The sequence below is a fragment of the Thamnophis sirtalis genome, unplaced genomic scaffold (genome assembly GCF_051295495.1).
Source record: "Thamnophis sirtalis isolate CommonGarterSnake01/CBP01778 unplaced genomic scaffold, rThaSir2_p1.2 scaffold_8, whole genome shotgun sequence".
Lineage (NCBI taxonomy): Eukaryota > Metazoa > Chordata > Lepidosauria > Squamata > Natricidae > Thamnophis > Thamnophis sirtalis.
In genome coordinates this window covers 57548777-57674262 of record NW_028261388.1, presented here as the reverse complement: position 1 = coordinate 57674262, position 125486 = coordinate 57548777, and the positions used below count along the sequence as shown (strand labels likewise).

Sequence of the window (125486 nt, the reverse complement as noted above, 5' to 3'; positions counted from 1 at the left end):
GGTCTTACCACTGCTTCCTTCAAAGGTTGCGGGAAAGATCCCTCCTGTAAAGAGGCATTCGTAATCATCTGGAGCCAGCCTCATGTTACCTCCCTGCTGGAGGGGCATGGGTCCAGTAAACAGGTGGAGGCACTCATCGCTCCCATGGCCTTGTCCACTTCCTCAGGGGTGACAAGCTCAAACTCGTTCCAGGAAATCTGATCAAGACTCTCCCTCGGCATTTCCGCTGGTACTGCCCAAGTGGAGTCCAGGTCTGCCCGAATCTGAGTGATTTTGAATCAGAAACTGAGCGAACTCCTCAGCCCTTTCCTGCAAGGGTTCCCCCGGTTCCTCACCCTTCAAGAGGGAGCGGTTTACCCTAAACAGGGCGGCTGGGCGAGATTCTGCGGATGCAATAAGAGCGGAAAAATGTGCACATTTTGCCGCCCGTATCACCACTAAATAAGTCCTAATAAAGGCTCTTAATAGTGTTCGGTCGGATTCGGAGTTACTAGCCCTCCAGCGTCGCTCTAGGCATCTCTTTTGGCGCTTCATCTCCCGGAGTTCCTCGGTAAACCAAGGTGCCCTCCTGGATCCACTCTCGCGGAGAGGCCGCAAAGGCGCAATCCAATCCAGCACCTCGGTCACCGCAGCATTCCAGGCAGCGACCAAGGACTCTGTCGGATTGTGGGCAAGGGAGTCAGGTATCTCTCTAAACTCCTTCTGAAATCCCAACATGTCCATCCGGTGCCTGGGGCGGAACCACTTAATCGGCTCCACCCCCCTCCTTCTTCAGTACTGATCTGCATATATAAAATTATTATTGCATGGTTGACTGATCAGCTGCTGATCCACACGTTAAAGTTTCTTCAAGGAAGAAATACAATCAAAATGAAGTGGCTGTCCTTTGTTACCAATATGAACACAAGTTGAAACTCTTGTTTTGGTTTGGCTTGGCTTGGTTTGGTTTGGTTTTACTAAATAAAGCAGCAGTTTATTACTTGTTAAAGTAATTCATTGATACAACCTGATGATCAGTTGTACTTTTAATTTTGAAAGGTTAATAAAACAAATTATTGATGGAACCAATTAACTAATTTAGATAATGCCTAGCAACACATCAATATGATATATTGAGGAAATAATAATGGCTGGGAAGAGATATTAAAAAACAAAACAGCAAACATTTCATTTCATTTCATTTTACTGTTGTGTTAATTCTGTGATTCACCTAAATGGAATAATAATGTCTGTGGGAAAGGACATTTGTCTCTTTTATCCTGCCAGGGAGTTTATTAATATCAAACTGCAATCTATTTGGTAACTGGAAAAGGGACAGCTTTTGCAACTGTTACAGAGAGGCCAATATCTCTAGTATTGCTAAGAGATAGGAAAAGATGGATAAGCTGTATTATCTTATATATTACTCATGAAAAGATAAGAAAACATGCATTACTTTATGGAATACTATCTCTATAACAAAACTTTGATTTTCAGCCAAGTTATAACTTTTGAAGGAATCCTGTACTTTATTAGCTTTTATAAGATTGAATCTTGAGCTCTGCAGATGGACAGTGACACAAATCCTTCAGCTCCATGCAAGAAAAAGAATCAGCTTCTTAGATCAGGGATAAGAAATCGGGTGCCACTTAGCATTATAATCTTACTGGCTTCCTGCTGCAGCAAACGTCATATAAAATAATGAATAAGAAACTGCTGTAAAGCTATAATAACATATATTAACATCTGTGCTTGATTTAATGTTTGGAGAGGAAAATTATTTCATTTCCACTGTATATTTCAGGACTTCCAGATATGGATTGCAAAAATCTAGATGACCACTAGATAGCAGCAAAGAAATACAGAACACTATTTTTTATTTTTTATTTGTATTTAGGGTCATCTGGTATTTATCAAAATTTCTTCAATCATGGAACATAAAATAAATAGAAAATGTAGACCAACCAGATAAATACGCCTTCCTACATTTCATTTTTAAATTCATACCTTTTGGTAAATAAGACAATGTTATAGTTGCCTTCCTGTATGCCTTTCCATCTCCTCCTTTTAAAAATGTATTTTTGGCTAAATCATGTATTTTTTTAAAAAATTGAAAGTTATTTTATTAAATTAATTCTTTATGGTTTGTTACAACTTCAATTATTTTATATATCAGATATCATACTGCAATAAGAGCACAAACATTTAGAAGAAGAATATTCTTAATAAATATCTTGTCTCCTTGCAGCTGTCTCAGTCATAGCACAGATGGGAAATGGCTACCCAAGCTAAATGCCTGGGCTTGCGAAGAACGAAAAGAACGAACAATCTGCGGATTGAGATCCCAGCGATAGGCGAAAAGGAGTCCTGACAGGAGATTAATTACTGGGCAAGGTCCCCTGGGGACCTTCCTGGACTACCACTGCTCCGGAGGGGGGAGAAAACAATCTGGGCACCCGTAGAGACTGGACGAATTGAGCGGCTGACTACAACTGCCGCCGCCATGGCCTTTCCGGACGCCTCCCTCCCCCCTTTCCCTGTGGCTCAGCCTTTGTATTAACACTGCCCTCGTTCTCTCCTGAGCTCTGTTTGTTTGGACTTCTTCCCTTAGTGGACTGGGAGTGTTTCTCCTATAGCCTGTCATCGATATTGTGGAGCCTTTGTCTATTTCCCTTGCTGGTCATCTGGCCCTTTCCCAGCTGGGCTTTTAAACATCAAGTTTTGCCTAACCATAACCCCAGGGTCTCTGGACGTGCTATTTCAGCCCCAGCTGTTTTGACTATTACTAGCTGCAACTGCCCTGGGAATACCAATACCATCTCGGACAGCACTTATTTAATTCCATCTATCACAGTGCCTTGGTTTTTGGACAAACGGGGATGCCCACTGCGCGTAGGAAGGCCTTCTGCTCCCCTCAACCGTCTTAGACTCTTGGGACCTTTTCAGCCTTACCGGAGGGGGGGAAACGTGACTCCTCCCTGCATACTCTCTGTGGACTGCTGCTGGGTTTTTAACCATCTTAGCCAACTTAATCGTCATAGGAAGGGAGAGGAGCGGAGTACCTCTCCCTCCTTCTCCTCACTTTTGTTCTATCTAAGAACTGCGCAAATCTAATCTCTCCGCAATTTTATGAATGGGGTGTGTATGGTGTGATTGTTGATGTGTGTACCCACTTTTTAAATTCCTATTATCATTGTAACTGTTTTTTAATTGATTCACATGGGGACTGTATGGGTGAGTGGCTGTGTATGTTTGAGTGGACTGGGAATACAGCCAGGTGCCTCCTACACTGAGTGCTATTGCAGAAGTGGTAGGGGGCCCTGGTCTACCTCCCATCCTAGAATGATTGACATAAATGGCCTGCCGGGGAGAGCGGAGGCTGCGGGAGGGGAAATAGGGTCTATGGGTGCGGGGGTGGGCCAGAGCATTATGGTCATGATGGGGAGGGGGAGGTATGGCGGGAACTTTAGGGCTAGCCATTACTGGGGAAGGAGGGTTCGCTACATCACAGCGATCCCTCCTTCCGGCCCTACTAGTTCCACTCCAGAACCAGATGGCGAGAGTTGTCAGAGCCCTGGTCTCAGGCTGTTGTTGCTAAATGCCAGGTCTGTGGTTCACAAAGCTCCTCTCGTCCAGGACCTAATATTAGACGAGGGGGCAGACCTGGCATGTATTACTGAAACCTGGCTGGGCCCGGAGGGAGGAGTCCCCCTCACTGAAATGTGCCCAGAAAGATTTCAGGTGCTTCATCAGCCGCGACCCCAGAAAAGGGGTGGGGGAGTGGCTATCATCATCCGAGGGTCATTAGTTCCTCGTAGGATCCCTGCTCCGGAGCTTGTCGGGTGTGAGTCCTTGTTGGTGAAGTTGGACCTTGAGGGTCAAGTGGGCTTGTTGCTAATGTACCTTCCTCCCAACAGCGTTGCAACAGCCCTCCCCTCGCTCCTCGAGTCAGTAGCCGAGCTAGCGGTAGAGTTCCCCAGGCTTATGGTGCTGGGGGATTTCAATCTGCCTTCGCTCGGTGGACACTCTGATGGGGCGCAGGAGTTCATGGCTTCCATGAAAGCCATGGACTTGACCCAAGTAATCCAGGGTCCGAGTCACTCAGCGGGGCACACACTTGACCTCGTATTCCTCTCGGAGCAGTGGAGACGTGATCTAGATTTGAGGGGCATTAAGATCTTGCCCTTGTCATGGTCTGATCACTTCCTACTGAGGCTTGACTTTCGGAGACCAATCCCCCACTGTAGGGAAGAGGAACCGATTAGGTGGTTCCGCCCCAGGTGCCTGATGGACACTATGGGATTTCAGACGGCACTTGGAAAAATACCTGACACTCTTGTCCACAATCCGGTGGAGTCCTTAGTCGCTGCTTGGAATACAGTGGCGGCGGGGGCCCTAAACCGGATTGTGCCTTTACGGCCTCTCCGAGGTAATGGATCCAGGAGAGCTCTTTGTTTCACCGAGGAACTCCGGGAGATGAAGCGCCAAAAGAGACGCCTAGAGCGCCGCTGGAGGGCCAGTAACTCCGAGTCAGACCGAGCACTGATGAGAGCCTTTATCAGAACCTATCTCGTGGCAATACGGGCGGCAAAATGTGCGCATTTTGCCGCTCTTATTGCATCTGCTGAATCGCGCCCAGCCGCCTTGTTTAGAATAGCCTGCTCCCTCTTGAATGGGAGGGATGCGGATGACCCTTTACAGGGTAGAGCTGAGGAATTTGTTCAGTTTCTAACGGATAAAGTCGCTTGGATTCGGACAGATCTGGACTCCAATTGCACGGTACCAGCCGAGGTACCGGGGGAAGGTCTTGAGTGAATTTTATGGAGCGAGTTTCAACGTGTCGCTCCTGAGGAAGTGGACAAGGCCATGGGAGCGGTGAGTGCCTCCACTTGTATACTGGACCCGTGTCCCTCCTGGCTGGTCTCGACCAACAGGGAGGTGACACGTGGCTGGATCCAGATGATAGTTAACACCTCTCTCCAGGAGGGGTCCTTCCCGCACCTCCTAAAGGATGCGGTGGTGAGACCACTCCTGAAGAAACCTTCTCTGGATCCAGCCATTTTGAGTAACTATCGTCCAGTCTCCAACCTCCCCTTTGTAGGGAAGGTTGTTGAGAAAGTGGTGGCCTTTCAACTCTGATGGTCCTTGGATGAAACCGATTATCTGGATTCCTTTCAGTCCAGTTTCAGGCCTGGTTACAGCACAGAAACTGCTTTGGTCGCGCTGATCGATGATCTCCAGGGATAGGGGTCATTCCTCTATCCTAGTGCTTCTTGACCTCTCAGCGGCCTTCGATACCATTGACCATGGTATCCTTCTGCGACGGTTGCGGGAGGTGAGAGTGGGAGGCACCATTCTTCGGTGGTTCTCCTCCTACCTCTCGGACAGGTCGCAGTCGGTGTTGGTTGGAGGGCAGAGATCGACCCCTAGGCCCCTCAATTACGGGGTGCCGCAGAGTTCCATCCTGTCCTCCCTCCTATTTAACATCTACATGAAGCCGCTGGGTGAGATCATATGCCAGCACGGGATTAAATATCATCAATATGCGGATGATACACAATTGTATCTGTCCGCCCCGGGCCAACTCAGTGAAGCGGTAGAAGTGATGTGCCAGTGCCTGGAGGCTGTCAGGGTCTGGATGGGAACGAACAAGCTTGCGCTCAATCCCAACAAGACCGAGTGGCTATTGATGCTCCCTCCCAAGGATGGTCCAGCTATTCCATCTCTCAGCCTGGGGGGTGAAATTATACGCCCCTCAGAGAGGGTTCGCAATTTGGGAGTCCTCCTGGATCCGCAGCTGACTCTAGAACATCATCTGTCGGCTGTGACCAGGGGGCCCTTTGCCCAGGTTTGCCTGGTGCACCAATTGCGACCTATCTGGACCGGGAGGCCCTTCGGATAGTCACTCACACCCTCGTCACCTCAAGACTGGATTACTGTAACGCGCTCTACATGGGGCTGCCCTTGAAGAGTGTTTGAAGACTTCAGTTAGTCCAGAATGCAGCCGCGCGAGCGATTGTGGGTGCACCTAGGTACACCCACATTACACCTATCCTCCGTGAGCTGCACTGGCTTCCCATTGGTCTCCGGACACGCTTCAAGGTGCTAGTCATTACTTTTAAAGCCCTACATGGTATCAGACCTGGTTACCTGAGAGACTGCCTCCTGCCAGTCACCTCCCAAAGACCTATTAGATCCCACAGACTAGGCCTTCTCCGGATTCCATCGGCCGGCCAATGTCAGCCGGCGACCCCCCAGGGGAGGGCCTTCTCTGTAGCTGCTCCGGCCCTATGGAACGATCTCCCCGTTGAGATCCGGACCCTTACTACCCTTCCAGCCTTCCACAAAGCAACTAAGACCTGGCTGTTCCAGCAGGCCTGGGACTGTTGAATTATCCAGCCCCATCCTATGTTACGACTGTTGCTGAATTTTTAATTGTTGTTTTTATTTTTGTACCCCTTCCCTTCTTATTGTTAGCCGCCCTGAGTCTTCCGGGAATAGGGCGGCATACAAGCTAAATAAAACTCTAAACTCTAAACTCTATCTAGATGGGTAGGGATAAATTAATCTTACGTTCAGCAAAATCCCATTGGTAGATTTTAATTTTTATATTTTATAAAAGTCTTTTCTTTTTGCTAATACCAGATCACAGTTCTATGTGGCACAGCACATGTGGATTGAGTAACTGCACTCAAGATTGATCAGGATTTTAATGTACTGTAATATTTACATTATTACTTGTTTTTTTATTGAAAATGCATTTCAAACCACTAGTTCTCAGTTGCCAATGTATTTATGCAAATCAATTGATCAGTAGTGGACCTGGAAGGGGCAAGATTGAGAAAGAAAGCAGCTCTGCCTTGCAATTGATCTGCTGTGAACTAGGGAAACTAAGTGAATGGTGTATTTATTTCTTTAAATTAGGGGGTGTATCTTTAGTACTTTCTGTTCATTATAATTTGATGGTTGCTCCTCTGATTTCCTTCTGATTGTTGAAATAAGACGTTAACAGTTAAGGTAGTATCGATGCCATGAAAAATAATTTAAGACATTAGACATCCCACAACAACAATATCAACAAAACTACTTAAGGAGTCTAAACTGATGCTGGGTTGGGTAGCATATCAACTGTGAATTTACCATGCTTCTTAAATTATATTTCCATTTCAAAAGGAGTCATCTGAATGAGTTCATTTAAACAGCAAGTTTAGTGTAGTGGTTGAGCTGGACTAGAACTGGAAGATTGTAAGTCCTGGTACTTCCTTAAGCATGGGAACTGGCATGGAATTTGGGGCAGTTGTTTCTTTCAGCCAAAATCCAACTCAAAAGGGGGAAATTGAAGGAAGAATCAGTATTTATGCATACCGATTCCTGACACCTTTATATTATTAAAGGTGTGGTATAAATACATTTATCTCCCAGCCACAAGATAAATTAATTTAGATCACACCTTAATATAACTATTAATTAATGTAACTAAATTATAGTTATATAATGTATAATACATTATTATCTAATATAAATAAATCAAACTAACTAACATAACTAATATTAACCCCACAAGTTAACCATTACCGAAAACACCAGATGCACCACATAGCTTTGGGTTAATTTATTAAAGTGTGCTGGAGTTTAACAAAGAAATGTGAGTGTTTATTCCCAAATAAATGTTCAATAGTCTTTTACTCAATGTAATGTAATGTAATGCAATTAAAAAACAAAATAGCACAAAATCTAGAGTTTGCAAAATCTATAAAAATATCAACACCTGGTGGGAGCAACAGTTAAGAAGTCCTCATAGATTCCTACTGTCATAAAAAGTTAGCAAGGATGCTATGCAACTTTATTGCTTTTTTATTTTAGTTTATTTATTAGTTTGTCAAACATGTACAGGATAGCTGGTATCTCTGCTTTCCCAGAATACCTCAATATACCCCAGAATATTTCATTGTTTGACTGTTCATGGCAAAGAATGCTACAACTAGCTCACTCTTCAAGTTGATAAATTTGGACCTGTTAATCTCTCCCACCCAAGCCTACATGATGGACTGGTTGTTCTGGGAAAAAATAAGAGGGATTACCGTGTATGTCAACTTAAGCTCTTCTATAATAGACAGGATCAATCACTCAATGAGATGTACAAGTCATTTTGTTTTTTTCATTATTCTTTTTTCAGTCAAGGAGGATTTATCTTATTTCCAAATTACATTTCTTAATGTATAAATATGCAAAATTATTTCTGTAAATGCACATTTGGCTGCAGAATTTTGCATTGTGATATCAACCCCACTAGGTAGATCAGCCCATGAAATTAACTCCATTTGCTATAATTATATAATTTTGCAAATCTGATTGTGTTACATCTTGAAGTTCAGTCAACTAGGGAGGCATCTGCCTGAGCTGCTTTTGAATGTTAGCTCATTGTTCTGCATGATGTAATTTGCATATCTCCATCCATGTCATCTTCCTATTCTCTACAAATATAAGTATTGTAATCATTTTCTTTAACACATTTTGGTTTCCTTTTTATTCCCTTTAATATTTATCTTCTGTGAATGTTTTAATGCATTGCAGAAGTTGAAAAAGTATAACTTTTAAAGATAACCACATTTCGCTCTGGTAAAACCCTTCAAAAATTGAGAAATTAAAATAATGTGAAGAAAACAAATGCTTCCCCTCATTCATAGCAAAAAGCACTTCTGGACATCAGCATTGTTCCAAAGACCAAATCACATTTAATGTCTTGCAAATCAACTGTTGTCCTTCATGTTAGTCACTGCTGAGTGGGGTACGCCTATTCCATGAGTCATTATTCCAATCAAATCCATTCTTTTCTTTATCTTCGGTAGGTGCAAGAGGATCTTGAAAAGTATACTACTATCTTCTCCAGAGAATTTGAAGTCTAGACATCACCATTTTCACTTTTAACTGCAGCTTTACTGTTCAATTATAATCTTCTGCCTATAAATTGGACATTAATTTTCAAAGTAGAAATAGAAATGTGGTAAAAGTGAACAATGAAAGATTTTTCAATCTGTCAGACATACTCAAATATGACCAACTCAAATGTTTTAAAATGTACAATGTTCTAAATGTGTACTTTTTACCCAATAGGTAACATTAAAGTAATTAGACACCATACTGAATTTTTTCAGATATGCATCATGTGAAATGAGGTTTCATTGAGCAAAATGCTAATGTATTATCGATGGGGCTACATTCTGCACAAAGGCAGAGGACTAATTTCTGTTTTCTAATTTTTGTGCCTTGGGAGAAGTGTTTTCTTAATGTGTGTTAAACTTAATTTATGTTTATACTACAACTTTGGCATATTTCCTACCTTAGCATGGTAGGAAATTGAAATTGTATGCTTCATTTGCTGAGTCCTCCTAAAGAATTAACAAAAACTGATGCTGGGGCCAACTTTTCTTATGCAATTTGCCATTTAATTATCATGCAAGTGTAGAGTTCTGATGATACTTACAGCATATAGCCCTGAATAGAGAGATTTCTTCAGGTTGTACAATATGAATAGAGCCCACTTTTGTAAGGATCCCATCAAATAATTCAATGCTTTCCACAAGAAATAATGAAAGCCATAGCATTATGCATATTTTCTAAAGAATAAATCCCAATGAAAACTGTAGGACATATGTCTCAGTTACATGCTTCGAATTGAGCTTTATGGATATTAGGAAATCCTGTTTGCCAGGGAGAGGGTTTATTTATTCTTCAATAGAAGCCAGATTTAATAAAGCAAGTCTATTCTCTCCCAAGAGGCAAGCAAATAGTTGAGAAATGCCATAAATTTCATAAATCCAACTTAAGGGTACAAAACATGATCTGCATTATAACAAGTTTTCTGTCATGTGCTTTCTTTGAAAAAATTGCTTAATGGGACTGAAATAAAATGTTTATCTCTGACTAAACATTTGAATAAATGTTTTCAGCTGGTTTTAATTTGCCCAGAAGGGAAAAGTGTATATTTCCCAACATAAACATGATTCCAAAAAAAAAGTTGAGAAAGAACATACTAATTACTGTTTTATTTTGATGTATTCTTTATATGTAGGTAAGAAGGGTTTCTTGTACTTTTTTCTCCTCTCAATGTTTTCCTCTAGGTTGAAAAAGTTTGGCTTCAAGTGAAATTCTAAAATCTGGGGGTGGGGAGGCCTTAAAATTAGTTACTTTTATGCCTGTCAACAAAAGCTTTTGCCAACATAAGTGCCAATCGGTTTAGAAAGATTCTTTAGAAATGTAACAATTCCAGAATAAAGTTTTTCCTCAAGAAATTAGATTAACAAACACTCTTGTTCCAGTGCCAGTGGAGTTAATTGGAGAAGAATCCACCAATTTATTTGGTATTTTGGTCCATAACATCTTATCATGGATTTGCTAACTGCATAGAATTTATTTATGTATTTACTGGAAACATTCATTGCTTTTCAGCTGAAAAATACCCAGAACAGCTGAAGGATGTGGAGGGAGGCATTTCCTGCCCTAAAGTTTATAATTCTTTTTAAAAGAAACACTTAAAAAGAGTGGGAAGGCAAGAGAAAAACAACATGGATGTAAGTACAAGCTGGAGGTGTGCAAAATATTTCAGTCTGGTAACTTGTGAGTTCTAAAATACATTGCTCCAAGATTACTGGAATAAGGACTGCTCTAACAATAAAAAGGAGATTAGATGAAAAAATTGGTTAAACTGGTACAGCCTCAGAAACACTTTCAGGATGTTGTCGAGAAAGTAAATTTCAACCATAAAAAGTTTGGTATTATGGTAATTTTTAATATTTTATATATTTACCTAATCCTAAGGGAACTAATAGTAATATATTAAAGAGTGGTATTGAGATGAAGGCTCTTAAAATGTAATGATGAATAAGGATCACAACATTAATTTACTGAAGACTAAAGTACCGTATATACTCGAGTATAGGCCGACCCGAATATAAGCCGAGGCACCTAATTTTACCACAAAAAACTGGAAAAGTTATTGACTCGAGTATAAGCCTAGGGTGGGAAATGCAGCAGCTACCGGTAATGATGTCCCGTGCAGCCGCGGGAGCGATGTCCCGCCTCCTATGACACACGGCACAGTGATTCCTATCATTGGATCACTGTACCAGAGGAGGTGGGACATCGCTATGTGGCTGCTTGCCATAACAAGGAGGAGGTGGGACATCGTTGCAGAGCGGCAGGAGGGGGAGGAAGGGAAATCGTAAGACAGCCCTGCATTACATTAGAACGTGAGGAGGGGGGATGGTGCGGTGCGCGCTGCGCGGCAAACTGACACAGAGGGAGGGGAAACTCACAGGGGCGCCGGGCCATTCACGAGCGTCACCCAGCGGCATGGCCCTGCCCCTTTTTCTCCTCCATTTCAGGCAAATTTTTCACTGACTCGAGTATAAGCCGAGGCGGCTTTTTTCAGCCCAAAAAGTGGGCTGAAAAACTCGGCTTATACTTGAGTATATACGGTAATTGTTTTTCATAGGGAAACTGGAATGAGTAAGTTCTGTAGACATGGGGAAACATTGGAGCAAGTAGAGGGATTGGTCTACCCTGGTAGTAATTTTCTGAGAGGAGAAAATACTGGTAGAAAGGTAGAAGGCAATATGTGTGATACATTGTGATGAACATTTGTCTAAAGAAAACGAGTGTGTATAAGATGGTGCTTCTACTTAATTTCTTATATGAAAGAGTTGGGTATGTCAAATAAATATAAAAATAAGATGCATGCAGTAGAATGGAGTACCAGAGTTTTGTCCTGAATTGGCATTCTTTAGCATTTCAATTATTTGATGATGTGGATCACATCTTTATCAAATTTGCAGATGATACGAACTGGATAAAATAGCTAATATTAAAATAGAGAAACAAAATTTATCTTTTAGTTAGAAAAATTAGCTGAAGATAAAATAATAAATTTTAAGGAGACAAAAGTGAAAGAAATGAAATGTGTAGTTCATGGAAAAGATCTGGGTTAAGAATAGTGTTTTCCCAAAAATAAGACAGGGTCTTATTTTCTTTTTACTCACAAAATATGGCTTGGGCCTTATTATGAGGGGAGGGTTTATTGTTTTGGGGTTGCCACACAGTTGCTCTCTTCCGAGCGGTCTCTCAAAGAGCCAAGCACAGTCTCATGGGCGAATGGCTGTGTTGCGCTGTCGCAGCAGCACAACACAACAGCCATGAAGCAACCACGCTCACGAGCAGCCACCCCACAAACCCCCTTTGCAGCCAGGCACAGCACCACTCACTCACCATGGGGTATTGCCAAGCTGCATGAGCATCTCTTCTTCACTGCCGCCCGGCTCCCGCAGCTTGGCGCTCCCACGGCTTGGCGATACCACTAGGTCAGTGAATGGCGCTGTGCCCAGCTGGAAAGGGAGTTTGCCAGGTGGCTGCTCATGAGCATGGTTATTTCATGGCTATTGTGTTGCGCTACTGCGACAGCGCAACACAGCCATTCACCCATGAGGCTGTGCCCAGATCTTTGGGAGCCCGCTTGCAAGAGAGCAGCCACCCGGCAAGCCCCCTCTTCAGCTGGGCACTGCACTGCTCACCAACCTAGCGGTATCCCGAAGGCACCAAGCAACACGATCACTTTTGCCTCCCCCCCTGGTTCCCACAGCTTGGCACCTTCAGGACACTGCTAGGTTAGTGAGCATGTTCTTTATTATGTTCCCTGCAATTTCAAATCTGTAGAAATGAGGATGACTACAAGCTGGTTTCAGATCGCTTATTCAATGATTTTCTATGGAGCAGAAAAAGTAGATTGTAGAAATGCTCAAAGAGTACAATAATGATTGTCAGCTTGGAGTTAAAGTAATTTATGGAAGTATATATAGTTACAGCCAGTATGGAAAATATGGAGAATTTTTCCTTCTTTACAATATTAGAGTTAGGGCCCATTCATTCAAACTTGGCTAGCTTCTTTAATTACAGTAGGATATAAATGTAATAAAATATTTAATGTAATAAAAAAGATCAGATATTAATACTATTTGATTTTTATTCCTCTTGTTTAAATGTACTTTGGCCGAAATATTATTAATAGTATTAATATCTGATCTTTTTATTACATTTTTTTAAATTACAATAGTCTTAATAATTTATTTATGAGAATTATGCTGCAGGTCCTGTCTACTAGAGTGTATATGGTAGGATCCAGATGGCATATCTTTACTGCTGTAAACCCCCCCCCCCATTTTTTGCAACCTCATTCTCCCTGTGGTAAAGTTGGACCCACCCATCTACTTTCTGGAAGGCTTTTAAAACTTCATTTTGGGGTCATCAGCTATGGTGAGCCTGCAAGATGGTTATGTGATGCTGAATGATTGTATTGTCTCACTTTCTTTTGTTTTTTATCCTTTATGTTGTTCAAATCATGATTTTAACTGTACATATGTTTTATGCTGCCTAGAATTATGTTTCATGAGATGGGTAGCTATATAAATTTATCAAATCATAGAGGATTATACTATCAATTGCTATGAATTTTGATTACTCTTTACTACACTCTACACTCATTGACAGCATCATCTAAGGATCATCAATGATGAAAGAAAACTAGTATCATTTAATCTGTGTTGTGGTTCAGATGCTGGAATGGATGGGCTGTTGGCCTGATGAACAGCATTTTCTTTTCCATCTACATTCTAATGTTCCATTCTTGCCAATATAGAATTGCCACAGAATCTAGTGAATCAGACAACACACACATTTTTGTAATAAACAAATAATTATGATCCTTATGTAATAAAAATATTGGTCAGGAATTAAATCCCCACTCAGCAGTCTGAATATCCTTTGCCCTGTTGAGTCACCAAACATCCAAAGACAGCACAGACCCACAAATAGCATATTGTTGAATAAAGCAATAAACATGTATTTGCCAATTTTAACAGTAGGAATCAGTATTCATTGTTGCCTGGAAATCTTGACTAACCTTTAACCATACCAATTTTTGTTGTATTTCTAGTGTCATATAAGAGACAGTACTCATTGTTAAGTGGACTAGGGCTTGATTAGTGGTATTATTCACATACATGAAGGGAAATCTCATCCAAGTCAATGCATTCATTTCACTATTTTCAAGCTGGGATCTCTCAAAAGGTTTGCAAAGTAAGTTAGAAGACTTAAAACAACATCTGCTGGTATTTAAAGTATTGAGATCTGTTTGCATCATTTTCTGGGAATAAATATTCTGTTCTCAGAATATAAAAAACTGAGGAACTGGAACAAAATTAAATAAAATTGTTTTTCGACTTTACACTTTAAATCACACATCCAAGTAGTGAAGACTTGAAAAGATGCCCCATTTGCCATAAAGAAGAAGGGGTCAACCTACTTTCCAAATCACCAGGGGGCAGGACAAGAAGCAATGGATGGAAACTAATGGAGAGAGCCAACCTAGAAATAAAGGAGAAATGTCATGACCCGTTAGAACAATTAATCAGTGGAATGGCTTGCCTTCAGAAGTTGTGGGTGCTCCATCTCTGGAAGTTTTTAAGAAGAGATTGGACAGCCATTTGTTTAGAATGGTATAGGGTCTCCTGCTTGAGCAGGGGATTGGACTAGAAGACCTCCAAGGTCCCTTCCAACTCTGTTGTTCTTTTCTATTAAGTCTAGGGATATTATAAATGTATTTCTATATGAGAATTTCTTGGCACATTCCTGTTTGGAGCAATAAAGTCATGAGCTATTACAAAATGTATTGATGTTTGTGAACTGTGATGTATTTTTTTAAAATCTCTTTTCAGTTATTTCACAAATCACTTTCCTTTTTCCAAACAAAAAGAAAATATCTTGTATTAAAGACTTTTTGTTCAGATCGCTGATGATGTTCATATTTAAGGCAAAGACATTCATTCCTGTGAGAAAGTGGAGAAACATTTAAGACAACAGTTAAAGGAATGTATGATTTTTATTACAAATTTATTTTAGTCATTAATAAATCTATTCTAATTTTTTTCCAACAAGGAAGAATTATTTGGGATTCCAAAATATGCTAGAAAGAAATGGGGGGAAAAGATTATGAATGTCTCACTATTAACAGACTACTGTGCTATAACAAAGATAGGAAAGTTCCAGGTAGGTTGATATATATGTTATTAATTATATCATTCATGTAAAAGTTTTTCCTGAGATAGTATTTAAGAATATCAAAATAAAATCTGTCCCCCAAACAAAATCTTGCTAAATAAAACTGTACCACACTTGTAAGATGACTGCCCACACTATTAAACACATCCATCTCTAATTCTATTTCTATACCCACATCTATTATCTATATCTCTCATATAAATACATACGTACACCTATATTTAAGAGAGGCATAAGGCTATATTAACAAAATAGGATGAAGAATGATCGTTACTTTTGTCATGAGACAGCTGAGAACAAAACATGTTTTACATTTTATTAAACTTACTCCATGAGCAATCCATATCTGCACAAAGCACATCCGTGTGACTGGCTACGAATAAATTTCTATTCTTGATATTTCTTGCACTTTCCTTTGGTTGTTTTTAACTATCAATTGTATTTTTGGAAAAAAAAAATTACCTTATTATAATCATAGAACAAGCCTGGTGGTAATCTGGAGTCATTCAAACTATTATTCAGATTTGACTTGCAAATATATATTCCTGTTCCTTTTCATGTGGAAATTGAATTGCAATTACTTATTAACAACACTTACAATGCTAAAGTGGGAGATTCTGGTCAATTTTTCTCTTCTATGGAACTCTTAAAGGGCCAAAATTTGTAAGGACTTTCTTGAAAAAACAAAGGGTAACAGCTTGATTGTTCAAGTGGAAAGGAGCAAAATTCTAAGTTATATAGCATCCATTCCATATGTAAGAACTGAAATAAAGACACATTTAAATTATTATACTGAATATATAGTATAAGCATTTCAAAGAATTACAAAGTATATGAATTATATTTCTACAATAAAATAAAAAAATAAAACTTACATCCCCCCCAAAAATAATCTGTAGCTGTGATTCTTTTATTTTGTTTAAATAAAAATATGCAGTAACTGTCCAGAAAGAGAAAGTTGCAATGTTTAACCATAAGAAGTATGATGTATGGACTAAGGCTAATCTTTGCTGCCAAAGACATCTTCTATTAATGGTAGGTATTTTATTTTTTTCACTGGAAGTGCTGGGGGCTCCCCACTCCATCCATCTTCATACTGAAAGCATAAGCAAAGGGTAAGAAGGTTTAGAACTACAAAGTGAAATGGAAAACTAAAAATGATGTTAAATACTAGTAAGCAATGCAGTCTTTGTTTCTATCAAAACAATACACTATATATTTGCATTGTAATTTTCAGTGCTCTCCAATGGAGGAGGACTTTCCCTTTTTTCAGCCTTTTTCTTCAGCTCTGTATGCTGTTCTTTGATTTACCTGATGATTTACCTCATGATGTAGTGATGTGAAATGAGAACAGAAGACAATCCGATAGAATTCCCTTTAGAAATATTGGTAAGAAAGGCACATTATTATGCATGTTCTATTTTAAAATAGAATACATATTATTAAATAATTGGCTGAGATAATGTTTAATTTGGAAACTGTATGATTTTTATTTCCTCCTTGCATAGTTCCTGTGCAATTTCTAAATGTGATATTTAAATAAAATGAAATGTTAAGGAGCAAGTGAATAGAGATTTCTACACTTTAAATGTATGCCACCCATGTTATCCAGAGATTATTTTAAAAGATGTGTTTATTCTTCAATTCATCTTATGACTAACTTGGATTAACTTTTCTTGGATCTTGCAAATATGGAATGAGACTTAAAAAGTTATTTGAAAATATTCAAGGGAATCTCTGCCCAATTGTTCTATATTTCTACTATCTTAAATTTAAAAGAAAATGTAAAAGAAAAAAGAGACAGGTAGATAAGACAGATGGACTTGATTGACTGATTACCAGTAATAGATATGATTAGGGAGAACTTCAAAAGTCTGAGAATTTACATCTTTAAGACAGACTTTCAGCTGCTATTGCATACAGGACAGCTCCTAGAATTTTTTTTAAATAGGATGTCCCACTTCTATAAATGTGAAGTCTCTAACTTTTATTGAAACAAACTGCCTGGTCATTATAGGTTAAATTCTGAGAAACTGATGGAAGGAAGCATCAGAATTGTAGGAACTAAATTTTAAAAAGTCTTGAAATCAGGTCATCATGCTTTACTGTTTTTAGTACTCCATTAAATATAATTTTTGCCTTCTTGTAATTTTATTTTTCTCTCCCTAAACTTCATAAATCAAGTACAACAGGTAGCAGCACCTTTCCAACCTTACTTAATCAAATAACTAAAAGGATAGAACGAGTGGTTTTTGAATAAACAATTATAATGAAAGCCCAGAGCTATAAAATAGAGTAGGAAACAAAAAAATGGTAAAGGATATCAATGGCAAACCATCGCATCTTATCGGCGAGAAAATGCAGTCAATGGGAATCTAATTTGACTTGAAGGAGACTATCTTTCATGGAATGAGAGAAGTGATCCTTACTGTGATCCATACAGTGGATGAAAAAAGAAAATACTTGGCTTGTATTTCAATATGAATCAACCTAATTTAAACTTTCCAAGTATTTTTATAATAATTTACTAATAAAACAATAATTAGCACTCTCATACTTTTTCAAATTTTGTAATATAATTCTTTAAGTTAAAAAAACAGGCAATAGGGACTTCCGGTTTGGGCGTTACCTGCAGTGTTGTTTCGTTTTTAACAGCTCTGGACCCTTGGCTGTGTTAAGCTGTCTAAACAGCATCCATCAACTGTTTGACAGTTTGATTACCTCTCCTTCGGGCATAGAAGGAGGGGTGAGAAGCTGTGTTTGGGAAATGCTGCATTCAGCCTCCCCCAGAACATAAATCTGGGGCGTGGAAGGTGTGAGCCGCCCTATGACCCAGTGAATTCTCCGCGCCAAGGATTTTTTTCTGCCTTTTTGCAGAACGAAAGTATACGTCCACCCTCAGCTTAAAGATTGATTTATACTTGATTCCAACATGGGCAGACAGATACCAAAGAACTTCTAATTGTATGTATTACAGTCTTTAACTCCATTTTTAAAAAAATAAAATTCCTTCTGATAAACTTTGTGGCAGCAAGACAAAGACAAAGATGGCGCCGAACAGCTTTGTAGGCGTGGTTGTGCTGTGATATTACAGATTTTCAAGGAGCTTAATCTATTATAGAGTTCAAGACCATCTAAAGATTATTAAATCAGTAGTGGTTTATTAGTAAACTACATAGTAATTATTGGAACAAGCGGCTTGTCTGGATTTAGTAACTGGGTGCAAGGGAAGATTAAATGAGAAATGTCCTCTAAGCATAAATCAAACGCCTCAAAGAGCGCAAGGAGTTCACCTGCTCTGGCATCTAAATTACAGTCATTACTCCCCTCCCAACCCCCTCCTATTCCTGCTGAGGAACCTTTGACTCGAGAAATACTGCAAAAAGAATTAACTGTGGCTTTATCTGAGGCTTTAAAAATCATGCAGCTGCGATGGAAATTAAAATACAGGAAAAGATCTCTGTTGCTTTTAAGGAATTGTCAGAAGAAGTTATGAATTCTATCCAGATTCGTAATCAAGAAATTCGAGACAATATTTTAAGAGACTTTTAAATGCCTATCTGGCTATGTATCAGGCATCGAAGACAAATTGGAAGATCTTAGTGACTCCAATATTAACCTGGTAACAAAAATGGATGTGGTCCAACGTAAGATTGATGATGCAGAAAATGAAATTATAATGTTGCAGTACAGACAGATGGAATTTGCTTTAAGGATAAGGGGCCTTAAAGAGAAAAACCAAGAAAATTTGAAGCAGATTTTCTCAGAAGCTTTTGATCAATTGATGGGACGGCCAGGAGGGGATTTCGATTGTCAAATTGACAAGATATATCATGCTAATTCCTGGTTTGCCAAACAAAAACAACTCCCAAGGGACATTGTGGTGTATTTTGCCACGAGAGATACAAGGAATTTGATATTTCAAGAGTCTTACAAAACCAAGTTGCAAATTGGAGGTCAGGAGGTGACTGTCTTGAAGGAAATGCCACCCAAAATGTTGAGATCAAGGAAAGACTATGCCTTTTTAGTGGATGAGCTCAAAAACCATCAGTTACAGTTCAGATGGGAAGCCCCAGCTGGACTAGCAGGTAATTACCAGGGACAAAAATATCGTCTTAACTCAGTATGGAAGGCTCAAGATTTTTATAATAACATACTGAAGCCTGGACATCCCTCCCCTCCTGGACCCAGAGAAAGAGAACAAGAAGGACAGAGCAGACAGCAAGATATCTAAGGATCATTAAGGAGCAAAGGCAAACCTGCGTGGTCACTAGGCGTATGGAACAAGAGTTAAAAAAGCAACAAACTTCGCAACAAACACATGCAACGGTTCAAGAAATCACAGGTTTCAGCTCAGAAGCAGTGGGAGGAGCCAGGCCGAAAGCCAAACTACAGGATTTTCAAATGGCTCTTTAAAAGCTTCAGGGAGCTAAAGATGACAACTAAGTTCTTAACCTGGAATGTTAATGGCTTAAATTCCACACAGAAAAGGAAGAAAATAAATCATTATTTGAAACAATTTAAGGACATAATTTGCCTGCAAGAGACACATATCAGACTACCCGACCAGAAATATTTGATCAATACAAGACTTGGACAACACTTTGTAGCCTCCGCCTCGGAGAAGAAAAATGGTATAGTTATATACTTAAAAAAGGACATGAAAGCTGAATTAATTGAAGCAGATTCCCAAGGAAGATATATTGCAATAGAATTGGTATTAGAAGAGGAAAAGATGCTTTTAATGGGAATATATGCTCCCAATCAACAACAAGACAAATTTTACAAAATGCTCCATACTAAGTTAATACAGTGGGACTATAGATCTTGTATATTACTGGGTGATTGGAACGGTGTTCTGGATACCAAGAAAGACAAGAAGGGTCTTCTGCAAAACATCCAAACGCGAGCGAAGTTACCTAAGTCTTTTTCGATATGATGGATGATATGGAGCTAAGAGACATCTGGCGAGAAAGAAATGCAAAAGAACAGGACTTTACATTCTAATAAATTTAAATAGGTTACATAGACATAAACAGGGGGGGGGAAGAAATGAACTAGAGGAAGAGATTAGAAAGAGAGAACAGGAGTTAATATTAAACCCAGGAGATAAGAAGATTAAAGAAGCAATTACCTTATTACGAGCACAATTTAATATGCTGATGTCAGACCAGGTGGCTACTAACCTGTTATATGCAAAACATAATACTTTCTGTAATGGAAATAAACCTGGCAGATGGTTAGCATATTTGACTAGGAAGAAACAAAAATCTCGCAATATATCGAAAATACATTATAAGGGGAAGGAAGTGTATCAACAGGATGTGATTCAAAAGACCTTTTGTGAATTTTTTACAGGATTGTACACGAGTGACAAAATACAAGGTTTAGATATAGATAGATACCTGGACAAAGAAAAAATACTTATGGTTAAGGACGAGCAGAGGAAAAGATTGAATCAACCAATAACCTCGGGAAATCCTCCAGGTAATTAAACAGCTAAAGGCAGGGAAAGCACCGGGCACAGATGGTTTGACATCGGCTTATTACAAAAGTTTACAATTAGAAATGGTAGAACCCCTTATGGAATTATTTAATAAAATCCAAGTGGAAGGGAAGGTACCCCCATCTTGGAAGACAGCTTTCATATCCCTGATACCTAAAGAAGATCAAGATCTTAATCAACCAAAAAATTATAGACCTATATCATTACTTAATATAGATTATAAAATTTTTACAAAAATAATGTAAGACAAATTGTTAATATATTGGAATATTTGAGAAAGACTAATCAAATCCCCGCAGCGCTTATATTTTTAGATGCCGAGAAAGCCTTTGATCGAGTGAATTGGCAATTTTTAATGAAAACAATGCAAAAGATGCAAGTAGGAGAGTATTTTCTACAATCAATTAAAGCAATATATCAGGAACAAAAAGCACAAATTATAGTCAATGGAAGTTTAACAGAACCATTTAAAATCGAGAAAGGTACAAGACAGGGTTGCCCACTATTGCCATTATTGTTTATTGTAACCCTGGAATTGTTGTTGAATAAAATACGGGGGTCAGATGATTTACAGGGAATCAAGATTAGGCATCAAGAATATAGACTACATGCATTCGCGGACTTGGTTATAACATTAACCCAACCAGACAAATCTATCAAGGTTTTAATGAATATAATTAATCAATATGGCCAAGTATCTGGATTTAAAATTAACCTAGGAAAAACAAAGATGTTAGTTAAAAATATGAACACTAATCAAAGGGAAGACTTAGAAAAAATGACACGATGTTAAAAAGGTTAAATATCTAGGAGTCTATATTTCAACCTCAAACGGGAAACTATATAAGTATAATTATGAGCCAGTATGGCATAGTATACAGGCAGAGATGAAAAATTGGGAAAAATTACAAATATCTTTGTTGGGAAGAATAGCAGCAGTGAAAATGAATGTTCTGCCAAAATTTCTATTTCTTTTTCAAATGATACCAATACTTTAAAAAGATGCAAATTTGCTAGAATGGCAGAAGGGTATTAATAAATTTGTTTGGGCAGGGAAGAAACCGAGAATAAAACTTAAGATAATGCAAGATGTACGGGAGAGAGGAGGTTTGAAATTGCCAAATCTAAAATTATATTATGAAGCAGTAGTTTTATCACTAATCAGTGATTTGATTAACTCAACAGATGATAGAATACTTAATATTGAAGGGTATGATCTGGTATATGGTTGGCATGCTTATCTGTTATATGACAAGAAGGTGGATAAGAATTTCAAAAGTCATATCTTAAGGAATGCTCTACTGCGGGTCTGGAAAAAATATCAACATAAATTAAACGACAAGATACCTATGTGGGCAATTCCCAGACATGCAATAGAGAACATAAGTATAGTACAAAAACAGGATGTAACTACATACAGACAGCTTCTCACTATAGAAAGAGGTGTATTACAGCTAAAACCCTTGAATGTACTAAAAGAGGAAAAGGTAATTCAAACATGGTTTCAGTATGGACAGTTACAGGCCAGATGGAAAAAAGATCAAAAAATTGGTTTTACGCAAAATGAGGATAATTTACTAAAACAAATTAGGGATCAAAGTCAAATGCATATAAAAAGATTATATAATGTATTAATAGAAATGGATTCAGAAACAGAATTAGTCAAAGACTGTATGATAAAGTGGGCACAAAATTTTGAAGAACCAATAATGTTGGATACATGGGAAAAGATATGGGTAAGAAATGTAAAATTCACACAAGCCCAGAATTTGAGAGAGAACTTTTATAAGATGTTTTATAGATGGCATTTAGATCCTAAAAAACTGGCCTGTATGTATCCAAATTTACAACCTAAATGCTGGAGATGTGATTGTCTCAATGCTACATATTACCATATATGGTGGATTTGTAAAAAGGTTAAAGCATTTTGGATAAAAATATGGTGGATTATGCAAAATGTTCTTAAAAAAAGGATAAAGTTTACTCCTTAGTTATTTTTGTTAGGTATAACTACTGATTGTACTGTTATAGAGACTAATTTGATTTTGTACTTAATAACGGCAGCAAGACTGTTGGTGGCGCAATACTGGAAGAAGGAAGACTTGCCTACTATCCAAGAATGGACATTAAAAGTAACAAACTTAGCAGAGATGGCTAAAATATCAGCATATCTTAAGGACCACTCAAATGAGAAATATAAACTGGAGTGGAGAAGATGGATTGACTATATTCAAAATAAATATGGGACTAAGAAATTCCAGATAGTTTATGACTGAAAAAGCGAGGAATGTTATAATCTGTTTAGAGTTAGCCTAACAAAAGAGGAGTTAAAGCTCAAATGAAAGATGATACTAACTTTCTTTAAGTTTATTTTAGAATATCTTTGTTAAAGATTTATACCTTGTATCTGTTCTGGGAAGTCGGGGGGGGGGAGGTTGGGGGGGGTTGGGCTCGGGTGGGAAGGGTGAGGGAGGGGAGGTAAATATTTGTAAAAGTCTTTTTTTCCCCCAAAAATTTTCAATAAAAAAACAGCCAACATTATGAGAAAGTTAAACTTAGTGGGAGAATGCTTGTGTACAAAAATGTGCACTACATTTTATATGTAAAATATATGTATGTAAGTTTATATGGATGTTCATACTGACTTTAAAAAGAAATAAAAGTATAAACTGAATATGAGATTAAAAATGTATTAATGTTATGCAAATTAGGGATTCTTAATCTGCAGTTATCAGTTTTATATATTTTGTTAATCTAGACCATTTCATTTCTGCTTAAATCTGACACTCATTAATATCTCATCAAGTAGAGGCTGATTTTTAATATCTGAAGGATATTAAATATGCCACAAGATATTATGGTAGCAGATATAAGAAATTTTATAAGTATCTGGTAGGCACTCTAGGCTGCATTCTCACTTAATATTTAGACAGATTTAAAGCTATGATTTGCACTCTAATGACCTGATTTGAACAGAATGAAGTCATCATAGATAAAGCCGCACATCCAAAATTAAATCATCTTAATTACAACATAGGTTTTGGGACAAAGCAATCTGCTGGGTACACCCTTCATCAACCTAACAAATGTTTATTAAATCATTTCAATTACAAAATAGATTTTGGGACAAAGCAATCTGCTCAATATCCTCTTCATCAACCTAACATATGTTTTCTTAATCAACTTAAGTTAATCTTGCCTGGTTCATACACTGATTAAACCTCCTAGCAACTTAAAATCAGCATAGATATGAATAGAGAAGCTACTTCATGTGGGCATGATCCTCATTATGTAGGATTATTACCTGTAAAATGGAGGGCCTATGAAAGTATAAATTAACTAGATATACAAGTAGAGGCCCTAAACATTAATACCAAATGTAGAGCTTATTAACGTCCAGCATGGAGAGAAAGATATTGTGTTGAAACAAGCATAAGTAAGTTTTCAAATCTATATGCTACTAAAACTCTCATGCCTATAAACTTTAATTAGGTGAAATGGTGCATAGTAGAGAAAACATTTTCAACCAAGATACCCAAATGAGCTGATGTATAGAATTTGTCCAAAATCTAGGACCTATGACAATCTGTGCAACTGAAATTTTACATATTTTATAAAACATTTTATGAAATAAAAATTATTATAAAGCATTATATGACACAAAACAAAATGTCATAAAACATTTCCTAGTATCAACTTTTGATGTCTGACAGTGCTATACAGTTCAACATGGGCTACTTTCCCGGCACATATATCTCTGAATATCTCCTTGACGTTTTCAGAATCTTTCAAATACATTAGATGCTCTGCCATTTCTAAAGGCATTGAGGAATCTGGTAAGGAAATATCTCTCAAATGATGACCCAAACGGTTACAAGTTGTCTCGTGTAAAATTAAAACTGAAATTCCTTGTAAATAGTAATAATGTTTTGGCAGTAAACACAAACCATTCTTATACTCTTGTTATGATTTATATTTTTGGAAACTTATGGATGCATATTTTACTTTACCTGCAATGGCATCAGGATGGTTTGGAAAGCTGGAATTGGGTGCTCTCTCCAGTTCAGCCCATCAACCAATTTCTTATAATTTACATGTTCTTTGCAATCTTCACACCTAAATAAAGATTGTGTGCATATTTTCATTATTTGGGTTCTCCTCTATCATTTGGTTTAAGCTATTGTTTATTTTTATACAGTGAATAATGGAAGTATATTTGGAGTATAGCAGGAACTCATGAAAAAGAAGAAATTAAGGAGAAAAGAAGAGCCCCATGGTTTTAGCCTGTGTTCACTCATGTCTTTAAATCTTCATTATGCATGTACACAAATTGTGAAAGGAACTCCTTATTTTAAGATATGCTTGCTTACAGAGTCCTTGTTTTTCTTTTATTATTTCTTGGATGATTTGTTATTCCTGATTTAACTGGCAAAGCACCCTGTTGGCATAGTCCCCTAGCCCCCAGACCTTAGCGGTCACAAGAATGACTGGTCTGTCAGTGAGCAACTGATACTTAAGAGGCTTTTTTAGAATTCAGAAACTAAATTCCAAGAGTCAGAGTATTTTATGTAAATGCTTAAATGTTTCCCGTTTGTGGCAGAGTTTACTTTGCAGATGCACATTCATGGAGGGTTTTTTTAAGTCATTCGACAACAAGGAGTGGACAGAAATTTATTTTTATGGTAGAATTCTCCTTTTACTTAAGAAAGACTGAAATATCAGTTATGTATTACAAGAATAGATAATGAGAAGCCAACAAAATCAAAATGAAGTAAATTATGGTAGTGGCCTTTGAACTAAAACAGATTAACTCAAGTAATATTCCTGATTATGTTTGCTGATGGGAAATCTGGTCAACTGCCATGAACATGCTTTACATTATTACATTTATTTTTCCCATTTGTGAAAAACAATTACTTATTACACAGAAATACTGAGCCAATAAATGGCCATATTTTAAAAGATTAAATCTGAAATGACAATAATTGCCAACCTTTGTTTAAATAGCAAATACACTAAATAAAAATCAACTGGTAATAAATCAGTTTTACATGTGTGCCTTGAAATAATATGTATTCTTTCAGTAAAGACTAAGTCAAATATTGGATTGCTACATTATATTAACAATCTGCAATTTTATTAATAGATTTTTAGCTTTTTGCGTTTGCAGTATTTGTTTGGCTCAAAAAAAAGGGAGAAAAAGTAAGAGTAAGAAGCCTAAGCTAAATAAATAAATAAATGTTGTTATAATGTTAGATAAAAATAACAACTGTGGCACACAGAAAGACTTTCTCTGTTAAAAAAAACTTCTTTTACCCTCAACATCTGAACAAACAGTGCATATTTATTCATCTGCTGTAAAATTTTCAAGTTGTTGGATCAAATTTTTTAAAAAATTCCAATAAATATGCTATAAGATTGTGGGAAACTCTGTAGGCCTTCTTCCTTAATTGCTGTCAAATAACCATGGCAATTGAATTATTGGTTTTGTTTCAGATGTAATACATTCCTGTGGCCCATTTTATATTTCACAATATGAAATTTGTGGGTTATTTTTAGGTTAACACATGTATAAGACTTAATTCAGAGAAAGTTTAGCTTTTATATAACAAATTAAACATGTGTTTTGTAATTGTAATTGTAAAATTGTCACATTGTGGAATTCATTTAGGAGAAAGAAAGAAAGAAAGAAAGAAAGAAAGAAAGAAAGAAAGAAAGAAAGAAAGAAAGAAAGAAAGAAAGAAGGAAGGATGGATGATGGGTGGATAGATTTTACACACACACACACACACACACACACACACACACACACACACACAAACACACACACACACTGTATTTTTTGGAGTATAAGACGCACCAAGGTTTTGAAGAGGCAAATTAAAAAAAAAAGTTTTGGTACTCTGCAAACCTCCCAAAAACGGGTCGGTTGTTTTTTTTTTTAAAGGGGGGGGGCACGAATAGCCTTTAGGAGGCTTGTAGAGTGCTCCTGGGGGGTGGGGCCAAAAACAAGCAAAAAACGGCCCATTTTTCACAAAAATGGGTCCATTTTATTGTCAAAAAAAGGGCATGAAGAGCCTTTAGGAGGCTTATAGAGTGCTCCTGGGAGCTGGGGGCGGGGGAAACTCCAGCCCCCAGAAGCTCTCTGAAAGCCTTCAAAAAACTATGCACAGCCATTTTGGTCAAGTGGGCGGGGTTTCAGGAGGCAAAAAATGCTGTATTCACTGTATAAGACGCACCCAGATTTTCAGCCTCTTTTTTGAGGGAAAAAGTCTTATACTCTGAAAAATACAGTATATGCACAGAGAGAGAGAGAGAGATCAAAAGTTATGTTGTATTCTTCTATATTATCTATACAAAGGACTCATATTAAATATTTAATACATTTATGATAATTCTGTTTGAATACAATTCTTTGATCACTGGTTTAGAGAACAGAGATAATTTTTCATTCTGCAATTTTAGTTGTTCTAATTTTCTAACCATTCAGTAGGGAGTCTAACTTTCCTCTTTTTAATGCTCATGACTAGGTGTTGTAAGTGAGGAATATGCAAGGTGCAAAAATTATCCATTTGCCACTATGGTGAAGTCCCTGAAATTATTTTATTTTATGAAGGAACCATTTTTTTCCACGAGCATTTTAGTACTCATTAGGTATTTCAGATAATGATTATTTCCTATGAAAAAATAAAACTCAATAAATAAATAAAAAACATCAATAAATCTTTATATTCAAAGTATTAGCCTATATTCAGAGCTGAGATATTGAGTCTTGTCTTTCACAGAACAGAATCCTATGTTTGGAACGAAAATGAGAACCTAGAGTAACTAGAATTCATAAGAATTGAATTTAATTTATTATATTTCTATGCCGCCCTTTTCTCAGAAGGGACTCAGGGCGGCTCACAACCCGAGTCAGGGGGGGGATAGGGGATACAAATAGGGAAAAAAAGACATAGACAAACAATACCACAATTTTAAAAACAACTCAACAGACACACCATTCGAGCAGGGACAGGAACTCATCAGCCCCAGGCCTGTCGGAACAGCCAGGTTTTAAGGACTTTGCAGAAAGCCTGGAGGGTGGTGAGGGTCCGAATCTCCACGGGGAGCTTGTTCCAGAGGGCCGGAGCAGCCACAGAGAAGGCCTTCCTCCGAGTGGTCGCCAGTCGGCATTGGCCAGTGGATGGAATTCGGAGGAGGCCTAATCTGTGGGATCTAATCGGTCTATTGGAGGTAATTGGCAGGAGGCGGTCTCTCAAGTACCCAGGTCCAATACCATGAAGGGCTTTATAAATGACGACTAGCGCCTTGAAGCGTATCCGAAGACCAATAGGCAGCCAGTGCAGCTCACGGAGGATAGGTGTAACGTGGGTGTAACGAGGTGCACCCACAATCGCTCGCGCGGCTGCATTCTGGACAAGCTGAAGTCTCCGAATGCTCTTCAAGGGCTGCCCCATGTAGAGCACATTGCAGTAGTCCAGTCTTGAGGTCACAAGGGCACGAGTGACTGTTGTGAGGGCCTCCCGGTTCAGGTAGGGACGCAACTGGTGCACCAGGCGAACCTGGGCAAATGCCCCCCTGGTCACAGCCGACAAGTGGTGTTCAAAAGTCAGCTGTGGGTCCAGGAGGACACCCAAATTGCGAACCCTGTCTGAGGGACGTACTGTTTGACCCCCCCAGCCTGAGAGATGGAAAACTTGGCCAATTAGTGGGAGGGAAACACACCAGCCACTTGGTCTTATCCGGATTGAGTGCAAGCTTGTTAACCCCCATCCAGACCCTAACAGCCTCGAGGCACTGACACATCACGTCAACCGCTTCACTGAGTTGGCACGGGGTGGACAGATACAGCTGTGTATCGTCCGCATACTGATGGTATTTTATCCCGTGCCATCGAATGATCTCACCCAGCGGCTTCATGTAGATATTAAACAGGAGGGGGGACAGGACCGAACCCTGCGGCTCCCCATAATTCAGGGGCCTAGGGGTTGATCTCTGTCCTCCGACCAACATTGACTGCGACCTGTCCGAGAGGTAGGAGGAGAACCACCGTAGAACGGTGCCTCCCACCCCCACCTCCCGCAGTCGTCGCAGAAGGATACCATGGTCGATGGTATCGAAGGCCACTGAGAGGTCATGGAGCACTAGGACGGAGGCATGACCCCCATCCCTGGCTCTCCAGAGATCATCGGTCAGTGCGACCAAGGCGGTTTCCGTGCTGTAGCCAGGCCTAAATCCCGACTGAAAGGGATCTAGATAATCGGTTTCCTCCAAGGACCGCCGGAGCTGAGAGGCCACCACTTTATCAACAACCTTCCCCACAAAGGGGAGGTTGGAGACTGGAGGATAGTTATTTAAAACGGCTGGATCCAAAGATGGCTTCTTCAGGAGAGGTCTCACCACAGCCGCCTTTAAAGCGGGGGGAAAGAACCCCTCCCGAAGGGAGGCGATAACAACCGCCTGGATCCAGCCCCGTGTCACCTCCCTGCTGTTAGCAATCAGCCAGGAGGGGCACGGGTCCAGCACACATGTGGAGGCACTCACAGCTCCCATGGCCTTGTCCACTTCCTCAGGGGTAACAAGTTGAAAATCAATCCAGAGATGTCGCTCCAGATTCTCCCCTGGTGCCTTGGCTGGGTCTGCGCAATTGGAGTCCAGGTCCGCCCGAAGCCGAGCAACTTTACCCACGAGGAATTGGACGTATTCCTCAGCTCTACCTCGCAAAGGATCACTTGTATCCCTCCTATTCAGGAGGTAACGGGTTATCCTAAACAAGGTGGCTGGGTGCGACTCAGCGGAAGCTATCAGAGTGGCAATATGTGTTCTTTTTGACATCCTAATTGCCCGAAGGTAAACTCTGATGCAAGATTTTAATAGTGCCCGGACTGACTCGGACTTACTGGATCTCCAGCGGTGCTCTAGGCGTCTCTTTTGGCGCTTCATCTCCCGGAGTTCCTCGGTAAACCAAGGAGCCCTCCTGGATCCACTGCCTCGGATCGGCCGTAAAGGCGCAATCCGGTTGAGAGCCTCTGATGCTGCTGAATTCCAAGCAGCAACCAGGGTCTCCGCCAGACTGCGGGCGAGGGTATCAGGAACAACACCAAGCGCCGTCTGAAAGCCCAAAGGGTCCATAAGGCGCCTGGGGTGGAACCACCTAATCGGTTCCTCCTCCCTACAGTGGGGGTTTGGCCTCCGAAAGTCAAGCCTCAGTAGGTAGTGGTCCGACCATGACAGGGGGAAGATCTCACTACCCCTCAAACCAAGATCACAACTCCACTGCTCCGAAAGGAATACGAGGTCGAGTGTGTGACCTGCTGAGTGAGTCGGGCTCCGGATTACTTGGGCCAAGCCCATGGCTGTCATGGAAGCCATGAACTCCTGCGCTCCATCAGAGTGCTCGCCGAGCGAAGGCAAATTGAAGTCCCCCAGAACCATAAGCCTGGGGAATTCAATTGCCAGCTCGGCTACTGGCTCGAGGAGCGAGGGGAGGGCTGTTGCAACGCTGTTGGGAGGCAGGTACGTTAACAACAAGCCCACTTGACCCGCGATGTCCAACTTCACCAGCAAGGACTCACACCCGACAAGCTCCGGAGCAGGGATCCTACGAGGAGCTAGAGACTCTTGGATAACAATAGCCACACCCCCACCCCTTCCCTGAGGTCGCGACTGATGAAGCACCTGAAAACCCTCTGGGCACATCTCAGTGAGGGGGACTCCTCCCTCCGGGCCCAGCCAGGTTTCAGTAATACATGCCAGGTCTGCCCCCTCGTCTAAAATTAAGTCCCGGACGAGGGGAGCCTTGTGAACTACAGACCTGGCATTTAGCGACAGCAGCCTGAGACCAGGGTCCTGATTACTCACGCCATCTGGCCTTGCAGTGGGACTAATAGGGCAGGAAGGAGGGATCTCTGTGACGTAGTGAACCCTCCTTCCCCGGTAATGGCTAGCCCTAAAATCCCCGCCATATCTGCCCCTCCCTGTTAAGACCGTAATGTTCCGGCCCACTCCTGTGTCCATGGTCCCTCCACCCACCCCCATAGCCCCTGCATTCCCCGGCAGGCCCTTCGAATCAGTCATCCTGAGATTGGGAATGGCCCAGATCCCCCCAACACTTCTGCAGAGCACTCAGTGTGGGGGAACCCGGTTCCAATCCCAATCATCACATACACACCCAAGCGCTCGCTCACTCAAACCCCCACAAGAAATTTAAAAAGTTACAACAATATAATATGAACAAAGGGATTACATTAAGTTAAAAAGGTGGGATCATTCACTCACAGTCACACACATTCACACTACATACAAGAGAAATTGCGCAGATGTTAAAAAGATGTTAAAGCTAGGCAAGTAGATCCTTACGTAGAAACGTAAGTACATGGAACGAGGCACAATATGTCGGTCAAGGCTGGCGAGGTATAAGGGAGATAGAATAACCTCTTTCTCTGGTAGTCTAATATAAGAGGAGCAACAGTCCAGGTGGCTAAAATAAAGTTCCTGAGATGGTAATGGTTGGTGATGGTCGTAATAGTGGTCATAGTCCGGGAACGAAGATATAAAACTAGGAGTCCAACAGGCCAGGTCCATAAAAATGAACTGGGGGAGCCAGCTAACATAGGTAATAAAGGTGGAATACCGCAAATACCTCCAAGTGACCACAGTCCACAGCGTCATAGTAAAGAGGCTTAGATGGAATAAACAGGCACTCTCCCCGTTGGTAGTCCAGGGGTCGCAATAGGAGGTAATAAAGCTGTCAATGCTGGTAGTCCACAAGCCGTGAAAGATGGTAATACTGGCAGCAGTTGGAGCCAAGATAACCAATCCAAAAGTCCTAGAAATACGCTTGAGGGCAGTCAAATGGTTAAAGCCCAAGATGATAAGGGACCAATATTGATAGAGGGGACAGCATTGGTGGAAGTGTTGATGGAGAAGGCAGTGTTGGTAGAGGGAATAGCGTTGTGGGGGGGGGGCTATAATGATGGAAAGAGCCACGATGGAAAAAGCCACGTTGATGTAGGGGGCAGCATTGATAGCAAAAGCAGCGTTGGTGGAAGGAGCAGCGTTGTTTAAGGAGGCAGCATCGTTGGAAGAACTGAGCCAAATATGAGGGGGGGTGGAAATCCAGAGAAGGCTACGGCCACGGTAGGCTCAGCCAGCCGCCCGATTCGCCTGCTCTGGGTAGGAGTCCTGTTTGATCTCCTCCTTTCTAAAGGCTGGCAAGGCTGGCAGTAATTGGCCAGCACAGTCCATACCACCTTAAGAGGTACCACCTTAAGAGGCTCACCAAGGCTGTAACAGCTGGAAGGGGAGGATTGAAAAACCCCGCAGATGCTCAAACCACCGCAAAATGTTTTCAAACGTCTCTGTTTTCCTTAAGGGGCCGCCATTCTCACCGCTAAAGACGCCGGGACGTGCTGGAGTTTTTGATGTCCAAGGCTGGTCAAGGACGCCGGTTCCCCTCAGGTTTTGGTCCACACAGACCCCCTGAATGTCGCTCATCCCGGAGGCCTCAGAAAGAGCGGAACAAAGCCAGTTCCTGGAATTCCCCAGTGCTTTTTCGCCAGCTCGTATTGGAGCGAAAAAGCTTAGTCGCCATTCTGTTCTCTCGCACATGCGCAGAGCTCCCCTGATGTATACTAACTGTACTTCTGCACATAAATCCCCTAGCTTTTCCTCTGTGGAGGCTCCTATAAAGTCTTTCCAATTAAAGTACTGGCTAAAATTAATCTTTAGAGAAGAATCTCAAATTCACTTATGGTTTAGTCCTAGCTAAAAAACTTTCTTCTGCTACAAGAAATGTATGGCCTCAGATTTGAATTATTATGACTTCTAACATAATTCCTGATGATGCTGTGATTTGAGAGCTACTTTAGAAATAAAGCTGCAATTTCCCAACATGGTTTTTCATATAGTAGGACTCCTCACAATTCTAACACTTAGCCACTTTGGTAATCCTTTAACTACTCTATTATACTAATTAAAAGACTACTTCAGCTATTTTACTAATATTTTCTCCATCTTGCATAAGAAAGCATTCTCTTGGGCTAAACTTAGTGTTCTGTCATCCACGGTTCTACACTGTGTGCACAATAATTAGGAAAATTGTATTTTGGAGGATTAATTTTATTATTGAACAACTACAGCACTCTCGGTGAATCCAAACTGTTAATAAACCTCAAACCTGAATATTTAAGAAGGTAAAAGTGAAATTTTGGTTTTGAGAATGGGCTTTGATCTTACCTGATATGCCCATTCTCTGGGAGGTGGAGATAGCATCCAAGAATGGATTAACTCTGTCTGTCATCTAATTGGACTGCGTCTGCAAACTGTAACAACATGCCTCCTCTGCTTGTTCATCCCAGTTTTTTGACGAAGATGTCATGGCAGACTGACCTGTGGTGAGGAAGAAGTGTGTCCTCTTGGACCCAGGACTGGACACTGATCAGGGTGGGGCTGGATGCTATCTCCATTTCCCAGAAAATGGGCGTTCAGGTAAGACCAACACCCATTCTCCATAGTGGTGGAAATAGCAATATATATACTTTATTTACGATCACAGACCAAAACACGAGTATTACAAAAGAGACATAAGAGAATTGATCATAGCATCATAGCAATCAGTCACCAAAAGCTTAACTAAGGGAAGGTACAGTGTTCTCTTCTAAAGGTTACAGCTCTTAAGAAAAATTTGGAAACCTGAGAAGTGATGTATGGGGAGCCAACTCCAAGGCAATATACAAATAAATTATAGCCATTAAGTCTAGAAGGGATGATTTCAAGAAGAGACAGTAACTTAGATCTGTCTGTGTTATACAAGGAGCAAAATAGAAGGACGTGCTCCACGCTGGGCAACAGGGTGACCCTATCTTCCTTGGAGCATTGGATTAGGGCTTGTATAGCTAAAACCTATGAGTTACAGGCCTTGCCAGCTCCAAAACACATTACCACGCCTTGTTGGTTATATATATATATATATATATATATATATATATATATATATATGTATATGTATATGTATATGTATATGTATATGTATATGTATATGTATAGGTATAGGTATAGGTATAGGTATAGGTATAGGTATAGGTATAGGTATAGGTATAGGTATAGGTATAGGTATAGGTATAGGTATAGGTATATGATGTATATGTATATGTATATGATGTATATGTATATGTATATGATGTATATGTATATAGCAATAGCAATAGCAGTAGACTTATATACCGCTTCATAGGGCTTTCAGCCCTCTCTAAGCGGTTTACAGAGAGTCAGAATATTGCCCCCAACAATCTGGGTCCTCATTTTACCCACCTCGGAAGGATGGAAGGCTGAGTCAACCCTGAGCCGGTGAGATTTGAACCGCTGAACTGCTGATCTAGCAGTAGCCTGCAGTGCTGCATTTAACCACTGCGCCACCTCGGCTCCTATGTATATGTATATAGTACATATATATGTATATAGTACACACACACACACACACACACACACACATATAGTATCAGAACTGGCAGCCTTGTTGGTTAGACAAGACCTCTGTATGTTCCGCTCTGACAGAGTGGTGTTGTGACTGGACCCATACTTCATACAGAAGATAAACACCTGGTTCCACAGGGTCCAGGAGCTGGTGCTGCCAAACTTTTGCCCTGAACAGGTCCATCGTCTGGAACAAAAGTGGCATATTCTGGACATGCAGAGGGTTCTCTGTATATATGCAAAAGTATGGGTCCAGTCACAACACCACTCTGTCAGAGTGGAACATACAGAGTTCTTGTCTAACCAACAAGGCTGCCAGTTCCGATACTCACCTGGTCAATCTGATGGCCACTAGGAAAGCCACCTTAAAGATAAGGTAGCGAAGGCAGGTAGTACTCAAAGGCCCCCCGGTGAGGGAGTTCAATACTTTGGATAAGTCCCAAGTGGGGTATCGATGCACAACCGGGGGTTCAGGTTATTGTTCGCCTTAAGAATCGTCAGACCAAGGGAAGTTGGGCTAGTGAATCCAAGGACCCACACGCCAAAATTGAAGACAGGGCTGATACCTGCCTCCTGAGGGTACTGGGGGATAACCTTCTATTCAGTCCTTCCTGGAGGAAATCCAGGACTCGAGGTATGGAAATCTCTGTAAGGATGAGACCCTTCTTAAGAGCACCAACTGCAAAATACCCTCCAGGTAGCATCGTATATTTGGTTGGGTGAAGACCGTCTAGAAGCCAGGATCATCTTGATGACCCTGGAAAGAAGATTGTCCCCACTCAGGACCCTCCGCTCAAGCGCCAGGTGGTCAACTGGAGCCACTGAAGGTCTGGATGTACTAGAAACCCCTGGTTGAAGGAGATCCTAGTCAGAGGGATCCTTCAGGGTCAAGTCACCAATAGGTTCACCAGGTCTGCGAACCATGGTGTTCTTGGCCAGTGGGGCACCAGGAGTAAGAGCTCTGCTTCCTCCTCCAGCATCTTCCTGATGACCCTCAGAATGAGTGGAAGAGGAGGCATACAGTAGTCTTGCAAGTAACGGACTGCAAAGCACATCTGCTCCCTTTGCCCCTGGTGTCGAATATCTGGCGTAGTATCTGGGCAGCTGGCTGTTATCTGAGGTGGCAAATACATCGACTGCTGGAAGGCTGAACCATTCTGTCAATTCCTGGAACAGGTTTGGGTGCAGGCACCATTCCATGTGGTCAACTGAAGCTTGACTGAACCAGTCCGTCTGCACATTTGCCACCCCCGAAATATACTCTACCCTTATAGGCGGAAGGTGTCTCTCTGCCCAGAGGCCCAGCTGTTCAATCTCCTGCATGAGGGACCTGGAATGGGTACCCCCTGGTGGTTGATGTGGGCCTTTGCGGCCGTGTTGTCTGTCAGGACCAGAATGTGCTTGTTCGCCACCCTGTCCTTGAATGGTATAAGAGCCAGGTGGATTGCCAGGAGTTCAAGCCAATTTATGTTGTGGCTCAGGTCCACCTGAGACCACTGTCCCTGGGCCATCAGTAATTGCAGGTGTGCCCCCCAGCTGAAGAGGCTGGTGTCTGTTATTAATATCAGGCAGTCCAGTTCTCTGAACTGGCAACCCCTGGTGATGGCCCGGGATGTCCACCACCTCAGGGATCGGATTACCTCTGGTAAGACCTGTACCATGTCCGACAAGCAGCTCTTGCCGGTCCTTTGATATGGTAGGAGGAACCATTGAAAACACCTGCTGTGCAGCCCAGGCTACAGGATGATGGAAAAGCAGGACACCATCTTCCCCAGGAGTTGGGAGAGCTGGAGCAGTGTAACTGCACCTTCTCTCCTTACAGGATATGGCAGTCCTGGGAGATGTGGACCATGCACTCCGTGGTGTCTATGACTGCCCCCAGATAGAGCAGTTGGTTCATCAGGATCAGGTGACTCTTGGCCAGGTTTATGGAGAAACCATGGTTCCGGAGAACCCAAAGCATGAGTTGCAGGTCTTTCTTCGCCTGAGTTTCCGATCTGGATTGAATTAGAATATCGTGAAGTTGCCCCGCCAATGCTGTTAGCAGCTTGGTGAACACTCTGGCAGCAGACGACAGCCCTAAGGGCAATGCCCTGTATTGGTAGTGTTTCCCCGCATGGTAGAAATGGAGAAACTGTCTGTGGGCAGGAAGGGTGGGCACATGTAGATATGCCTCTGTGAGGTCCACGGATGCGAGGAAGTCGCCCATTCTGATGCTCTCCAAAATGGTCTGGAGCAAGTGCATCTTGAACCATCAGTAGGCAATGTGATGGTTCAGAGTTCTAGAATTGCCCTCCAACCCCCTGAAGCCTTTGGAACGATGAGCAGGAAGGAGTAAAAACTGTGACCCTGCTGCTCCTCTGGAACTGTCTGGATTGCCTGAATATCCAGTAGGTGTTATATTGCCGATTCCATGAGGAACAGCTTCGCCCAGTCCTGTGATACTGGACACCTGATGAAAAACCTCAGGAGGGGGATGGAGAGGAGCTCTAGGGAGAGGTTGAAGTTTATTGTCTCCCTGACCCAGGCGTCCGTGGCAACCTCCTCCCATTGGTTGGCAAAGGTCAGGCGACCCCCAATGGGAAAGTTTGTTAGGCAGTCACTTCTGACACTGAAAGTAGCGACCTCCCCCACTCTTGGAGGACTTCTTTGAGGGAAAACGCTGTCCACTCCTACCTGTCTTGTCCTGCTGTTGTCCCTGTCTGGGCTGGAATTGCCTCTGTGGCCCAGGAAGGCTAAATCTACTGTTTGACCCTCGAAAGGGTAAGTGGCGATGAGGTGGGTGCGTCTCTGCTCTCCGGGAAAGGGACGGCATGACGGTTTTCAAGTGCTGCATCAGCTGCGACCCCAGGGAAGGGGTGGGGGGTGGCTATTGTTATCCGAGAGTCTCTAGCTCCTCGTAGGATCCCTGCTCCAGAGCTTGTCGGGTGTGAGTCCTTGCTGGTGAAGTTGGACCTCAAGGGTCAAGTGGGCTTGCTGATAATGTACCTGCCTCCCAACAGCATTGCAACAGCCCTCCCCTCGCTCCTCAAGTCAGTAGCCGAGCTGGCAATTGAGTTCCCCAGGCTTATGGTGCTGGGGGACTTCAATTTGCCTTCGCTCGGCGAGCACTCTGATGGAGCGCAGGAGTTCATGGCTTCCATGACAGCCATGGGCTTGGCCCAAGTAATCCGGGGGCTGGCCCACTCGGCGGGTCACACGCTCAAACTCGTATTACTCTCGGAGCAGTGGAGTTGTGATGTTGGTTTGAGGGGTAGTATGATCTTACCCCTGTCATGGTCGGATCACTACCTATTGAGGTTTGACTTTCGGAGGCCAAACCCCCACTGTAGGGAGGAGGAACCGATTAGGTGGTTCCACCCCAGGCGCCTTATGGACCCTTTGGGCTTTCAGACGGCGCTTGGCGTTGTTCCTGATACCCTCGCCCACAGTCCGGCGGAGACCCTGGTTGCTGCTTGGAACTCAGCAGCGTCAGAGGCTCTCAACCGGATTGCACCTTTACGGCCGATCCGAGGCAGTGGATCCAGGAGGGCTCCTTGGTTTACCGAGGAACTCCGGGAGATGAAGCGCCAAAAGAGATGCCTAGAGCACCGCTGGAGATCCAGTAAGTCCGAGTCAGACCGAGCACTATTAAAATCCTGCATCAGAGTTTACCTTCGGGCAATTAGGATGTCAAAAAGAACTCATATTGCCACTCTGATAGCTTCCACTGAGTCGCGTCCAACCGCCTTGTTTAGGATAACCTGTTCCCTCCTGAATAGGAGGGATACAAGTGATCCTTTGCGAGGTAGAGCTGAGGAATACGTCCAATTCCTCGCGGATAAAGTTGCTCGGCTTTGGGCGGACCTGGACTCCAATTGCGCAGAGCCAGCCGAGGCACCATGGGAGAATCTGGAGCGACATCTCTGGATTGATTTTCAACTTGTTACCCCTGAGGAAGTGGACAAGGCCATGGGAGCTGTGAGTGCCTTCACATGTGTGCTGGACCCATGCCCCTCCTGGCTGATTGCTAACAGCAGGGAGGTGACATGGGGCTGGATCCAGGCGGTAGTTATCGCCTCGCTTTGGGAGGGGTTCTTTCCCCCCGCTTTAAAGGCAGCGGTGGTGAGACCCCATCTGAAGAAGCCATCTTTGGATCCAGCCGTCTTAAATAACTATCGTCCAGTCTCCAACCTCCCCTTTGTGGGGAAGGTTGTTGAGAAAGTGATGGCCTCTCAGCTCCGGCGGTCCTTGGATGAAACCGATTATCTAGATACCTTTCAGTCGGGATTCAGGCCTGGCTACAGCACGGAAACTGCTTTGGTCGCACTGACTAATGATCTCTGGAGAGCCAGGGACGGGGGTCATGCCTCCATCTCTCAGGCTGGGGGGTCAAACAGTACGCCCCTCAGACAGGGTTCGCAATTTGGGAGTCCTCCTGGATCCACAGCTGACCTTTGAACACCATTTGTCGGCTGTGACCAGGGGGGCATTGCCCAGGTTCGCCTGGTGCACCAATTGCGTCCCTACCTGAACCAGGAGGCCCCCGCAACAGTCACTCGTGCCCTTGTGACCTCAAGACTGGACTACTGCAACGTGCTCTACATGGGGCAGCCCTTGAAGAGCATTCAGAGACTTCAGCTTGTCCAGAATGCAGCCGCGCGAGCGATCGTGGGTGCACCCCGGTACACCCACGTTACACCTATCCTCCGCAAGCTGCACTGGCTGCCCATTGGTCTTCGGATACGCTTCAAGGTGCTAGTTGTCACTTATAAAGCCCTCCATGGTATTGGACCTGGGTACTTGAGAGAGCGCCTGCTGCCAATTACCTCCAACAGACTGATTAGATCCCACAGATTAGGCCTCCTCCGAATTCCATCCACCTGCCAATGCCGATTGGCTACCACCCGGAGGAGGGCTTTCTCTGTGGCTGCTCCGGCCCTCTGGAACGAGCTCCCCATGGAGATTCGGACCCTCACCACCCTCCAGGCTTTCCGCAAAGCCTTAAAAACCTGGCTGTTCCAACAGGCCTGGGGCTGATGAGTTCCTGTCCCCGCTTGAATGGTGTGGCTGTTGATTGTTTTTAAAATTGTGGTGTTGTATTGTTCGTTGTCTTTCTTTTTTTTCCCTGTTTGTAAACCGCCCCCCCCCCCGACTTGGTTTGTGAGCCGCCCTGAGTCCCTCTGGGAATAGGGCGGCATAGAAATACAATAAAATCGAAAATCGAAATCGAAATGATCTTGTGCTTGTCCCTGGACTCAACCAGGATTGGTTCCAGGGAGTCCCCAAGCAATTGTTCCCCTGTGAAGGAGGCAGAGGCCAGTCTCCACTTGTGTCTGACATCCGTTTGCCACTGGTGGAGCCATAGAAGACATCTGGTGCTACAGACAAGGCAATGGACTTGGATGCGAAGAGCGCTACGTCCAGCATGGCCTCCGCTGAGAATTCTATTGCAGCCTTCAATTTGTTGATACCTTGATGTGACCTAGTGTCACCTGGAGGGATCCTATCCTATAGGTCCTTCAATCAGAGCAATGAAGCTCTATTGAAGGAGGCCGCCGTAGAAGCTTTGACAGTCCAAGTGACAGCCTTGTAGCTTTTACTAAGGTTTGCTTATTTCACTTGTCCTCCATCCGGAGGGTTTCCCCTGGAGAACCAGCCATGACTGGTGATGTTGACAACACAGCCATGAGGACATCCACTATGGGGACCTCTAGGGCCTTAGATAGATCTGGGCCCATGTTATAGAAACATCTGTCCTGATTGTTGGGATAGGTTCCTCACCCAGGGGAGGTCCACTGCCTGTGCACTACAGGAAGAGCCTGGGGGACAGAACCACCTCTCTCTCCACTGCTGGTTCTGAGAATAGAGAATCTGCCAGGTCTCCTGATCCAGGTGCTGCCTCCTGAGCTGTTTTACTGGCCCCCATATTGTCTGCCTTCTTTGCCTTTAACAGCAAGGATCTAAATAAGGATGGTTGGAAAAGACCCACAAAGGCAGGTTGATTGGCAATTAGGCCCTCATCATCTGACTGCTCCAGGTCCGTGTGCTTCTTCCCCCGACAAAGAAGCCTGACTGGGGGAGGCAGGAGGGTAGTGCTCTAGGGGAGGCATAAACCCCTCAGGCTCTTGCAGTTCCATGCAGGCGCAGGGCCTAGGTTGGTCTGACTCCACTAAAGCTGCTCTCTGTTGTAATCCTGCAGTTATCCCGTCTGATGGCTTCTGAGATAATGGCTCTCATGTTAGGAGGCAGTGGAGCCTCTGCTTGTTCCTGAGAGTGGAGGTCGGCAGCAGTGAGAGTGAAGGTTGCTGCTGCAGATGAAAATCTTTGTCTCCCTGGCTGTTCCCTGGCAGTTATCGGAGATCCATGCTCTGGCGGGGAGCTGAAGAAACTACCACCAAGAAACTTGCCATGCTGATTGGAGGCAGAAGGCGAAGGCTGTTCCTCTGCAGTGTCTGGTGACCATGCAGCTGGCTACGGGCTAGCACAGGGGTGAGTCAGTGCCAGTGGCTGTAAAGGGAAAGAGTGGGGGCTGACCTGCCCCGTAGGCCCCTGATCTTTGGCTCTCCTCTGGGCCTTCGCAATTTCGCAATCCAGGGCCCTCTGACAGTGGCTCTCATCCTGCTCTGTGGCTTTAGAGGCCTTCTTGGTAGGTTCCCTTGTGTGGGGCTCAGAGACTTTTCTCTTCCTTGCAGGCTTCGACCCCAAGGGTCCCACAGCCTCTTCTTTGCATTGGGAGATTTCCTGGGTTTCAACCTCAAGGGCCAAATCACCCTGAGTGGCGGCCACCATTTTGAGTGTGCCATGTGGCGAACTCACCCGACACGAGCCTCGCCACTTTGCACTCCATTAAGCGGTATGCCCAGGATGTGGGCAGTGGCTCTGCATCCTCCTCCTTGAGTGAGACTAAGGGCTCCAATTTTGGGGGGGGGGCGCCACACTGCACGAGTCCTCCCACCTGCTGCTCATCTCATTCAAATTTGGTGCACAATATGGCCACACCCCGAGCCCCAGGGTCAGTGCCGGGGAGACAAGCTCATGAGTGCTGCCCTGATCAATTGTGTGGACTACCTGAGCCGATTTGAGATCCAATGCCTTTGTAGTCCTGGGTCAGCATTCTGGAGCTCTGCTTGTGGGCGCTGCCCTATCCAGCTATCGCCAGGCAGCTGAATTGCCACCACATGGCCCTCAGCAGTGTCAGGCTGAAAGCCCTTTGTGCTGGAATGAAAGGCTGCTTTACCTTGTTCTAACGGGAGCCAGCCTATTAAATTGAATCATTTCTATTCTTCTTTTCTCTGTTATTTGATGGAGAAGTGTCCAGGAATGGAGGAGAATATTACAACATGTCGGTCCTAGCTAGACTGAGTCTAAAAGCTGGGAGGAGCAAGCAGAGGAGGCATGCCGTCACAGTTTTCAGACTCAGTCCAATTAGATGACAGACGGAGGTAACCCATTCCTGGATGCTATCTCCAACACTATGGAGAATATCTATGTGTGCACAATATTTGGGCAACTAGTATGCAGAATTCTTATGAAAAATGAAAATTTACCCATCTCACTCATTTATAACAGCTCAAAATTTTTAACATTTCAAAAAAAAAAAATGGTTACCAATATAACCACCCTTCTTTTCAATAACAGCCATAAGCCTTCCATTCATGGACTGTCAGTTTCTTGAGCTGTTGATGATCAAATTTTGTGCAGCAGTAACCACAGTGTCTCAGACACTGTTGAGAGAGGTGTGCTGTTTTCCTTCACCATAAATTTCCCATTAAAGAAGGGCCCACAATTTCTCAATAGGATTTAGGTCAGGTGAAGAAGAGGGGCATATCGTTATTCTTTCATCTTTAAGGCCTTTAGTGGCTAGCCATGCAGTGGAGTACTTCGATGTATATTAGCGACTGAGCAGTGTCCTGCATAAAAATCATGGCCTTCTTGAAAGATGCAGACTTTTTCCTATACCACTGCCTGAAGAAAGTGTCTTCTAAAAACTGCCAAATTGGGTTTGGGACTTGATTTTGAGTTCAACTTCAACCCGAAAAGGTCCAACTAGCTTATCTTTCATAATACCAGTCCATACCAGTACTCTATCTCCACTTTGCTGGCGTCTTGAGTCAACATGGAGCTCTGTTACTGACCCAGCCACGGGCCTATCCATTTGGTCTGTCAAGAGTCACTCTCATCTCATCAGTCCATAAAACCTTTAAAAAATCTGTGTTCAGATATTTCTTGGTTGAGTCTTGCCATTTCAACTTATTTGTCTTGTTCAGTGGTGGTTGGATTTCAGCCTTCCTTACCTTGGCCATGTTTCTGAACATTGAACACCTTGTATTCTGTGCATTCTAGGTAGGTTGCAATTCTGGAATATGACAGCACTGGGTGATAGTGCTGGTAGCTTCACATTTGATACTTCTCAAATCTTTGGAGGTTAATATGCATCGTTTTTTCTCAACACATTTATTTTGCGACCCTGTTGACTTTTTGCAACAAAATGTTGGATGGGCCTCTGATCATGCCCCAATATCTTAGCAATTTCAAGAGTGCTACATTCCTCTGGAAGACTTTTTAGAATTTTTGGCTTTTCAGAGTCAGTTAAATCTCTTTTTTGGCACATTTTGCCTGAGGAAAAGAAGCTGCCTAATAACTATGCACTCCTTGATCTTCTTAGGCCACACCCTCCTTCATTACACAAATACACACCACTTGATCTGCTTATATCCACCGAACATTCAATGCATAAAAATGATATGGTCAAAATATTCATTTGCCTAATAATTGTGCACACAGTTGAGAGGGGAGGTTTCTAAATAGTAACAAGCCAACAGTTATTTCATGCATCACAGCCCTCTGGTGTTCTGAATGAATAATACACAATTTGGGTATTGTAACCCAAATTGGTTTGCCTTGAAGAGTTGACTATGCTCCGCTGCACTTTTGCAAGTAGTATGCTCAAAATAATAGGCAGTGCAGATATATAGCTTTAATACTTGCACTGATTAATTGAAGTCTAAATAGTCCAAGTTCAATAATGAAGCATCTTTTTCATTCAAGCTGTTTCTACATTGTGTATTTTCTTCTGAAGCAGCTGTGTTAACAGCACATTTTCTAAACAATATTCTCGTTTGTTTCAACATTGCTAACATATTGAAGTGCAACGTACACACATGACTCATCTGAATAATAAAAATATTAAGCAGAGATATTACAAGGCTGTAGCCAAAATGAAAATAACATGAATATGCAAAAAAATCCCTGGGGAGAAACAACATTAGAACATAAACAATGCAAAAGGCAGAATTGCTTGCAGATTGCCATTTCATCCAAGCTGAATAGGTTTAATAATTTTTCTCAGTATTAAAAGGGATTTTAATTAAAGGAATGACATGAACAGTAATTCCATTCCCACTTAAGGAAAAAAGGGTTTTGTATATTTTGCTACTATTTCATAAACTGGCTGTGACTATCTCTCAGATTTGGAAAGAAATTTGCATCACTTGAAATCTTTTCTAGACAAATAGCAGATTCTTCATCTTCCCCATCAATCTCTGATTTAAAAGACTGAACTGAATCCTGCAAATATACAAGACTCCCACAAATCTGGGACTGAAGGAGATATAAATGGTAGCACCACCATTTTGTCTTAAATATTGACTGCCTTGCTAGTTTCTATAAAAGGTAAATATAAGTTTCTGAATATCATGGGACCAGCTTTTATGTGTATGTTTGGAAACCCTTCTCAAACAATTAATATATAACTAAGTGTAGACTGTTGCTTTCCCTTATTATTTCTTTTTCTCCCCTTTTCCACATAATCATCTATTTTTGTTTAAAAGGTGAACATTTGGATATATATTTTAGCAAGAAAATGAAGTTCTTTGCTAAAATCTCTTCGAGGTAAACAGATATTTCCATTCCTGCTATGTTTACAATTTTAAGACTTTTTTTTCTTAGAGTGGTGCTGATGACTCCTCTTTGACAAGAAGGCTTAGAAGTATCCTGCTGAATAGATTAAGACAAGGTAGGATTCTCATAACTGGAGGACAGGAACAAGTACCCTAGGAAACCTCTGGCTTGCTAAAATAGTCAGTCATTACTCTTTTCAAAGTCCATCTCTCATTGAAATTACTTCCAAATAATGATTACTAGTTTACAATGGAATTACTTCAGCATCACATCTCAGACATGTTGCCTGAGGCATTTATATTAAGATCACTGAAAAGTTAAGTGGTTCTTGGCCCTTTTTTGTGTTTTAAAAAATCTTCTCCAATCAAATAGTTTAGCCCTTTGTCCTGATCCCAATAGCAACAGAGAGAAGAAGAAGTGGTTGATGGACAAGTAGAAAGAAAAGAGATGGTCTTGAAATAGCCACTGGTACATTATCAGAAAAGGAATGTGATTCTCAGAAGAAGAAAAAACATTCTTTAACTCTTATTCATACTAATTATTACATTGGAACTTACGCAGCCAGTAAAGCACGTAGAAGATCATCTGCTAATGGTAGCCTGAAGGATTTGCAAACAGTCCTGCACTTGTCACTGGCCAGCAGTCCGCATCTGCGCAAACAAAAGTAATAACTTTCTATTTATTTTAAAATTGGAATTAAAAACAATCATGATGGATGATTTAAAAGAATGTTTAGAATTGTGCTAGAAAGGAATGTTAAAAAGATGGAAAATGAAAAGGAAAACTGGTTCAAATGTGCCAGCTATTTCTTTTGGTCCTGTCTTTAAAGAAGATTTTGAGCCCTAGAGAAAATAGATGTTTCTGAACATTTGCACTCTTTTCACCAAGCAGTCACTTGGCTCCCCCACCAGCAACCTCCTGCCAAAGCTTCTCCCATCGTGCCATCCACAATTCAGGCATTAATGAACATGCCTGAAGACTATCTAGACCCCTTCCAGTCAGGCTTCAGACCCGGTTACAGCACTGAAACCGCCTTGGTCGCATTGATGGATGATCTCTGGAGAGCCAGAGATGAAGGACATCCCTCCATCCTGGTCCTCCTTGACCTCTCAGCGGCTTTCGATACCATCGACCATGGTATCCTTCTGCGAAGACTGCGGGAGGTGGGAGTGGGAGGCACCGTGTTACGGTGGTTCTCCTCCTACCTCTCGGACAGGTCGCAGTCGGTGTTAGTGGGAGGGCAGAGATCGTCCCCAAGGCCCCTGAAATATGGGGTGCCGCAGGGTTCGGTCTTATCCCCCCTACTATTTAACATTTACATGAAACCACTGGGAGAGATCATCCGTAGGCACGGGATTAGATACCATCAATATGCGGACGATACTCAATTGTATCTGTCCGCCCCGTGCCAAATCAATGAAGCGGTTGACGTAATGGGCCGGGGGCTCGAAGCCGTCATGGACTGGATGAGGATTAACAAGCTTGTGCTCAACCCAGAAAAGACCGAGTGGCTGTTGTGTTTTCCTCCCAAAAATTCGGCCATTAATCCAACACTCAGGCTGGGGGGTCAAATTTTACACCCCTCAGAGAGGGTTCGCAACCTGGGAGTCCTCCTGGATTCACAGCTGTCATTCGACCATCATATAGCGGCTGTGACCAGGGGGGCATTCGCCCAGGTATGCCTGGTGCGCCAGTTGCGACCCTACCTGAACCGGGAGGCCCTCACAACAGTCACTCGGGCCCTCGTGATTTCTAGGCTGGAATACTGCAATGTGCTCTACATGGGGCTGCCCTTGAAGAGCATCCGGCGACTTCAGCTAGTACAGAACACAGCCGCGCGAGTGATTGCGGGTGCACCCCGATTCACCCGCATTACACCTATCCTCCGCGAGCTGCGCTGGCTACCTGTTGATCTCCGGATGCGCTTCAAGGTGCTATTGACCACCCATAAAGCCCTACATGGCAGTGGATCTGGATACTTGAGAGACCGCCTTCTGCCAATTACCTCCCTACGGCCTATAAGATCTCATAGGTTAGGCCTCCTCCGCATCCCATCGGCCAGCCAATGTCGGCTGGCAACCACAAGGAGGAGGGCCTTCTCAGTAGCGGCCCCGACCCTTTGGAACGAGCTCCCCGTAGAGATTCGTACCCTCTCCACCGTCCAGGCCTTCCGCACAGCCTTGAAGAACTGGCTCGCCCGTCAGGCCTGGGGATAAGGACCACTACCCCGCCCGAATGTTGTATGCATGTTGCGTATTATTTTATTATGTGTTGTTGTCGTAGTATTGTATTGTATTGTATTCCCCTCTCCCTGGTTTCTGTGAGCCGCCCTGAGTCCCCTCAGGGAAAAGGGCGGCCTACAAATAAAATCAATTCCAATTCCAATTCCAATACTTCATCACTTTTGTGATGTATTTGTGGGGGGGGGGGTACCTTCAGTTCATAGCTGAGCAGTCATCTTCCTCATCCTTCCCCCTTGCTAAAGAATTTTGCCTGTAAGACAAGGTTCTTCAACCCCCGGTCATGGACCAGCCCCAGTCGGCAGCATGACAGAAACTGGTCCAGGCAAACAAATGAAGCCCCATCCACGGGATGTAGGCAGCAGGTGAAATCATGCCCTCTCTGGTCCACAAAAAGTCCTCTCTCCACAGAACTGGTCCTGTGTGCTTAAAAGGTTGGGGGCTGCTGCTCTAAGACATTAACACCCATGTAACTGCACCAACAAATTTATATTTATCTTCTCTTTCAAATCTATAGTTTTATATTGATTGAACTATGTTGGTATATTATTTGTTAACAGTATTAAGATCCAGACCCTATTCATGCTATAGGACCGTGATGGCGAATCTATGGCACATGTGCCACAGGTGGCACGTGGAGTCATTTGTTAGGGCAAGCAAGGCTGTGCCCTGTCAGCTCCAGCATGCATGTGCGCGCTGGCCAGCTGACTTTGGCCTTCTTTTGAGACTGTTTTTCGCCCTCCGGAGCCTTCAGGAGGCTTCCCTGAAGGCTCTGGAGGACGAAAAATAGCCTTATGGGTAAATGGAAGTGACTTCTGTTTTGGCCGTAAGGCCATTTGCTGCCCTCCGGAGTCTTCAGGGAAGCCTCCTGAAGGTGCCAGAGGGTAAAAAACGGGCCTACAAGCAAACCGGAAGTCTGTTCCTAAACTTCCGGTTTGCGCATAAGGTCCGTTTTTCGCACTCTAGAGGCTTCAGGGAAGCTCCTAGAAAGCCTCTGGAGCTTGGGGAGGGTGAAAAAAGTGTGCCAAAAGCAGGGGGTTGGGCGTGAGTGCATGTGCGCTGGGTCACATGTATACCATTATGGGTGTGGCATGCCCGCAAATGACACACACACCCTGCATTTGGCAAGCGAGCCAAAAAAGGTTCGCCATCACTGCTATAGGGTATTTAGAAAAACAAAAATTTTGAAGCATACTAGAAAGGTTAAGAAAGTTGTAACTACTATTCCATGCCTTTTTAGCATATTAAAGATACCTTGAATCAAATCTCAACTTTTGCTTTGGTTCAATATAAAATTTTAAAAAACCCTTCAGTTATCTAAATCAGAGTATTAATAAATCCAAATCGCTTACAGTTCATGGAGGTCTTATATTATGCATATATATGTCAAGGGCAGCCATTGACAATTGTTTTCTTTAATTACTTAGGCTGAATGATGTACAATTATGAAGGAAGGTTAATTATCCCATTGTAATTGTCCTTCTGAGAGTTTCCCTATTAGTTCTTTGTAATGCATGATACCCGATTTAAATGGGAAGGAAGGCAGGAGTGAGAGTAATTTCTTCTCCCATGACAGGAAGGCTGACATGGAGAAAAGCTATTTCCAGTGTCAATCCTCTGAGATACAGAGTAGAAGGCTTAAACTTTCCACCACATACATTGACTTGAAATGAGGGGAAAGACAGCTCCTATTTTATTAGATTGTGGTTAATAAGAATTAAAAAATGCAGATTTGATATTAGAAGAAGGTCTTACTTTTCCCGATCACTGTATGCCAAGGCTGCCAACAACTGGCCAAAATTTTCAAAATTATTTTTCTTGAGATTTTCCTGGGACACTGCCAGAAGATAAGTGGCATCCATTTCATTCTCCTCTCTTACGCTGTAATATCGTCCAATAGTCATAATTTCATGTTCTGATAATTTTCCATCTGAGATATTCAATAACACATTTCTAAAAAAGAAAAGTAAATTAAAACATTCGTCCATCCATCAGTTCACCAGTTTTTCTAGAGTAGTATATGTATAGTATGCAGAATGTTTTATGTATGTCATCAACAGTATAAAATACAGCTCTTTCTAATGCCAGCAGAATGAAAGAATATCTAATTCTATAATGGAGTGGACAATGTCTATATTATGTATATCGCAATGGCACTCAAAACATACTTTATGGCTAGTATCTTGTGTAAAAATATCATGTTTGGTTTTTCTATAAAGGAGGAAGCACTTAGCAATTATGAAGGAAGGTTCATTATGCCATTGTAATTGTGCTTCTGAGAGTTTCCCTAATAGTTCTTTGTAATGCATGATACCCGAGTTAAATGGGAAGGAAGGCTTAGCAACAGAAAAAGTATTTATTTATTTGTGGCATCCTAATTGTTCTAAGAGCTTTGTTCTTTGCTTGCAGAAATTTCATTACCTGACTAGGTAACATCATCAGTGTTAGTGTCCTTGGGGCTTGCTCCTTATATACAGTATGTACAGCATAATGCTTGCCCTGTCAGTGTTGATGGAGTTAGGCGTTCTCTATGGTAGTTTCTTGATTAGGGTATTGTTTACTGCTTAATTGCTTTTCTGGTGTTAATCCTTTTCATTTTGGTGTTGGCTGCTGAGTGAATATGCTGTGGTCTTCTTAGCTTCTTTAGCTTTTTTACTGTCTCTTATGAATGGTATGTAAAGTTGGACTGATGGCTAATTTGTTTGAACACCAAGTTTCAACAGTAACCTACATATATTCTTGTTTGTTTTTTTGTTTGTTTACTTACTATATATTTATTCATTTTAGTTCTTATAACTGGATTTTCCAAAGGCAAATTGGATTAGAATTGGTAATTTAAAAAACTGTTTTTATCTTAAAATGCCCAATGAGGGAATACACAGTATTGTTTTAAAAAATAATAACATTCATTACTAATTTGTTATTGGACTAAATTTTTCACAATGCCTTTTCATTCAGATAGGGAGCACACTGATTAATTTTCTTTCAGAAAACATTCAGACCTCAAAGCACAGAGAGCAACTATGTTTTAAAAGCTATTATAAGCAATCACTGATAGTGACATCTATATACCTAAAGGAAAGAAATTCTATTGGATAACGTTTATTTTACTGCTACCCCTCTCAACTCTATTGATTTAAATAATCATGGATTCTGAAGGTAAAAATAACATAAGCAGATTTTTGCGTTGACTTTTAACTAATCTCAGTCCAATAATTTCAGGGCTTTTAAGAAAGTATTAGTATTTTAATAGTGCTTTGAAATGTATTATCAACTGATGCAACTGCTCCTGAATTAGTGTAATACAATCTGTTTAGGCCCAACAAAAATAAATTAAAAAAATTCTGAATTTTGTATAAACTAAACTTTTTGAATAAAAAAATATGTTTACAGGCTATATTACTGAGATGAATTCCATTTTGCTTATCTAAAGTCACAGTTGAAGTATAAACCTAACTGATGGATGCTCCAAATTGCATTACCCCATCTAATGGTAATTGAATCCCTCTATCAAATTAATAATTCCTTATTTGAAACACTTCTTTAAAGTGTTTAAATGGTTGAACGGGGTAAAGTTTAATTAAACTTTACCCCGTTCAACCATAGCTACCACCAGTTTTTCAGTTTCCAATAGGTAGAGAGAGAGAGTAGTTAGGTAGGTAGATAAAGGGAGAGAGAGAGAAATACAGTAGGTAGGTAGGGAGAGAGAGAGAAAGAAAGAGAGAGAGAGAATACAGTAGGTAGGTAGGGAGAAAGAGTGTGTAGGTAGGTAGGTAGGTAGGTAGGTAGGTAGGTAGGTAGGTAGGTAGAGGGATATAGAGAGAGAAAGAGAGAGAGAGAGAGAGAAATACAGTAGGTAGATAGGGAGATAAAGTAGTTAGGTAGGTAGGTAGATAAAGTGATAGAGAGAGAGAAATAGAGAGAGATAGAGAAATACAGTAGGCAGGTAGGGAGAGAGAGAGAGTAGTTAGGTAGGTAGATAAAGGGAGAGAGAGAGATAGAAATTGTGTGTGTGTGTGTGTGTGTGTGTGTGTGTGTGTGTAGATAGGCAGATAGGTAGGTAGGTAGGTAGAGAGATAGAGAGAGAGAGAGAAATAGAAAGAGATAGAGAGAAATACAGTAGATAGGGAGGGAGGGAGTAGTTAAGTAGGTAGAGGGATAGAGAGAGAGAAATAGAAAGAGAGAGAAATACAGTAGATAGGGATGGAGTGGGAGAAAGGAGTTAGGTAGGTAGGTAGATAGGTAGAGGGATAGAGAGAAAGAGAGAGAGAGAGAGAGAGAAATACAATAGATAGGGAGGGAGAGAGAGTAGGTAGGTAGGTAGGTAGGTAGGTAGGTAGGTAGGTAGGTAGGTAGGTAGGTAGGTGGGTGGGTGGGTGGGTGGGTGGGTGGGCGGGCGGGTAGGTGGGTGGGTAGGTAGGTAGGTGGATAGAGAGAGAGAAAGAGAGAGAGAGAGAAAGAAATACAGTAGATAGGTAGGTGTTTCTGCTGGAACCGCACTTGATCAATGTAATTCTCATCAATCAGTTAAAGAGCTTTCCAAAAGGAAAAAAAAAGTTTTTGCACTCTGCAAACCTCCCAAAAAGGCCCGTTTTTCACAAAAATGGGCCCGTTCCCCCCCGCCAAAAGGCATGAATAGCCTTCGGGAGGGCTTGAAGAGTGTTCCTGGGAAAGGAGGCAAAAACGAGCAAAAAATGGCTTTTTTTTGCAAAAACGGACCCATTTTTTGGTAAAAAAAAAATTGCATGCATAGCCTTATGGAGGCTTATGGAGTGCTGCTGGGGGCTGGGGGGAGGCAAAAAATAGCCCATTTTTGCTCATTTCTGCCCTCCCCAGCCCCCAGGAGCTCTCTGAAAGCCTCCATGCACAGCCATTTTGGTGAGGGTGGGCGGGGCTTCAGTGGGCTAAAAATGCTGTATTTGGTGTATAAGACGCACCCAGATTTTAGCCTCTTTTTTGAGGAAAAAAAGTGTGCCTTATAATCTGAAAAATACAGTATATTCCTACATTAGAAGTTGTATTTCAATAGTGATAAAATGATTGCACTGTGTCTTGCTGAAAGGCATTGATTTGAAAATAAGATTGTTTTAACTCAGGACAGAATTATTTTATAAAGACTTATGCATATTTGCTCAAGAACAGTATGATTTTCCAATAATAAGGAATGCTCACAGTTACAGTAATATTCACACATGACTTTCACACTTTATTTCACTATAGCAGCATAATCAATATAGGTTCAACAAATATCTTCTGATAAGATACAGTATTTTTTGGATTATAAAATGCTCTGGACTATAAGACACACCTAGCTTTTGGGGAGGAAAACAAGAAAAAAAAACCTGCCTCTGCTTTTGTAGTTCGGCAGAAGAGGAACGCGAAAGCCAGGGTTAACAAAACAGTCCAGGTTTATTCAACATTAAAAAGAAGGCGACAGCGAAGCTAGCCGGGAACGCGCGCCAAGGTATTTACAATTATAACAACCAATCACTGGCCGAGGACTGGGCGTGACCGCTGACTTCAGTACCTCGGCCAATCAGTAAGTAACTGTGGCCAGGCTAGAACGTAATGCATACACAAATCCACTAATGAATATTTAACACCCCTTCCCCCCAGTTCTGCGCATGCTCCCGAGTGGAGCATGCGTAGTCGCAAAGATAGGCGGGGCGGTGCCGGACCCGCCCAGATCTCCTCAATTCAACAGCAGTCGTCGGCGGAGGGGGACCTGCTCGTTGTAGCTCCTCCCCAAAGGGAGTGCAGCTCCGAGGGACGCCTTCCCGGCACGACCCAGAAGGCGGGCTCAACAACGCAGGTAGGCTGGGCCGGGATGGCGCGTCCACAGATGTAGGGGAGAGCCTTGGAGGAGTGTCTCGGGAGGTAGGAGCATCAGCCGGCAACTCTTCGATGGCGGTTTGAGCCGACAGATTCGCTTCCCGGCAGGGGGCGCCCAGACAGGCCGGGCCTGGTGTGGAGACAGCCCGTTGTCGCGATTCGTCGGATTGAGCAGTGTCTGGCTGTGGATAGGCGAGGCCTGGATGTGTGAAGGCCTCACACGGCAACCCCGGTCGTACGGCGTTGTCCCGTCCAGAAAAGTCCTGGTTGCCTGTCTCCGCTGGGAGGCGCCTCCTTAACTGATCCAAGTGGCGTCTCCACTCGGATCCATCAGCCAATCCGACCCTGAAAGAACAGGGGCCAGTCAGCGCGGTCACTTTAGCTGGAACCCACCTGGGCTCCCCAGTGAAAGAGCGGGCCCACACCAGATCCCCCTGTCTAAAGGAACGGGAAGGGAGAACCCCCAGGTTGCATGGCTGGTCTCCGGAATAGAGCGGATGGAGTCTATCCAGGGAAGTCCGCAAACGCCGGCCCATCAAGAGCTCCGCGGGGCTTTTGTTGGTTGTCGGGCAGGGGGTGGAATGCTGGCTTAATAAGTAAGCCGCCACTCTCGACTGCCAGTCGCCCCTGTCCATACGGCCCAGCGCATCCTTAGCCGAACGGACCACCCGCTCCGCCCGGCCATTACTGGCCGGGTGGTACAGGGCTATGGGCGCGTGCCAGATCCCCTGCTCGGCCAAGAACTCCTGAAACGTGGTGGCTGTGAATTGCGGGCCATTATCTGAAACAAGTATGTCCGGCAACCCATGGGTTGCGAACAGTCTGCGTAAGGCCCGGACCGTACTCTCGGCCGTGGTGGAGGCCATCAGGACCAGTTCCACCCACCGAGAGTAGGCGTCCACCACAATTAAGAAATTCTGGCCATGGAAGGGACCGGCAAAATCTACATGGAGGCGTGACCACGGGCCTCTCGGAACCTCCCACTCCCGAGCAGGCCCGGCCGGAGGATTGGGCCTAGAGAGTTGACAGGTAGCACAACGGCCCACGTAGGCCACTATCTCTGAATCCAACAAAGGCCACCAGACATAGCTGCGGGCTAAGGCCTTCATCCGCGCTATGCCTGGGTGATCCTTATGGAGCAGAGGCAGAACTCGTGGCCGCAACACAGCAGGAATCACTACTCGATCCCCCCAAATGAGACACCCCCCGTGGATGGAAAGCTCCGCTTGCCGAGCTTTAAAGGGCCGGAAGCCCTCCGCCACTTTGTCTGTGGGCCACCCCCTCAAGACCCAGGAGGAGACCTGGGAGAGGATGGGATCGGCCTTCGTGTAGGCCGCGACCTCCGCTGCTGAAATGGGTAGGCCGGAGGCCGCGATGGATAGAACAGAGAGGGCAGTGTCGATCTCCGGCAGTGGGCAGCGGCTAAGGGCATCCGCATGCCCAAGCTGCTTGCCCGGATGGTATTGCAGCATATAAAAATATGCCGCAAGGAATTCCATCCAGCGTGTCATGCGTGGGGAGAGAATGGAGGGAGTCGGCTTGTCACCTGCCAAAAGCCCAAGGAGCGGCTTATGGTCAGTGACAAGAGTGAAGTGCCGCCCGTAGAGGTAATCGTGGAACCTCTTAATCCCGGACACCGCAGCCAGAGCCTCCTTGTCGATCTGGCTGTAATTGCGCTCCGCCGAGGAGAGCGTCCGGGAATAAAAGGCCACCGGGGCCTCCGAGCCATTCGGGAGGACATGGCTCAGGACCGCCCCCAGACCGTAGGGAGAGGCGTCACAAGCTAGCGTCAGAGGCATCCTATCATTATATTGAACCAGGACTGCCGATGACGTCAGCATCCCTTTGACAGCCGCGAACGCCTGCGCCTCGCGGCTCTCCCAGCACCAGGCCGCGGATCGGTCAAGAAACCGATGCAGCGGCTCGACTAGCAACGCCTTATGCGGGATGAATGGTGCGTAGAAGTTAAGTAGCCCCAGGAACGCCTGTAGCTCCACCTTAGAGGTGGGTGCAGGGGCGTTCCTGATGGCTGCAACCTTAGAAGGCGTGGGGTGGATGCCCTGGGCGTCAATCAAGAAGCCCAAGAATTCCACCCTCGGGACAGCAAACGAACATTTGCTGCGCTTCAACTTAAGACCCGCGCCCCTAAAACGCAGAAGGACCTTCCTTAGTACTTCGACGAGTTCTGAGCGGCTGGAAGCAGCGATCAGGACATCGTCGAAATACGGTACTATGCCGGGAAGCCCATGGAGCAAACGCTCCATGAGGCTCTGGAAGATCCCTGGGGCCACAGAAACGCCAAATTGAAGGCGGCGGCAACGAAAAGCCCCACGATGGGTGACGATGGTCTGCGCAGCCGCCGCATCATCATCCACCGGGAGCTGTTGGTAGGCCTGCGCCATATCCAGTTTGGCGAACGTGCAACCCTGGCCCAATGAATGGAGCAGGTGTTGCACCACGGGGACTGGATAGGGGTTTGCCTGAAGGGCCAAGTTGATCGTCGACTTGTAGTCGGCGCAGATCCTCACCGAGCCGTCCGGCTTGACGGGGAGAACGATAGGGGTCTCCCAGGGGGAGTGGTCAACGGGCTCGATGACTCCTTGCGCCAGAAGCTTATCCAGCTCGGCATCAACCTTGACCCTTAAGGCAAAAGGCACCCTGCGGGCCTTCAGCCTGATTGGAGCAACCTGGGGGTCGAGACTAAGGGATATGGGGGTGCCTTTATAACAGCCTAACTGGCCATCAAAAACGTCCGCGAAATCGGACAGGACGCTTTCTAGGGAAGAAGAGACAACCCGGTGCACCCCCCCAATTGATAGACCCAGGGCAGGGAACCAATCCAGGCCTAAAAGGGCAGGGAGAGAATCCCTAACTACCAGGATGGGCAATTTTCCCACAAAGGGGCCACAAGAGACCAAAATGGGGAAAGAGCCCAAGGTGGGGATGAAATGCCCCTGATAGTCCCTTAAGGTGGTCTCAGCAGGCAAGAGCTGGCTTTGGGAAACCCTGGGGCAGAGGCGGGAGAAAAGAGCCCAGGACAGCAAAGAGCGAGAGGAGCCAGAGTCCACCTCCATCCGGCAAAGCTGACCTTCCAGCTGGACTGAGGTAGCGATCTTCCGGGCTCCGGCGGAGGCTTGGTGAAGAAAGCAGTCAGAGGCTTGCGATTGGCAAATGGTGTGGCAGTCTTCAACCCGCCGAGCGGGCCGCGGTGGTTGGCGGCACGGCTGCGCTTGGGGTTGGACAGCGGTTTGCAGGAAAGATGGAGCAGGCAGCGAAGCTCGGCAAACTCTAGCGATGTGCCCCTGCCCATTGCAACGGCGGCACGTTGCGTTGCGGAAAGGGCAGGCTGTACGGGCATGGCGACCGCCACAACCCCGGCAAGGAGCGCCAGCTGTTAGAGGCGCAGCCGACTGCGGTTGAGGTTTGCGCTTCGGCTGCGTCCTAAGCTGCCCCACAATTTCATCAGATGGATCCTCCGGGGATGGCAGGTCATTGACTAGGCACGTTCGCGACGAGGGGCCAGCAGAGTTGTGGGTAGGCGAAGCCAATTGTAGCCGCTCGATATCGGCCGTGGACTGCTCCGAGAGCTCCGCTGCTCTGGCAGTCTCCACGGCCTGGAGTAAGGTAATGTCTTGATGGCAGAACATACGGCTTCGCAAGTTTACATCCCGCACACCACAGACAAACTGCTCCACCAAGTTTTCTTCTAAGTTGGTAAAGTCACATTGGGCAGCCGTAGTCCGCAAGGACTCTAGAAATTGGCTAATTGACTCGTTAGGTCTCTGCACCCGGCGACGGAAAGCGAAGCAGCGGGCGATCTTCGAGGGTGTCGGTGCGTAATGTCCTTTGAGCCTGGTCATTAGAGTGTCCCAGCCTAACTTGTACGCCGGCCTTGGAGCGGCCAAGGCTCGGGCGGAGGCGAACATGGAGGGTTCGCAACAAGAGAGAAAGAAACTGCATTTTTCCTCCAGTTTGTACCTGGTTCTTAGACGCAATGAGATAACACTCAAAACGCTCCATGAATCCCTCCCAGGATTCTCCCCCCGAGCCGTAGGGAGCAAACGGAGGCAAGGCAGAAGTCATCGTGGCTTAGATGCGGGAAGGACTCTTCGGAGTGGAGAAAGAGACCAGAGTTCCTTCAGAAAAAAAAATCCCACCTTCGTCGCCAGTTTTGTAGTTCGGCAGAAGAGGAACGCGAAAGCCAGGGTTAACAAAACAGTCCAGGTTTATTCAACATTAAAAAGAAGGCGACAGCGAAGCTAGCCGGGAACGCGCGCCAAGGTATTTACAATTATAACAACCAATCACTGGCCGAGGACTGGGCATGACCGCTGACTTCAGTACCTCGGCCAATCAGTAAGTAACTGTGGCCAGGCTAGAACGTAATGCATACACAAATCCACTAATGAATATTTAACATCTGCCTCCCAGCAATTCAGGAAACAGCAAACAGCCTGGTCAGCTTCAGCGCAACCTGATTTAGCACGAGCAGCTAATTGGCAGTTAGATTGTGTCCCATTTTTGGCCCGTTTTCAGGTGGCAGGGATAGGTGGCAGTGGCAACCCCCACCAACTGGAAAGGACTGAAAATGGGGTGCATGGAGGCTGAAAATGGGGGGCCTAGAGGCTGAAAACAGGCCACACAGAGGTCAAAAATGGGGGGCCTGGAGGCGGCAATAGATGGCAATGGCGATGGCAGTGATGGGCGGTGGTGATCCCCGCAGCCTGGAGCAGCTGATAGGTGGTATTCTGGGAGGCAGATCTAACCGCCAATCAGCTGCTCGTACTAAATCAGGCTGTGCTGAAGCTGACCAGGCTGTTTGCTGCAAGTAAGCAAACTGCTGGGAGGGAGGCAGAGGCCAAAGGGTGGCGGCTGGCAGGTGGGCGCAGCTTTGGCAACATTCACTGTATAAGACGCACTGACATTTCCACCCACTTGGAGGGGGAGGGGAAGAAGTATGTCTTATAGACCAAAAATATGGTAAATCTGATTCCCTTGGAATACAAATCTATACAGGTAGTCCTCGACTTACAAACATTTGTTTAGTGATCATTTGAAGATACAATGGCACTGAAAAAAGTGATATATGATTGGTTTTCACACATATGTAACTGTTGTACTGTCCCCATAGCTATGTTATTAAAATTCAGGCACTTAGCAACTGGCATGTGTTTATGACAAACGCACTGTCCCAAGATCATGTGATCACCATTTGTAACCCTCCTAGCTGACTTCCAACAAGCAAAATCAATGGAGAAAGCCAGATCAGCTTAATGACTGCACAATTCATTTAACAACTGCATTAATTCAAATAACAACTGTGGCAAAAAAAGTCATAAAATGAGACACAACTTACTTAACAGCTGCCTTGTTTAGCAATGAAAATTTGGGGCTCAATTGTGGTCGCAAGTGGAGGATTACTTATATAGGGTGACCCTGAAGGAATTGCCTGATTCATGAACTTTCTTCAGGTTCCTGATAGGGCCCCTTGTTAAAGGACTCTTCAGCTTCAATCATGTAAAGCAGGGGTATCAAACTCATGGACCACGGGCCAGATATGTCATGTGCTGGCCCCGCCCCGCCCGATTTAACAAAGGGGGGAGGAAGGTCTCAATGTGTCACGTGATGCCATCCTGATGATGGGGGTTTGACACCCCTGATGTAAAGCGTAGGGTTAAAAAATGGCATGTTGAATTCACCTGCCATTTTGTTATTTACTGAAGGTACTTAAAGTATGCAAGGACCGTGGTGTTAAAGGAAGGCTTTTGGAAAGGTATTTTTGAAATATATTGTTATGAACTTACAATATTGCCTATAATTATGAACAAACATTTTGATCTATGTATAGAATGACCAAGGTTTAATTGCCTTTTCTTAAAAAGTGATCTTTGTGGTAGCATTACAAAATACTTTGTATTAGTTTTTGTGGCCTGTGCAACAGAGAACATCTATAGCTAAATTAATTATCTCTCTCTATTTCTCTCTCTTCATAAACAAGAGACTCTCACAGAATTAATATAACAAAAGAGAGCCAGTTTGCTTTAGTGGTTGAGACACCCAGCTAGAAACCTGGAGATCAGAAGTTCAAGTCCTGCTTCAGTCATGAAAGCCAGCTGGGTAAGTTTGGTTCAATCACTCTCTCAGCCAAATTCATATACGCCATATTAAAATTTAAATGAATTAAATTGCTATTTGCTTGGATACTCAGAATCTTACCTGAACTCATCATAATCAATCATGTAAGTGTTCTGAGGATCAGCGGCTGCAAAAATCTGTTTAATCTCTCTTGACCGAGGCTCTCCTATAACTTTCAATTTGTTCAGGATTACATTGATATTGGCCATAGCATACTAGAAAAAAAAAGAGGGAGGTTCAAGGTTGATTTTGTTGTATCCTTTAACCTAATACTATATAGTGCAACTGAATTCTAATGACACCAAGTTATTTTTTCCTTATGACATATATCCATTGAATTACATTCCAAATTACTACTTTTTAAGAATGCCAGGATTTACTTCAGAATCATTTGCCAATATACTGGCAGACTGCACATGTACTCTCCCAGTTTTCTTATATGGAAAGTCAGCAGTTTCAATCTGTATCTCACCACTGCTCCGGGGTTTTAGCATTGATAATAGCATTAATGGAGAGCCAATTTAGTGGCGAGGTTAAGGCATCAGGCTAGAAAATGGAAGAGTATTGGTTCTAATCCTGCCTTAGGCATGAAATCAGCTGGGTAATTTTGGGCCAGCGACTCCTGTCAATACTAGAAAGGAGGCAATGACAAACCACTTCAAAAAATTCTTTTCCAGGAAAATTACAAGGACTAGTTACTAGGAATCAAAAACCATCTTGAAGCCCTGCCTCCCAAAGTATTAGGGAGAAGGTATTTTAGAAACTTAGTATTTTTATCTCTTGGCTTGTTCTGTGATGATTTAAGACAGCAAAACATATCCAGGTAATATTACCTTGAAAGCAAGACAATTTGTCAGATTGTTAATATGAAACTTTCATTGCTAGAGTGCAAAAAACAAAAACCAGAAGTTAAAGAACTAAAGAGAACAAACAGCTTGCACAGAACTTGGACTTATCCAATGATGCCAGTTCTGGATGTCAAGTACAATTTCACCATATGGTGAAGAAACTATGAAACCACGTTATGATATAATTTATCTTTAGATTTTAAATTTAAGAAATTAGACTAATCTTTGTAAGACTTGTACTTGCTTTACTCTGCTCTCCTTAATGATATTCAATATTTTCCTACTGAAAATATCAATAGTTTCCAGTGAAGAAAATCTAAAAACATTCATTGTGCATTAATACTAATAATTGGCAAAAACAAATAGTAATGGTTTTAAAAAATGAGATACCATTTTGTCCTGCATCTAATTTGCATTCAAGACAAAAGTTAAGACACATCAGATCTATGGTGTTAGGCAACAATTGTAGCATGATCTCCAATATGTTTAAAATGGATATGAATTTTAGTATTGCTTATTTTCACTTGTATATATTTGCACAATGGCATTGTAAATTCTTTTCTAATTTGAGAAAATGTTATCACAACATATGGCTATTAAAATATGTCCATTTCAATAGAATACATCAAGTAGCTATATGCATCTAATATAAATAATATATACCGTATTTATCGGCGTATAACACGCACCGGCGTATAACACGCATCCCCCATTTTAACACAAAAATTTGAGTAAAAATTTTTTTCATTAAAAATAAATGACTTGGAAGCTCGGAACTTAATGTTGGATTAAAATTTATAACATTAGAACATGAATTATAACATTAACTCCTCTTAAAAGGCAAATATGAAATGAAAAAACACCTCTTTGAGCAAAAAGTTATTTCCATTTTCTTCCTTATATAATATTTTCTGTTTCAACATAAAGTGCCTTCCTTCCTTCCCTCCCTCCCATCCCTTTCTTTATGTTTTCTTCATGCTTTCTTTTCTTTTTCCTCTGCTCTTTTTAAATCCCCCCCCCTTCTTCTCCTCCTCTACATTTAGGTTGGATTAGTTTGTACAACGGTCATCAAACTTCTGAAGTAAAAATAAATAAATAAATCATATTTAAGAAGAAGAAGAAAAAGGAAGACGTTTTTAGTTAAGTCAAACGTTTTAATAAAAGTTTCATCTTTTAAGATTTGTCCAACACATCCAATTGTAACCTTAACAGTAAAGAATATCACCCCAGCTGCTAAAGGTTCAACCAGTCTGAGAACCATTGAAAAGACAACAGTGCAAAATCCAAAAGACACAACTTCCTCACCGCCATTGCTTTGGTACCAAATCTTTGAGGAAGGGGCTCCAGAAAGAAGGAGGAGGAGGAGGAGGAGGAGGAGGAGGAGGAGGAGGAGGAGGAGGGAACCAAAGAGAGGCTTTTACCGAGTCTGCGCCCCACAGCCAGGACCGTCCTTGCGCCTCCAGCCGCGTTTCTTCCCCGCAAAGCCCTTCGGGCAACCCGAGAGTTCCGCTTGACGCCAGAAGGGCTTTGCAGGAAGAAACGCGGCGTTTCTTCCTGCAAAGCCCTTCTGGCGTCAAGCGGAACTCTCGGGTTGCCCGAAGGGCTTTGCAGGAAGAAACGCGGCGTTTCTTCCTGCAAAGCCCTTCTGGCGTCAAGCGGAACTCTCGGGTTGCCCGAATGGCTTTGCAGGAAGAAACGCGGCTGGAGGCGCCAGGACGGTCCTGGCTGTGGGGCGCAGACTCGGTAAAAGCTCTTTTTGGTTCCCTCCTCCTCCCCCTCCTTCCACAGTCTGTGTGACGCTGCCGCCAGGCTGAGATCGGCGTATAACACGCAGGCAGGGTTTAAGCTTCCAATTTTAGTTTTAAAACTGCGTGTTATACGCCGATAAATACGGTAATACTGTTTAGTTTCTGGATTAAAAGCAAAAAAAAAATCCTTACAATTCTGCCAAATTTTTCATCAGGCTAGTGTTATCTTTTCATTGTTTAGCTGTTCTTTATCCAATAGGCTTTACATGAATACTGTAGCAAACAAGCAGTCATAACAATTATCAAATATTCTGAGGGATTTTGTTTGCTTAGCTTTTTAGCTCCTTTGAATTTTGTATAGGAAAATAAACTGGTACAACACAGGCCTTATCAATAGTTCCCTTTTTGTTACTATTATTATTCCTTTCTTAAAACAAAGGTAGGATTAGAACATTATAAAAAATTAGTGTGTAAACTTCAGTCATCAGGCACAAAATAAGGTCTATGGCATTTACTAAACTCACAATGTAGCATTAATTACTCATAGAACTTTTTTTTTTACAAAATCAAACAGTGATGGCTGTTTTCATCTTCAACATATAAACAAAGATCTTCAGAGCCACCCTTATTTAGGCAAGATAATAAAATCACATATGCCTCCAAAGACAAATAAGGATTAGCAAATATAGCTTGCCTCATTTGCATGCTTCTCCATGTAGTTGAAAGCATATTCATCAGCATCCACCAAAAGAAGGACGTGGCCATGGAAACACACTTTGGCTCCAACAAATAGGTCCTTAGCTGTGTAGTATTCAGATGGCTCACTTTTATAAAGCTCTTGCCCAGGCTTTTTAATGCGACTTCTTTCCAAGAATTTCCCACCAATTACTCCTATAATGAGAAAACCATATTAGATCTTTTGAATGTAAGTCATACATGAAAATAAAACAAGGCTCATATATTTCACTCACTCATATTGAATTTTCCATAGCCAATCAATAACATAACAATCATTAACATTCATTTCCTCCTTGCCCCAGATTTCTTGTTATATTCATGATATTAATATAATCAAACAACATTCCTCTTTTATTTCACCACAGTGATCAAACTCACAATTTTTAGAAGTTTTCATGAGCAACTGAGAATCATACCATCCCTTTGGGAGAAACTAGGATTACAGCAGACTGGATTCAAATTAGGAAAACATTAACTCAAATTATTTGAATTTTATTTTATAATTTTATTGCAATGTAAAAAGATAGAAATCAATACACATATCCAATAATATAAGTTATAATATAAGATGACATCTAAACAAAAATAAAATAAAAAGAATAAAATAAGAAATGGAAAATTCTTATTAAATTTAATAACAATGTGTCAGATTATACATTCTATATATGTGTTTGTAAGATATTATAAAATCTATGACAATAAAAAGCATTGTGTCATTTTTTAATAAGTAGAAAAACACCCTTTTCAAAAATGAATGTTACAGATTTCTTGAATCCAACCTTTGATAGCTGGGATAATATATTTCCAGTCATTGAATATAATTCTCTTGACTATTTCTATGCCTGATATACTGTATTATTCAGAGTATAAGACACACTGGAGTATAAAAGGCACCAAGGTTTTGAAGAGGCAATTTAAAAAAAAAAAAATTTTTTTTTGCACTCTGCAAACCTCCCCAAAATGGCCCATTTTCGCGAAAATGGGCCCATCCCCCCTCCAAAAGGCAAGAATAGTCTTTAGGGGGCTTGCAGAGAGTTCCTGGGGGGTGCCCCCCCCCAAATGAGCAAAAAGTGGCCTGTTTTTCACTCATTTCTGCCTTCCCCAGCCCCCAGGAGCTCTCTGAAAGCACACTGCAAGGCTCCTAAAGGCTCTGCACGGCCATTTTGGTGAAGGGGCGGAGTTTCAGGAGGCCAAAAATGCTGTATTCAGTGTATAAGATGCGCCCAGATTTTCAGCCTCTTTTTTGAGGGAAATGGGGGCGTCTTATATTCTGAAAAATACAGTAATCAATATTCCCTCCCCCCATTGTCAGATGATTTTGAAATAAATGATGTAATATAACTGCTACATCTTTAACTTGAAAACATTTACCTATATATCTACTTACATATGATAAAATATCATTCCCCCCAAATTACCAAAACAGATCTGACCAAATAATAAGAGCTCACATACCACCAAAACATTCCTATTTATAAGAGAGTGTCCACACTTATGCAACCATATTATTGTAAGTTTTTTTGTTTTTAATCCACCCCCCTCTCCAAACATTTTCAGTTTGTTTTTCAATTACATCGTATGGCTTACATGTTATATTAAAGGTGGAAAAAATCTGAAGTGATTTATCTTGGTCTAATTTTTTTTTACATCTCAAAACTGACATTTTAACAGGGATGTGTAGATTTTATATTCACTGTAACAACTGTGGGATTCAGATAACAAAGACAACAAGGATTGCAGGGATTGGTTTTGCTAAGTAATGCACTAATGCCTCACTTAGTGACAGAAATTCAGTCCTAATCACAGTTGTAAGTAAAGGACAATCTCTATCCTCTTCATTATCAGAGTTGCTTGTAACGGAATTATTATCTTACCTGTATTTCTTTGAGGAGGTTCAAACACTGATATTGTGTCATCACTTAGAAAATAAGAAATAATGAACTTCCGATCCTTAGCGATGGGATCAGAAGTAATATGTTGTGCAAGGAACCGCAAAATATTGCTTTCAAGGCCTTGTCTGAAAAAGCAGAAGAAAAGATTTTCAAAATTGTTTCATTTTCTCTTTACCTGGAGAAACAGATAATTTCAATTTGTAAAATTTGTAAAATTTGTAAAATAACACAGTCAGGATTTATATTAATTCAATGTTGGCCCTCCAAAACTGCTGTGAGAAGTACATTGCAGCATACTAAAATTAGTGCTCGTCAGAGTTTATGGACAGTTACTGTGTTTCCCCGAAATTACAACATGTCCTGATAATAAGGCCATGTCATATTTTCCTGTGGGCAAAAATATACAACCTCCCCCATAATAAGCCCCCTGGACAACCCCCCCCTCCAGCCAGGCAGAGTGCCACTCACCAACCTAGCGATATCCTGAAGGCGCAAAGCCACAGGAGCTGGGGGAGGGGGGCAAAGGCGCTCACATTGCTTGACGTCTTTGGGATACCGCTAAGTTGATAGGTGGCACTGTGCCCAGCTGGAGTGGGGGGTGCCAGGCAGCTGGTAATGCCCCTTTCCACTCACTGACCCAGTAATATCCCAAAGATGCTAAGCCACATGACGCTTTGCCTGGCTGGAAAGAGAGGTTGCGTGAGCACTTGTTCTGCCTTCAGCTCACGTGCCTCCCTGCCTCACCATGCTCAACTCTCCCTGCAGGACTGGGCCTGGGTGCCACCGCCGCCACCACCCTGCTGCTGCTGCCGCCATGGTCCGAGCATAACCTGCTTCCAAACTCTGGAGATCCACTGCCAGTCTTCCGGCAGCGGCCACTCTGGGACTACACTCTATGGTTGTGGGCTGGCTGTTGGAAGGTCTTCCGGCAGCCAGCCCACATCCATAGAGTGTAGTCCCAGAGCCGCCGCTGCCAGAAGACTCGGCAGCGGATCTCCGGAGTTTGGAAGCCAGTTATATTTGGAGAATGGCGGCAGCAGCAGCGGGGCCGCGGCAGTGGTGGTGCCCTGACCCAGCCCTGCAGGGAGAGCTGGGTATGGTGAGGCAGGAAGGCACGCAAGCTGGAGGCAGAACAAGTGCTCGCGCAACCTCTCTTTCCAGTCAGGCAGAGCGCCATGCGGCTTAGCGCCTTTGGGATATTACTGAGTCAGTGAGTGGTGCTCTACCCGCCTGGAAAGGGGAGTTACTGGGCAGCTGCTCATGAGCATGGTCACCTCATGGCAGCTTTGTTGCGCTGCTGCGACAGCGCAACACAGCCGTTTGCCCAAGGCTGCGCCCGGCTCTTCGGGCGCCTGCTCGCAAGAGACCAGCCACCCAGCAACCCCAAACCAATAACCCCCCCCAATAATAAGGCCCAAGCAAAATTTGGAGGGGGTCAAAAGAAAATAAGACCCTCTTTTATTTTCGGGGAAACACGGTACATAATATAAATATATTTGAAAAAAGGAGTTTGATCGCTCAAAAAATATTCCTAGGAAGTTTTGGGGAGATGATCATGAATGATACTGATTTGTAATTGTCCTCTGTAAGGAAAAAATTCAAATCTGTGGGGAAATTCCATAGCAAGGATTTCTCCATTAATTCACAAAATTTACCCATGCAGTATATAATGATCCAGATGTCCTAATTCCAAAAATTGCTTTGTAAATCCCAGACTACATTGCAAAATAGAGCATGATATAGGACTGTGATGGCAAGCCTATGGCATGCGTGCCACAGGTGACACATGGAGCTATTTTTGAGGGCATGTGAAGTGTTGCCCTGTCAGCTCCATCGCACATGAGCACACTGCCCAGCTGATTTAGGCCTTCATTTTCAGACGTTTTTCGCCCTCTGGGCAACCCGGAAGTCCATTTCCAAACTTCCGGTTTGCATGTTGGGCTGTTTTTAGCCCTCCGGAGACTTCTGGACGGTGAAAAACAGCCCAACATGCAAACCAGAAGTCAGAAAAAGACCGTTGGCTTACCTGAACGGTCGTTCTCGGGGCACTGCGAGGAGAATCCAAATGCTGGGTTAACACAGCCTATCTGCCCTTGGACTGAGTGATGTTTTTGTTGACCACGCCTCCCTTTGCCTCTGCATGCTCAGTTCGAAAACGAAGGAAACCGTCCTGTAATCAGTTACAGTCAATACAGTCACATCATTCAATATAATAAACACCCGGGTGGGTTTGGACTCTCCTCGCAGTGCCCCGAGAACGACCGTTCAGGTAAGCCAACGGTCTTTCTCCAGTGCACTGCTCGGAGAGTCCAAATGCTGGGACATGCCCAAGCTATTGAGTCCCAGGGTGGGGAAGCGCCGCAGCCTCTGGCATTTCAGCCACTCTTTGTAATATTCTTCTGTCAAAAGAGGCTTCGGCTGAGGCAAAGGTGTCAATCTTATAGTTTTTAATAAAGGCCGTGGGGGAAGCCCAAGTGGCCGCTCTACAAATGTCTAGAATAGAGGACTGGGTTGCCCAGGCTGCAGACGTTGCTGCGCTCCTAGTGGACTGTGCGGTGACCCGTCTCGGAGCCGCTTTGCCCTGGTGTTCATATGCCAGCTTGATGCAAGCGCGTAGCCAACGTTCCACAGTGTGAGAGGAGACCTTGTGGCCAAGGGACGCAGGGAGGAAGGAGACAAAGAACGCCTCTGACCGGCGGAAGTCTTTTGTCCTCTTTACATACGTTCGCACGGCTCATCTCACGTCCAGCTTGTGCCACTCACGCTCCTTAGGGTGAGAAGGATGGGGACAGAAGTTGGGCAAAATAAGCTCTTGAGACCTGTGAAACAGAGAGTTAATTTTCGGAGCAAATGACGGATCAAGCCTCAAAATTACTCTGTCCGGGTGAACTACGCACAAATCCTCCCTGACAGAGAGCGCAGCCAGCTCGGATACCCTGCGAGCGGATGTAATGGCCACCAGGAAAGCAGTTTTGATGGTAAGGTGGCGCAGACTGGTCTTTCTCAAAGGCTCAAATGGGGCTTTGGTCAGGGCCTTAAGCACAAATGGAAGGTCCCAAGACGGATACCGGTGAACAGCTGGAGGGCTGATGTTTGCTGCTCCCTTGAGAAAGCTCTTGATCTGAGGAAGTTGACTCAGAGAGCGAGAGGAGCCCTTTGCCAGGATGGTAGACAGCGCTGCAACCTGGTGTCTGAGGGTGCTGACCGCAAGGCCTTTATCCAGACCCTCCTGCAAAAAGTCTATAGGGTCTGAGGGATCGAGGCTGAAGAGGCCTCTATGTCTCTAGTCATGCACCACTGAGAGAATGCGGCCCAGGTGGCATCGTAGATTCTAGTAGTAGAAGGCCTCCTGGACGCTTGAATTGTTCGAATGACCTGGTCAGAGAACTTCTGCTTCCTCAGGAGCTCCCCTTCAAGTGCCAAATGGCTAGCTGTAGCCACTGGGGTTCTGGATGGGTGATGGCCCCTTGGCTGAGGGCAATTTGGTCCCAAGGGATTCTCCACGGTCTCTGAACTGAGAGACTGACCAGGTCTGCGTACCAGGGCCTTCTGGGCCAGAAGGGAGCCACCAGAATGAGGTCTGCCTTTTCGGCCAGGAGCTTGTTCACCACCTGAGGAATGAGCGGAAGTGGAAGGAAGGCATACAGAAGTCCCTGAGGCCACACTGACCTCAGTGCGTTTGTTCCCTCCGCCTGGGGCGAGTGGTAGCGACTGAAGAAGCGTGGGAGCTGTGTGTTGTTGTGTGTAGCAAACAGGTCTACCTGAGGCTTGCCGAATCTCCTCACGATCTGTTGGAACAGGTCCGGGTGCAGGCGCCACTCCGAGTGGTCGATGCGTTGGCGACTCAGCCAGTCTGCTTCCCGGTTGCTTACGCCGGAGATGTGATCTGCACTGAGAGAAGCCAGATGACGTTCCGCCCACCTGCCCAGCGCTTCCACCTCGAGCATGAGGGCTTTTGATCGAGTGCCCCCTTGCCGGTTTATATGCGCTTTTGTCGCTACATTGTCTGTCATCAACAGTACATGAGCCCCTTTTACTAGAGCGGAGAACTTTCTCAGCGCGAGGCGAGCTGCCCTCAGTTCCAGCCAATTGATGCTGTGGGCGGCCTCCCTCTGAGTCCATCGGCCTTGGGCTAGGTGGCCCTGACAGTGGGCGCCCCACCCCAGGAGACTGGCATCCGTGGTGACAACTAGTCTTTCCGGCTCCTTGAACAAGCAGCCCTTCTTGACCGCCTTGGACCTCCACCATGCCAGAGACCGGATCACCTTTCGTGGGAGCCGAACCCGCCTGTGTGAGTCGCTGGCCTTGGCCCTCTGCATTGGCAGCAGGAACCACTGCAGCTCCCTGGCGTGAAGTCGAGCCCAGGGCACCACCCTCAGGCACGATATCATTATTCCCAGGAGCTGGGACAGCTGAATGATTGGTACCGACCTGGCAAGGCTGCAGTGCTTCATTCTGCGTCTCAGGTTGGACAGCCGGTCTGGAGAAAGAAATATCTGGCAGGAGGTGGAGTTGATGACCGCACCCAGGTGCTGTATACAGGTGGATGGCCGGAACTGGCTCTTCTCCATGTTGACAGAGAAGCCATGGTGGTGGAGGGTCTGCACAGTTAGAGAAACATCGCGGTGTGCCTGCTTGGTGGTGAGAGAATGAATGATTATATCGTCCAAATAACATTCCAGACGAACCGGATGATTGCGGAGGTGAGCCGCTAGCACTGCCAGAATTTTGGTGAATGTTCTGGGCGCAGATGATAGCCCGAAGGGAAGAGCCCTGTATTGGAAATGCTTCCCTTCCGAACAGAACCTCAGGAACCGCCTGTGGGCCACATGGATGGGGACATGCAGGTAGGCCTCTTTGAGATCTATTGATGTCAATAGGTCCCCCTCCCTCACACAGTCCAGGATGGAATGGAGTGACTGCATCTTGAACCTCTTGTAAGCCAGATGCTGGTTTAGGCTCTTGAGGTCCAAGATGGCCCTCCACCCCCCTGAACTCTTGGGCACAAGGAAGAGGATAGAATAAAAGCCCTTCCCCTGCTGATCCCTGGGGACTGGCTCTATCGCCTCTATCTCTAAGAGATGGCGGATTTCTGCTCTCATGCGCTCCCTCTTCTCCAGGTTCCTGGGGGTAGGACAGTGAATAAACTTTCTCTGGGGAAAGGTTAGAAAGTCCAGGACAAGGCCCCTCCGAATGGTGTTGAGGACCCACTTGTCCGATGTTATCTCCTCCCACCTGTCGGCGTACAGCCATAGCCGACCCCCGATGGGGGGATCCCTGCGACCGTCACTTTCCTTTACGAAAAGGACGGGAGCCACAGCTGTTGTTTCCTCCTCCTCAGAATGTTCTCCGAAAGGAAGACTGGGATTGGTTGGCACAAGCACCGAAGGGTCTGTCTTGGTGCCTATCCCCCCCTGCCTGAAAGGGTCTCTGGTAGGAGGAAGGGAGAGAAGATTGCCCTGCTTCCTGACTCCTGTAAGGTCTCTTACGAAAGGACCCCGCCCCTTTCCGGTCACCCCTCTTAAAGGTTGCAGGAAGGATCTTGCGTTTGTCCTTGGTTTCAGTGACAAACTTGTCCAGGGCCTCTCCAAACAGAAGGCCTCCTTTAAATGGGGCCGATGCCAGCTTCCACTTGGCCTTCATTTCGGCCTGCCAATGCCTGAGCCATAAGAGGCGGCAGGAGGTGATATTGGAAGCGAGAGCCCTGGATGAAAATTTCGCTGCTGTCAAGGTGGCATCCGCCGAATACTCGACAGCGGTAATAATCTTGGTTAGTTCATGGCGCCATCTAGATTTCCTGGGTGGTGGTCTAGACCTGAGTTGGCGCAGCCAGAATAAGGTGGCCCTGATAAAGAAGGAGGCAGAGGTGGATGCCTTGATGGCCCAGGCAGACGCCAAGTGTGTTTTATGACACGCCTTTTCTGACCTCTTATCTTCTGCCTTTAGTCCCTCTAGGAGTTCCGCTGGCAAGTTTGAGTTGGAAGTTAGAGACACAACTGGGGCATCTACTTCCGGGAATTTCAGGATTTCTTCCATTTTCCCCTCCAGGGCATACAGTGCTCTGTCCCCCCCCCCCCACTGGGATTGGTTAGGGTGCCTGGCTGTAGCCACTGGTGCTGCACAGCGTCCATAAAGAGGTCAGGCACAGGAATAACCTCGGGGATTTCTACTGTTTCTTTGAATAAGCCATGCTTATGATCCCTGGATGTGGAAGCTTGAGAGGTCTCAGGCCTGGAAGTGGGGCCTAACTCTGTAGCCGTCCTGGCCTTATGCAAGATTGATTTGAATAATGACGGCTGAAACAGGCCAGTGAATTTAGGCTTGTCAGGGGTAGGGTTTTCGCCTTCAGAAAGCACGAAAATTTCCCCTTCTTCCTGCTCAGAACTTGAAAGCCCAGAGTGAGATGGGCTGGAAGATGGGGAGGAGGATACAGGCTCCTTGGAAGTGGAGGCCTTAGGCTTGCGCTTTTCCTTTGGGGCCTTGCCCTTGCGAGAGCCCCTGTGCTTAATGCCTTCAGCTATCCCTTGGGAAATGGCTAAAGAAATTACCTCCCTCATTTCATCAGAAAGAGCAGGGCTTTTTCCCCTTTTCAGTTTCTGCTTACTGGGCGTGCGATGGCTAGGCCTGCCTGAGCTGGATTCACCCTTCCCACACAGGGAATCCTGGATAGAATCTCGTTCCTCTCCAATGGAGGAGCTAGGGGAGTCGGGGTACCCCCAAGACGCTTCAGGAGACGGATCCCTGGACCTATAGTTATCCCCAGACAAGAATTCACTGTCCCCGGGGGATTGGGCCTCACGATCAGGGGAAGCTGACTCCCTGCTGCGATGGTCTGGGCTAGGTTCTGGCTGATGGGGCCTTGAAACCTCCCTGGGATCCACTGTGGCTCTTGGTGAAGACCTTTCAAGTGAGCCCTTGTGCCCTTTGCCTTTCTTTATAGAGGGATCCAGCTTACTGCGTTTGCTGGAGGGCCCTGCCTGTTCCCCTAAGGCCTCCCTGCATTCCTCAGCCATTTCAGGTCCCCACGAGGCCTGGAAGATAGCTGGAGCTGGGACGGGCACGCGCTGGCCGTTGAGGTCCAAATGCGCTCGCAGAATCTTCAGGAGGGAAGGGCCGCCTGGGGGTCGGATTCCTTCCTCTCACCACCTTCGGTTCCCCGAGACTTAGCTTCCTCTCAGGAGGGAGAGACTAGCTGGATCCCCAGGCTAGTCCCCAGCCTCCTCGCGGCGTTCTGCGGTCACTGAGGGCTGGCTGTGGCTCCGCTTGGGCTGTCCGGCTCTTCGTTTCTCCTGCCTCTCACTAGCAGTCGGAATGAATTTCTCCGCTCCTCGCACGATCTGCGCTCTGCCGCTCTCCACAGCGAGTCGGAGCGATCCAAAATGGCGGGGGGTGCGCGCGCAGCCGCTTCCCGCTCTTTCTAGCCTCACAGCCCAGAAAAGCGCGCGAAGGCTCTAGCCGTCACCGCTGTTGCCGGGCAGAATGGAGCAGATGAGGGATCCCTAGCAATCCGGCCTGCCGGCTTCAGAGCCTTCCCAGAGCCTTCTCTGGGGCTTCTTTTCACCTGGAACGCCCCTGTCCTGGCTAGGAACTTCGCTTACCCCACTAGCTGCTCCTGCCGCTCGCCAGCCTCCGCTGTGCGAGCCTTTTCCGATCCTCTGTAGCGCTTGCGACCAGCAGCAGCAGAGAAGCCTGGTAGCCCTTTTTTAAAGCGACAGAAACCTCAATGGAGGCAATTTGACAGTTCTTGTGGTAGCTGTAATTTTTTCTATCTGAGAGTTTAAACGTGGTCCAAAGTGGGAAACTTTTTCCAGCCTATCTGACCTTAGACTGGAGCTCTCCCAAAACAGTCCTAACGGGCGGACTGAGTTTTCGAACTGAGCATGCAGAGGCAAAGGGAGGCGTGGTCAACAAAAACATCACTCAGTCCAAGGGCAGATAGGCTGTGTTAACCCAGCATTTGGACTCTCCGAGCAGTGCACTGGAGAATGGGCCGTTTCTGTCCTCCAAGAGGCCTCGGGGGGGAGGGAGGCCATTTTCACCCTCCTCAGGCTCCAAGAAAGCTGTGCGCACCTGCACGGGGCAGCAGGGGTGGTGGTGGTCATCACATGCGCATGTGCAAAGGGCATGGTGTGGGGGGCATTGCTATGGAGGTGGGCACATGAGTGAGCGCTATAGCGCACGCACTTGTGCTTTTGGCATTCGAGGTGAAAAAGGTTTGCCATCACTGATATAGGATATATAAATGATTACGGAGTAGAGGCCAGGAAGGATAAGTGGACTATGGTGGTTCTTAGAATTTTCTTATACATATTTGAAATTAATGAAAATATATTAGGAGATCAATATTAGATCAAAACTTTGTTAATAGGATTTGTTGTCTACCAGACAGAAAATATGCCTGCTACAATTGTCCATTTGTTTTGACATTATGAAAAAAAATGACTATCTCTTCCTGTCTCTCATTCAAATGGAGAAAAAAGGTTCTGAGTAACACTTTTATTCAGATACCTGTCTTTTTCCATGAATTTCTTGAAGTCCTTTTGGGGAGGTTTAGGAAGTAAGCTAAGGCAAGAGCAAAGAGAGTCTTCTTCAGATCCAAAACCACTATATGGAGGAATAACTCTTTCTATTTTCAAAGAAGGTGCTGTCTTGTATGGAACTGGAGTAAAATCCTCTGTGAAACGCAAGTAGCAAATCAACATATTTCACATTAGTTCCTGAATATTAGTGCTTACATTTTATATATACCACACATCTATTAAAATAAAATAACTTTCAATTTTTTTTAAAAAAAGTCATGTTATGTTTTAAGAATAAGACATTTCTCTAAACAGGAATTTTTGTAAAGTTTTTTTCCCTGCATATCACCATTGATAGTTCCCTTTGTTTCCTGTACGTTTACATAGTCAGTAAAATGAGCACTATGAGGCAGTATATAAATCTAAGTGCTATTGCTATTTTTAATAGATAGGAAAAGCATATACATTACCAATAATAACTATATATTATTCTAGAAGATGGAACCTTATTCACATCATTACATTCAGATTTAGTCTTTTTAAATATAAATACAGATCACTAAAGTTTACCTGTAATAATTTCATAATTACATTTTAAGTACATTACATTTACATGGGTAAATGTAATGTTCTCACTGAGCATTTATTCTTACTGAGCTCAACTAAATTACAGTTAATAAAAGAGAATATTTGTAGGTCAGGGTTGAAATGAAGGATCCTTGGTGCTCTTTGAGCTTGATTGTTTTCTTGCAGATGTTTTATTCCCAAACTAGGTAACATCATCAGGGCTAGTACGATAATGTTACCTAGCTTGGGTAATGAAACGTCTGTAAGAAAACAATCAAGCTCTAAGAGCACCAAGGACCCATACATTATAACTATACATTTATGAAATGTTACTGGGAGTCAGGCAGTATTGCTGCTAACAGTACTACTATCATACTTATAATAATCTCTGTATTATATGAAACACTAGAAACAACCTATGAATTGACCCCCCTCCCTTAGAGAAGGATTAAGAGAGAAAATTATGACATATGCAGAATTATCAGTAGAAAGACAATTGTCTTCATTGAATGTAATGCCCCCAAAAGATCTGGCACCTATAATAAAGGATGTAAATAAAACCCTTGCAAAGATTAAAATAACATGTATCAAACAGACCAATCAGTGTCTACAGTATAGCAGTGGTGATTATAGAAAAATTGAATATCAATTTTCAAAACCAAAAGCAGAATCATATGCAATCCCAAAATGGAAGAGCAGATTGGAGATCAAAATAAAGAAATTAAGATAAGATGTAAGTAATTTAAAGAATATGAAAGAGCAAAACCTGAAAAAGATAAGGAAAAAGATAAGCCTAATAAAAAAAACATTCTCTTAGCACAAGAAAAGTAGAAGAAATCAATTAGAAATCAAAAAGCAGCAAATAACAATAATAGTGGGGAATACTGATGGATAGATCGTACAATTTAAATAAAATCACCTATTTCAATCAGACCAGAAATGATTCTACCGAAGTATAAATGGCAACAGAAATTCTGAAAATAGAAAACCAAATAAAAAGGAAACAATTGTTTTAGAAAGACATATGGAAAACTCAAAATGAATGCAAGATGGATAAAAGAATTTGAAAATGAATTTACTACAAATCAAATGGAAGAGCCAATAATATGAACAGAAATTGTTCAAATAAAATCAAATAAAAATGATTAAAAATTACATAACTCCTGGAAATTATCAATTCCATAGCTTTTGGCTCAAATAGTGGACAAGCTTACATCCAACTATAGCTAAACGGCCTAATGAACTATTCTAATAATTGGCTAATCCTAATTTGATTTAAAAAAAACAGTGAAAGAAACTACAGGCCAACAACATACCAAGAAACTACAGGCCAACAACATGTTTGCCAACAATGTTGAAATTACTCACCAGCATGATAGCAGGTAAAATGCAAGGTTACTTAGAAGAAAATAACATCCTTTCAATATAAAAGAAAAGAAATAAAAGGAAAAGCAGAGATGCAAAAGATCAAATTCTGAGTGATAAAATGGTTTTGGAGAATTGCAAAACACAAAAAGCAAATTTTCATATGGTTTGAATTGATTATAAAAAGGCATTTGATTGAGGGGAGGAGCCAATGTCTCGACAATACGTGTGGTCTCGACAGTCCGAGACCACCGTTGACACTTTTGCCACTGGACGGTCCAGTTGGACCATCGCAAAGTCCCTGATTGACCCAAGGGAAGTGCTTCAAGCCGGCGGCAAACAGGCAGCCATAGGCTGACGAAGTCAGAGATGGCTCTGGAAGGAAGGAAGTGAAATTGAGTCCATCTGGTGAGGTTTTTTTTTCTATTCTGAGAAAAATTGCCCAAAGAAACTTTTTTTAAAGATAAATTAATCCTTTAAGTAAAAGAATAAAGTAGCGAATTTAATTTTTATTGGACTGCCTTGGAAAGTTTTTGTTTTTTTCTTTGTAATGATATTTTGTGGATTGAAGTGACCATAATGTTTCCTGTTTCTCCTCTTAAAGTGAACGGATTGATATTTTTTCCCCTCTATTCTTTGTCACCTTATTTTTTGGCTTGAACTAAAACCTTCTTTTTTATTTTAACAATTCTTCCTACCATTTGTTATTAAATTCCATTAAAGACAATTAAGACCTTTGTTTTCCATAAGCTTGAGACAAGTATGAAAAAGTGGAATCTGCCACTCGGAAGTCAGAGTCTGGAGTTTTTTTTAAAACAATGTATCTTTTGTTCTTTCCTCTTTGATCTCACTGACTTTGTAACTGAAGGGTTTGCAACTTGCTTACAAAATCTGATAAAGAGCCAAGGGCACGAATTGTTTTCGCAGGTGCCTTTGGAAAATATTTTGGCAAGGGAAGGAAAAGGAAAGAAAAAGATAGAATCCTTCTTCTTTGAAGAGTACAAAAGAATTTGTGCTTAAGTCAACTTTATATATATATATATATATATATATATATATATATATATATATATATATATATATATATATATATATATATATACACACACACACACACATATATATATATATATATATATATATATATATATATATATATATATATATATATATATATATATATGTATGTCTCTAGTTGTTCGGGTTTTCTCCCGCGTAGAATTGGAGATGTCTTGGCGACGTTTGTCTTGGCGGGGCAAGTAGTGCATGGGATTTCATATACTCCTTGATTTTCTAATTCAATTTTGTCTTTGGTTTTTCTTAGGATGGTGGATATTTTCCGGTCTGTGCAGAATGCTGTCTTGATGTTGTGTTTGCGGAGGATTTTGCTGATTTTGTCTGTGGTGCCTTTTATGTATGGGAGGAGGGCTTTTCCATTTTCTTGTTCTCTGTCCTGGACTTTAGTGGGGGTTTCTTTTTGGATTAGGTTGGTGATCTTATTTCTTTGGAATCCATTGGATGTCAGTACGTTGGTGAGAGTGTGTAGTTCTCCCCGCCACATACATCGGACAGACCAACAGAAGAATAAGTGCACGCATTGAAGAACACAAAAATGCAATCAAAAAAGAAGAACCAACTTCTTCCCTGGTCCAACACCTCAAAGCCACAGGACATAAAATTGACTTCAATAAGACAAGAACCATCGCCAAGGCCGAACACTTCAACAACCGTATAATCAGGGAAGCAATCGAAATAGAAAAACACCCACATAGCATGAACAGGCGAGACGACACCTCCCGCCTGCCAGCCCTTTGGAAACCCGCCCTCATTAACAAACGAATCCCAAACATGAAGAATGAGACCAGGCCCACACTCACAATAGCCACACAGAATACTACCAAAAAACATCCACAAAGAAAACAACCAAAAACACAAACTGATGAGGAGGCACGACCCAGAACCAGAAGCCAGACTGCTAAAGCACAATCAGCCTCTTCAAAACCCCTCCTACCCTCACAGGAAACACAACCCCCCAAACAATCAGAACAGAACACCCCTCCACCAAATAATGACACACTTCCACCTAATCAAGACACACCCAAGCCCCCATTCAATCAGTTTTAATCCCCTACTGGCAGTTAAAACTTAATACCCTACTGGCAGTTAAAAATTTAATCCCCTACCAGCAGTTATAAGGAACAAACAGCCCAGATCCCACACTACTCCTGGAAACACCAAACCTGAAGTAGTCAGCAGCAGCCTGAAGATGACGAATGTGACTTCATCGAAACGTCTCCAAGACATCTCCAATTCTACGCGGGAGAAAACCCGAACAACTAGAGACCTACATACTAACACACGCGAAAACCTCAGAAAACATATATATATATACTTAAAGTCACAACCCCTGGTATGCCCAAGTATGGGAGGAAGGTCACACTTCCACTCTCTGTCATTAGGCTCGTCACAAGAGACCATCCAGACAGAAACCCAATATTTTTTACTGTTGCCTTTTTTGTTACATTTGTTATATTTATGCTGATAAATATATATATATGGCTAGCTGATGAGAGCTAAATAGCTTGAAATAGATCTATACTAGTCTCCCTTTATTTATTTATCAGCACAAATACACAAATGTAACAAAGGCAACAGTAAAAATATTGGGTTTCTTTCTGGATGGTCTCTTGTGACGAGCCGAAGGACAGAGAATGGAAGTAGTAATCTTCCTCCCATATTTGGGCATACCGGGGGTTGTAACTCTAAATAGATACCTTTCACCCCGGCACAGCTGATAAAGAGTCGAACTCTGTGGCTTAGTGGTTAACACATCTGCCTAAGATGCAAGACAGCACAGGTTCGATTCCCAGTAAGGGTATGGCTAGCTGATGAGAGCTAAATAGCTTGAAATAGATCTATACTAGTCTCCCTTTATTTATTTATCAGCACAAATACACACATATATATTTATATAAACACATACGTACATACATACATACACATATATATATTATATATATATATACACACACAGAGACACACACACACACATACATACATACACACACAAAAGAGGCTTGGAAGGCTAGAGTGGCAGTGGCTATCAGATTCCTTTTTTCTTTTTCTCTCCTTTTTTTGGGAAAAATGGATCAATATGCAGATGGGGTAATCTTGAAATTTCAAAATATCCTGGCTGGAATTCAAAATATATTGGAAAGATTTGGGAGATTTGAGAAGAAGTTGGATATACTATTGTTTCTCACAGCAAAAGATGATGGGGTTGGAACCCCAAAAATTAAAGAAGAGAATGAAAATATAGAAGATAAAGATAAGACAATAGATGAACTTATTAATGGAGCAAACATGGGTGAAAGTGGAAAGATGGGAAGATGGAAAATTGAATTTGACAATTTGGAGCTTTATCCCAGATTTCAAGATACAGGAGGGAAAAAAAGGGTGATAATGATGGAGTTAAGAAGAGAAACCTTTTCAGAAATAAGTCTGACAACCAAAGACAAGTTAATTTCAATAACAATTCAAGGGCAACAAGATTATCTGAGAGATATTTCAAGCAATAAAGTGCGGAGAGAAGTTTATAAAAACTTTATAAAGGAGTTAAAAAGAGAATTGACACAACAACTGGCAAGAGAGATAAGACTGTTTTGCCACTGGAAAGATACAGGTTGATAATGAAAGTTAATGATAAAAAAATAATTAATTTTTGGTGATTAATAAGTAGGAATTTTAGTATTTTGTAGATTGTTTTAGATTGTTGTTAAATGTTTATTCATTAACATATAATTAACTATGATAACAATAATGATATGATAATTTTAACTAGTAAAAGTAACTTGGATATACAGTAAATTGTAAATTGGGACTTGGGGAAAAGACCTATAAATTTTATTAATATTTTTTTGTTTAGATCTTGTTATAAAGGTGTAATTTCTTTTGGGTCTGATGAGAGGAGATGTGATATAAAAAGTAAATAATTTTTAGCTAACTACAACAATAACAAGGAAATGTTAATGGATAATGTTTAATGATATATACATTTTTTGTATTGGTAAAAGCAGATTGGATACAAGCTTTAAATAGTGAATTGGGGGGAAAGAGGGGGGGAATGCTTAGATATCTTATTAATTGATTTTTTTTCAGAATATGTTATAAAGGTGTAATGTTATTGGAGGTTTATTGAAATTGCGAATGAATGCCAGTAGGTGGTTGTGTCTTTAAATACAAATGATTTCAGATAAAAGCATGTTTAAAAAATTGTAGTTAAATGAGAATTTTGGTAATATTGATAGTAAAATAGATTAAGATTTTTGATTTAAAATGTACAATCCAATATGAACGAAGTATAAGAAATGATTGTGGAAAAAAAGCACGAAATGTATTTGTAACCAATCAACACACTTTCTACAAGATATAATGAAGGATTATTCTTTTTTTGTGTTTTTGTTCAATTAAAACAAAACTTTAAAAAAAGGTATTTGATTGATTACTATATAGGATTATCAAATGTTTGCAAACAAGTGGTGCCAATAGAAACATTAGAATGTCTGTATAAAAAATAATGAAGCAGTGGAAGGCAGAACTGGTGATTGGAAATGAAAAATATGAGTTTATCATTAGGAAAGGCATCTTCCAGGGTGACTCAATATTACCCTTATTATTTGTCATTGCTGCGATCCCACTTTCAGTGATCTTGGAAAAAAAACCCACGAATCTTGAATACAAATCAGCAAAAAGTTCTAATAAAATCTCACATCTGCTTTAGATGGATGATCTGAAGTTTTATGGAAAATTACAAATTGAAATCAAACCATTAGGAGCCATCAGGATGAAACCTACAAGTATCTGGGCACTCTATAATTGAGTAACATCAAGTGTGGGTAAATTAAAAATATCCAAAGAGTTAGAAAAGATTGAATATAAAACTTAGTACCCAGTACAAAAGAAGTACATTGTGTGGTTTGGTCAAATAAAGAGAATAAATCACAAACAAATGAGTGGATTGAAAGGAAGGAGAGGGCTAAAAAAATTGTGATTACCATAGAGCTGATGAAGACTGAGAGAGGTTAAAAACCTGACAAAAGACAATGCATGAATCAGTAAATGAACATAGTGAAAGAAAGAATAGCTTCCCAAGATTGAAAGATGTGACATTATACTGAACAGGATTGATATAAATTAAATTTAGTTAAGAGCTCTTTTTCCCCCTCTTATCTCCTGACTTCAATTTCTTTTGCTTACTGCTTTTTATTTTCTCTGCATTATGTTGTTTATACAGGGGAATAACATAATAACATATTCCAAACAATAAATGGGATATGTTCCTTGAGAACAAAAACCTTTCTAATGTGCAGTTATCTAGTTCCCGAATCTGAATTTCACGATTTGCATAACAAATAGATTGCCGATTAAGATTTTCCTTGCATTCCAACAGTGCCACCTAGTGCACTTCTTGAAGATGGGCTAACAGGAATTACATTTAGATGGTTCTTCCAAGAGAACCATTGTAAAAATGGAAAGCCAGTTCTTCTACTTCCGTTGCACCAACAACTGCAGATCACAAGAAGCTCAGCTTGAAACTGAAAGCTGAAAGCAATACATTATGTTGATCTCTCAAATGTATTTATTTTACTCATTTACTTGAGTATTTTTGCTGCTCTAGTCTGCAGATTCTAATAAATAACAAGCAACTGTTTCTGTTGCTTTTCTCATTCTCTCAGAAGCACTGCTGCAGGGCAGGATGTGAAAATAAATCTTTCTCACAAGCAACCATGCATTCTTTTCAGCTGGTGAGTGTCCAGTAGAAATCATAAAACACAGAGATGATCAGGCTCAAACAAATAGCTTATTCTTACAGATAATAATGTTCAATGCAGCAGGCTATTTAAATTCACATTTAACTCTCCAAGAGAAATTATTTCAAACTTAAAGGACTTGAACTTAGATTTTGCAAGGGCTGTTGTTTCTCTAATAGAGTTCCCATGACCAAGTTTTATTACAATCTGATATAATCTGATATTCAGAAACCAGTTTGTCTAACATTGAATAAAGAAGGCTGGTTAATTCTTACTTCACCTGAAGAGTAAAGTAATAAGAGTCAAAATTCAAGTCCATGTTTGGAGAAGAACACTCATTACCTAAAACTGTTTTTGGAAGCTGCATTTATTTACCTATTCAATTAAAGCACTCATGGGGAGAGCTGGTCATCCTATTGGAGTGGGCAGGACAACTCTTTATTTTTGAACGTATTTGCAAGTTTCAGTATTAAATTGTGTGATATGCGTACTGCAAATCTTCAATCATAAAAAAATATTAAAAACTTTGCACAGTAACTTATTTCAATGGACTGCTCCTAAGGAGATTTAGGGGCCACAAAGAGCCTATGGGTTGCCCATGGACCTAAAGCAGACATGTAAAATACAAGGCCCATAGGCCTCATGTGGCCTGCAAAGTGGTTAGATCTGGCCTGTGGGGCTGCCTGGAGACAGCGAGCAGCAGGGGTCCCCCGCCTCTACCCCACCCCACCCCAGCCCAGCCTAGCAGGTGGCAAGCCCGTGGGGGCTGGAATTCAGGGTGGCCCACTGGGCTAGATCTAAGGCCTGGGTGGGCTACCACAAAGTTCAGGTAGATCAGCGCGAGGGCAGCAGCAGCTATCAGTGTCTCTGCTACCTCAATGGTTTGCTCGCCATTGCGGCCTTGCAGTCCACCCCCGCTTGGGAAAACTATGCCCAGCAGCAGCTCTGCCACCCCTTCTCCCTCCCTCCCGTCATCTCTTTCTGGACACACAAGGAGGGAAGGAGGGAGGGAGGAAGGAAGAAGATTGGAATGATAGGGACGGAAGGTCTGAGGGAAATCCTGCCTTAGCGCTTGGCCACCAGCAGCCCTGCTGCCCTTTTGCCATCCCCTTGCCCCCTTCTCCTGATCTCTCTCGTGGTCTCCCATTCCATCGCTGAGGATGCTTTGCTTACAAAGCTGGGTCTCCTTGCATGGAGAGGGAGTGGGCGTCCCTCTGACTTACGCACTTTGCTAGCCTGCACCCATCATGAGCAACCTGGCCAAGGAGAGAGAGCACAGCAGCAGCAACCTCAAGGTGGAGTTAAGTGCGGCTGGGCACCCCCTCAGGGAAGCAAGGTGGGGCTGGTCTGCTGGGTCCCAGTGCCCCAGTAGCTTAAGGCCCAAGCTGGGCACTTCCCTCCACTGCACAGAGCGCTGTGCAGCCCAGCTGCCTTCCAGGGGTCCTTTGTGTGGCAGTGAGAGTGACGACGAGGCTCCTTCAGTAAACAAGGTTTTGATGCTCACTCTGGTCTCCCCTTCCTCCACTGGAGACCTCCAGATCTCCCCTCCCAGTCTTGACTGGACCCCCACAGGAGGCACAGGACAATGCTGCTGCATGTGGAAGCGTGGAGGGAAGCTCTCCTCCCCCGCCACCTCCTCTTGCTCTCCAGAGATCTGTCAAGGAAGAAGTTGGACTGGGAGGAAATTGCTTCCTGCAAACTTTCTCCTCTGTGCTTCTACAAGCAGTAGTATTGTCCTCTGCCTCCTGCTTTGCTGGGAGAGGGCACTGGACAGGAAAATGCCAACGATGTCTGGGATTGGGATAAGAACATTTTTTTTAGCGTGGTGTGTGTGTGTTTGTGTGTGTGCGTGAGTGTGTGCAGGTGTCTGCGCATGCACACACACACACACACACACACCATTCCAAGCTTTTATCCACATCTGAGCTTGCAAACTGCCAATCATGCCTGGGCTTGTGGAAAAGGCCTCTCCTTTCTCTGTGGATAAAAGTCCCCAAATGTAAAATGCAGGAGGGGGGGTGTATGTGTGAGCACGCACGCATGCACTTGGCTGCCAGCAGTTTAGGGAGGCAAGGAGCTTGTAGGGCACCAAACTGACCCCACGTTGAGTTAGCCAGTACAACTTGTTGCATCCCAACCTAGCCATCCCTGGTCAGCGAGGAAGTTGAGCCCAGCCATGCCCACCTAGTTGCGGCAACCCAGCCACACCTATCCAGCCACACCCACTTGGCAGCTGTGAGTTGTCATAGTCTTACATGCAACTGGCCCTTTGAGGGCAACCATATGCTGATAGAGCCCACAATGAAATTGAGTTTGACATCCCTAGTCTAAGTTATTTGACTTTATTTATTTTTAATGTACTATTAAATATGATTATTCTCATATTCTCATATTCATTTTTTCAAAAGAAAAAAATCATATTTTTCTTTTATCTCATTACAAGTTTTAATTTGGTATCAACCTTTGACAATTTCTGGGGGATATAACTAGAGGTAAAAGTACATAAAATCCAAGGGGCTCAGATATGACAGAATCTTTAGCAAACAAGAATATTAATAAAAGTATTCATCTCCATTTGCTTGGGTTCAGATATATATGTTATTGTTAAAATGTGCACTACAATAATGGAAGTTCTCAATGGATTGAAAAGCCAACCTTGACAAATGCCCAATTTAAAATTAAAATATTGGTATTTTTACTTACTGACTCCATACTTTGTTTTATAATATTCTTTGGAAAATTCATCACAATCACAGAGAATTATTTTTCGTCCCCAAACATTGATTGTTGCTCCTATTCTCAGGTCACAGTCTTTATAAAATTCCTGATACACTGCTCCTGTCTAATAATTGGGGAGTGGGGAAAGGAGAAATATATACACTAAAGGTTATATCAGTTATTTTATTTTGAAAAATTTCTTGAGAAGCTTCTGTTTGAGAAATATCTTTTTGTATGAGATTATATTTTTGTATTAAATTATACATCTTCTCCCAAATCACATTTTCACCCAACCTGCTTACTCAAATAAGCGTCATAGAAAGACAATTTAAATATAGTGGAACTTTGTAAATTATAATTGTCTAAAATATCTTACCTTACGATTATCCAGAATATAACGACCTTTATTCCCAACTAGTCCTCCAAGCACATTCAAAACTGTTCGATCTGTAATTGTACCAGGCTGATATATTCCAACTGGAGCAAACTGGGGTTCAGGTAAAAGACAGACTATTAATATATGTAATTACCCGGCTAACTAAAGAGAGCAGCCAGGATTATCTAGTATGAAGAGTGCTCGATGTAGGACCATTCATTCAGCAACTGTTTGAAATTACACTGGTGCTAACTGAATGGAATTACGACCCATGCCCGAAATTACAGCTGTTGCAGTATCCTTATGATCATATGATCAGGAGATTGGTAGCTCAGCCACACTTACAACTGCTGGGGCACTGCATCTCCCTCCATCTGCCTACGTAAATCTATGCAAATATGTAAAAAGGTATGTAAATATGTGTGCTAATGCACTCTATCTGAAGCCAGCTGGTCTCCAAAACCATGGCAGAATTGCATGTGCTGCAACACCCCATCTTATCCTCAGCCCTACACTGGGCATCCAGGTGTTTTTCCCACCCTCTCTGAAGCAACTGATGCTATTTAGTTGGGATTCCATTCCATTCACCTAATGAGATCACCCAATTGTAATAATAAGTCAAGAACTACCTGCATCTGAAATTTTATAAGGTAATAAATGTCTGTTTCACATAAAAGCTACATTTTATGTCCATCTAACTACATATATAAACATTTATTTCATTAAAAAAGACAACATATGGAATAAATGTATAAATGCATTCCAACCCTGCCAATATCAAATCATATTTTTCACATACGCATTTACCTTTGGTAGTTTCTGTCTATTGAGGAATAGAGGTACAGCATCCCTGCCAGAGTTTATAGGTATCACTTCTTTTATTTCAATCGTATCATCAGCCAAAAAATAATGTAGCACCACTTCTCGAATGTCCCCAAACATTGTTTCAGTGTCATCCCAAACACCGTAAAAACGTAAAACATGTCCCTCATGTTCCAGAAACTGACGAAGTGTATCAAAGCGCTCATAGGGACGCAATGGTGTCATACTATCTATCAACTGTAGATCAGAAAAGAAAATGTTTTTTTTAATTACTATTGTTATGAACATAAAAATCTCAATGTGTTAATAATAACTTTTCAAATGTCCCATAGTACCAGTCTTCATAGCTAAAACCATAATTTTTTCAATACTTCTCCTATACATTTTTAGTATAACAAATACACATTTCAATTTTGTTATAGCAAATGAAATATATGCTATAGTAACCATCCAGGAACAATTTCAATAGTGAGCCCAAGTATCAAGGTTTCATTTTTTTTCATTTTTATGAAGAACTTTTACATCTAAAAACTGGAAATTTGTTTGTTTATTTAATTTATATTGCCGCCTATTCGCACATGGTGACTCAAAGCGGCTTACAAAATATAAAATCTCATTTAAAACAATAAAACTAATTTTAAAAAATCAAATAAATTAATATAATAAAATAAAATTATCCCCCACCCCAGCGACAACACATCACACAAGCCATTTAATGAGCTCCATCCTGCTCTGAGTTCCCCAGGCCTGCTGGCAAAACCAGGTTTCCAGCACCTTCCAGAAGAGTGTTAGAGTGGAGGTCATTCTAATCTTTGGGGGAATGATGTTCCAGAGAGAGGGAGCCACCATGAAGGCAGCTCTTCTTCTGGGTTCCACCAGGTGTATTTTCCTAGGGGATAGGATCCACTACACTCCCTGCCTCCCCACTCTGATGGGTCAGGTAGAGGTGACCAGCAAGAATCGGTTCCTCAGATAACCTGGTCCCAAGCCATGAAGGTCCCAAGCAATTAAAGGTGACAACTAGCACCTGGAATTGCATCCAGAAGTAAATCGGCAGCCAATGCAGCTCCCTCAGGAGAGGTGATACATGTGCACATTGGGGTCTACACAAAAGCATGCAGGCCACTGCATTTTGCACCAACTGGAGCTTCTGGATGCTATTCAAGGGCAGCCCCATGTAGACCATGTTGCAATAGTCAAGATGGAAAGTGACTAGGGCATGAGTGACTATGAGTAGGGATTGATGGTCTAGGAAAGGCGTAACTGGTGTACAACCCACAGTTGCGGAAAGGCCTCCTGGCCACAATCTCCACCTGCTCTTTGAGCAGGAATTGCTCAGGAGAGAGTCCAGGAGAACCCTCAGATTATGCAGAGGGTCTGTTTGGGGTAGTGCAACCCCATCCAAGACCAAAGGTGGCAATTCTCCTGAGCCAACAAACCCCAAACCCAGAGCCACTTGGTCTTGCAAGGGTTTAGTTTCAACCCGTTGCTCCCCATCCAGCTCCTAACAACATCAGGGCAAAATTACTATCTTCCAATATTTCAATACACAATCCCATTTTTTGTATGCAAAAATGTGTCCCAGGCATATTTTTATCAGATATATTTTCTTCATTTTGTAAACATTCTTTTTCATGTTCTGAAGGGGTATTATAAAGTTTCTTATCTAAGTAGGTATTGGTTCTTGTTTTCAGAATGAACCTTTTAGTATTATTTAATACTAGTAGCTTGCAACATTATGCCTATAAAATAAAAAAAATTAAAATGGTTGTGTTCCCAAAATACATCCATTAGTATTATTTCAGTATTAGTAACTTGCTACAATATGCTTATAAGGAAGGTTCAGAGAGAAAATAAATGTATTGAAAGCCACATTAAGTGAATAATTGCAGGTAACAAGACTATAAAAAAAGCAGTTTGTGAAAATAGAAACACATTTTGAATGGAAGAAAATGGTCTGAAGAAATGGCAACAATGAGGTAAAAAGACAGATAAAAATTTGAAGAGACCAAATTGTTCATTGACAAAGCTAGAAAGCCAATACAAATAACTTAGAAACAGTGTAAATCAGAGGTGGTATTCAGCTGGTTCTCTCCGGTTTGGGCGAACCGGTAGCAGTGGCTGTGGGAGGCTCTACCCACCCACCCTGACATAATGCAAGAGCACTGCGTGTGTGCAGATGCTCACATTTATGAACCGGTAGGGAAGGTAAGTGAATGCCACCGCTAGTGTAAATGATATTACCTTCAATTTGGAACCTGGATTTCATTTCAAAATCAAATTGATGAAATGTGAGTGAAGGAAGCAAGCAATAAACATCTACTGGGAACAGGATTAACATACCTGTCTGTTCAGAACACTAGCCTTAGATATTATGACATCACTGAAGAGGAAGTGGGAGGGGATGCTGGAATCAAGGAGAAAAAGGCAAAAAGGCAGATAGAAAGGCATAAAATGTTATTAGACTATTATCCTATAAGCCCCAAACAATGACTGAGCAACCATAGTATTCCAAACTTTAAAATATTAATAAAATGATCATGGAGTTTAAGGCTGGGAAGAACCTTAAGATCCTCTAGTCCCATGATGGCAACCCTATGACATTCATGCCACAGGTGGCAAATGGAGCCCTCTCTGCAGGCATGCAAATCATCATCCCAACTCATCTCCACTGCATATGTGTGCACACCTCCCTCTGCCCATCTGATTTGAGTCTCTGCCGCACATGTGTGGGGGAGGGGTTCAAATGCACATGAGGAGGGGGTGCACAAAGGGGTGTGGTGCCCCCTGCGCCTCATTTTTGGTCCCAGGAGGTTTCAGGGAGACCTGTTAGGGCCAAAATGGGGCACGGGGGAGTCGCATGTGCATTCACAGGGGCAGGGGAACACAGGGGGGTCACATGAGCATGCACAGGTGGCAGGGCACACAGGGTGGTGATGTTACATGTGCATTGCATTATGGGTGTGGGCACGCATGCTATCACATGTGCACGTGCTTTCAACACATGACGACAAAAAGGTTAGCCATCACTGCTCTAGTCCAAGCCCCTTTCCAACATAGGAATCTACTAGATTTATAAATCAACCTAAACTACATTTTGTAACCCTAACCCTATGGTTTATTACATCACTATTCACTGGGTTCACATAAGATATAAGACATTATTTAAAGCCATGGTTTAACTTAGAACGCTAATCCAAAATGAAACAAATTACATTATGACTTAGCATGTTGTGTGAATCAGATCCAGATCAACTGAACTGTAGTGAAAGAAGCAAAGTTTTCTTTTATAATGAAGCAACACAGACTTGGATAATTGAATAGTAGAAGCTAGGTGCTCTAGTAGGGCTATATTGAATTGCTTTCGACAATTCAATGTCTCTTAGTTTAATCTATTCAATTATGAAAATAAAGAAATAAAAATGGTAGCTAAACAAAAAGGTATATGTGCTCTTTTAATCATGCAAACTGATTTTAAAAATAGGGAACTAGGATGACAGTTGCATGATTAAAAAAACTGCCATGGCATTTGGTGGCAAGAAAGAGGGAGAAACTGTTAACAGCTATAGGAGTTAATGTGGATTAGGAGCTGTCAGTACATTGCTCAACTTAAATCATTCATAACACAAGCGATAAAGCAATAAAATGAATAAATGAGCAAAAAAGACTAGATCAAAAAGATTGTGAGGGGAAAATGGTAAACTCTCCTTTCAGTAATAGATGTCACATTTATCAATTAAATACACATAAATCTTACACTGTACTATTATAACAACTCCAATCAGACTCTAAATTTTCCATGGATTAATATAATCATTCTCCTGGAAAACAAATCAGTTAGTTTGCCAGATTTAGGTAGCTTAAGATATATATTGCCACTCAATTATTTTATATGGCAGCTAAAATAATAAGTACTGTATGTTAACATTAGCAATAGTAAACACATGTATTATGTAGGTTACATCACAGGTCAATTAAGAACAATTTCTATCTCAAATCTGCTACCCATTACTCCCAGTCACTAGGCTGTAGAGATTTAAGAAACAATCCTACAATCATTTACTGTGAAATAAACACCCCCCCCCCAAAAAAAAAATCAGTGATAATTTGAGTAGATGCAATAATGTAGGATTGCTCTGTAAATAGGACTGAGGGGACACACCCTCAGTTCCGGTTTGAGATTGCTTGCTGACAGGAGCTGATCGTTTCGGCTCCAGAATCTTGGACACGTTTAACTGTCAGATGAGCCATCCATCAGCCATCTGACAGCTTGTTTACCTTTTTCTTCAGGCCAGAAGATAAGGTGAGCTTTCTGCCGGGTATCGTGCCAACCTATTCTCGCAGATTGTTTCTAGGAGTGGGGGGAGGCCAGCTGATGGCAGAATTGCCTCCAGGAATTTCTGCTGCATTTGCAGCACAAAGCAACACTCAAATCCTCAGAACAAAACTTGATTTATTGATTCCCAGACGAGCGGACCCCGTACATGAGAATTTTTAATTGTTTGTATCAATTCTTAGCTTCAGTTTTTGTTTTTACAAGAATTCCTTCTGATATCTTGCTTTCTAAAGTGATACTCAAAATGGCGCCGAGCAGTTTCGTAATACTGCTCGAGTTTTGAATTTCTATGGAGTTTAAAACCTCAAAGGGAAGGGGTGATTTAATACTAAATTAATCAGTAACAGCTGCACAACTGACTAGCACAGACTTATTAATTGGTTGAAGAAGATTAAGACTTGGAATGGCTTTTAAGCAACCCCCCTACCCCCCAGCTTCAAAAGTTCATTTGTCCCTGGCACGAAACCACAGTCTTCACTTCCTCCCCCCACAGGTGAGCTACTGACTAAAGAATTTTTTCAGAAGGAGCTGGCCGAGGCATTTAAAAATTTTGCAGCTACAATGGAAATAAAACTTAAGGAGGAGATATTGGTTGCACATAAAGATCTGTCTGATAAACTTGAGACTCGGGTTCAGAAGATCAGGGATGATATGCTGGGGGTTGTTAATTTGTTAACAGAATATGTCTTGGAAATTGAAGACAGATTAGAAGATCTTAATGATGCCAAGATTAATATGGTATCGAAAATAGACGTGGTGCAACAAAAAGTTGGAAATGCTGAAAAAGAAATTATTATGCTACAGTATAGACAAATGGAGTTTGCTTTAAGAATAAGAGGTTTGCGTGAAAACAGTCAGGAGAATTTGAAACAGATTCTCTCAGAAGCCTTTGATAATCTGTTGGGAAGGCCAGGGGGAAATTATGATTGGCAAATTGATAAGGTTTATCGTGCTAACTTCTGGCTGGCGAAACAGAAGCAGCTCCCAAGGGACATTGTGATTTATTTTACTACAAGAGACATGAGGAATATGATATTGCAAGAGTCCTATAAAATTAAGCTTCAAATTGGGGTTCAGGAAGTGATTGTTCTGAAAGAGATACCACCTCAAATGCTAAGATCCAGGAAAGACTATGTTTTTTTAGTTGAAGAGCTTAAAAATCGTCAGCTACAGTTCAGATGGGAGGCACCAGTTGGACTATCATTCATCTTTGAGGGGCAAAGATACCATCTTAAATCAGTAGGGGAAGCTCGAGACCTTTACTATAATATCTTGAAGGCCGGACATCCTGCCCCACCTGGACCGAGAGAAAGAGAACAAGAAGGACAAGATAGACAGCAAACTACACAACTATCAACAAGGATGGATCATCTCTCTCCCTCAAAAGTACAAGCCACCAAGGAACAAAGCCAAAACCGTGTGATTACCAGATGAATGGATCAACAATTAAAAAAACAACAATCAACAAACTATTACCAATGATTTGTTTTCTAGGGTGAAGAAGATAAAGATATGTGCCAGAGTTTCATCAGTTCATAACCCAGTTTGGATGGAGTTGGGAGGGATGACGCAATCAAGAAGGGGTTGGGAGATTGAATGAAAATTTATTTAGACATGAGAAATATACTAATGAATGTAAAAAGTGTTAGCAGAATACTTTGTTTTAAATATGAATAAGGGTACATCTATGGACTGAATGTACAGCTGCAGAGATTAATTCGACTTTGCACTTAATAACTTTAGTTAGATTGTCGGTGGCGTAATACTGGAAGAAGGAAGACTTGCCTATAATTTAAGAAAGGGCACTGAAAGTCACAAATTTAGCCGAGATGGCTAAAATACCTGCATATCTTAAGCACCAATTAAACGAGAGATATAAATGAGACTGGGCAAAATGGATTGATTATATACAAAATAAATATGGATAAACGAGATGGGGAAAAATGGATTAATTATATTCAAAATAAATACGGGACTAAGAAATTCCAGATAGCTTATGATTAACACCAGGATTGATATAAATTGTTTAAAGTTAGTTTAGCAAGGAGGAGCTCAGCTCGATGTAAAGAAGTTATCAAAAAAAAATTACTTTTTTTCCCCCAATATATTTTAGACTGTTTTTGTTGAATTGAATTTATTTCATTTATATGCCGCCCTTTTCCCCGAAGGGGACTCAGATTTATGTTAAAGATTTATACCGTGTATGGGTTCTGGGAAGTCGGGGGAGGGAAGGTTGGGGGGGTTGGGGGGAGGATAGGAGGGAGGGAAGTTTGACGAGGGGTGTTAGATTCTAATGTAATATGTTTGCACATGAATACTGTTTTCTCTTATTTTTTCTTTAAAACTACGATATGTTAAGTATATTGTTATGGAAGTATAAATACTATCAACATAGATCGGAGTTTGCTCAGAAGCGGAAATACACCAATGAGAGGAAGAGTGGGAAACAGAAGGGAAATGGGAAGAGAGGGAGAGGAGAGGGTAAGGGGGGAACATGAGGAGGATGAGGATAAGGAGGAGTGGAATGTAGAGAGAGGAGAAGGAGAAGGGAAGGGGAAGTAGAGTAGGAAAGGATGATGGAGGGAAGATGGCTAGAGCCGAGGTGGCGCAGTGGTTAAATGCAGCACTGCAGACTACTTCAGCTGACTGCAGTTCTGCAGTTCGGCTGTTCAAATCTCACCAGCTCAGGGTTGTCTCAGCCTTCCATCCTTCTGAGGTGGGTAAAATGAGACCCGGATTGTTGTTGGGGGCAATATGCTGACTCTGTAAACCGCTTAGAGAGGGCTGAAAGCCCTATGAAGCGGTATATAAGTCTAACTGCTATTGCTATTGCTAAGATAGGAAGTAGGAGAGAGGTAGAAGAAAGAGGTGTATGGAGAGCAGAAGAGCTAATAATGGGTTTTTATTTTTGGGGGGACGTTGATGACAAGAGGAACTGATGTAATCATTAGTTATTACTATATGATACTGGCTATGTATAGTATACATGCGATTGTATGTTATGAAAATGGAAATAAAAAATATGTTTAAAAAATAAAAGGACTGAGGGTACACAAAATATTTGTGCACAAGGGCTACTTAATCTAAATGGCCAGCTGTGGCAAAATTTCCCTGCTTCTTATGAGCTTATTTTTTCTTCTGAATATATTAATATTTAATTGTGCAAAAAGTCTCCAGATTCTATGTGTCTGTGTGTATACATGTGTGCAGAATCAGATGGATTTAGAAAAAAAAAGGATGGTCAGCTGCCACTACTGAACTTTTTGTAATATCACACATTCTCAATGAGCCAATTGAAAAGAGAAGCGTAGTGCAGATAATAAAGTGAAAATATTACTAGTCAATCCGGTATGTATTTTTATCAGGTCCCTGTGCATAACCAATTATGGACATTGATTTCCGATACATCATTTGTGCCATTTATAAGATGTGTGTAAAACATCTTTGTATCTTGTTCTAGACATTTAGGGAAGCGGAGTTTCCATTCTTTGCTGAGTTAACATTGAAATATAATTAAGAGAAAACAAGCAAGCATCACAGAAGTATAAATAAGTCTGCATGAAACTGAGTAAAGACATGTGAGCATATGTGCACGCTCTCAGTAGTTATAAGTTCAGCATAGAAAAGCCTTTCAATCAGCAATTACTGATCCTGTCCCAGACAAAAGAACTACTACACAAAACTATGTTTCAGTGCCCTAACAGCTGCTTTTTTATTTTCTCTATTATAGTATAATTAGGAATAATCCATAATTCTTGATTTAAGAAATCTTAGATTAAATCCACTGTCCCTATTCTTAACAATGGCTTTCAGAAATTAATTCATAATCTCTTGGCACTTACTATGATGACCGCAGAACTCTATATGTTCAGCCACCCCTGTTATATGGCTCTTTATCTACAATTCTGTAACATAAAGGAGTATCTATGGAGATTCTCAGTCATCCAGGTCATGGTTGTCCCAAAGGTGCTTTTTCCAAGAGGCAACTGGACTTTGTTTTTCTTTGAAAGCGTTTGGCTTCTTCAGCTCCCATAACCCACCCAGTCAGAGCTGAAGAAGTTTCTGGGATGAGAAGACAAACATCTTCAAAAGAAAAAAGTCCAATTGCTTCTTGAAAAAACATCTTGGGACAACAAAAAGGAGTCTACTCTTTTCCATCAGTTTTATTCCATTGTCTTTTGTTGTATAGTAAATTAATTATTATGCAACATAGGAAAGGACAAATGATAACAGAAACTAGTATTAAATTAATTTGACAGTTACCATAGTGCAGTTACATTTAAGCTAGGAGAATCCCAATTTAAAATCTATGTAAAAGGTTGCAGTGCTATTACATTGATTCAAACATGTATTACAAGATAAACTGTGAACATTCTGCACATTCATTCTAGTAATGTAAAGTACAGCTAGGTTTGTAATAAATGGCATTGAGGGTTTTCAGTAGGTTAGGGTAGGTCAACTAATGTCTGTTCAGTTGATTTATTTCATGAAATCTCTCCTTAGGGTAGCTATTATTTTATGTTTATTATTAAGTTCTAGGCTTTAAAGCCAAGCAGCTTTGAATATATTACATATTTTACAATCCCTTCCAGAACAATAAAACAACTGCCAAAATGTTTTAAAGTATCAGCAAGATTAGAATTTAAATGAAATTGTCTCAAAGGGGGATACATACAAGAACACATTTGGGCAGATTCATATAATGGGAATTCTGTTGCACTGTGTTATATTTAGTAATAAAGTAATAAAAAGTAATTGTAAACATTCAGCAAATTCCTCTTACAATTTTTGTATCAACTTCCCTGAATTAACAGCTACACAGTTTTAGGCAATAGGTCTTACTTAGAGAGAAACCTTCAGCTCTTACTTCTTTTTAATCTAATTCATCTCCAGTGCCTATTTTCCTTCTGCTTCCTTTAATATAAACGCCACATTTTCTCCTATAATAAATCTCACAAGGTATGTGTCCAAGTTGTTTTCCTCAACCTAGTGTTGAAATCGCCCAAAATGATGAATTTGTCATTGTCAAAGCTTATTCAAATAATTTGATTCAGGTCTTCATAGAAAGCCTTCTTATCTTCAAATGTGCTGGTGAGAATTGGAAAATGGGTGCTGACAATTATTATATACCAGGATATGCTGAGAGGAAAGCAGAACTTCATGAGGCATTCATTTATTCCAGTGGGTAGAGTTCTTCAGCAGAGCAGTTTTGACTGCAAAATCTATTATGTGAGTCCTGTTGTCAGTCTATTTTCCTTTTCCAAAAAAACCTCACTTGCAACTTCCTGTAATGAACCCTCATAAGCCAGCCTGGTCTCACTAATTACAGTAATGTCAATGCTATAATAGCAAAGTTGGGCTGCCATGAGCACTGTTTCTCTTTGAGCTATGGCACCTTGTCTCTATTCAGCAATGTATGTTCCAGGCTCCAAAAATGAGTTTTCTTTGATTCCCTCACCCTTGATTCTTGACTGTTAAGGGGATGATCTGCTAGCTACGATAAACTAGTCAGATGTTGTTGAGGGGCAGGCAATGTTTAGATACCTTTTATATCCCCCCCTCTTATATGAAGGTGAACACTGCTATCTTAAAAGGTCTGCCCAGTTGCCCTTGATGTTGCCAGACATTTCTGCTGCCCCGGATACACAAATGAACAACCAAGTCACATATTGAAATATGAAATACAAAATGGACAGTATCTATATCTTGAAACAGAGTCAGCTGCCAGACAACAAACAAGTTGCAAGCCACATACTGTAGCTGATTGATGTTAGTTGAAAATTCTCAAAGAAAATGTAGACTACAAAGATTCAATCAGTGCCTTTTATCAGAGAAATAAAATAATTACTGCTGCAATTGAAGAGAGGCTTGCTATTATGCTTACTATGTTCCATGCTGATGTGTGTTGAAAAATGGACCTTTCAATCAAATTAAGTTAAAGAAACATTTATAGTACATTATAAGTTTCTTTTAAACAGGTTCCACTGTATATAATCATTCTTACTCCTAAGATTGCAGAATTTTAAAAAATATTAAAGGAACTTTATTATCTGCAGTACTTTTGAGCACTAACTTTCTTGGTCTACTATTCAAAATTTTATTTGCAAATGAGAGAAGGCAAGAGATTTTTACATGCTATCTAACACATTCTGGATATTGTTTGAATACTAAGCACAACACATGAAGATACTACCAATTTAATCTGGTTTACTCATTGATAGAAGCACCAAATTTTATAGCACTATTTATAGTGATGGTAAACACAATTTTAAGCTATACGTCTGGTCATGTTCTGAGGGAATATGTAATAAGAAATATATGCAAACCAATACAAGAAATGTAATTAAATATGGATTATTAATGTAAGACCTCTTCTTAAGAAGGATTCCTTTCCCAACATGAAATTTTCCTTGTTTGTTATGTACAAGCTGTTCTTAATTTTACCATACAAACTATAGTTTTGTCAACCATTCTTTCATCTAACCTTCTGGCGTCCTTTCGTATAGGGATCATCAGGATGTTCCAATGGGGGATTTACTTTGACTCCCATCTTTCTCAAGAAATTTTTTGTGAACTGATCACAGTCTATAATTTTGTATCTTTGGCCATAAAATATGACATCAGTGTCAAGGTTGAAATAATCAACAGTATAAAACTGATCTTCATTAGGAGGCGGGAGTGGAATCCGATGGCGCCTAAGAAGTGTTCCTGTTTTGAAGAAAAACACAATTAATATAACTTACTCCCAACTGAAATTGTGTATTAACATTATTCACATGAAATCTCAAAATAGTTACATGGTAACAGAAATGTTGCCTGAAATATTAAATAGGGTGAATTTAACATCAATTTAAACAGCGCCCTTTGGACTGTGCCACTTGAAACTTGTATCTGAGCTACAAGAGAATCCAGAAATGCGATGCTACAAGAGTTTTATAATACCAGGCTGCAAATTGATGGACAGGACTTGATTGTTTTCAAGGAAATACCACCTCAAATGTTAAGAGCCAGGAGAGACTATGCTTTTCTAGTTAAAGAACTCAGAAATCGTCAGATACAGTATAGATGGGACGTGCCATTTGGTATTATAATTACATTCGGTGAGCAAAAATATCGTCTTAACTCTGTATGGGAAGCCCGAGATTTTTACCATAAGATCTTAAAGGCGGAACATCTTGAATCACCTGGACTTGGAGAAAGACAAAGAGAAGGACAAGAGAAACAACGTAATACACAACTACAAAACAGGAAGTATCGTTTTCCCCTTTTGGAAGAGCAGGAGACCAGAGAACAAGGACCCAGTCGTGCTCCCAGACGAATGGGAAAATAAGGTGGATTGCAGCAACATCTATGATCATCAACTATTGATTAAGGAGACATGTATGAACTCATTACAAAAGAGAAAGTAAATATTTTACTATATCAAACAGCTTAAAAACGATATAATTCCTCTGTAAGAAAATTATATTTAATTAACTGATCCAAAATATTGGCTTAATTTTGAACTTGGTTAACATTCTGTGACTTTTGTTTTGCATAAAATGATATAGTTGTATACCGAGGAAGAGACATTAAGGTGGAACGAACTGATGTTGATTTCTTTTTTGGAAGGTATATTGTATGAGATCTAAAAAGACTTAATGGATAATTTTGAAAAAAAAAAATTTATATAAATTACTGATGACTTATTTTCCAGAGTGGAGGGCGGAGATCGAGGTGGTTCTCTTGTATTGCGGCCCAATTTGGATGGAGTTGGGAGGTGTGGTGTAGACGGGAGGGTAGTGGAGGTTGAATGAGAGCTTACTTTGAGATGGAACTGTAAAAATTGCTATCTGAATATACTGCTTGGAAGGATACATCCAGGGAGTTTGCAGGAAGGCGGAGCATATATGAGAGGAGTACGGATGAATATAAAATATATGTATGTGTATGTATATGGGCGTGTATATATATATGTGTGTATATGGATGTATATGGATACAGATAGAGGCAGGGACGAGAAGAGCTGGAAGAGGAAACCGAGAGAAGACCTTAAGATGTGTTTAAATTGTGTCAGAAAGGAAGGAAGCATAAAAGGGACAAATTAAGGGTTTGGAAATAGATAGATATTTAGATAAAGGGATAAGGCCCCTAGCTAGAGAAGAATTCTACTTGGTTAACTTACTTGGTTTTAATATATGCTGAAATCCTGCAGGTAATTAATTAATTAAGATTAGGAATGATGTAAACCGCTTAAGTTTTTTTTCTTTCTTTTTTTTTAATGATAAGAAGCTGAGCTCAATGTAGAGAGTTTATTGATTTTCTTTCTTCTTTTTTTAGTACTTTTTTCTTCTATTCTTTTCCTTTTTCTTTTCACTTTTCACTTACTTGGTTTTAATATACTCGAGACTGTTTGATAAAAAGCTATACCGGGTACGGGATTTGGGAAGTCGGGAGGGGGGAAGGGAGGGGGGATTATAGGGGGGAGGGGGGAGGGGGGTAATATAGTTTATGTTAATCTTTAGAACAACAAGAATGCACTTGTATACTGTTGCCTTTTTCTTTTCCTTTTTCTAATTTTAGTATAAAATAAGAAGCCGAATACATCGATGGATAGTAGAAATACACCGAAGTGAGGAGTAGAGGGAAAGAAGAGAGAGGGGTAGAGAGGGAGTGAGAGGGGAATGGAAAGAGGGTGAGATGGAAGGGAGGGGGAGAAAGGAACGTTAGAGGGGGAGGGGAAGTAGATGAGGGGAATGTTGAAGGGGAGAAAAGAAAGTTGGAGGGGGGAGAAAGAAAGGGTGTATGGAGGGTTGAAGCGCTATGTTGGTTTTGTATTTCGGAATATAAGAAGAGTTGTGTTTATTGCTTAATGTTATATGGCCTTAATCATGCACAGTATATATGTGATTGTATAAAATGAAAATGAAAATGAAATAAAACTTTTAAGAATAAGAAACTTGTATCTGAGAATTTCTCTCACAATATCATTGATAAAAACAGTAAATCAGGATTTTATTCCTTGATATATTATTTCTATATGCATTCAGAATTCTGAATGCAACTTACAGAATTTTGTGCCTCTAATTCCAGCAGCTTACTAGGTAAATATGTAACATTTCAAACAATTGCCAGTATTTTAGCATTCCTTGTTTGAGATTACCCTCTACTTATAACAGTTTGTTTAGTGACTGACTCATATTGATGAGTTGAAGCATCCCGGGGTCATGTGATCACTTTTGTGACCTTTTGATAAGCAAAGTCAATGGGAAAGCCAGATTCACATAATAACTGTTACTAACTTAACAACTGCATTGATTCACTGGGGCAAGAAAGATTGTAAAATGGGGCAAAACGCATTTAACAAATGTCTCGCTTAGTAACATAAATTTTGGGCTCAATTGTGGTTATAAGTTGTACTGTGTTGCTCTAATATGTTTTTGTTTGGTTTCTAATTAAATTGTATGGTTTTAACTGTTTTTCTAATGCAATCGGAGCCCCCTTGAATCCCTATATCAGAAAGCGATACTATAATTCCTATCTGCCTAAATAACAGCAAGTCCTTATCCCATCCCTTAAATTGTCCAAAGAATCATTTAGAGAATTGGTATTGTGATTAATATCTGTGAGAGTAGGGGAAGAAATAGAGAACACTTATATTAAAATAAATGTCCAATAGCATAGTACTACTTATTATGACTATCTTTAAAGCACAAGACTATGACATTCATATAAAATGGCTACCGAAAGTTTGAAACGTCTTAAGGGAAAGGATCAAAATTCCTGGAAAAGATTCAATATATAATAAAATAAGTAATGGAAGCATACTTTAAAAAAAAACATCATGTATGTAAGAACCTCTTAGCTCTCTCCCCTGAAGCCTAATTGTATATATGAAAGGAGTTCATATATGTGTTGCATACTCTATAAAAATATTATTCAAGATCCTGTCCTGAGCAAGAATGATCCCTATCTCTACTGAAATAATAGTTATACTCCAAAACTTCATTTCTTCACTTTTGAATGTCATTCTAACATTCATGGAATATAGCCAATACCCATACTCTTTTAACTCCATGAAATGCAGTCAGAGTAGATAAGTATGCATAAAAGTTATATTATTATGGAAAATTAATAATACATATATTTTATAGAAAACAGTTATAATAAAACTGAGTTTTTAAGTTAAAAATAGAAACATATACTATTCTTCAATATTTCAGGAGTGATTTGTTTTTAATTCCTGGTGAAATAATAATTAACTGGAGATGGAATTTTATTTATAATTCACACATTATTTAATATATACCTTCCTATAGCTCATAGAGAAACATGTTACTGGGAAAAAATAAGTAAAAGGATACTTCTGAGCATTTTTTTAAATCAAATATATTTTAATGGTTATATAACATGGAAGAAAATGGAAATTACCCTGTTTTTTTCCTGGCTTCAAAGGAGAACAGATTTCCACACTCAATTGTTACTAATGCCTCACTGCAACACTGAGTATCATTAGTTTGAGTTAAGCAATTCTTCAAAAAGGAACATATGACAATGCAATATAGGTAGTCTTTGACTTACAATATTTCATTTAGTGACCATTCAAAGCACTGGTGGGTTCCCGATCCCATTGCAACCGGCAGCATACACATGCGTACTTACCACCCACAACGCTCCAGCTGGTTGGTGAAGCATCGCACAAGCATTATATGCTCCGTGTGCGTATGTTCCGTGCTCTTAAGCCCCGATTGGCTCAAATACAGGTAAGGCGAGCCAGGCAAGCGGGTGGGCCCTCCGGAGCACCCTACCAGAACAGTACTTGGTGCTCCCAGCAGGCACCGGTATGCCTGTATTGGTCATATCCCACCACTGATTCAAAGTTATCACAACATTGAAAAAAGTGACTTTAGACTGTTTTCATACTTATGACTCTTGCAGCATCCTCACAGTCATGTGATTAAATTCAAACACTTGGCAACTGACTCATATTTAAGAGAGTTGCAGTGTTCCTGGATCATGTGATGACTTTTTGGACCTTCTGATAAGCAAAGTCAATGGGATAGCTAGATTCACTTAACAACCAGGGGTGGTATTCACTTACTTTCCCTAATGGTTCGCAAATGCGAGTGTGCGCATGTCAGAGGGCAGTCGGCTTTTGCTCCTGGCAAAAGTGATGCTCGCTTTAGGCAATACCCATCACATGGAATGGCATTTTTCAGGCAGTTAGCCACTTTTTTGGCCTCTGCCCAAATCGGGGAGGAAAGCATTTTCGGGTGGCAGCGGTGTGATCTCCTCCCCAAGTCCAAAAATGGGGTGTAAAGTTGGCGCTGCCACCTGAAAATGTGTTCCTCCCCAGTGCCCCATTGCACATCGCAGAGCCGCGCACCCTCTTCCTTCTCCGCAGACTCACCTATTTCCTCATGGGCCAGGAGCAAAAGTTGACTGCCCTCCGCCTAGGTCATCTAGAGAAGGGGCAGGCAAAGCTGCTAGCCACCTTGCCTTACACCTCGTGTGCAGCGCCCGCTTCACCAACCGAGTCCCGACCTCCATGCTTCCCCGGGACGCTTGTGTGTGGGACCAGCGGGTGGGCGGACCTACCTTCGGACTATAAGACACTTCCAGATTTTCACCTTCTTTTTTTTGGGGGGGGGGGAAGATGCATCTTATACTCCAAAAAATATGGTAGTTTGCCATTATCTTTTCCCTAGGACTGAGGGACAGTGATTGACCCTAAGTCACCATATCATTTTGGACCTAAAGAACCAGGATCCACAGTGTCTCAGTTTCTAGCACATTGTTTTTAGCAAAACCATAAAAATTAATTGAGATTCGATTAGGGTTAGAGTTAGGGTTTGGAAAGAAAACACAAAATATGGGAGGAATACTGCAAATAGAAATGCTGGATATAACCTCAACCAAATGACCAACAGATTTTCCTGATGCTTCATTAGTTTTTTTTTAATCTATCTATCGTAAAAGGTGGTGTTACAGCTGTATTAAAACTCAGAAATATTACTATAAATATTATACTAAAAACTAAAAGCAAATAAACAAAAATTGTTTTCTTCATTATAACTGAATGAAAAAAGGATTTCCTTTCTGAAGAAAACATGTAACTTTCCCATTTACTGTTCATAAACATAAATCAGTTAGTATTAGATTTAGCATAATGTAATTTTTTTACTGATAATGTGTCATCAACTTTAAACTGTTGACTCTCAAAGATAAAGGAAATTTAAACTATCTTTTCAATTTCAGATTCAAAACACAATTATAATTCGTATGAAATATCGTTTCTAAAATTCACACATAAATCTAATCACAGGACCATCACAAAATTATTTTGGGAAACTATATACTGTATTTTGCAATAAATTCCACTAAATTTTATATTGTGTCTGAAGCTCAACATAATTAAGTGGTTCTTGACTCTCAGAAAATGTATTAGGCAATTAATTAAAAAATAGAAGAATATGGAGAAGTGGCAAGATTGAAAATAAATAAAGAGAAAACTAAGATTTTAGTGAAAAAATGGACAGATGAACAGAAAAAAGAATGAAGAGAATAGATATTCAGATTACTAAGCAAATATACAAAAAGGGGGAGCTCAAAACTAAACAAGAATTGAGTGATCAAGGTGGCATGGCACTCAAAAATCTGGATTCCTTTCAGTCTGGTTTCAGGCCTGGGTACAGCACGGAAACCACTTTGGTCGCACTGATCGATGATCTCTGGCGGGCTAGGGATAGAGGGCATTCCTCTATCCTGGTGCTTCTTGACCTCTCAGCGGCTTTCGATACCATCAACCATGGTATCCTTCTGTGACGTCTGGAGGAGGTGGGAGTGAGAGGCACCATTTTACGGTGGTTCTACTCTTACCTCTCTGACAGGTCACAGTCGGTGTTGGTTGGGGGGCAGAGGTCGACCCCTAGGCCCCTCAAATGTGGGGTGCCGCAGGTTCGGTCTTGTCCCCCCTCCTATTTAACATCTACATGAAACCACTGGGTGAGATCATACGATAGCACGGGATAAAGTACCATCAATATGCAGATGATACACAACTGTATCTATCTGCCCCGTGCCAGCTCAGTGTAGCGGCGGACGTGATGTGTCGATGCCTGGAAGCTGTCAGGATCTGAACAAATTGGTCCTCAATCCCAATAAGACTGAGTGGCTTTGGATGTTGCCCCCGAAGGACAGCCCAGACAGTCCGTCCTTGATCCTGGGGGGCGAAAACTTACAACTCTCAGAGAGCGCCCGCAACTTTGGGGTCCTCCTGGATTCGCAGCTGACACTGGAACATCATCTGTTGGCTGTGACCAGGGGGGCCCTTGCCCAGGTTCGCCTGGTGCACCAATTGCGGCCCTATTTGGACCGGGGGGCACTTCAAATGGTCACTCACGCCCTTGTCATCTCAAGGGTGGATTATTGCAATGCGCTCTACATGGGGCTACCCTTGAAAAGCATTCGGAGACTACAGTTAGTCCAGAATGCAGCCGCGCAAGCGATATTGGGTGTACCGAGGTACATCCATGTTACACCTGTCCTCCACAAGCTGCAGTGGCTACCAACTGGTCTCCAGTTGGTTATTACCTTTAAAGCCCTACATGGCTTAGGACCAGCGTACCTGCGAGACCACCTACTGCCACATACCTCCCAATGGCCGATAAGATCCCACAGATTGGGCCTCCTTCGGATGCCGTCAGCCAGACAGTGTCGGCTGGTGGGCCCCCGGAGGAGAGCCTTCTCTGTGGCTGCTCCGACCCTTTGGAATCAACTACCCCCAGAGGTCCGGACCTTACGCACTCTCATGGCCTTCAGGAAAGCTGTTAAAATCTGGCTGTTCTGGCAGGCCTGGGGCTGTTGACCTTATTGTTAAGGTCCAGCCCCGATTAGAACGAATGCGTGTTGTGAATTTTAAACTATTCTTTTATTTTTCTTTTATTTTTTCTTCCTTCTTTGTAAGCCACCCGGCGGCCTATAAATTTAATAAATTTAATAAATAAATAAATATGAAAAAGATGTTAAATTATATGTTAAATTAATTCTATAAAGAATTAACAGAATTAGATAAAATATTAACAGGGACAGAAGAAAGATTGATAAAGAAAACGTATAGCTACTTACTGGACATCAAACTGGAAGATGAACAAGTGAAGAAGACAATGATAGCATGTGCAAAAAACTTTGACTACACAATAGAACTAGATAAATGGCAAAAATTGTGGGACAGGAACTATAAATTAACAATGTCAACTGCATATAAAGCAAATTTGTATAAGATGTTTTATAGATAGCACTTTGCGTCAGCGAGGTTGGCAAAAATGTTTAAAGATAAGTCAGCTAAGTGTTGGAAGTGCCACCAGATACCTGCATCTTATTATCATACCTGGTGGACATGCGTAGAAGCAAAAAAATACTGGACAAAAATGCATATGTGGCTGGAAAAGATGATTTAACAGCACATTGATTTAACACAGGAAATATTTTTGTTGGGAATTTTACCTGAAGCCTATAGTAAGGGGAATGCATATCTAATTATTCATGTATTAACTGTAGCTAAAATTGTATTTGCACCAAACTGGAAAAGTGAAGAGATACCTACTGATGAGAATATCATTAGGAAAATATTAGAATGTGCAGAGATGAATAGATTAACACTTACAATTAAGGAGAAAGAACAAACTGAATATTACATGACATGGGAATTGTTTTATTGATGTTTGGAGAATAAAACAGAAATTAGAAATAGGGAAATAAAAGATGATTAGCAAAATATAGATAATATGTTAAGAGAGAGATCTCTTCCAATTCTATTATTCTGTTAAAACATTTGTAGTAAAAAGATATAAAATACCTTGTGGAATTCCACTATTCTTCACTTGGGGTTCAACAACCTGAATTGTGTCATCTTCAAGATAGAAATATATTTTACAATGTCTTATTCTATACAGCTCTTGATTTTTGTCAGGAACTTCTTCATCAAAATAAGCACTAAAAGACAATACCTACATAAAAGCAAAGAAAATCAATTCTATTACTACTACTACTACTAACAACACACACACACACAGTATATTTATATATATATATATACAGTATGCAAACACATACACATATACACACAGTGGAAAAGTTGGATTCTAACAAAGGACTATGCTATTTTGTATTTATTATGGAGATATTTTAATAAGGTGTATTGATCTTTTATAGAATCATAACACTGGAATTGATTTTATTATACAATTGATTAGTTATCCAGATCCTTTCATTTAGTTATGACGCAAATAAACAAAGCTCAACAATCTAAGAATGATTATTACATCAGTATTACATCTTCCTATTTCTGAAGGAAGGGAGGAAGGGAGGAAAGGAAGAAGTGAAATCAACAGAAATTCTCAGAAGTAAACAACTTTTTTAATTGTCAGGGACACAACAACAGAAATTATAAAAAATTTAAAGGAATTCTATTGAATGTCACTCTGTCTGATTGTCCTGATATTGTAAACACATGGCTATCCAGATTTTCTGGTTTTGTAATATTCATTGGAAAATAAATGATTTAAAACTGTCTTAATATGATGGCATATATTTTTGTAGTGGATGCAATCAGGATGGCATATTGCAGAAAGAAGAGATCCTTTAGCATGCTTTACTGAAAGAATACCAAAGCATGTTCTGTTATCAAGATAAGAGGGACAGCAGCTATGTAGGCCAGAAAAAGATTATGAAAGATAGAGTCCTGTCTGAATTTACCCTTAATGATAGATTTAATCTCCTAATTACACAGACTATGCATAGTTAATTAAACACTCTGCAGCTAGCACTACCAATATCAAATGGAAATAATCACAAGCCTCATTAAGAAAAATGTTCATGTTAACAAGGAAAAAACATTGCAAATGATACTTTCAGGTAATTCAAATCTGAATTTTTGAAATGTCCTTTTTTTTCTTGTAAGTATGAAGCTTTGGAAACAATTCAACACCATCTGCTTGGTGTTTGGAATGTACTATATGTGCTGATGTTTATTCTCTCTTTTTCAATCAAATGAATAGAAATTCTACATCAAGGAGAGAAAAAAACATGGTGGGAGACAGTGAGAATGGCGATTAGCCAAATCCCGGAGGCACTCCAGGAAACTGCAATATGTTTGGCTTGCTTGGACAATACAGTTTAATGAACATGTTTTATAAGAAACATTTTCAAGCATGAATTGTCCAATTTGTGACTTAACTATATCCTAATCCATAGTCCAGTTAAGTAATTTTATTTAGATTTATATGAATTCTGTCCCACAGGGTTTTTTTTCAGACTGAGAAATTATTTCCCTTCAAAGCACTTGGCTGAACTAGTTTGTAAATCATGCTGCAAACATTACATTTGTGTGGCAAGCATTACACAAACAGAAAATTTAAGACCATCATTTTAGGTATTATTACTATGCATGAAATGCAAACCTTTCTCTAATCATTGTAATCCTTGGATTTGTATACTTTGAAAATATAAAATTAGGAGTAAAAAGAATAGTCTGTGAGCATTTCACATGATACACTTAAATGCTGGATTACAAATGGAATACTTCTGTCTATATAAAAAACACAAAGACCTACAGGATCTGGCTAAAGGCATTCTGTGTAACACATGGTCAACCAAACACATTTTGGAAAGAAGCATGGACAGGAGGTGATAGCCCTTTTCCATTGTTTTCTAGTAGTCTGTAATTAGAGTGTGTGATTGCAGCAAGATCTGAAAAGCAAGACAATAAATTGGATTAAACTGTGTTTGGCAATCCTGGATCAGAGGGCTTGCTAATCACAGGAAGCCTAACAGTCTGTTTCCAAACATCCAAGTTAGAGTGTGAAGGTACAGAAATATGATTTGTAATAGACCATTATCTAAGTAGCCTCACAATAATCTTGCAAATTAAATCAATATTACCTTAATTTTCTAGATGAGGAATTAGAGGCTGAGAGGCAGTCGGTTTCTAAGGTACTAAACACATTCATGGTATTGTAAGATTTTTCTAAATTTATAATTTAGATTACTTTCTGTCAGAACTTTATAGTCAAAATCCCAAGCTAGATGTATCCTTAATATTTATTGCACAAGAGGAGCTACAACTAATATTTATAAAATTCATAAAAACTATAAAACAGCAAATGTAGGCCAAGTGTGCTTTTGCACATAGCGTATCCAGGATAACAAAACTCTGATTTGCTTACAAATTCAGTAGAATAAATCAATAGTAGAGATGAAACAAGTAAGAAGAAAGAATTTCTGGTCAATTGGACCGGGCATTTTTTTTCATCTGAATAAATCTGTTAAATTTCATCTAACAGTTTGCAACGTTGGAGTGTACAGTTCTCTAACAATATGACTTGTGAACAACACACACTCACATAGACTAGAAGTTATTTATACATAATTCAAAACTGTTGAAGAGCTCTAGAAGATTTGACTTCTAACTGTTCCTGCAGGCACTTCTACATGTTGTCCAACCTCCAAAATGTTTTGTGTATAGTCCAATAGCACAGAATTTGTCTGGCAGTCTGGCTAGATTTCAATAACTCAATAGCAAAGACTTCGACCAATTCTGGACTATTCTCTTCCTCATTAGAAATTCCTCCACTTCATACGATCTGATGTGCAATGGTCAGTCTCTGACTCTCCCAAAAGGCTTTTTATGAGGTACAATAAACTTTTTTTCTTTCATTTTTTCAGTTAACTTATTTTAGGATCCAATTAATTACGGAAAATGAAACACACACAAAAAACAGCAAATCAGTGTGAAAAAACAAATTATTCACCTGTTTATCAAATGCTACCCATGAAGGTGCATCACTTCCAACACCTCTAGGAAATACACTATACTTTGGTTTTAGTTTTTGTCCAAGCAAAGGTTCTCCTCCTATTCCAGGTTTGTCTTCTCCCACCAACATAGAAACCTTATTGCAGTAACTCCAATGTTGAGACTTATGGAACTTTTCTTTTCCTAGCTGCAATCAAAATGAAATAAATAGAAGACAATTATTTAAAAACAAATTAAGGAAAATAATGTTTTAAATATACAAAATAATTTATATAATAATTGTTCAAATGCATAAAACTCTGAAGGAACCTGAGTAGCAATCAATTCTATTATCTGTGCTGAAATATTGTATTTCAATCACATTTAAAGATAAAGGTGGGGCAAGACTGCATAATATTAAGAGCCCATCTTAATATTGTGCCTTAGTTTTACAAGAACCAATGCTAAAACTTATCATGTAACAAAACACAGACCTGACTTTGCAGATTTAAAGTGCTATTTCTGTTAATAACAATGGGAATGGATATTCTCTGTGAAAACATACATATACATTTTAATCTCTCTCTCTCTCTCTCTCTCTCTCTCTCTCTCACACACACACAAACACAACTACTAAAATATGGAGGGCTGATGATGCAAGAGGCAAAATCTATCAAGGTACACTTCTGAAACATTTCATTGTACTATGACTCTAAAAAAACAGAGGAAAAAGTGGACAGCTACACAGCTAAATTCAAATATTAAATAAGGATAGGACTACTAGAGTATGTGGCTTTTTAAAGTGTAAGATATTTTTATATCTGCATAGATGAGTAGCAGCCAAGAAATGATGTTGGCTAAATCTCTAACCCGCACTGCCAATGAGTTGTAAAATCCTTCTCTATATAAGACTTAGTCATGTCTTTGTATCAGAAAGCATTACACACTAAGAAAGGCAGGGTGTATATATAAATTATTCTGCCAATTTTAGCAATGAAAGAAGAGTGAAAATAAAACTGATTCATCCACCTTCTCTGTCGCCTGGGTGCAGAGCTCCTGTTACGTCACCCATATTTCTACCAAGGATTCTCAATAATCAGGTTTAGCCTTTTTTTACCCAGATAGTGCAGGTCCAGGAAGCAAGCAGGGATTATACCACACTGACGAATCCTATAAATAATCTGAGACCTGATCAAAGACAGAGTTTGAGTCTGCCTTCTGAAGGGAAGAGATTCTTTCTCTGGTTGGACGGCAGTTATTGGGCATTTAGAATTAGTTTGACGCACGAAATTTACACACGTGCATAGGTATCCCCGCAAAACATTCTGTAAACCTAAACTTAGAGAGCTCCCGGTGGCCCCTGGATCTTACTCAACAATACTTACATTCCTGTTGAAAGAGTTCCCGGGCAGGAGCGGTAGCGCCATAGTTGTACGGGTCCTGCCAGCCGCGCCCCCCGCCGCCTCAGGGCTGGTGTTGCTGCCCGAACCTGGCTGATCGCCCTCCGCGCTACCAAGGCCGAAGGAAGCGCAGCCGCGCTGTTTGGAGTCCAGTTGCCTGGAGACCCCCATTTGACGTCACATAGGGTGGCGGGGAATGGTGCGTTCGCTTCACCCCTGCTCTATGCTGCCCCCTGCAGACACAAGACTCTGCTGCAAAACCTGCGTGGGCTGTTGGATCGCGCTTTGCTGTTGAGGTATGCGAAGTTCCATCTACGGGACTGCTAGGAAAGGTCTTTCGTGCGTCCCCAAGGGATTGTTGCCCTCCTAGGTCACAGATTAATTAAATGGACATTTTTATTGACATAGGCCAATTCTTGAAAATGGACATAACCAACAGGTAACACTTTTATTATATTATACTTACGCTTACAGTTACTTTATGTGGTACCTGTAATATATTACAATATATTAGGTGGTATATGAAATACAGCTGACTTCATTTCGAAAATTCGGATCCCTTCAATTTTTATTTTAGAAGGCATCTACCACGTTGGGAAAGTTTGTTTTCTGTCCACTCAATGGATGGCGAAATAATGCCTCATCAATCAGTCCTGTAGAGAATGATCATTGTTCTTTTATGTATATTTAACTAAAATCTGTTATACACATTTAGGAGTATAAGTCTTTTTGAAATTAGTAGGATAATATCAACTAAACATCCTAGGATGCTTTGTTAAGCTGTAATATATCATTCACTAATTTCACAGTTATATATATTGTCTATACTCACCTGTAGCCTGAGAAGTGCAGGTAATCTGTTTCACTTTCACATTTGATGAAGTAAATAATAATCCCCAATTTGTTCCTTATCTAGTATCTTGATTTCAAATTGGGATTATATAACCTAGCACCTTTCCTGATATGATTGGCCAGTATTCTATAATCCTTTGTCTTTTTTTAGTATTTAAAACATCACAAACTTTTTTTTCTTACATGAGCCATTAAAATAATTTTGAAAACAAATTCATGTAAAGCCATTAACATTAAAAAAAATACCCTCACTGGTACTATCATTTTAATTTTTATCTGTCTCACTGAGGAAGAAAATTGGAGAGCAGATTCATTTTGTATATAGACTGGCTTCTATAGTGTTCGTTCTTTGATAGTTGTAACTGGAGATATTAGCAGCCTCCATCTTGTCTTTGACTATTAAAACGATTTCCTCCTAGCAGCTTTAAAAAATCTGCATCTGCAAACGTGTCCGTGTCAGAGTTGGATAGTGAGATGGGTGGTGTCTAAATTTGATAGTTTGGTCATTTGCTCCTGTTGAGCAAATAAACATATTGTCAATATTTTATTAAATTTTTGGATTACTTAAAAAACAAAACAATAATCCAAACTACCCAACTTTGCAGAGATTTCAAATAAAATTGAAATTAATTAACTTCCCAAAATAGGTGAAGGCATGAGATCATTTTGATCTCAAAACGATGCTAAACACTGGTTTTCAAGTGGCCTCAATGTTGGTAGTAATAATGGAATAAATGAATCGAGTATTGATCCAACATAGAGCAACCCTATATGTTCTTATATACAGATGCTGTATTGCAACAATAGCAGTACAATAGTTAAAGAGTTTGGTGAAAGCAGCCAAGGTAATATACATAGTGTATGTATGTCTTAGTGTGCATGGGACATCAAATGACATCCTCATATTTTCAAGGAACGCTGCTGGGCAAGTCCATATGATCCAACATCCATTCAACCATGATTAATTTAGCCACATACTCCATAATTTAATTCAAGTGCAAATGGGCAGCAGTTTTCTGGTGACATATCAATGCATTTGTGTGAAAATTCTTGTGCAAGAAGAAAAAATATTTTATATTGGAATGCATGAAATCTTTATCTCCATCATGTTGACCATACAGCACACCACTGTTCAGGGTATAGTTGTATATCTTGGTGACATCTAGGATCAATTTGTTGGCCTTTTTAAATATAATCAATTACTGGTATGGTTTGAGATCCCTGCTTGAAACATACTTTATGCTACTTGTCATATTTGGTGTTTTTGCCAACATGAATTGTGAATGAAAATCAAAAATTAAGCCATTGTGTAACTAGCACAGCTTCCTGGAAAATAATTTTCTTTCCTCTCCTCTAGCTAGATTATAAACAGGTAATGTTGAATGACATGAAGCTAGCAGCAGCTGCTTCCCTCTTGAACTGCTATCTCAACATTGTACATTTCCTCCTTATCCATTACTTTCTTAGCAGTTAGACTTATTTTATATGAGTCTATTTACACAAACTTTGTAGTGTGTAAGGCCTTACATTTTGGTTTTCGTACAATTTCTTCATGAAAAGACAATCTTCAATTCATCTACAGTTCAATTATGGTGTCCTTTCAAAAGGAAGCCAAGTGAAATAAGTCTCTTTCTGATATCGTATCATTGATACCTACTTTTGTAGCCAGTTTTGTAGCCAGTTGATAATGGAATAGTAGTAAACTCTAGTTTACAACTTCTTTGTTAAAAATAAAATGACTGAATCAACCAAACTCTTTTATAAACAATGCTAACTTGGGAACCAATGATTTAAAAATGCATTATACATTAGTTGTCATTTAGCTTTGAATAGAGTTTAATAAATGAATGTTGGTATCCTTTCTGCATATCCTTTGTGCTTACTACAAATCCTTTTTCTTTTCCATATAAAGACCAAAATGTCTTATTTCTTTACTAATCTTCTGCATTCTACATATATTCAAAATGCAACTTGCAAATTGCTTTAAAAACAAAAAGAGGTTTAGTGAATTTTATTTGGTGGTCTATTTTGCAACAGAAAAAAATTGTGGTAATTTCTGCTTGAATTGTAATTTGGCCAATATTCATTCCTACATATATGAATAAATATAGCAGTGACCAAAGATTTTTAAAAAATCATTTTTTCATTCTGCTTAATAAAGATTGATTCATGATAAAATGACTGTCAGCGTTCCAAGTATCATGCAGAATTAAATCAGAGTCCAAGGCAAAACTATCCTTAAAGTTCCAATTTAATAAGTCAGACATCTTAGCACATCTGTGAAAAATCCCAATTCTGGAAGTTACATTGGATTCCCACCCAGTTGAAAGTTCATGATCTTGTCCCCACACCCACAAATCCATCACAGGGTCCAATCTTCTTCCATGCTGGCATCTCCACCAAGCTGGTTCCGGTCATATGCAGAGGTGCGGAGACAAAAGATGACTTTGGACTTCTAGAAAAGAACGACAACAACACATTCCACAATTCTACTCCTTTCTATCCCCCCTCCCAACTACTACACTAATGAAACAGCATAATGAAATAAGAGAGAGTGTGGCAGGCCAAAGATCCTAAAAGGGATATAACTGCAGGCCTGACAATGACACTGAATCACTCACAACATATGTAATACATAAAACAAATTCATAATAAATGAATTTAACTCACAAAGACTAAAAAGTCTACATGAGAACTCTTCACCAATTCAAAATCATTTCCAGACATGTTTGATCTCACAGTATCGTTCAGTAGCTAAGCCAATTTAGCTCAGGCCCAGCAGCAGGTTTTTGAAATAAGAAGTGAATTTTTGTTTGTGTTACTGCAATTCACCAAATTTTCTCCCCTTAGTAGGAACTCTAGTCTCCATCTCCCAGGCCCTATTCCACATAGTCTTTTCTAATAGAGAAATAATGATTTGGCTAGAGAGATAGATGATGATAGATAGATAGATAGATAGATAGATAGATAGATAGATAGATAGATAGATGATAGATAGATAGATAGATAGATAGATAGATAGATAGATAGATAGATAGGGAGGGAGGGAGGGATGGATGGATGGATGGATAAGAAGGTTAATAGCAAAGTATTTTCTTCCCTTTTGATGAAACTCAGAGGAGAATGGAATTTTTACTGCTGAAGATTTGACAGTAATTTGGGACAGGAGACAGTGTTTTGCATTCTCCTATAGGTTCAATCAGAGGGACCATTGATTGGTTCGTGGATTTCTCAGCATCTTTTTATTTTGCTTGCAAGGTTTTTTTTTTATAACATAAAAATTCAATTTTCAATTAAACAGTGTGTTGTCTAGGTACAAATAGTTTTAGGAAATAGTAATAAAAATGTTTACAACAATATTCATTACATTAGTATTGTTTATACTAATATTTATATTGTTGTTGTTGTTTATGTAACCATTTCAACATACCTTCCTTATAAGCCACAATGCCAAACAAGCTGGACACTTTGGGTTTTTGAAAGCCCTACATCTGGCCAAGAGGCAGTTTTGATGGCCAAGAATGAAAAAGGACATAGAGAGTTGTTGTGGCCCAGCAGGAGCCGTTGGACCTGCAAACAGGCTCCGATAGCGAGGGGCCCTATGAGTCGGCTCTGAAAGATGTGGAGGACCCAGGACAGGGTTCCGACTCTGAGCAGGGACCAGAGAGACTGGTTGGCCATCAGGAGGCGCCTGAGACCTGGAGCAGCGGTGAAAGCCAAAGGTAGTGTGCCCATGAGGCAGTCCCCTCAGAGACCATTTCGCATTGGGGAAAAGGTTTACCTCTCAACTAAATATTTAAAATGGAAACTGCCTTGCAAGAAACTAGGTCCTAAGTTCCGAGGTCCCTTCGCAATAGTGAAAGTCATCAACCTGGTCATGGTGGAGCTAAAACTTCCCCGCTTACTGGGTAAAGTGCATCCTGTCTTCCACAGCAGCTTATTGAAGCCAGTAATAAGTTTGGAGCTAAGACCAGTACCTTGGATAGTTCCTGGCCCCATAGTAGTAGAAGGGGAATCCCATTACAAAGTAAAACAAATCCTAGACTCTAGGCTATATGTGTGGAAGCTACAGTATCTACAGTGTGCTACACATAACAAAGGCAGAGGCTGGTAGAGCCAAGGTCATCTCAATAAGTGCTGAGCAAGAAAGGAGAGGAGTGCCTGAAGAACCTGCCATTTACCCAGTTGGGCAATGTGATCTGTGACACTTGGGGAGAGGGAATCATTTACTCTTTTAATTATACTGAACCCCGGGAAATATTTAGAGTTGGCTTCAAATGTGAATGTGCCAATATGATGTACCCAATAAAGAGAATCTCTGAGAATAGTTCCAATCTCAGAGTTCTGACGTGGTTGGGATCATTACTCTGAACCATCACATCTAGGCTAGAAATCAGGTACTATGAGTTCTAGTCCCAGTTTAAGCATAAAAGTCAGCTGGGTGAATTTGGGCAGGTCACTCTCTCTCAGCCTTGGCCACCTCAAAGAGTTATTTTTGTTGGAGAAAAATAGGACTATAATAAGAAGGAGTATTAGCTATATTCATTCCATTTAATTTTTTATAAGAATAATAAAGGTAGGTTAAAATATCTTTAAGAAGTAGGAAATATAAAAATATTTTATAGTTCAATTATATATATATTAGATATATAATGCACTATATAATGTACCTTCAGGTAAGCCAGTGGGGCTCCTGCCTTGCTTTCTCTACCCCCCTCCCACCATCTCGCTTTTTGTTCTTCACAACATGCAATCTCTCACAGTAACAAGAATTACAGGCATAGTAGAAGCCAAGCACAATCAAATGTCTGTCTGTCTGTGTGTTTGTGTGTGTGTGAGAGAGAGAGAGAGAGTGAGAGAAAAAGAAACTGCTGGAGGGGAGTAATGAGAATTGCAGGCAATGCTGTGTGAGAAGAGAGATATATCCATTGGAAAGTTACAGGTAGTTTGAAAGGGTTTTTGTGTGGGGATGCCCCTGGTCACTGTTCCCTCTAAGGTGCGCGCGTGCGCAGCCGCGCACATGGAAAGAAATCCCCGCGCAGAAGTTTCTAACTGCCGCGCAGAGATTTCTACCAAAGCAAACGTGGGGAAGTCCTTTGCAGGCGGCTAGAACTGGCCTCCCGCAAAGGACCTCCCCAGAGGAATCTCATGTCCTGCAGCCCAAACTTTCTCCTCCCAGCAACTTGGCCTGTTGGATACAGTTGTGGCGGGGGAAGAATGGGCTGGGTGGGCTGGCTGGCTGGGGAGGGGGGAGCCCTTTAAAGCCCTGCTGCCGCGTCTTCCCAGCAAGACTTCCTTTCGGCTCGCGGTTTCCCTTGCCTGCCTTAACCAAAGCTTGGCGCCCCGCCTCTGCTTTCGCTCTCCCTCCCTCAGCTGTGCAGCAGCAGCAGCTCTCAGCCTAGGGCGTCACACAGGCTGTGGAAGGAGGGGGAGGAGGAGGGAACCAAAGAGAGGATTTTAGGGGCCTGCGCCCCACAGCCAGGACCGTCCTTGCGCCTCAAGCCGCGTTTCTTCGTGCAAAGCCCTTCGGGTGTCAGGCGGAGCTCTCGGGTTGCCCAAACCAGTTCCTCCCAGGTTCAAAACTACGGAGGGAGGAACTGGATTGGGCAACCCGCGCTCACACACACACACACACATACACACAGAGAGAGATTCGGCTGCGTCCGGCTCATTTGCAAAAAGCCCAGAAAAGGAAGTCGGTCGGGGGCAGAGGAGGGGGGGAGACCCGTCGGAGAAACCGACGGTCCCGAGGCCGGAGGAGGGGGGTTCTTCCCCAGACAGGGCTCCCCAGGAGAGGGCGAGGCACCCCTCCCCCATCTCTCTACTGTCAATGTCGCACAGGAGGGCTGTTTCTATCTCGGTGCTTTCATGGAGAGTCAGCGAGAGATCCAAGCCATCCAGCGAAGGCAGACTGCTGTTTAGTAAGAATGTTTTAAATATTGCATTTCAGCTTATTTGTCATGGATTGGTGATCAACCTACTTGCAAATACAAATTCTTTTTCATATGGCGTGCTGGTGCTCTGCAGATTTTATTTGATTTTAGAAAAAGAAAATAAAGGCTTCTTGGTCAACCTGGACCGGAAAGTCAAAATCCAGAAAATTAACCTTGTTTAGGAAAGTTTTGCACTGATGGAAAAATAGTGTTTTCCAGTGAAAGTTTTTTCCCTACTTTTCCTTGTTTGCTTTTTTGGCCTCTATTCCTTCTCTACTCTCCTCTTTTCTTTCTTCCTTTTTTCTTCCTTTTTTCTTTCCTTCCTTCCTTCCTTCCTTCTTTCTTCCTTTCCTCTTTCTCTCTCTTTCTTTTTTCTGCCTCTTTTTCTTATCCTCCCACCCTCCTCTCCCCTTTCTTTTTCTCTTTCTCCTCTTTCCTTTTTTGTCTCTCCCTCTGTTTCTGTTTCTCTCTCCCTCTCCCTTCTTTCCTTCCTCCCTTCCTTCCTCTCCCCTCTTTGTTTGCTTCTTTAAGTGCTCCAATTGCTAATCTACATCAGTTGGTAATTTATTCATAACTTGCTAAATCACTGCAGACTATTGGATAGTAAGGGGGAAAGTATAGTCCTCAACTTACAACAGTTCACTTAATGACTAAAGCTACATCAGCACTGAAAAAAGTGAATTACAGCTGTTCTTCACACATGATCATTGCAGCATCCCCATGGTCATAGGATCAAAATTTGGATCTTTGGCAACTGCCTCATATTTATGACGGTTGCAGTGTCCTGGGGTCACCTTTTGCAACCATCTGCCAAGGAAAGTCAGTAGGAAAGTCAGACTGACTTAACAACCAGGTTACTGATTTAACCGCAGTGATTCACTTAACTGTAGCAAGAAAGGTTGTAAAATGGGGCAAAACTCACTTAACAAATGTCTCATTTAGCAATAGAAACTTTGGGCTCAATTATTGTCGTAGATTGAGGACTACCTGTATAGGGAGATTTCTTTACTTAATGGATATTTACATGGTAGAATTGAGTTTCAAATAACACTAATTTCGTTGTCTTGGGTGACATCTATGAAAAAAATCCAGGTGCTCAGGTATGAAAATGTGCTGCTCAAACACTATACTTTTCCACTCACACTGAAAAAAAATTAGAGGGAACATTGCCCCTGGTCACCTACAGTGGTTCTGCAGCCACCTTGCCTTCTCTCCAGCCCAGCTCACTGCTAAGCCCAGTTGTTACCCAGCATTCTCTGCTACCTCCCGCTGGAGCTACCTCATGCACAGCTGGCATGAGAGATGCAGCACCCACCAGAGCCGGGGCTGTAGCCCAGAGCCTGCAGCCCCAAATAAACATGCAGGCTGGTGCTCAGTAGCTCAAATGAGACCCCTTCCAGCTGGAGTTGCGTGTCCAGCTGGGGAACAGTTCAGTAGACTGCCCAATTCTCAACCAGCTGTCTGCATGGTGGGAAGGAGCTTTCTCCTTCCCCCCATGCAGAGGCTAGGTTGCGTAAAGGGGCTTTCCCCTCCAAGACCCTCTCAAGCGCTGGGTTGCAAGCTCCACCCCAGGGAGCCTCAATTGAGGCCAAGCTCTCTGCATGTCCTGGCCTCTACCTGCCAGGAGAGCAAAAAGCCCCCACAAAGTCAGCAGCAGCATGGGCAGTCCCTTAGCAGCCAGAAGCATGCAGTCAAGAAGTGTCCCAGCAGCAGGCAGGGCAGGTAGAGGCCGAGGTGTGCTGAGTGTTTGGCCCGTCGTGGCTGTGGGCAAGCAGACAGTGGGACAGACAGGGCAAGGCCAGTGGTAGCTGCTCTCCCACTCCCGTCAGCCCCTGTGCTCACCGCCTCTTGCACATCAAAAAATAAGTCCTCCCCCAAAATAAGCCAGAGTGCTTATTTAAGGGCCAAAAGAAAATAGGACTGGGTCTTATTTTCAGGGAAACACAGAAAATGTTCACAGAACTGTTTTTTAATTATTTTTTCCAGTATCTTCCCAGGTATTGATGTTAACTGGTCTGTAATTTCCCTGTTCTGTTTTATTTTCTTTTTTGAATATGGGAACCACAATAACACTTTTCCAATCCTCTGGTAGTCCCCTGGTGCTCCAAGATGTTTTAAAGATATGATTCAATGGTTCTGAGATAACATCTGCTAGCTCCTTCAGAACTCTGGGATGTAATCCATCAGATCCCGGTGATTTATATTCATCAAGGTCAGACAGGTATTCTCTTAACCATTTTCTTGCTTACCATATTTTTATTTTTATTTCTAGTCTGTCTAGAAATTATGTTATTGGTAGGTTGGGCTATAGTTTCTTTTTGCATGAAAACCAATACAAAGAATGAGTTTTTTTTGTTATTTATATGTTGAAAGAAACTTTTTTTAATTATCTTTGACTTTTCTTGCAATTTTTTGTTTAGTCTAAGCCTTTGCTTTCCTAACCTCATCTTTGCAGATTCAGGCTATCTGCTAATATTCTGCCTTAGTTATGTGTTTCTATTTCCATTCTTTGTACTTAACCTTTTTGTCTTTCAGTTTATCAAAGAGATCTTTGTGCAACCAAGCTGTTTCTTCTTGGATTTCGTCTCATGAGTATGAGTGTGTTCATGCCCATACTCATCCTGTGTTTGAGACCATTTTAAATTTTAATTTCAATACTATATTTGAAATCAGACGTACCCAATAATATCCATTTAAGCAGTGGTGGGTTGCGGATTCCGTTCCAACCAGTATGGTTGGAATGGCCCCGGCGTCACCTATGTGCACGTGCACGGCGCACGCATGCATTGTAGCGTCAAATGACACTTCCGCAAGCCTCCGCAACACTCCAGCTGCTCAGCGGAACAGAGCGCAGGCGCTATACGCACTGTGCACGGAAGGGCTGACAGGTTTTTTTTTAAAATAGTCTTTATTAGTTATACATTTTTTTACGGATAAAACATACAAATACAGTTTTAAACATACAACCCCCCCTTCCCCCCCCCCCCGCGGTGACAGTCATTCACAGCCCAACTTTTTTTTCCTTCCTCATTGTTTAGTCTCTAAGCAACATCTTCTCGTTACAAAGTTCAGGGATCTATTATAATACCCATGTTCACTTTTAGTTCCCATTGTTAACAACTGCTATTTAACTTTCCCCGTTTTAAGTCCCTGCTGTTCTCCTTGTCGCCCACATATACCATAGGTTCCAGCTAAGATAATGTTCTGTTTCTCCTTTGTCCCTCAGCCAACCCGTCATTCTGTCCATTTCTGCACATTCATAGATCTTTTTAATTATGGCATCTTCCGGCGGTATGGTAGTAGATTTCCAAAATTGTGCATAGGTTATTCTTGCAGCCACAATTATATGTAGGCTCAAATACCATATAGATTTACTCATGTTTTCTGGTTGTATGCTTAGTAAAAAATTATCGGGTTTCCATTCCATGCTTGCCCCAGTAACCTCTTTTAGGCATTTTTGAATCCTTCTCCAGTATTTTGTGGCCTCAGTACAACACCACCAAATATGGTAGAATGTGCCATCCCTTCTTCCACATTTCCAACACAGTGGAGATAACCCAGGAAACATTTTGGCTAACCTCGTTGGGGAGAGGTGCCATCTATAAACCATCTTGTATATGTTTTCTTTAAATGCTGTAGATATTGTAAGTTTAATAGTCTTACTTCATAGATTGCACCTGTCAGCCTCTGATTTGCTGCTGCTTCGGCTGCCATTGAAACGGGGAGGGGGGGCATGGTATTTGGGAGGGGAATACTAATTGTGCTGGAGGAAGATTCTGGAGTTTCTGCTGCCTGTCTTACTGCACATGCGGAGGAAGTTTCCCGCCAAGGCCAACGGCACCGACATTCCATCTGGGTGATGCCTTTCGAAGTTATCTCACACCTGACACTTGGGAGAATTATGATTGGACTGTAACTGGGATGCCAAGGGGAGGGGAATGGGTTATTCTATATATCATTTGCTTTCGCGCCTAAATAATCAGTTTTCGCTTTGCTACGCTTCTAATCATTTATAATTAGTAAAAGTACACTTGATTTCTATCAATGGAGTCTCGTGGTTTTCTTTCCTAATTATTCAATGGAGGAGTGCTGACAGTAAGCGAAAACTCACTCACACCCCACCAGGAGTTTTCAACCTACTGTGGGGGTGTACTCACAAGAAGGAACGGAGAAAATGTCATTGCAAGCGAGCGATGATGAGGAGACTGAAAGAGAAACTGCAGAACCAACTTTACCTGAAAGGCTAGCTGGCCTAAGGATAGAGAAGCCTGCAGTTCAGCCCCGATGGACTTTGGGAGTGGGGCAAAAAGAGGATTATGAGGATTATGAGAATCTGGATACAGGAGTTACCAGACGGAAACAAAGGAAAAAACCAGCAGACTGGGAAGAAACTATGACCGAGCGGAGTTCCCGAGAGAGGGAGATGGAAAGAGAGCAAACAGAAGAATTTAAACAAAGGTACTCTTTGCATAAATTTAGGGAGGGTGAAGAGGCCGAGGGGGGATGGGAGCAAGCAAACCCAGAAACAGCCTCCCCCCCCCAGCCAGGGCTGCTGCCAGAGTAGGGGGGTCCCCCAGAAGACGAAGAAGTGCAAAAGTCCCTCCCTTACCAGTAAAATATAACGGTGATACGAAGAGGTTGGGTCTTTTGGTCATGCAGATTTGCAACTACATGGAAAAATATGGCCAAGGTTTAGAATCTGATGAGATGAAGGTGCAAATAGTTTCACTTTCTTTGGAAGAAAAAGCGGCCGTTTGGATGGTGAGCTTACACCAATGTAATTCCCCTATCCTGAGGAATTTTAATGACTTTATGGCTGCACTTAGGAAGTTTGATGACCCGCTGATTGAGAAACGAGGGAAGGTGAATGTTATGGCCCTAAAACAGGGAAATAACCCAGTGGCTGAAGATGTTCAGGATCAGTTTGCATTGGGATTAAATGAGGACATTTACCAACAATGCGTTAACATTCCTAACACCTTCCTAAGTGAGTTGTATGCTTGCTATGAAAATACAGCAGATGTTGAGAGAGACTTGGTTAGATTTCAATGTGTGAAAGGGGAAAAATCAGAGAGATCACCCCCCCCCCAGCTCAAAGGGCCCCATTCCGCATCAGGGGTGAAGGGAAGGGAAGCTCCACCAGCAAAGACAAGCCTTTCATGTGCCTCCGTTGTGGAAAAGGAGGCCATCGCACCATGAATTGCCGCGTTAAACTTCCTCCGCCCGCCCAAACCCCTACCAAGAGGAAAGGGAAGGCAAGCAAGGCCCTGGGGAAAAAGAAGGGAGCTGTGCTCGCTGCTGAAAATACCCCCCAGTGTTTCCAGCCGGAGATGGAGGAGGGAGCGGACGTGACCACCAGCTCCTCTGATGACGACGGCTCGCCTCAGTGCGTGAGTTCACATAAAGGCCCCATGTTGATCCCAATTGAGTTAAAGGTGCCATCTGGGGGGGAGACGGAGCGGCTTTCCGCTCTACTCAATTCGGGCTATTCTAGATGTATGATTAATCCTGCAATGGTTGAGAAACTTAAAATTGAGGACTTTGAAAACCCCTATTGTTTTTTGCCAAATCGATGGATCCATTGCAGGAGGAGGCCCAGCCCATTTCTACACTGAACCTCTAGAGATGAAAATGGTCACGCATGTGGAATTGATCTCTTTTATTGTGGCACCTGGGATGGACAGACCCCTTATTTTGGGACTCCCCTGGCTTCGTAAATGGAACCCTCGCATTAATTGGAGGGAGGGGTGGCTGCGCATCCGGACCAGCACAGCCCCAGACGTGGATGCCAACGCCCCTGAGCCTGGTGGATCCAGCCATGCATTGGCCGCCAGGGGCCAGGAGAAAATTGAGGGGGAGGAAAAGATTCCGAAAGAATATTGGGACCTAAAGGGGTTTTTTAGTGAAAAATCTTCGGATAAGCTTCCACCCCACAGAAGCACTGACTGCTCCATCGAAATTTTGCCTGGAGTGCTGCTTCCAAAACCCCAAATTTATTCTATGTCGCCCAGAGAGGTGGAGGAAATGAGGAAGTTTATTGACAAAAACTTACAAAGGGGTTTCATTGAACCAGCCAGACCCAAGGTGGCGGCCCCTGTACTATTCAGGGAGAAGAAAGATGGCTCTCTGCGCTTATGTGTTAATTTTAAGAACCTTAATTCAATCTCTTCTCATAATCTCTACCCTTTGCCTCTGATGAAGGACATGCTGGCCCAACTGGGAAAAGGCCGCATTTTTACTAAACTGGACTTAAGGGAGGCATACTATAGAGTCCGAATAAAGGAGGGAGATGAATGGAAGACTGCTTTCAACTGCCCCCTGGGTTGCTTCCAGTTCCGTGTAATGCCTTTTGGCCTACAGGGGGCACCTGCAGTTTTCATGCAACTAATTAATGAGATTTTGCATGACCACCTTTACAAGGGCGTTATCGTATATTTAGATGATATCCTTATTTACACACAGACATATGAAGAACACGTCAAGTTGGTCCGCACTGTCCTGAAGAAACTCCAAGCCGCGGAACTTTATGCCAAGTTATCCAAATGTGAATTTCACCACGAGAAGATAGACTACCTTGGGTATCGTATCTCACCCGCAGGGGTGGAAATGGACCCCGCTAAGGTCAAGGCAGTCACTGAGTGGGAGGCGCCCGCACACGGAGGCAATTACAGAATTTTTTGGGTTTTGCTAATTTCTACCATCAGTTCATCCCTTCTTTTGCCAAAATTGCACTTTCCATCACTAATATGTTGAAGTCCAAAGGTGGGCCGAAACCTCAACCTAGCAAACCGTTGAATTGGACCATGGAGTGTCAAGCTGCGTTTGAGAAGTTGAAGAGACTTTTTGCCGAAGAGCCAGTTCTGAAGTATCCAGATATGGACAAGCCTTTTGTCGTTCAAGCTGATGCCAGCAACGTGGCAGTGGGAGCCGTTTTGCTTCAGACTAATGACCAAGGTAATCTACAACCTTGTGCCTACACCTCTCGCAAACTCACAGAGACAGAGAGACGTTGGGCAATCTGGGAGAAAGAAGCATTTGCTGTACATTGGGCTTTGGCCACATGGCGCCACTTCCTGGAGGGCGCTAAGCACCCATTTGAGGTATGGACTGACCATAAGAACTTGGAAGCTTTGAGGACTCCCAGGCGACTCTCCCCTAAGCAGATGCGCTGGGCTCAGCATTTCAATCGTTTTAATTTCACACTTAAGTACATCCCAGGGGGGAAGAATTTCATGGCTGATGCTTTGTCCAGACTCCCTCAGTACAATTGTTCTAAGCTTAGCATTGTACAACCCGTAGTTCCCGCATCCAGCCTCGCTGCTCCTGTTGTTACTAGGCAACAGACACACACTAAGATGGACGTGTCTCAAGATTTCCTTTCCGACCTCAAAAAGGCCCTTCCTCAGGATGATTGGTTCCAGCAGCATCAAGGTGAATGCACGATGAGAGACGAATTGCCATGGATTGGAGCGAAACTTTACATCCCTGCATCTCTTCGTCTCATGGTTCTCCAACGGGCACATGATTCCAAGTTGGCGGGGCACTTTGGCTTTGTGAAGACGCTGCATCTTGTGAAACGACAGTTTTGGTGGCCATCTTTGAAGAAGGACATTGAACTTTATGTTGCCAGCTGTCCTGTTTGTGCAGCCGCTAAGCGCCCGCCGGGGAAACCGCAGGGTTTACTCCAGACTGTGTCTCGGCCTGTCGCCCCCTGGAAGGAGATTTCTATGGATTTCATTGTCGAACTTCCTGAAAGCCAGGGGCACACGGTCATATGGGTGGTTACAGACTAGTTTTCCAAGCAAGTTCATTTCATACATTGCCCTAAGATCCCTTCTGCGAAGGCGCTCGCTAAACTTTTCATTTCTCATGTTTACCGTTTGCATGGCGTGCCTGACCGCATAATTTCTGATAGGGGCGTCCAATTCACCTCCGTCTTCTGGAAGGAATTTCTTAAACGCATTGGCTCCGCCCAGAGTCTAAGCTCCGCCCACCACCCTCAGACTAATGGGGCTTGCGAGAGGACTAATTCTGTTCTAGAACAATATTTACGTTGTTTCATCAATTACCAGCAAGATGATTGGGTGGACTTGTTGCCGCATGCGGAAGTGGCTTATAATAATTCTGTACATAGCAGCACTGGATTCACCCCTTTTCGTGTTGTGTTTGGCCAGGACTTTGTTCCTATTCCCGAAGTTCCTCTTGAGCAACCACAGGTTTCATCTATCTCCGACTGGAGTGAGCGGTTGCGGCATATTTGGCCTTTGGCACTTTGGATGCTGCGCACCGTGCGCATAAGAAGCAGGCTGATAAGAAACGTTCTCAACCTTATCAGTACAAAGTGGGTGACCAAGTTTATCTATCCACATATTCCTTCAAACTACGCAGAAATCAAAAAAGTTGGGGCCTAAGTATGTCGGCCCGTTTCCCATAATCAAGGTCATCAATCCTGTTTCGGTTCGCTTACAGCTACCCAAGCACCTCAACCGTGTATATCCCGTTTTCCACATTAATCTCATTAAACCTGTTCATTTTTCATCTTTGCGTCCGCCAGTGGATCCGCCACCTGCCCCCCTACTGATTGATGGTGAGCAGCATTTTGAGGTTCGGGAAATATTGGACTCTCGTAGACGGCGGAATCGCCTTCAGTACCTGGTGGCTTGGAAGCATTTTCCTCAGTCTCATGCCGAGTGGGTGAACAAGTCCCATCTCCGGGCCCCACAACTACTCCGCCAGTTCTATTCTGCTTATCCGGACAAGCCCTAGTTGACTCTCCTTCCTGACTTTCTCTCTCTCCCCCCTCCTATTTTTCTTTTTCTGTTTTTTGTTGTTCGTCTGTTTGTTTGTGTTTTGTCGTTTTCCAGGCCTGACTGCCTTTTTCCGGAGGAGGGCCGGATGTCAGCCTCTGATTTGCTGCTGCTTCGGCTGCCATTGAAACGGGGAGGGGGGGCATGGTATTTGGGAGGGGAATACTAATTGTGCTGGAGGAAGATTCTGGAGTTTCTGCTGCCTGTCTTACTGCGCATGCGGAGGAGGTTTCCCGCCAAGGCCAACGGCACCGACATTCCATCTGGGTGATGCCTTTCGAAGTTATCTCACACCTGACACTTGGGAGAATTATGATTGGACTGTAACTGGGATGCCAAGGGGAGGGGAATGGGTTATTCTATATATCATTTGCTTTCGCGCCTAAATAATCAGTTTTCGCTTTGCTACGCTTCTAATCATTTATAATTAGTAAAAGTACACTTGATTTCTATCAATGGAGTCTCGTGGTTTTCTTTCCTAATTATTCAATGGAGGAGTGCTGACACCACCATTTGCCCATTTCAATCTCATAACCAAAGTTTCTCTCCCATGTTATTAGAAGGCTTTTATCCATCTCTTCTTTAGCATCTTGACAGGTCAAAAACTGATAAATCTTTGATAACATTTTCTTATCTCCACCAAACAAAATCTTATCTAGCCCCTGGGGGTTTGGGTAGATCCCAAACTGTACCTTATCGCTTTTAAACCTATTTCTAATCTGTAAATATTCCCACCATTCCAGATTCCTGCCCTGCTGCTCCAATTCCATCTTTGTTTTCATGTTGCCATTTTCTGTCATAATGTCTTTATATGTTATGTTTCTTGTCCAATTAAATACACTGGGATGTGTTAAGGCCTCTAACGGTGCTGACAGCTTTAAAAACATGGTAAGTAGTGTGGGAGGGCGGGTTGGCCCTCCGGAGCAGTACCCGGTGCTCCGGGCAGGATCCGGTACACCCATACCAGGGCGTACCATCTGCAACCCACCACTGCATTTAAGGCATTTTCAAGGGGTTTTGTTTCTGAAAGAAACAGGTAAAATCCTTGGACAAGTTCATTCCACTCTTTATCATATCGTGCCTTAGATTGGCTTCTTTAAGCCTTTAAAGACTTGATCCTCTCAATAATTTGTTAACCTATGAATGCTTATTTGCAGCAAATGAATCTTTCTACAGCCATAAAGGAAGAAAACAACAGTGGTTTTTTTTTAATTAAAGGAGTATATTTGCACCAAGCCATTTGGAACAAATTTAGGTCAATGCCTATGCCATTATATCTCCTCTGTGCCCAGAGAAAGATACCAAGAGTGACTGCAAAAACTACATAGGGATATGTTTATTAAGTGTGTCCAAAGAGGGAAGTTCTTTGGATATGCTCATAAGATAAAAGCCAATGAAAATTTAAGCCTAATAGAGGGACAAAAAGAAGACTCCATTTGCAGCCATGATTTATGTATACATTCCATTTTCTAGTCTCTAATTCTCTTTTGTTTAGCAACACAAAATGTAATGGTGCAAGTATGAATGATACATTGAATGAATTAATTGGAATTAGCGTTATTTAGTCTTCTAGAAAAATTGGTCACACTTTACCATGTAACTCAATTGTCTTATTATGCAATCCCTACATTCTTTCAAAAGGTCAGGACACACATCTTCAGAATGATCTTGAGAAGTTAAAGCAGCAGGATGAAAATTACATTTCATAAATCAAACCGAAGTTCTACATACAGATAAAAGAAACCAGATTTACAGATATATGATAGAGAATACCTGGAACAAAGACATTGGAACTACAAGCTGAATATACTGTAACACTGCCAACTACTTCAATAGAAATGTTGTTTGCAGTTCAAAGGAAGTAATAATTCCACTGTATAGTATTCTGCATTGATGAAACTCTTCCACATTCTGGAAAGAAACAGACAATCTGGAACAAGTTCACAGAAAAGAAACAAGGATGACCAGGAGACTAAAAACAAAAGTTTTATTAGAGATACTTTTAGTCTTGAGGAAAGACAGTTGAAACACAATTTATTTTCTTTAATGAAAAAAAAATCCAAAGGAATATTAAATAAGAAGTCTAGTCTTGTTCCCTATTTCTCAGAGAGTAGGCAATAAATTAATAGCAATCAAGTGAAGAAAGGCAGATTCCGAATGAATGTTTGATTCAGCTTTTTGATAATCCTTTATGATTTTCTTTCAGCTTACATTATTACTGTAAACGTGTGTATTCAGTTAGAAATTGCTTAATTTGAGATTAAATATAGTTTAAAGTTGCACTGCCATTACACAAAAAATAAAATTGTTATACAGAGGCTTTGTGTAATGTGTATTTGTGTGTATGTGTGTATTCATGCGCCTCCAAAGCATATTTTGACTCCTGGCACCTGTGTGGAATCATTTTTGCAGCTTTCTTGGCAAGATTTTTCAGAACTGGTTTGCCATTGCCTCCTTCCCAGGGCTGAAGGATAGTGACTGACTCAAAGTCACCCAATTGGCTTCATGCCTAAGGCAGAATTAGAGCTTACTTTCCCGGTTACTACCCTGGTGCCTTAACCACTCACCAAACTGGCTCTATACTAAGGCTATCTCCTCTTACTGCTTCTTTTTGTAATGTAGCACTTGGGGTGTGTGTGTGTGTGTGTGTATGTGATTCAAGACATGACCTACAGTATTTTTTGGAGTATAAGACGCACAGGAGTATAAGACGCACCAAGGTTTTGAAGAGGCTGTCAGCCTCTGCTTTGCTGCTGCTTTGGCTGCCATTGAAATGGGGAGGGGGGGCATGGTATTTGGGAGGGGAATCATTGTGTGCTGGAGGAAG

The 125486-nt window shown here is 41.9% G+C and overlaps 1 protein-coding gene across 3 annotated transcripts; it reads right to left on the bottom strand.

The window, feature by feature from the left end:
- Nucleotides 1–8128: 8128 nt before the first annotated feature.
- On the bottom strand, nucleotides 8129–107402 carry EFHC2 (EF-hand domain containing 2). 3 transcript variants are annotated; one of them, XR_015697534.1, is made up of 16 exons: nucleotides 107053–107402; nucleotides 105687–105875; nucleotides 102734–102884; nucleotides 94382–94605; nucleotides 83547–83798; nucleotides 82740–82850; nucleotides 82349–82487; nucleotides 71893–72058; nucleotides 63367–63509; nucleotides 61449–61645; nucleotides 58240–58373; nucleotides 47947–48144; nucleotides 44509–44601; nucleotides 24604–24709; nucleotides 15963–16183; nucleotides 8129–8940 (listed from the first exon to the last, which is right to left on the bottom strand). XR_015697534.1 is itself a non-coding variant. In XM_014054286.2 (15 exons), the coding sequence occupies exons 1-15, from the start codon at nucleotides 107236–107238 to the stop codon at nucleotides 16088–16090; spliced, it is 2385 nt and encodes a 794-aa protein (XP_013909761.2). In that variant the 5' UTR covers nucleotides 107239–107402; the 3' UTR covers nucleotides 14890–16087. The 3 variants fall into 3 exon arrangements, 1 of the variants encoding a protein (XP_013909761.2); XR_015697533.1 differs by lacking the exon at nucleotides 8129–8940 and adding an exon at nucleotides 14890–15849; XM_014054286.2 differs by lacking the exon at nucleotides 8129–8940 and having other exon boundaries at nucleotides 14890–16183.
- Nucleotides 107403–125486: the final 18084 nt, after the last annotated feature.

Excerpts from the sequence above, each read along its gene's own strand:
- EFHC2 (XM_014054286.2), bottom strand. The coding sequence starts at position 107,238 with ATGGGGGTCTCCAGGCAACTGGACTCCAAACAGCGCGGCTGCGCTTCC. Across the intron at positions 105,876-107,052 it reads GGAACTCTTTCAACAGGAAT|CTAGGAAAAGAAAAGTTCCA; the intron begins GTAAGTATTGTT and ends TTTTGATTGCAG. Across the intron at positions 16,184-24,603 it reads CCATCCTGATGCCATTGCAG|TATGAAGATGGATGGAGTGG; the intron begins GTAAAGTAAAAT and ends TTATGCTTTCAG.